At 48.1% G+C, this 136,620-nt stretch overlaps 2 protein-coding genes across 4 annotated transcripts; one reads left to right on the top strand and one right to left on the bottom strand.

The window, feature by feature from the left end:
- Positions 1 to 10,950: 10,950 nt before the first annotated feature.
- Positions 10,951 to 35,874, top strand: LOC147123957 (sialic acid-binding Ig-like lectin 15). Its single transcript, XM_085971292.1, has 6 exons — positions 10,951 to 12,284; positions 26,015 to 26,422; positions 27,910 to 28,293; positions 29,106 to 29,136; positions 31,679 to 31,740; positions 33,357 to 35,874. The coding sequence occupies exons 1-6, from the start codon at positions 12,233 to 12,235 to the stop codon at positions 33,401 to 33,403; spliced, it is 984 nt and encodes a 327-aa protein (XP_085827418.1). The 5' UTR covers positions 10,951 to 12,232; the 3' UTR covers positions 33,404 to 35,874.
- Positions 35,875 to 35,956: 82 nt separating this feature from the next.
- On the bottom strand, positions 35,957 to 87,565 carry LOC147123958 (CD276 antigen-like). 3 transcript variants are annotated; one of them, XM_085970981.1, is made up of 10 exons: positions 87,440 to 87,565; positions 74,995 to 75,387; positions 71,575 to 71,943; positions 70,802 to 71,176; positions 68,681 to 68,752; positions 48,713 to 48,784; positions 41,479 to 41,550; positions 40,902 to 40,973; positions 37,475 to 37,521; positions 35,957 to 36,341 (listed from the first exon to the last, which is right to left on the bottom strand). In XM_085970981.1, exons 1-9 carry the CDS (start codon positions 87,486 to 87,488, stop codon positions 37,478 to 37,480), a joined length of 1,518 nt encoding a protein of 505 aa, XP_085827107.1. In that variant the 5' UTR covers positions 87,489 to 87,565; the 3' UTR covers positions 35,957 to 36,341; positions 37,475 to 37,477. The 3 variants fall into 3 exon arrangements, with proteins under 3 accessions (XP_085827107.1, XP_085827194.1, XP_085827294.1); XM_085971068.1 differs by lacking the exon at positions 68,681 to 68,752; XM_085971168.1 differs by lacking the exons at positions 48,713 to 48,784; positions 68,681 to 68,752.
- Positions 87,566 to 136,620: the final 49,055 nt, after the last annotated feature.

Consider the following 136,620-nt stretch of genomic DNA (forward strand, 5'->3'; position numbering starts at 1 on the left):
GCCAATTTGCGCACAGCAAGATCTCACAAACAGCAATGAGATCATGACCAGATAATCTGTTGTTTTTAGTGATATTGGTGAAAGGGAGCAGCAAACCCGGCTGAATTCCCCCTTTATGGTACTGAGGTCAAGTGTGATGTCTCAGTGCTACGTAGACCAAGATCTGAATAGGAAAGACTTATTTCCCTTAGCAGAGAGGTCAATAACCAGGAGGCAGAGATTTAAAGTAAGTGGTAGAAGGATTGAGGGGAGTTGAGGAGAATTTTTCTCACCCAGAGGGTGGTGGGGGTCTGGAACTCACTGCCTGAAAGGGTGGTCGAGGCAGAAACCCTCATCACATTTAAAAAGTACTTGGATATGCACTTGAAGTGCCGTAACCTACAGGGCTACGGACCAAGAGCTGGAAAATGGGATTAGGCTGGATAGCTGTTTGTTGGCCGACACAGACACGATGGGCCAAATGGCCTCCTTCTGTGCCGTAAACTTCTATGATGTTATCTGCTAATTCAGCACAGAACTGAACCTGGGAACGTCTGGTATTTATATCTTAGTGCCACACCGAGCGGTGCCTTTTACCCATCACCGCAATGAGGGAGCTAACTTCTGTTGTGCACCCTAGGATTTGAAAACCTCCAGCAGACCCTCAGTATTAATTGATACCCATTCGTTAACTCCATTCTCAACCACAATCTGCATTTAGATTGTTCCCTTGAAATGTTTAATAAAAGCTCCAGGGCACTTTACAATTGCGAGGAGAGGTGGAGGGGTTTGAGGGGGCGGGAGTCCCAGAGAGTCGATCAGATGGAGGATCTGCCATTAATAGCGGGGTGACGGGAGGGGGGGGTTAATTCACAGAGCACCAGAACCAGAGATGGAACATAGGAACAGGAGGAGGCCATTCAGCCCCTCGAGCCAGTTCCATCATTCAATGGCGGATCTGTATCCTAACTTCACCCGCACGCCTTGGCTCCATATCCCACAATAACATTGGCTAGCAAAAATCTACTGATCTCAGATTTAAAATTATGAATTGAGCTAGCACCCTTTGAGTGAAGAAGTGTTTCCTAAGTTCTCTTCTGAAAGGCCTGGCTCTGATTTTAAGGTCATGTCTCCTTGTCCCAGACTCCCCCCACCAGCGGAAAAAGTTTTTCTCTATCTACCCTATCAAGTCCTTTCAAAATCCTAAAAAACCCAATTAAATTACCCCTTAAGCTTCTATAATCCAGGGAATCTCTGCTCATAATCTAACCCTTGGAGCCTGATGCACTATCAACAATACCAAAGCTACGAGATGGACTTATATGAAGTAGGCTTTTATTGACTAAGAACTAGAGCATGCCTCTGCTAGTGAATCCATCCTAAGAGCTCCCAGGGGAAGGGTGGTGAGTCACCTTTATACCCGGGCTTAGGGGTGGAGCCAGGGGCTGAGACATGCCTGGACTTGTACATGGTTAACAGTGGTTTACCACACAGGCATGTACAGGTTAACAGTGGTTCACCACATTCACCCCTCGTTTAAAAAAGAGTCCGGCGGGGTGAAGTGTTTCAAAAGTTCGTATACGAAAGTCTCTCCAGGGGTCTTGTCTGCCGTAATGATCGTCGTGGTGCCGGTTGCGGCGGTTCTTTGCCTGCGGCCGCTTCTCGCGTGGGACGGAGCACTGGCGTGTCGTCCTCTCGGGGTAGGGATGGCACCGGCATGTCATCAGTTCGTGGTAGGCACCCCGGTGGTGCGTCGTGGGTAGTGGTGGTGGGTGGAAGTACTGGATGGTGATCGATGGTGTTTCGGGTGGTACCTGAGGGTGCGAGGTCTCGAATTGAGACTGTGTCCTCCCGGCCGTCAGGATACGCCACGTAGGCGTACTGTGGGTTGGCGTGGAGGAGGTGAACCTTTTCGACCAGGGGGTCCGTCTTATGGCTCCTCACGTGTTTCCTGAGCAGGACGGGTCCCGGAGACGTCAGCCATGGCGGTAGTGATGTCCCCGAGGTGGATTTCCTGGGGAAGACGAACATCTTCTCGTGAGGGGTGGCGTTTGTGGCAGTACAGAGCAGTGATCGTATGGAGTGGAGCGCATCGGGGAGGACATCTTGCCAGCGGGAGATTGGGAGGCCCTTGGATTTTAGGGCGAGCATGGCGGTCTTCCACACCGTTGCGTTCTCCCTCTCTACCTGTCCGTTACCCCGGGGGTTGTAGCTGGTAGTCCTGCTCGTGGCTATGCCCTTCTCGAGCAGGTGCTGGCGCAGCTCGTCGCTCATGAACGACGAGCCCCTGTCGCTGTGGATGTAATTGGGGAAGCCAAATATGGCGAACAGGTCGTGGAGGCACCTGATGACTGTGGCGCTGGTCATGTCCGGGCAGGGGATGGCGAAGGGGAAACGGGAGTACTCGTCAATAATATTGAGGAAGTACGTGTTGCGGTCAGAGGAGGGAAGGGGCCCCTTGAAATCGACGCTGAGACGTTCGAAGGGGCGGGTGGCTTTAATCAGGTGTGCCCTGTCTGGCCTATAAAAATGCGGTTTGCATTCGGCGCAGACCTGGCAGTTCCCGGTCATGGTCCTGACCTCCTCGATGGAGTAAGGCAGGTTGCGAGCTTTAATAAAGTGGAAGAACCTGGTGACCCCCGGGTGGCAGAGATCATTGTGGAGGGTCCGTAGCCTATCGACTTGTGCGTTGGCACATGTCCCACGGGATAGGGCGTCTGGGGGCTCATTAAGTTTCCCGGGCTGGTATAAGATATCGTAGTTGTAGGTGGATAACTCGATCCTCCACCGCAATATCTTATCATTTTTGATTTTCCCCCTTTGTCTGTTGTTAAACATAAATGCTACTGACCGTTGGTCAGTGAGCAGGGTGAAACGTTTACCGGCCAGGTAATGCCTCCAGTGCCATACAGCCTCCACTATCGCCTGGGCCTCCTTCTCGACTGAGGAGTGTCGAATTTCGGGGCCCTGGCGGGTCCGTGAAAAGAAGGCCATGGGTCTCCCCGCCTGGTTAAGGGTTGCGGCTAGGGCGAAGTCGGATGCATCACTCTCCACTTGGAAAGGGATGGACTCATCCACTGCGTGCATTGTGGCCTTCGCAATGTCCTCTTTTATGAGGGTGAAGGCTGCACGGGCCTCTGCCGTCAGGGGGAAGGAGGTTGACTTGATGAGGGGCCGGGCTTTGTCCGCATAGTTGGGCACCCACTGGGCGTAGTAAGAGAAGAACCCTAGGCATCTCTTCAGGGCTTTTAGGCAGTGGGGGGGGCGCATTCGGTCGGGGTCGGGGCCGATGACTCCGTGTTCCACCACGCAGCCAAGAATAGCGAGGCGCGCGGTGCGGAACATACATTTTTCTCTGTTGTATGTCAGATTCAGCCGTTGGGCCGTACAGAGGAATTTTTCTAGGTTGGCGTCGTGGTCCTGCCGGTCATGGCCGCAGATGGTGACGTTGTCTAGATAGGGGAAGGTGGCCTGCAGCGCGTTCTGGTCAACCATCCGGTCCATCTCCCTTTGGAAGACCGAGACCCCGTTGGTGACGCCGAAGGGGACTCGGAGGAAGTGGTAGAGGCGACCGTCAGCCTCGAAGGCCGTGTACTGGCGGTCCTCAGGCCTGATGGGGAGCTGGTGGTATGCCGACTTCAGATCAATCGTCGAGAATACCCGGTATTGTGCTATCTGGTTGACCATGTCAGATATGCGGGGAAGTGCGTGTATCGATTGATCGTCTGGCTGTAATCAATAACCAGGCGCTGTTTTTCGCCGGTCTTTACGACCACCACTTGGGCTCGCCATGGGCTGGTGCTGCCCTCGATAATCCCTTCCCTCAGGAGTCTTTGTACTTCTGATTTAATAAAGCTCCTATCCCCGGCACTGTACCGCCTGCTTTTAGTAGCAATTGGCTTGCAGTCTTTGGCGAGGTTAGCGAACAACGGGGGGGGGTTTGACCTTCAGGGTGGACAGGCTGCATACTTTGCGCGGCGCCGTGTTTAAATTCTGCTGGCTGCAGACTGTAAGTGGGGGCAGGGGCCCGCCATATGCCATCGTGACGCTCTCCAGATGGCACTGGAAGTCTAATCCTAGCAGTACGGGAGCGCAGAGCTGTGGCAGGACGAGGAATTTAAACTCTCTGTACTCCACGCCGTTCACTGTCAGAGTCGCTACACAGTAGCCGCCGACGTCCGCCGTATGGGACTTTGAGGCCATAAAGACCTGGTGGCGTGTGCGCATAACCGATAGGGAGTAGCGTCGCACCGTGTCGGGGTGGATGAAGCTCTCCGTGCTTCCGCAGTCGAAAAGGCAATTTGTGGCATGGCCATTTACCTTTACGTTCATCATGGACCTGGCTAGTTGATGGGGCCTAGATTGGTCCAGGGTGATGGAGGCCATCGTCGAGGTCGGTGGGTTGCTGTAGTATTCGCCCGCGCCGAGGGCCTGGTCCCGAGATGGTGTCCAAGATGGCGGCTCCCCCTCGGCTGGTGGTGTCCAAAATGGCGGCCCTCACGGCTCACACGTGGTTGGTGGGGTCCAAAATGGCGGCCTGTACGGTTCACACGCGGCGCTGCTGGAATTGGGGGTCGATTTCGCCTTGCACACTCTCGCGTAGTGGCCTTTCTTGCCGCATTTGGAGCAGGTCGCGTCCTTTGCTGGGCATTGCTGTCTGGGGTGCTTGGCCTGGCCGCAGAAGTAGCATTTCTGGCCTCTGGTCATTGCAGCTGTAGTTGGGCTGCTGGCGGCTTGTGGCCTTACCGGGTCCCAAGATGGCTGCTCCCGTGGCATCCAATGGCCATCCGGTCAGGGGGGTAGGCGTCCATGTTCTGGAGGGCCACGTCTAGCGAGGGCCACCGTCTTCTGCAGGTCGAGCCCCCTCTGTTCCAGCAGCCTCTGCCGAGTATAGTTGGAACTGATGCCGGCTACGTAGGCGTCTCGGATCAGGTCTTCCGTGCATTCCTTGGCCGTCACCGCTTTGCAATTACAGTCCCGGCCGAGGACTCTCAGTGCCAGTAAATATTCAGCGCCCGATTCCCCGGGGCACTGTTTTCGGGTAGCCAGGAGGTGTCTGGCGTAGACCTCGTTAACAGGCCTCACGTATTGTTCCTTTAGCGTCGCGATGGCGGCCGCGTAAGTAGTGGCGTCTCGGATGATCGCGTAGACTCGGTGGCTCACCCGTGAGTTCAAGACAAGCCGTTTCGCGTCATCTGTAGTGACAGTAGTGCTGGAGGCCTCCAGGAAGGCTTCGAAACAGCTGAGCCAGTGTTCAAAGTTATTGGCTGCATCTGCTGCTTGAGGATCCAGGTCTAAACGTTCCAGCTTCAAGATTTGCTCCATGTTGAAAATTAGTCAATAAAATTGATGCGCTATCAACAATACCAAAGCTACGAGATGGACTTATATGAAGTAGGCTTTTATTGACTAAGAACTAGAGCATGCCTCTGCTAGTGAATCCATCCTAAGAGCTCCCGGGGGAAGGGTGGTGAGTCACCTTTATACCCGGGCTTAGGGGTGGAGCCAGGGGCTGAGACATGCCTGGACTTGTACAGGGTTAACAGTGGTTTACCACAGAGCCCTGGTACCATTCTGGTGAATCTGTGCTGCGGTCCTTCCAAGGCCAATATCTCCTTTCTAAGGCGCGGTGCCCTGGGGTGCAGCGAGGTCATGGGGGGATTTGAAGATGAGGTTGGATGATTTTTTAAAGATTTTTAAGATTAAGCAGTGAGGTTATGCTTGAACTGTATAAAACACTAGTTAGGCCGCAGCTGGAGTACTGTGTGCAGTTCTGGTCACCACATTACAGGAAAGGGAAACTAGAGAGGGTACAGAGGAGATTTACAAGGATGTTGCCTGGACTGGGGAATTTGAGTTATGAGGAAAGATTGGATAGGCTGGGGTTGTTTTCCGTGGAACAGAGGCGGCTGAGGGGAGACTTGATTGAGGTGTATAAAATTATGAGGGGCCTAGATAGAGTGGACAGGAAGGACCTATTTCCCTTAGCAGAGAGGTCAATAACCAGGGGGCATAGCTTTAAAGTAATTGGTTGAAGGATTAGAGGGGAGTTGAGGAGAAATGTTTTCACCCAGAGGGTGGTGGGGGTCTGGAACTCACTGCCTGAAAGGGTGGTAGAGGCAGAGACCCTCACCACATTTAAAAAATGCTTGGATATGCACTTGAAGTGCCGTGAACTGCACGGCTACAGACCAAGAGCTGGAAAGTGGGATTAGGCTGCAGAGCTCTTTTTCAGCCGGCACAGACACGATGGGTCGAATGGCCTCCTTCTGTGCCGTAAATGTCTATGATTCTATGATTTAACAATGGGGGTGGTGGTCTGGGAGCCAGTCTTAGGTCAGCGAGGACAGGGGTGGGGTGTCAAGTGGGACTGGATGTGGGACAGGGCATGGCTGGGAGGGTCTTGGAGCAATTGAAGTCTATGCAGGGTGGAAGTTGAGAGAGGAGACGCTGGAGAAATCAAGAGGTGGCACAATGGTGACTAATGGTTTCAGCAGCTGAGGTAGGGGGCGGAGAGAGAAAGGGGGAGGGGGGGTCAATGTCGTGGTGGTGGAAAGAGTAAAGAGGTGTTGGCGACGGAGAGGGTGTGGGGTTTGAAGCAGAGCAGTTTACTTAGTTACAGAGTGATGTTACTAGTGTAACATTGACACATTGTGCAGGTTGTAAATCTATAAACAATCCATTCATTAACATGCCATTCCTTTGAGCGTTCGTTTATTAGTCACCTTTCTCAGAATGCCTGAGGTAAAGTTTCCCGAGATTGTACAGGGAGATTTCACCAATAATAGTGCAAATATTGTAACCCCAGTAACCCATTCACCAGGAGTATATAACGGCCCAGAAATTCCGTTCCCTACAGGTGTGTACGCGCTGTGTACTCACTCGTAGGGCCAACGGAAGTGACGGTTTTAGGCATGAACTGCGCATGCGCTGGAAACCGGAACTTCCGTCCTGTGAAGAAAGGGCTTCACAGCTCAAACGCCTGCGCCGGAGAGGCAGCGCGTGTGGCTGGAACTTCCGTTTTTTTCACAGTTACTTCAGTCCATGTAAGTCGGAAACTGCTGCGCCTAGAAAAGCAGTGCAAGGCCTGCTTTTACCAGGCTAACAGTTGAAGTAAAAAAAAAAAAAAATTTTCCCACTGATTTATCATTTTAAAATACTTTAAAGTTTATTTTTAGCCTGGTTAAAAACTTTAATTATTTTTTTCAAAAATTTAAATTTTTGTTTAAAATAGTTAATTTATGTAATTTAAATCATATGTTTTGGGGCCGATCTCTATTCATAGATTTGACAGGTCTTCCTGTCAAATCTATGAATGGAGATTCCCTGCTTTGATTGGCTCTCCATGGCCCACGTGATCCCAGGGATGCGGCGAACCGCCTGCGCCCCCGGGATACGCGGGCCCTGCACACCGGCAGTTTGAAGAGGCCCAGCAACGGAATTCTGCGCCTCCCGGGAGCTGTCCGGTCCAGGCGGAGATTTCTCCAAATCGCAGCCCTCCGCCCGCGGGGGAGGGCTGCGAACGGAATTTCTGGGCCGGTGACCGCCTTTAATGTAGAAAAACATCTCAAGGTGCTTCACGGAGGGGTAATCAGACAAAGATGGTCGTCGAGCCAACGCAGGAGATATTAGGAGGAGTGAGAGGTAGGTTTTAACGAGCATCTTAAAAAGGAAACGGAGGTAGAAAAAAAAGGACTTGCAGTTATATAGCGCCTTTCACAACCACCAAATGTCCCAAAGCGCTTTACAGCCAATAAAGTATTTTTTGAAGTGTAGTCACTGTTGTAATGTAGGAAATGAGGCAACCAATTTGCGCACAGCAAGCTCCCACAAACAGCAATGTGATAATGACCAGATCATCTGTCTTAGTGATGTTGGTTGAGGGATAAATATTGGCCCCAGGACACCGGGGAGAACTCCCCTGTTCTTCTTTGATAGAGCGCCATGGGATCTTTTACATCCACCCGAGAGAGCAGACGGGGCCTCGGTTTAACGTCTCATCCGAAAGGTGGCACCTCCGACAGTGCAGCACTCCTCCCTCAGTACTGCACTGGAGTGTCAGCCCAGAGTTTTCTGCTCAAGTCTCTGGAGTGGGGCTTTGAACCCACAACCTTCTGACTCGCGAGGCAAGGGTGCCACCCACTGAGCCACAGAGAGGTTTAGGGAGGGAATTCCAGAGATTAGGGCCTAGGCGGCTGAAGGCACGGCCACCAATGGTGGAGAGAAGGGTGGTGGGGGGTTATGCACGAGAGGCCAGAGTCAGAGGAACAGAGAGTTCTGGAGTGGGGGGGGGGGGTTGGAGGACTGGAGGAGGTAATAGAGATAGACAGGCGCGAGGCCATGAGGGGATTTGAACAGGAGGATGATTAGACTTTAAATTGGAGGTATTGGGGAACTAGGAAGGGGTCCAGCAGCAGATAGGCTGACATCGGCCATCGGTGCTGTTAGAGGTGGAATGAGGTGGTCTTGCCGTGATTTGGTTTTATACTTGCTGCGACTGGTGTGATTCATTGCCCAGGAATGACAATCCTGCAAATATCCCGGAGAGAATGGAAGTGCCGATATCGGAGCCATAGCAAAGCCCCTGCCCTACAAATAGTCGTTCAATATCATAGAATCACAGAATGACACATCACAGAAGGAGGCCATTCAGCCCATCGTGCCTGTGCCGGCTCTTTGGTAGAGCTCTCCAAATGGTCCCACTCCCCCTGCTCTTTCCCCATAGCCCTGCAAAATAAGATGTCCTTCAAGTATTTATCTGATTCTCTTTTGAAAGTTACTATTCAATCTGCTTCCACCGCAGTGCATTCCAGGTCACAACTCGCTGTGTAAAAAACGTTTCCTCAAGTTGACTCTGGTTCTTTTGCCAATCACCCTCAATCGCTGTCCTTTGGTTACTGACCTTTTGCCAGTGGAAACACTTTCTCCTTATCTCTCCGCATATTTGGTGCTGTAAATTCTGTACTTGGTTCTGAGTCAAATAAAACAATTGAATAGAATTCACTCATTCAAAATGCAAATTAGATAGCTTTCTTTTGGGACACAGTACATGAGTAATTTTAGACATGACACGTGATGAGTGTAGGGTGCTCGGGGAGGAAGAGGTGACTTTGAACCTCTGGTTCCCAAAGCTCTCCACCACTGGGGGTTTTCCTCGCCTCATGTCTGGGTCTGTTGTAAACTATTTTTTAAAAATGTATTCACGGGATGTGGGCGTCGCTGGCAAGGCCAGTATTTATTGCCCATCCCTAGTTGCCCTTGAGAAGGTGGTGGTGAGCCGCCGCCTTGAACCGCTGCAGTCCGTGTGGTGAAGGTGCTCCCACAGTGCTGTTAGGGAGGGAGTTCCAGGATTTTGACCCAGTGACGATGAAGGATCGGCGATATACTTCCAAGTCAGGATGGTGTGTGACTTGGAGGGGAACTTGGAGGTGGTGGTGTTCCCATGTACCTGCTGCCCTTGTCCTTCTAGGTGGAAGAGGTCGCGGGTTTGGGAGGTGCTGCCGAAGAAGCCTTGGCGAGTTGCTGCAGTGCATCTTGTAGATGGTACACACTGCAGCCACGGTGCGCCGGTGGTGGAGGGAGCGGATGTTTCAGGTGGTGGATGGGGTGTCAATCAAGCGGGCTGCTTTGTCTTGGATGGTGTCGAGCTTCTCAAGTGTTGTTGGAGCTGCACTCATCCAGGCAAGTGGAGAGTATTCCATCACACTCCTGACTTGTGCCTTGTAGATGGTGGAAAGGCTTTGGGGAGTCTGGAGGTGAGTCACTCATTGATAGAGATTGATCGCTGTGATTAGTCAACAACTCCATTATCGTTGCATCAGGCGACCACCGGGATGGTAGAAGGTGAACTGGATGGAGATCGGCCTTTGCCCTGTTCCTAAAACAGGTATGTAAATAATAAGTTCCAACTAAAAGTTTATCAAATACCTGGGTATGTGACGAGGCAGTTAGTTGTAGTGACGTGGGTTTCTAGCATAAAGAGTGAGGTCGATCACCAGACAATTACTGAGGAGGAAGTCCAAATGGCCCATCCCTCCGGAGAGACCCTCACGTTGTAGTATTTATGCCTCGCCCGGACTGATCCTCCTGTAATCAAAATGTGAAGCGAAGAATTCACTGCCAAAAAAAAAGTTACATTCAGGATTAATTTTTTTTTAAAATTTTTTTAAAGTGACCATCAATCCAGACAATTTTACAATTTTACAATTTAAATCGCTTTATTGGCATGATAAGTTACATCTTATGTTGCCAAAGCATCAAAATACATTTATGGTTTAGCACATAAACGCAGTTCTATTCATACAGTGTATAAACAGGTATATCCCTGAGTGTATAAATATACATTCGCACCGTCCATATATATTTTTTTCTTAGTTTACTGGTTGTCCCTCTGTTCATGGCAAGCTGTAACATAGTGCGCCGCCAGTGTTATACAGCTTCTCTCCTCTCCCAGTAGGAATGGGAGTTTTTGGTTGTCATTCAGATTTCTGAAATCAGGGCATATTTGTGAGAATTTTTGGTAGAAATTCTCCCTGATGCCCTGATATTTTCCACAAGCTGTGAGGAAGTGCATCTCTGTCTCCACCACTCCCTGACTGCAGTGAGAGCATATCCTGTCCTCTCTTGGCAGCCTGGTCTGCCTGTGTCTGCCTTTTTCGATCGCTAGGCTATGTTCGCTAAGTCTGTACCTTGTCAAGGTTCTTCTCAGTTTGTTATCCTTTACCATGGTCAGGTAATCAGCTATGTTGTATTGTCTGTTTAGGGCCAAGTAGCAATTGAGTTTGCTTTGGGTTTTTGTTGTTTCTGCCCAATATGTCAGATATTTTTCCTTTTGCTTAGCGACGATTGTGTTGGGTCGAATTCTTTGTGTTACCCTGTCACTGTCCTGGGGCTGGTTATTGTTAGTATTGTTAGTAGTTACTTCACTGAGTCCCAGGACTAGTTGACTGAGGGTATTCTTCTTTATGGTCAGCTCTTGGCATTTCAGGGCGTCGTAGTGATAGCATTGGGGATTGCTCATTTGTAGGTGATTCTGGTATTTAGCAGGAGGGCAATGAAACAGGACGAGGGGGAGCTCGGCAGTGCCCAGCTCCCGGAACCACCGGCTCGGTTTAGTCCCAGCTCAGGGACTTTCCTGGGGATTCCCCCATTGACACGTGCATTGACACCTGACTGAATTTGGGCTTTCCAGCCCTATACCTCCCCCAGAGATATATAAAAAATACACAGGAAATTCCAGCAATGAGAGAGTAAACACTCCCTCCGCTGGTCCCCAATAACAAAAAGTGTGTTTTCATTCAGATCCCAACTCTGCTTGAAGTGACCATTCGCGCCAGGGATTTCCCCCGGCATTGTGGTTACCTTTCCCTGCGAAGGGTCGGAGGATTCCTTTTCACAAAAAAAAAGGAAAATTCCCTCCTCTCAATGCCCTCCATCTCACCTCCTCGCCGAGCCCACTCTTGAAACACACAAAAAAAAATGCTGTCACTTCCTCTTGAAGACTTAAAGCAACACTAGGAAAGTCTGGCTCCGAAAAATCCCAGCAAAATCCCGGAGGAACTCTCTCCGCACAGACAGGATTCAGTTCCTAGAGCAAAAAAAAACTTTAAAAAAAACCCACATAGCTGAAATTAATAAAAATAATAATCAGGACTTGCTGGAGACACTCAGGGCTGTGGACGCTGAGTCATTGAGTACATTCAAGGCTGAGGTCGATGTTTGGACTCTAGGGGAATCCAGGGATATGGAGACCGGGTCAGGGTGAGGTTCAGTCTGTGTGAGGAGGCTCCTGGTGTGTCAGCTCTGCCCAGATGCTGCATGTCCTCCAGCATTTCAGATTTGAGTTCCTGTCGATTGAAAGAAACCGAGCGGTTCCCTTTTTATTTTGAGGAGCTGGTGGGGTTTCTGCCTTGCACATGTGAAGCTGCACCTTGCCCCGGGAGAGACGCCTTTGCCCAGACCCCAGACCCAAGACTGGCAGGAAGAGGGGAGGATGGGAGGCCACTATTACATTACTTGTACCTGACTGAAGGAACTTGACCCGTGGGCGTGACACACTCCAGATAAAAAGGGACTTTCTGTGGCGATGAGGCATTGCATGGCGGCTCTGCTTTCGGTTTACCAATAAGGCTGATGTTTTATTTAAACACGCAGGAGGAAGCGACGTGACTTCCTGGTTATACTGAGAGAGAGAGAGAGAGAGAGAGCGAGAGGCTTTGAGACAGCGTCTGTACCGAGCGAGCACCGTGTGAAGATGTACATTCTTTCCCTACTGGTTCCACTCCTGCTCTCTGTGTCTGGCTCCGGTAGGTACTTACCACTGGGTCTCTGTAACTAGCTGGCGGCTGGTCCAGCACGGAGGGCCAGGGGTAAGCTCAGGGAGGGAAGGAGAGCGCTTCTGTTGGGTTAGCCCAGTAACGTATTTAGATCAAGAAAGTAAAAATACTGAGGAAGGTTGTGGGCTGGAGAGCCCGGAACTCTCAGGATAAGGGGTCGACCATTTAGGACTGAGATGAGGAGGAATTTCTTCACTCAGAGGGTTGTGAATCTCTGGAAGGCTGTGGATGCTGAGTCATTGAGTATATTCAAGGCTGAGATCGATTTTTGGACTCTAGGGGAATCAAGGGATATGGAGATCAGGTGGGCAAGTGGAGCTGAGGTCGAAGATCAGCCATGATCTCATTGAATGGTGGAGCAGGCCCGAGGGGCCGTGCGGCGGAGCGGGCTCGAGGGGCCGCGCGGCGGAGCGGGCTCGAGGGGCCGTGCGGCGGAGCGGGCTCGAGGGGCGGAGCGGGCTCGAGGGGCCGTGCGGCGGAGCGGGCTCGAGGGGCCGTGCGGCGGAGCGGGCTCGAGGGGCGGAGCGGGCTCGAGGGGCAGAGCGGGCTCGAGGGGCCGTGCGGCGGAGCGGGCCCGAGGGGCGGAGCGGGCTCGAGGGGCCGCGCGGCGGAGCGGGCTCGAGGGGCCGCGCGGCGGAGCGGGCTCGAGGGGCCATATGGCCGACTCCTGCTCCTAATCCTTATGTTCCCCCCTCTTTCCCTTTTCTCTAATTCTAGCCCCTTTAAATGCTGTTCATCATATCTTTGGGATGGTGCAGGAGGGAGGGCTTTAGTTTCCTGGATCACTGGGTCTGCTTCTGGGAAAGGTGGGACTTGTACAAGTCGGACGGTTTACACCTGAACCAGAGGGGAACCAATATCCTTGCGGGGAGGTTTGCTAGCACTGCTGGGGGGGGTTTAAACTAACTTGGCAGGGGGATGGGGTACAGAGTGGAGCTATAGTAGGGGGTGATGTACAGCCAAATAAGGAGGAAAAAACAAGTCAGCAGGGAAGGCAGAGCAAAGATGTGAAGGCAAAAGGGAATATGGCAGGGCTGGAAGGCATTTATTTTAATGCAAGGAGTCTTGCAAATAAGGTGGATGAACTGAAGTTGTTGTTGAACACATGGGAGTACGATATTGTTGCTATCACGGAGACATGGTTGAGGGAGGGTCAGGACTGGCAGCTAAATATTCCGGGGTATAGAATCTTCAGGCGAGACAGAGGGGGGTGTAAAAGGGGAGGGGGTGTTGCAATATTAATTAAGGAGTCTATTACTGCTGTAAGGAGGGATGATATATTAGCGGGTTCCTCTAATGAGGCCATATGGGTAGAACTTAAAAACAAAAAGGGGTCAAGCACCTTGCTGGGAGTGTACTATAGGCCCCCAAACAGTCAGGGGGAGATAGAGGAACAGATATGCAGGCAGATATCAGAAAAGTGTGAAAATAATAGGGTAGTAATAGTGGGGGATTTCAACTTCCCCAATATAAATTGGGATAGTCAGAGTGTGAAAGGCTTGGAGGGAGCAGAATTCTTAAAGTGTATCCAGGAAAGCTTTTTGAGCCAACATGTAGAAAGTCCTACAAGAGAGGGGGCGGTACTGGACCTAATTCTAGGGAATGTAGCCGGGCAGGTGGTGGAAGTGTCTGTAGGAGAGCATTTTGGCGATAGTGACCACAATTCGGTGAGATTTAAGGTGGTCATGGAAAAAGACAAAGACGGCCCGGAAATCAGGGTTCTAAATTGGGGGAAGGCCGATTTTAATAAGATAAGACAGGATCTGGCAAAAGTGGACTGGGAGCAGCTACTTATAGGAAAATCCACATCAAAACAGTGGGAGGCTTTCAGAAGGGAAATAGAGAGAGTACAACACCAACATGTTCCTGTAAAGGTCAAGGGTGGGACCAACAAGCAAAGGGAACCTTGGATGACAAAGGATATACAAAAATGCATTCGGAAAAAAAGGGGGGCTTTTGGCAGTTACAAAAGACAAAAGACGGTGGAAGCCCTAGAGGAGTATAGGAGGTGCAGGGGCATACTTAAAAAGGAAATTAGGAGGGCGAGGAGGGGCCATGAAATAACACTGGCGAGCAAAATAAAGGAAAATCCTAAGATGTTTTATAAGTATATTAAGGGCAAGAGGATAACCAGGGAAAGGGTAGGGCCCATTAGGGACCAAAGTGGCAAGCTGTGTGTAGAGCCAGATGAAGTAGGTGGGGTTTTAAATGAATTTTTTGCCTCAGTGTTCACTATGGAGAAAGACGATGTAGATATAGAAGTCGGGCAAGGGGACTGTGACATACTTGAACATATTAGCATCGAGAGGGAGGAGGTACTAGCGGTTTTAGCAGGCCAAAAAGTGGATAAATCCCCAGGCCCGGACGAGATGTATCCCAGGCTGTTGTGTGAGGCAAAGGAGGAGATTGCAGGGGCTCTGACACAAATTTTCAGAACCTCTCTGGCCACAGGGGATGTACCAGAGGACTGGAGAACAGCTAATGTAGTACCATTATTCAAGAAGGGTAGCAGGGATAAACCAGGGAATTACAGGCCAGTGAGCCTAACATCTGTGGTGGGGAAATTATTGGAAAAAATTCTGAGGGACAAAATTAGTCTCCACTTGGAGAGGCAAGGATTAATCGGGGATAGTCAGCATGGCTTTGTCAAGGGTAAATCATGTCTGACCAATCTGATTGAATTTTTCGAGGGGGTGACTAGGTGTGTGGATGAGGGAAATGCTGTGGATGTGGTTTACATGGACTTCAGTAAAGCTTTTGACAAGGTCCCGCATAGGAGACTGGTCAAGAAGGTAAGAGCCCATGGGATCCAGGGGGCCTTGGCGCGTTGGATCCTAAACTGGCTGAGTGGCAGGAGGCAGAGGGTGATGGTCGAAGGTTGCTTTTGTGACTGGAAGCCTGTGTCCAGTGGGGTACCTCAGGGATCGGTGCTGGGTCCCTTGCTGTTTGTGATCTACATTAATGATTTGGATGAGAATGTAAAGGGTATGATCAGTAAGTTCGCGGATGACACGAAAATTGGTGGGGTGGTAAATTGCGAGGAGGAAAGCCTCAGGCTACAGGACAATATTAACGGGTTGGTCAGATGGGCGGAAAAGTGGCAAATGGAATTTAACCCGGAAAAGTGCGAGGTGATGCATTTTGGACGGACAAATAAGGCAAGGGAATACACAATGAGTGGTAGGACCCTAGGAAGTTCAGAGGGACCTTGGTGTACATGTACATAATTCCCTGAAGGCAGCGGAACAGGTAGATAAGGTGGTTAAAAAGGCTTATGGGATACTTGCCTTCATTAGCAGAGGCATAGAATATAAGAGCAGGGAGGTTATGATGGAGCTGTACAAAACGCTGGTGAGGCCACAGCTGGAGTACTGTGTGCAGTTCTGGTCGCCTCACTATAGGAAGGATGTGATTGCTTTGGAGAGGGTGCAGAGAAGATTCACCAGGATGTTACCTGGGATGGAGCGCCTCAGCTATGAAGAGAGACTGGACAGGCTGGGGTTGTTTTCCTTGGAGCAAAGAAGGCTGAGGGGGGACCTGATTGAGGTGTACAAAATGATGAGGGGCATAGATAGGGTAGATAAAGAGGAACTTTTCCCCTTAGTAGGGGGGTCAATAACAAGGGGGCACAGATTCAGGGTAAGGGGCAGGAGATTTAGGGGGGATTTGAGGAGGAACTTTTTCACCCAGAGGGTGGTTGGAAGCTGGAACTCACTGCCTGAAAGGGTGGTAGAGGCAGGAACCCTCACAACATTCAAGAAGCATTTGGATGAGCACTTGAAATGCCATTGCATACAAGGCTATGGACCAAATGCTGGAAAATGGGATTAGACTGGACAGGGAGGGATGGGCGGCGCAGACACGATGGGCCGAAGGGCCTCTTTCTGTGCTGTAAAACTCTATGACTCTATGACTCTTTCAGCTCTGAGGATTTAAAAGGGTTAAATTGTGAGGACCGGTCCATAAACCTGGCTTGTGCTCCCTTGAGTTTAGGACATTGAGGGATGATCTGATCGAGGTGTTTAAAATGATAAAAGGATTTGATGGGGTAGATTCCGAGAAACTATTTTCTCTGGTGGGGGAATATGCTTAAAATTAGAGCCAGGTCGTTCAGGAGGGCAATCAGGAAGCACTTTTTCACACGAGGGGTAGTGGAAATCAGGAACTATCCCCTAAAGGCCGCGGATGCCGCGGGTTTAATTGAAGCTTTCAAGACTGAGATTGATAGATTTTTGTTGGGTAAGAGTATCAAGGGATATGGAGCAAAGCAAATCAGAGTTGAGATACAGATCAGCCGTAATCGGACTGAATGTCAGAGCAGGCTCAAAGGGGCCGAATGGCCTCCTCCTGTGTCCCTAAAGGTTTATACCTGAAAAGTGGCCAGACTTGTATTATCTGGACGGGCGCTGTCTGACCTGCTGAGTGTTTGCTGTTTTTGTTCGAGATTTACATAGAAACATAGAAGATAGGAGCAGGAGTAGGCCATTCGGCCCCTCGAGCCTGCTCCGCCATTCAATGAGATCATGGCTGATCATCCAAATTCAGTACCCTGAACCTGCCTTCTCCCCATATCTCTTGATCCCTTTAGCCTTAAGAAATATATCCAACTCCTTCTTGAATATATTTAATGAATTGGCCTCTACTGCCTTCTGTGGAAGAGAATTCCACAGGTTCACCACTCTCTGGGTGAAGAAATTCCTCCTCATCGCTGTCCTAAATGGCTTACCCCTTATCTTTAGTGTGAGTGTTGAGGATTGTAGGCTAAACTGAGCTGTTTAGGCAGAAGCACCAATTGTGAGGAGCTAAGAGGCAGAGATGGTTCAGAACAGCAATGAGCCGGGATGTGAGGCTACCCAACCGCTTTGGTTCCAATATACGAAGGAAGGGGTCGATTCCGAGCCCTCAGTTCCTTCCTCTAGCAAAATTGGAAGTGGCCTCTCGCAGACTCATCAATGGGATGTGTAGGGTGTGCTGGGGCAAGTCCCTAAAATGCTTGAGTAATTGGGGCCTGTTGAAAACCCCTGATTTTATCCCACTCTAAGCTGCTCACTCAACCTCCCAGCTGAGCCTCAAACCCCACCTTCTGTCCATCTTCAGGACTACTTCTGCCTCTGGACCTCACCCCACCAGCCCCTCCCCAACCACCCACACCTGAGACCTTTAACTGTGCTTTAGTTACCTCCAGGCTTGTTTTTCCCCAATACCCTGGTGTTTGGAAATTGATACATACATAGATACATAGAGATAGGAACAGGAGTAGGCCATTCGGCCCTTCGAGCCTGCTCCGCCATTCAATGAGATCATGGCTGATCTTAGTCTGAGATCATAGCTGATCTTACCAGTTCAGTACCCCGTCCCCGCCTTTTCTCCGTAACCCTTAATCCCCTTAGCCTTCAGAAATATATCCAATTCTCTCTTGAAAATATTTATTGAATTAGCCTTCACAGCCCTCTGTGGCAGGGAATTCCACAGGCTCACCACTCTTTGAGTGAAGAAATTCTTCCTCATCTCTGTTTTAAATGATTTGCCCGCTATTTTTAGACTGTGGCCCCTGGTTCTGTGCTCCCCGGCCATTGGAAACATTCTCTCTGAATTCAGCCTGTCCAGGCCTGCCATAATTTTATATGTTTCGATGAGATCCCCTCTCAATCTTCTAAACTCCAGTGAGTACAAGCCCAAACTATTTAATCTCTCTTCGTAGGTCATTCCCGCCATTCCAGGTATCAGCCTGGTGAATCGCCGTTGCACTCTTTCCATGGCAAGAACATCCTTCCGCAGATGGGGCGACCAAAACTGTACACAATACTCCAGATGCGGTCTCACCAGCACCTTGTACAGCTGTAGTAAGGTATCCCTATTCCTATACTCGAACCCCCTTGATATGAAGGCCAACATACCATTTGCCTTCTTAATCGCCTGTTGCACCTGCATGTTCTCCTTCAGTGACTGGTGCACAAGAACACCCAGGTCCCTCTGCACTTCCCCATCTCCCAATCTATTGCCATTTAGATAATAATCTACCCTCCTGTTTTTACCCCCAAAGTGGATAACCTCGCATTTATCCACATTATAGTGCATCTGCCACGTATCCGCCCATTCCCCCAACCTGTCCAAATCGCACTGTAGCCTCCTGACATCCTCATCAGAGCCCACCCCTCCTCCTAGTTTAGTGTCGTCAGCGAATTTGGAAATATTGCATCCAATTCCCTGATCCAGATCATTTATATATATTGTGAACAGCTGGGGTCCCAGGACAGATCCTTGCGGCACCCCGCTGGTCACTGCCTGCCACTCCGAAAACGAGCCGTTTATTCCAACTCTCTGTTTTCTATCCGCCAGCCAGTTCTCTATCCACGTTAATACTTTGCCCCCAATCCCATGAGCCTTAATTTTGCATGATAATCTTTTGTGTGGAACCTTATCGAAGGCTTTCTGGAAGTCAAGGTACACCACATCCACTGGCTCTCCCCCATCTATTCTACCAGTTACCTCCTCAAAAAATTCCAGCAGATTAGTCAAACACGATTTACCCTTTGTAAATCCATGTTGACTCTGTCCGATCCTTTCCCCATTTGTCAAGTGCTCCGCTATTTTATCCTTAATAATGGACTCTAGCATTTTGCCCACAACCGATGTAAGGCTTACTGGTCTATAATTCCCTGCTTTCTCTCTACCCCCCTTTTTAAATATTGGGGTAACATTAGCTACCCTCCAATCCACGGGTACTGTTCCCGAGTCAATGGAGTTCCGGAAGATGATCCTTAGAGCATCTGCTATCTCCAGGGCCACCTCCTTAAGTACCCTAGGATGTAGTTTATCAGGCCCCGGGGATTTGTCGGCCTTCAGTCCCCTCAACTTACCCAACACCATATCCATAGAGATACTAATTTCTGTCAGCTCCTCCCTCTCATTAGTCCCTATGTTTGCCGATATTCCTGGGAGGTTATTTGTGTCCTCCTTTGTGAATACAGAACCAAAGTATGAGTTTAATTGGTCTGCCATTTCCTTATTCTCCATTATATATTCTCCCGAATCGGACTGCAAGGGACCGACTTGGGATTTTACCAGTCTTTTCCTCCTGATATACCGATAAAAGCTTTTGCAGTCTGTCTTTATGTTTGCTGCAAGTTTACTTTCGTATTCTATTTTCCCCTTCCTGATTAATCCCTTTGTCCTCTTTTGCTGTATCCTGTACTGCCCCCAATCTTCCGGTCTGGTGCTTTTTTTTGCCAGTTGATATGCCCTTTTTTTTGATTTTATGCTGTCCCTAATTTCCCTCGTTATCCACGGTTGAGTCACCTTTTTAGGTTTATTTTTATGCCAAACTGGTATAAACATGTTCTGGAATTCTTCCATTCTATCTTTGAATGCTTGCCATTGTCTATCCACTGTCAATCCCCCCAGAAACACCACCCAATCAATCTTACCCAATTCCCGTCTCATACCCTCGTAATTCCCTTTATTTAAGTTCTGGACCTTAGTCTCTGATTCAATTTCCTCACTCTCCATCTCGACTGAGAGCTCGATCATATTATGATCGCTCTGACCCAAGGGGCCTCGTACAAGAAGATTGCTGATAAGTCCCTTCTCATTGCACAATACCCAGTCTAAAATGGCCTGATCTCGAGTCGGCTCCTCGACATATTGGTCCAGATAACCGTCCCGAAAACATTCCAGGAATTCCTCCTCCTCAGAATTTTTACTAATTTGGGTAGTCCAATCAATATGTAAATTAAAGTCACCCATGATGACAGCTGTGCTCTTATCGCACGCTTCTCTAATTTCCCTTTTTATGCCTTCCCTCACCTCCATATTACTATTTGGAGGCCTATATATCACACCCACTAACGTTTTCCTCCCCTTGCTATTTCTCATTTCTACCCATACAGATTCCGTTTCATCCGAGTTAATATCCTTCCTTTCCATTGCATTAATCCCCTCCTTTACCAGCAATGCTACCCCACCTCCCCTACCTTTTTGCCGATCCTTCCTAAATATTGTATATCCCTGGATGTTAAGTTCCCAGCCTTGCCCACCCTGCAGCCACGTTTCTGTAATCCCAATCAAATCATACTTGTTTACCTCTATTTCCACAACTAATTCATCCACCTTGTTCCTAATGCTTCTAGCATTAAGATACAAAGCCTTCAGGCTTGCTTTTTTCACACTCTCATTATGAATTAGTTTGGCCCTTTGTGTTTCTCTCCTTTGCTTATTGCTTCTCACCTTTCTACCATCTATTTCTGACTTCATATGACTTCCCTCTTTTCCACTACCTAGGTTCCCATCCCCCTGCCAAATTAGTTTAAATCCTCCCGAACCGCCCTAGAAAATATTACCCCGAGGACATCGGCTCCCTCACAGTTCAGGTGTAGACCGTCCCCTTGGTACAGGTCACTCCTCCCCAAGAACTGGTTCCAATGCCTCAGGAATTTAAATCCCTCTCCCTTGCACCACTGCTCAAGCCACGTATTTAGCTTATCTATCTTACTCTCTCTAAACTTATTAGCTCGTGGCACTGGTAGCAATCCAGAGATTACTACCTTTGAGGTCCTACTTTTCAATTTAGCACCTAACTCCCTAAATTCAGCTTGTAGGACCTCCTCCCTCTTTTTTTACCTACATCGTTGGTACCTACATGTACCACGACAACTGGCTGATCCCCCTCCCCCTTCAGAATGCTCTGCACCCGCTCCGAGACATCCTTGACCCTTGCACCAGGGAGGCAACATACCATCTTGGAGTCTCGGTCTCGGCCGCAGAAACTCCTATCTATCCCCCTTACAATTGAATCCCCTATCACTATAGCCCTATCCCTCTTTGGGGAAATTGAGTAGGATCAGGCTTTGCTACATTGGCACCAACCCCACTGAACTACCAACTTGTCCAAAACTCTACCATGGAAAGGATGTTGAAGCCTTGGAGAGGGTACAGAGAAGATTTAGTGGAATGGTACCAGGGATAAGGGAATTCAGTTACGTGGAGAAGCTGGGATTGTTCTCCTTAGAGCAGAGAAGGTTAAGGTGAGACTTAAGAGGTGTTCAAAATGATGAGGGGCTTTGACCGGGTAGATAGGGAGAAACTGTTTCCACTGGCAGGCGGATTGGTAATTAGATTGTCAGCTGTGCCTCAGCTGGTAGCCCTCTCACCTCTGAGTCAGGAGGTCGTGGGTTCAAGTCACCGCCCCAGAGGCTTGAACACAAAAAACTAGGCAGACACTTCAGTGCAGCGCTGAGGGAGCGCTGCATTGTCAGAGGTGCCGTCTTTCGGATGAGATGTTAAACCGAGGTCCTGTCTGCTCTCTCGGGTGGATGTAAATGATCCCCTGGCACTATTTCCTGTTCTATCCTTTTTAGGTCCAAAGTAGATGACCTCACATTTGCCTACATTGCCACAGTTTTGCCCAATTCACTTAAGCTGTCGGTATCCCTTTGTAATTTTATGCTTTCATTTACACTGCCTACAATGCCGCTATTCAAAGAAGAGCAGGGGAGTCCTCCCCGGTGTTCTGGCCAATGTTTATCCCTCAACTAACATCACTAAAACAGATTATCTGGCAATTTATTTCATTGCTGTTTGTGGGAGCTTGCTGTGCGTAAATTGGCTGCCGCGTTTCATGCATTACAACAGTGACTACATTTCAAAAGTACTTCATTGGCTGTAAAGTACTTCATTGGTGGTCGTGAAAGGCGCTATAAAAATGCAAGTCTGTCTTTTTTTCTTTTTAGGGGACAGAGATTTAAGATAATTGGCAAAAAAGCCGGGGGGGGGTGGGGGGGGAGGGTGGGCGGAGATTAAATAGTGTACTTAAAAAGGAAAAATTTGCAGGGCTATGGGGAAGGAATGGAGGAGAGCTGGCACAGGAATGATGGGCTGAATGGCCTCCTTCTGTGCTTTAGGATTCTATGCTCTGCCTCCTATCCCACACTGCATCACATTCAACCATCATCCTTTTCCTGACACTTTAAAAGTACTTAATTGGCTGTAAAGCGCTTTGGGACGTCCTGAGGCCATGAAAGGCGCTATAGAAATGCAAATCTTTCTTTCCCTGTCGACCCTGTTCCTCCAAAACACCAAATTCAAAACCCTCTTCATCGTTTACTGATCCCTCTGTGGCCTTGCCCCCTCCCTGACTCTGCCAACTCTTCCAGCCTTACACCAGTCTGCACCCTTTGATTTCCTGGCTGATTCCTGGGATGGCAGGACTGCCGTATGAGGAGAGATTGGGTGGACTAGGCCTGTATTCACTAGAGTTTAGAAGAATGAGAGGGGGATCTCATTGAAACGTATAAAATTCTGACCGGGCTAGACAGACTGGATGCAGGGAGGATGTTTCCCCTGGCTAGAACGAGGGGTCACAGTCTCAGGATACAGGGTAGGACATTTAGGACTGAGATGAAGAGAAATTTCTTCACTCAGAGGGTGGTGAACCTGTGGATATTCTCTACCACAGAAGGCTGTGGAGGCCAAGTCACTGAATATATTTAAGAAGGAGATAGATAGATTTCTAGACACAAAAGGCATCGAGGGGTATGGGGAGGGAGCGGGAATTTGGTATTGAGATAGAGGATCAGCCATGATCATATTGAATGGCGGAGCAGGCTCGAAGGGCTTACTCCTGCTCCTATGTTTCCCCCACCCCTGCACCGGCCCCCTAAGAACCTCACCCACCCTCCCATTGTTCCACTGTGGGGGTGGGGGTAGCCTTCAGCCGGCTCGGCCCCCTTTAATCCCTTCCAACCCCGCTTCTCTCTCTCTGCCTTCAAGAGACTCCCCCAACCTATCTTTTGGATCCTACATTTAGTCATCTCCCCAAAACCTTCAACTACCGCTCAGCCCCTGCTGTGAAGCACTTTGGGACATTCTACAGCATTGCTGCAAGTTATTGACTTCCTCATTCATCCACGTAATCGTCACGAGGATGTACCTAAACTGCGGAGTTTATTTCTTTGAACGTTTCCACCTTATTCTAAGGGATTGAATCTGTTTTGCGTATGAATATAAACAACGCGAGCAGTAGGGGGAAACCCCACTGTATTCCATAACACTTGAAAAAAGGGGACATTGTTTCACGGTGACTGAATTATTTAAATTCCATGAGATTCCAGAATTCTTTTTGGAGTTTTCATTCTGCAATTTCAACCTCTTGAAAACCACAAACCAGAGGCCAGGTCACATGCCCGGGCTTGTGCGAAGGTTGTGTGTGTGTGTCACATGGCCGCACCACAACTAGCTGGCTCCCGTTTCACCGCTCATTCTCACAGATCTCTACACTTATGAGGAACAAGGGACAGAGCTGTGGCTTAACCACAATAAAGGAAGCCCGCCTCCAGGATTAAGCTCCAGCATTCACGAAAATAAACGTTAAAGCTAAATTTGTTCTTGCTTCATCATGGCTGGGCTTCACATCAGAGTTAGAATCATACAGCTCAAAAGGAGGCTGTAATGTATGTACCTTTAAGGGGGAGAACTACTTTTTACAGCTCCTGTAGTACCGGCAGTGACCACACCTGTATATAAACCCTGAGTAGTGATCTGTACAGTTCTAGAGTAACCCTCATTCAGTAAACACCTGTTGATCGTTCCCTGCAGTCTTTTGTCTGATTATTGAAGGACACGACATTAAGCTACACGGATCTAACAGAGGCCATTCGGCCCATCGTGCCTGTGCCGGCTCTTTGAAAGAGCTCTCCAATTAGTCCACAACTGGAGTATTGCGTCCAGTTCCGGTCACCACACTTTAGGAAGGATGTGAAGGTCTTTCAGAGGGTGCAGAGGAGATTTACCAGAATGGTTCCGGGGATGGGGGGGATCTTAGCTACAAGGACAGGTTGGAGAAGCTGGATTTGTTTTCATTGGAGCAAAGGAGGTTGCGGGGTGGTTTGAAAGAGGTGTACAAGATTATGACGGGTTTGGATAGGCTAGACGGGGAAAGGCTGTTCCCACTATTTGATGGTACAAGGACTAGGGGACACAGATTTAAGGTTTTTGGCAAAAGATACAGGGGGGATGTGAGGAAAAACTTTATTACGCAGCGAGCGGTGATGACCTGGAATTCGCTGGAACTCGCTGCCGACGGAAGTGGTGGAAGCGGAGACACTCAATGTTTTCAAGGGGAGACTGGATAGGCACTTGAGAGAAATAAACTTGCAGGGCTACAGAGATAGAGTGGGGGAATGGGACTGACTGGATTGCTCTACAGAGAGCCGGCACGGACTCAATGGGCCGAATGGCCTCCTTCTGTTATGACTCTTTGACTCTATGACACTCCCCTGCTCTTTCCCCATAGCCCGGCATTTTTCAAGTATTTATCCAATTCCCTTTTGAATGTTACCATTGAATCTGCTTCCACCGCCCTTTGAGACAGCGCGTTCCAGATCATAACAACTCGCTGCGTAAAATGAATTCTCCTCAACTCCCCTCCGGTTCTTTTGCCAATGACCTTAAATCTGTGTCCTCTGGTCACCGACCCTCCTGCCAGTGGAAACAGTTTCTCCTTATTTACTCTATCGAAACTCCACACCATTTTGAACACCTCTGTTAAATCTCCCCTTTAGCCTTCTCTGCTCTAAAGGAGAACAATCCCAGCTTCTCCAGCCTCTCCACGTAACTGAAGTCCCTCATCCCTGTTTCTGAGGCTGGGGGGGGGGGGGGGGGCGGTGTTAAGATCTGATGCTTCACTGCTCACTTGACTTCTCATCTTACATAAGAAATAGAGGCAGGAGTAGGCCAGAGGGCCCCCTCCCTGCAAGGCATTAGTGAACCAGTTGGGTTATCACAATGACTATCGTAGGCATTTCTTTTCTCTGGTGTCAGGTGACATTAACTCAATGTCACAACTTGCTATGGGTGGGATTTAGAACTCACAACCTCCGGGTGGCTGGTCTAGTACCAGAACCACTGCAGTACCGTACCATATCTTCAGTCGCACCCACCGTTCTCCTCCTTACTCTTGCATAGCGTCTGACCCCCCTTCGCGAGTGGCCCTGGAGAAGGAGCACGTGGTGTCCGCCGGTACGCCTCAGGCTTTCCGTGACCGGCGAGCGCCGCAGGGACTGGAGTCTATGGTGGATGGTGTAAATATTATCGTGACTTATTTTGATAAGTTTCCTTTGTTTTATATATGATTTGGGTTTCTATTCGTTGTGCCCCTCTTTTTTTGAAAAAAAAGGGGCAATTTTTTTCGTTTTTTAAAAAAAAAAAAAAAAATTTTTTGGCCTCGATAAGAAAAGGCATTTGATGTCATTTGGCTGAGAGGCTCCATCGAGGGCCATAGAAACATAGAAGATAGGAGCAGGAGTAGGCCATTCGGCCCCTCTAGCCTGCTCCGCCATTTAATGAGATCATGGCTGATCATCCAAATTCAGCACCCTGTCCCTGCTTTCTCCCCATATCCCTTGATCCCTTTAGCCTTAAGAAATATATCTAACTCCTTCTTGAATATATTTAATGAACTGGCCTCCACTGCCTTCTGTGGTAGAGAATTCCACAGGTTCACCACTCTCTGGGTGAAGAAATTCCTCCTCATCTCTGTCCTAAATGGCTTACCCCTTTATCCTTAGACTGTGACCCCTGGTTCTGGACTCCCCGACCATCGGGAACATCCTTCCTGCATCTAGTCTGTCTAGTCCTGTTAGAATTTTATAAGTTTCAATGAGAACCAGCGGTTCATTGACTTCCTGACTCTTGCGTCCCTGTAGGAAGTAATGGAGTGCCGGTGCCAGTGTCCGTGAAAGTACCGAGGCGAGTGAGCGGGATGGTCGGAAGCTCTGTCGTCTTGCCCTGCAAGTTCAACTCCTCCTATTCTCATTACACTACCTTTGAGATTACCGTCATTTGGAAGATCAAGGTGTTTTATAAAGGGCCGGTTCTGTTCAACTCGACCAACAGGGTCAAGGATCACGACAAGTTCGAAAATGTAGTTAACACAAATGTCAATGACCGATACGGACTGGCCGGGGACCCCAGGCAAAACGATGCATCATTAGAGCTGAAACATGCCATGCTAGGTGACAACAGTCAATACTTCTGTCGTGTGGAAGTCAAACGTCGGGGACTACAAACTTTCATGGATGAAACCAACCCTGGAACCATCTTGGAAGTAACAGGTAAATTCAACAGGAACCTAAATTGCTGGGGGATGCTGGATAGAGTTAGACCAGCCCTGAGTGTGACTGATGGGTGAAAGTCTCTTCTGTCTCTCTCGATTAGCTCTGAGATCCTCTGTAACACGCGGCAGTGGCGGGGCCTCTCTGAAAACACCTCGGGATGTTTTACTACGTTAATGGTGCGCTATGAATGCAAGGTGTTGTTGTATTATCCCCCCCTTTTCCTCCTCCTCAACCAGTCTGCAACCTTTGACATGGTCAACCACACCATCCTCCACCAACGCCTCACATTGTCCATCTCATTGCGACTGCGCTCGCCTGGTTCCGCTCTGAACTGTGCAAGTGCAAGAGCCTTCTCTTCCTGCCCCTGCATTGTCACCTTGGGTGTACCCCAAGGATCCATGCTTGGTCCCCTCCTCTTCCTCATCTTGGCCCCCTCCTCGTCCTCATCTTGGTCCCCTCCTCTTCCTCATCCTGGTCCCCTCCTCTTCCTCATCGTGGCCCCCTCCTCGTCCTCATCTTGGTCCCCTCCTCTTCCTCATCCTGGTCCCCTCCTCTTCCTCATCTTGGTCGCCTCCTCTTCCTCAAGCCCTTTGGTGAGATTGTCAGCTTTCACATGTACGTCGACGACACCCAGCTCTACCTCGCCACCAGCTCTCTCGACCCCTCTGTTGCCTCTGTGTGTTTTCAGACTGATTGCCTGACATCCAATCTTGGATGAGACATAATTTCCTCCAGCTAAATATTGGGAAGACCAAAGCCATTGTCTTTGACCACCAACATAACCTCCGTAGCTTTGCTGCCAACTACACCCCCTTCCTGGCCACTGCCTCGAGCTGAACCGGACCGTATTCTATTCAATCCCAAGCTGAGCTTCCAACCCCATATTCTCTCCATCACAAAGACCGCCTACTTCCACTCCCATAATATTGCCTGTCTCCGCCCCTGCCTCAGCCCATCTGCCGCTGAAACTCCCATCCTTGGCTTTCTCACCGCCAGACACGGCAGCCAGTTTGCACACAAGGTCCCATAAATGAGATAATGACCAGATAATCTGTTTAGTGATGTTGGTTGAGAGATAAATATTGGCCCTGGACACCGGGTAGAACTCCCCTGCTCTTCTATCAAATAGTGCCATGGGATCTTTTACGTCCACCTGAGGGGGCAGATGGGGCCTCGGTTTAACGTCTCATCTGAAAGACGGCCCCTCCGACAGTGCCGCACTCCCTCAGTACTGCGCTAGAGTGTCGTCCTAGATTTTGTGCTCAAGTCTCTGGAGTGGGACTGAGGTATCATTTTTATATCTTCCTCTTTGCGGTCTTGATGATGACTTCCTGCCACCTGCTTCCTCTTCTAGCCCAGTGAGTCACCCAGCCTGGGATCCGGTCTGTCTTTAAATACACTGGATCAACGCATTAGTCACGAGGTGGACTGCTCCGTGTGTCAGTGTCGTACTTTAATCGCGCGTCTATCCTGTTTGTTCTCAGGTCCGCCAGCCGTCCTCAACCTGTCTATCACAGCCGTTAACGCCACGCAGTTCACCTTAGTGTGCCTGGTCGAAGGGGAACCCTCCCCAAACATCCTGTGGATTGATCCCCAGAACAACAGACTCCCCGTGAACGGCAGCAACACACCGGTAATGCGAGGGCCGGGGAAGTACCAGATCGTGGGAGAACTACACGGCCCGAAGCTCAAGGGGAACTACAGCTGTGTGGCCACCAACGGCCAAGGCAGTGCCGCCCAGGCCATCTACTTCACCAGCGTCGACGAGGAGCGGTTTCTGCCCAAACTCCTGATCTGTGTTTTGGTTGGAAGTGTCGTTCTGATAATCCTGGTTGTTATTGCCTTAATGATTAGGAGGAGAAAGAGAGGTAGGTTATTATAAGTCAAGGACTGACTATGTGGCTGTACTCATTTTGTATTGGGTTCATTTAATTTAAAATATATATAGCTTGGGTGTCTAAGGATGGGACGGCCTAACCTCAAGTTACACCAGAAACTGCAAATCAAAAGGCGAGGGAACTGAAAGGAGACAGGAAATGAGAGGGAGTGACTTGGGAGGAGACAGGAAACCGGAGGGGGAGATTCAGCCACAGGCAATGAGAGGGAGAGACCAAGTCAGGATGGCGTGTGACTTGGAGGGGAACTTGGAGGTGATGATGTTCCCATGCGCCTGCTGCCCTTGTCCTTCTAGGTGGAAGAGGTCGCGGGTTTGGGAGGTGCTGCCGAAGAAGCCTTGGTGAGTTGCTGCAGTGCATCTTGTAGATGGTACACACTGCAGCCACGGTACGCCGGTGGTGGAGGGAGTGAATGTTTAAGGTGGTGGATGGGGTGCCAATCAAGCGGGCTGCTTTGTCCTGGATGGTGTCGAGCTTCTTGAGTGTTGTTGGAGCTGCACTCATCCAGGCAAGTGGAGAGTATTCCATCACACTCCTGACTTGTGCCTTGTAGATGGTGGAAAGGCTTTGGGGAGTCAGGAGGTGAGACACTCGCCGCAGAATTCCCAGCCTCTAGCCTGCTCTTGTAGCCACAGTATTTATGTGGCTGGTCCAGCTATGCACATTCAAATGGAACAGTGCACCAAATGAACTCTTAACTCACCACAGTGAGAGCGCGGGAACGGAGATGTCTGATCAGCAATGAGGCAGTGCTTAAAATCTTTTGTCTTTCTTTCCCCATTCAGGAAGAGCGAAGTTTACCCCACAGAGAGAAAGGTACGATTCCACCTTACAGCTTTTCTCTATCAATCATGTTGCTATGTTTTCTTAAAGTGATATCATTACGACAATCTATGTCAAACTAGTATTTAATTAGGATGCCATTTCTTAGCCGTAGCCACATTTCGGTTTGTATTTCAGTACCTGTGCTCAGAAAGGCAGTTTACATCAACCTGAACATCTATAAATATGGGTATTGGGATTGAAATGATAAGGGGCTGTCGTGCTAAGAATGTGGTGGAGCAGGGCCAATGGGCCGAACGGCCTAATTGTCTTCCTAGATGTATGAGCAAGGTACAGTTTTATCGGACTGCCAGAGAACTGGGTCCCTCAGGCCCATCACAATTCCAGGAACTAGAACACACAGAATGGGCCTCAAATACCCGTCAGATTCCCAAGGGAATGGGCCTTAAATACCCATCAGATTCCATGGAATGGGCCTTATATACCCATCAGATTCCCAAGGACCCTTGAGCCCATCAGACTGCTGGGAACTGGGACACATCATGGAACGCACGGCCTGAAAGGGCGATGGAAACAGATTCAATAATAATTTTCAAAGGGGAATTGGATAAATACTTGAAAAGGAAGTATTTGCAGGGCTGTGGCGAAAGAGCGAGAGGGAGTGGGACGAATTGGAGAACTCTTTCAAAGAGCCGGCACAGGCACAATGGGCCGAATGGCCTCTTTCTGTGCTGTAAGAGTCTTTGATTCTAAATCAGGGTTTGGAAAGAGGAAACAAACCAGCCAGGGTTCCTGCTTCTGATCAAGACCCAGTGACCCCCCCCCCCCCCCCCCCCATTGGACGTCGAGATGGGATGAGGCAGGGCAGCGATTCTCTACATGGCTGAATAGCCTGCTGAGACTCGCTGTCTTTGGTCACATGTGAATAATGGGCAGTTAGAAACATAGAAAATAGGAGCAGGAGTAGGCCATTCGGCCCCTCGAGCCTGTTCTACCATTTAATGAGATCATGGCTGATCACCCAAATTCAGTACCCTGTCCCTGCTTTCTCCCTATATCCCTTGATCCCTTTAGCCTGAAGAAATATATCTAACTCCTTCTTGAATATATTTAATGAATTGGCCTCAACTGCCTTGTGTGGTAGAGAATTTCCCAGGTTCACCACTCTCTGGGTGAAGAAATTCCTCCTCATCTCTGTCCTAAATGGCTTACCCCTTATCCTTAGACTGTGACCCCTGGTTCTGGACTCCCCGACCATCGGGAATATCCTTCCTGCATCCAGCCTGTCCAGTCCTGTTAGAATTTTATAAATTTCAATGAGATCCCCTCTCATTCTTCTAAACTCCAGCGAGTATAAGCCCAATCGACCCAATCAGTTGGGGTTGTTATTGGAACTGTCAGTGCCTGTGGACCTGTAGCCCAACTAGAGAGCAGTCCTTCAGGAGGAATGGGGAGGACATTTGGGAAACTAATTGTCGCTCCTCACTTCAAAGAGAAGTGATTGTTTTCTGGGCATTTCTAACTTGAGGGAGGTGCAGTGTTAACCTTAACTCCTCGTCAGGAAACTGAGGGGATCAGGCACAGTGCTGGATTCGCAGCCCGCCCGACTTTACTCCCTATTGAAGTCACTGAAGAGTAATATTGGGCGGGGTATAAAACCGGCATTCCTCCCAATCCCGCGGGAGTCCCCCCGCTCCCAGGGGAAACAGGTTAAAATAACCCTCCAGGTTTCACTGACACAGTCACAGAGTCTATGTGTCCTCTCCATCACAAAGACTGTCCACTTCCACCTCTATCATATCACCTACCTCAGTCCGTCTGCTGCTCAAACCCTCCTCCAAGCCTTTGTCACCCCCAGACTCGACTATTCCAACTCTCTCCTGGCCGGCCTCCCACCCTCCAGTCTCTGCCAGCCTCAGCTCATCCAAGGCTCCATTGCCTGGATCCTATCCCACATCAAGTCCTCCTCACCCGGCACTGCTGCCCTCACTGAGCGACATTGGTTCCTGATCCCCCGCCGATGCCTCAAAGTTTAAAATTCTCATCCTCGTGTTTAAATCCTTTTCAGGCCTCCCGCTCCCCATCTCCAAAACCTCCTCCAGCCTCGCAACCTCCTGGGACCCCTCCGTCCCTCTGACTCTGGCCTCTTGCTCACCCTCCCCGCCCCCCACAATGTCCCACCATTGGCGGCTGTGCCTTCAGCCGCCTTGACCCCATGCTCTGGAAATCCCTCCCTAAACCTCTCCGCTTCCCACTCCTCCTTTAAGACGCTTCTTAAAACCTACGTGTTTGACCAAGTTTTCAGCAGCAATCCTAATATCTCTGTTTCTGGCTCAACATCCATTTGTTTTGAGTATGCCTTTGTGAAGCACCGTGCGATGCTTTTCCACATTGACAGCCTTTCTATAAATGCAAGTTTTGAGCCGTCAGCACTGACGCAGTTGGAGGGTTGTGTGTCTAAGGGTCAGTGAGGGCGAGCCCTGAAATGACATGGGTTCAGTGGAACTTGCTGTGAATACTGCGTCTGGCTGTCATAACAATTCTAGTTTAATTCTATTTCTTTCTTATCTCTTAGATACCAGATGGATTCACCCAAATATTGTAAAGCTAAGCTGTATCAGCAGCAGTCAATACCAGGTAACTGTGGATCCACTGACAGTGTCTTCCAACAATTCAATAACTATTCAATTATTTAACTAGCGAGGCTGGGATTGTTCTCCTTAGAGTGGAGAAGCTTAAGAGGAGATTTAATTGAGTTCAAAATTATGAAGGGTTTTGATCGAGTAAATGAGGAGAAACTGTTTCCAGTGGCAGGAGGGTCAGTGACCAGAGGGCACAGACTGAAGGTCATTGTCAAAAAAAGAGGCGACCTGAGGATTTTCTTTTACGCAGCGAGTTGTTATGATCTGGCCTGAAAGGGTGGTGGAAACAGAATATTCTAGAAAGAATCTCCGGGCAGAATGTGCTAGAAATAATCTGAGCAGAATATTCTAGAAAGAATCTCTGGGCAGAATGTGTTAGAAAGAATCTCAGCGCGGAATACTCAGCGCGGAATATTCTAGAAAGAATCTCTGAGCAGAATGTGCTGGAAAGAATCTCCGAGCAGAATATTCTAGAAAGAATCTCCTAGCAGAATAATCTAGAAAGAATCTCTGGGCAGAATGTGCTAGAAAGAATCCCTGAGTGGAATGTTTTGGAAAGAATCTCCTAGCAGAATATTCTAGAAAGAATCTCTGAGCAGAATGTGCTGGAAAGAATCTCCGAGCAGAATATTCTAGAAAGAATCTCCTAGCAGAATAATCTAGAAAGAATCTCTGGGCAGAATGTGCTAGAAAGAATCCCTGAGTGGAATGTTTTGGAAAGAATCTCCTAGCAGAATATTCTAGAAAGAATCTCCTAGCAGAATATTCTAGAAAGAATCTCTGGGCAGAATGTATTAGAAAGAATCTCAGCGCGGAATATTCTAGAAAGAATCTCTGAGCAGAATGTGCTGGAAAGAATCTCCGAGCGGAATATTCTAGAAAGAATCTCCTAGCAGAATATTCTAGAAAGAATCTCTGGGCAGAATGTGCTAGAAAGAATCTCCGAGCTGAATGTGCTAGAAAGAATCTCCAGGCAGAATATTCTAGAAAGAATCCCTGAGTGGAATGTTTTGGAAAGAATCTCCTAGCAGAATATTCTAGAAAGAATCTCTGGGCAGAATGTGCTAGAAAGAATCTTTGAGCAGAATATTCTAGAAAGAATCCCCGGGCGGAATGTGCTGGAAAGAATCTCCAGGCAGAATATTCTAGAAAGAATCCCCGGGCGGAATGTGCTGGAAAGAATCTCTGAGCAGAATATTCTAGAAATAATTTCTGGGCAGAATATTCTAGAAAGAATCCCCGAGGGGAATATTCTAGAAAGAATCTCTGGGCAGAATATTCTAGAAAGAATCTCTGGGCAGAATATTCCAGAAAGAATCTCCGGGCAGAATATGCTGGAAAGAATCCCCGTGCGGAATGTGCTGGAAAGAATTTCTGGGCAGAATATTCTAGAAAGAATCTCTGGGCAGAATATTCTAGAAAGAATCTCTGGGCAGAATATTCTAGAAAGAATCTCCGAGCGGAATATTCTAGAAAGAATCCCCGCGCGGAATGTGCTGGAAAGGTTGACGTGTGTAAAACTCAGTGTTAAGGTGCCAGGTTGGATTCTGTGACTTGGTTACACGCTGAAATTGTCTCCAATACTGAAGTAAATTCCTTCCTTTTTTACAGAGGTGACCGGCACTGCTGAACCATCGGGGGAAGTGAACAATCTATAAGTGAGGAATTTTATTGTGTACGACACTTCGCTGCAGTCTCACCCTGGGACTATAAATCGCAGGAGGGAGGTTAACCCAAAATACGACAACTTGAGACATGTTTCACCTGAAAGGAGTCAGATTCTGCGTCAAATGGTCGTCATCGCCCGACAGCCCAGTCTGTGTGTCGACACAATTGGATGAATTGTGACTTTTACGGGTGTTGTTTTGGATTAGCTGGTTGTCTTGACACACACATGGAGAGCCATCAATCGCCAGAAGCAATCTACTGCCTGATGCGGGATCCACAGTCTCACCCCGCGGGGCAGAACATCCCAGTTCCTATGTGAATCTACGTGCCGGTTGGCAAGAGCCAATACTTCCGCGCGCCGAGTGTGTGCAGAGGTTCTGCTGGAAGGTTCACGAGCTGCAACGTTCATTCTCAGAATGTGGGCGTCACTGGCAAGGCTGGCATTTATTGCCCATCCCTTGAGAAGACGGTGGTGGGCAGGCCTTTGTCTAGAACCGTCGCAGTTCTTTGTAGAAGTTTGATACAACTGAGCGGCTCACTAGGACACTTCAGAGAGCGGCGAAGAGTCAACCACGTTGATGTGGGACTGGAGTCAGTTCGGCAGGTTTCTTTCCCTAAAGGACATTCATGAACCGGGTGAGTTTCTCCGACAATCCAACCTGGTCACTTTCACTGATACCAGCTTTTTATTTCCAGATTGAACTGCATTGGAATACTGGGATTTAAACTCACGCTCTGGGGATTATTAGTCCAGTAACAACGACGACACCACCATACCCAAACCTCAGAGTTTACCAGTGTGGAGTATTGGTCAGCAGCACCACCAGCTTGATCAGCTGGGACCAGCCAACCTGTTGGGGGGGGGCGAGGGTTTGCAAGTTAACCCAGAGCCGAGTGGGATAAATCCCAGCTCCCACTGCCAAGTCCCAACTCAACTGGCTGGTTAAACAACATCGGAGATCTGTGAAACTACTGGATTATGGAATTTGCCGCAGAGTCTAGACTCGGCTCTGGTCTCTCGTCACCAGAAATGTCATCTAGGAGCCAAAGCAGCCCTAAACCGAAGCTGATTACCTCCCTCGAAGGAAAATAGCCAACAATGTAACGTCCACAACTGCACTTGTAGACCGGTGTCTATTTTTGTTGGGAAAGGTTATCGTGGGATGTGGAGCAAAGGTGAGGAAATGGAGTTGGGGGTACAGGTAAGCAGTGATCTGATTGGATGGTGGAGCAGGCTCGAGGGGCTGAATGGCCTCCTCCTGTTCCAACGTTCCACTGCTCCCAAGTTCATAGCCGCTGAGGCTATGTCCGTGAAAGCCTCGCACTGCTCGTGAACGGTTCTGTTCTTCAGCCCCCCCTTGGATAAGGTGGTTTGGAATGCATGCTACACCAGGGATGTGCATTCTAGGAACAGGAGTAGGCCGTTCGGCCCCTGGAGCCTGTTCCGTCATTCAATCAGATCGTGGCTGGTCCATACCTCAACTGTCTGTGTTTCTTCTCCGAGTTGGAAGTGGGGTGCATAGCTCTGCACTGCCCTCCTCCATCACGGTCTCCAGTGTGCTACCAAATAAAGGATGGATTTCTTAATAGCAGCGTGCTCATATAATCAAACTCCCCTCACGGCCACCGTACTGAAGGACAATATAATTCAAAATATGTGACTGTGACAATGTGACCCGTCCTTCGGAGCTGATTGAGCGTGGTCAAAGCTTCGATGCTGGGAATGTTGGCCTGAGCAAGAACACATGCCCCATATGAGACTCCCAAAACAAACGCTCTACTCGGAGCTCCGGCACGGCAAGAGAGCCCCAGGTGGGCAGAGGAAACGCTTCAAGGACACCCTCAAAGCCTCCTTGAAAAAGTGTAACATCCCCACCGACACCTGGGAATCCCTGGCCCAAGACCGCACAAAGTGGAGGAGAAGCATCCGGGAAGGCGCTGAACACCGAGTCTCTTCGCCGGGAGCAAGCGGAAGCCAAGCGCAGGCAGCGCAAGGAGTACACGTCAACCCAAGCACCCCACCCGCCCCTTCAACCACCGTCTGCCCCACCTGTGACAGAGACTGTAGGCCCCGCATTGGACTCATCAGTCACCTGAGAACTAATTTTTAATGTGGAAGCCAGTCATCCTCGGTTCCGAGGGACTGCCTAAGAAGAAGAAGAAGAATTCACAATAACCCTGATTTGGTGTTTCAGCTGAAAGAAGCTTCATCTGAGTGACAAGTATTCACTTCTAGATCTGCTCCGGCTCATTTATTTTTCTTGAAAGTCTTCACTGGGGAAAGTTAATCACAATTTTAGAGCATATTCAATGATTGACGGTCTTATCTCACCAACCAGTGCACGAAGCTGGGCATCTCTTCACAAGCCAACACCTTTGTGTGGAATCAGCGTTACGATATTATTCACACAATATGATTGTATTGTACATATAACTGTTTAATAAAGTGTTATAATGTAAACCTTTGGTCAGCAGTTTCTGACCCTCTTTCTCACATACACCAATGGATCTCTAGCAGAATATTGCAGCCATAGGTGATGCGTTGCTGGGTCGACGCTTGACATAAGTCAACGAATCACGTGTTAACACAAAAAGAGAGAGAACGGCATCAGTTCAGGCCCTTGTAGCAACACTCTCAGCACATTGTTCATTCCCCGTGTACAAGAAAATAACTCACAACAGCAACACAACGCGAGGACGATATTTGGAGGCACTCTCCTTTTGACTACATGGGAAGATTTCCCGGCCGGGCGGAACGAATGACAATCGACTGTTTACACACTTCAATCATTGGTTAACAATTCATAAATGAAGGCGAGAAAAAATAAACAATCCATGGATTTCACTTCTTCACACCATGGCGATTTCTTCAGATAATTCATTGAAATCTCGAGCTGGCCCGTCTGTACAGATTCGTGCTACACCAATCTAGAAGAGGATGGACACTGTTATTCATTGATCATCCTATAAATCTTTTCAGGGGTTTTTATTTTTGAGAACAGAAATTTAAATACATTTTGAACTCCAGTTTAGTATCGGGCTCGGTCTGAACAGTTACCGTACAGGCCACATGCAACGTAAAGTGCCCTCAATGTTGGCCAAAGAATGCATCTTTGAAACCCAACCTTAAGACCTTCCAGCACCTGTCATTCTGCTGGCCTTTGTCAACAAGATTCCAAGTTCAGTAGTACGATAGCAAAATACTGCAGATGCTGGCAATCCGAAATAACAACAGAAAATGCTGGAAAAACTCAGCAGGCCAGGCAACATCCGTGGAGAGAAAATATATATTTTTTCTCTCTCCCACATGGCAGCTGTCTCCCATTCTGCAAGCGCATTTCACACCTAATCTTAGCGCGGTCTTTTGTCTCCACTAGTCCTATCACCATCTCGTCTGGTTTTGAATACCTCTTAGTGTCTCTTCACTTCACTTTTGTTCTCTCCCAGCCTGGCCTCTTAATCTGTTTCATTCCATGTGCCTCTTTAGTCTTGACAAAGGGTTTTGACCCGAAAGGTTGACTCTATTTTCTCTCCACGGATGTTGCCTGGCCTGCTGAGTTTTTCCAGCATTTTCTGTTGTTATTCCCAGTTCAGTGTTGGTTTAATCTGGTAGATGTAAAGGATCCCATGGCACTATTCAAAGAAGAGCAGGGGAGTTCTCCCCGGTGTCCTGGCCAATATTTAGCCCTCAATCAACTTCACTAAAAACAGATTATCTGGTCATTATCACATTGCTGTTTGTGGGAGCTTGCTGTGCGCTAACTGGCTGTCACATATCCTACATTACAACAGTGACTACACTTCAAAATTACTTCATTGCTTCTAAAGCGCTTTGAGAAGACCCAAGATGGTGAAAGGCGCTATATAAATGCAAGTTTCTTTAGAAGAACCTGGCTTTTCCTCTTGTACCGAAGCTCCCATGGCGAGGTTGCCGAGATTGGGAACTCACAAAACATCCATTCCGGGGGCACGTGGCGCTGTGTGTTGGAGTTCCAGTTCAACAGACACGCCTTAACTTTATCAACAACCTTGTCACACGCAGAGAGTTAATATTCACTCACGTCTTAGAGCTGTTTGGTAGAATTGATGACAGTCGCGTAAATTACAGCTGAAAAAGAAACGGTTCTGATTTAGGATTTTTATGCGTTCTGTTTTGAGATTCTGCAGCTTTGTCGCAGAACTATCGAGAGGAAAGCTTTCAGAATCTTATGGACTATTGAGCATGTATAGTCGGATCTGCTTGGCTATGGCTCTTGGTTGTAACTGTAAGTGAGGACAGCTGACACCCAACCATTGTAAACACAATGTTCTTAAATTGATCCATTGCTGAAAGTAAGCTGGCGCTCAAATTAAAACGTGTGTTCGATAATTGTTCGATTCTCGGCCCCCTTAAGTTATTGCTGGACAAGGTCACTGGCGCTATGTGGAAAGCTGGGACTGACAGAGCAAGGAGTTTGAACTCATTCAGGAGGAGCTGTTGAGCTGACCGGTCTCTCCCTTTGTACGGGTTCACCGCCGTGTATAAAACCCAGAAAACACCCTGGGACAATGTGGCAGAGTGTCATTTGCAGGCTTCAGTTGGGTGGGTAGCACACTTGCCCAGTGAGCAACTCCTCGATCTTAAAATTCTCATCCTTGCGTTCAAATCCCTCCATGGCCTCGCCCCTCCCTATTTCTGTAACCTCCATCAGCCCCACAACTCCCCGAGATATCAACGCTCCTCCAATTCTGGCCTCTTGAGCATCCCTGATTTTAAATCGCTCCACCATTGGGCCCTAAGCTCTGGAATTCCCTCCCTCAACCTCTCTGCCTCTCCTCCTTTAAGACACTCGTTAAAATCTACCTCTTTGAACAAGCTTTTGGTCATCTGCCCTAATATCGCCTTATGTGGCTCAGTGTCAAATTTTGTTTGATAACGCTCCTGTGAAGCGTCTTGGGATGTTTTACTACATTAAAGGCGCTATATAAATGCAAGTTGTTATTGTTGAGGGAGAAGATTGTAGGTTCAAGTCCTGCTCCATCACTTGAGCTCACAAGCCTAGGAATTCCAGCCTCACACCGGGCCAGTGGGAGTGCGGTGGATCAGAACTTTCAGCCTTCACTTTAGCCTCCCCATGACCACAAATCCTGGAGCCATGGATAACCCTACATTACAACAGTGACCACACTTCAAAAAGCACGCCATTGGCTGTCAAGCGCTTTGGGACATCCCGAGGATGTGAAAGGCGCTAGAGAAATGCAAGTCTTTCTTTCTATTGTAGGGATAGATTCCGGTCTCTGTAGCCGAGGCTTGCCCACCCTCCAGGATTGTCCGGGAGTCTCCAGGAATGAGAAGCTAATCTCCAGGACATCGCTGCAAGAAACTCAGGAGACCGATCACCGGGACATTCAAAAACACTTCAAAAAAAAAATTCTTTGGAGGCTTTAGTTATAACAGTATCGGAGTATCGGGAACCATCGGTGCCAAGTTGCCTGTTCCTCCCGAGCTCGCTACACTCACCACACGTCACCTCTCAAATTACTCAAATACTGCATCCCAAAATATCAGTTTCTGTCAGAAATCCATCTAATTTATATTTGAATGATTCAACACTAACCGCTTCCACCGTCTCCCGAGGGAACATGTTCCATGGATTGGCCGCTCGCTCACTGAAATATTGGCCTCGATATTAACCCCCCCCCATGACAGGTGGGAGGGGGCGGAGTCTAATACAGGGCACGCCCCCACGAGCACGGCAGCGGATATTGGTGCGTTCAAGTGTCCCGCTGCGGGGAGGCGGGTCACCTTCATTAACATATTTAAATCCGGCTCTCAGCGCAATTGGGAGCCCGATTTAAAACTCTCAGCTGCGGCGTGGGTTTCCCGGGGGTCGAGAAACCCGGCAGAGAAAGGGAGGCGGGATCTACCGGCTCCACAAGGTAAGTGGCTTTTACAGCACTGCTTGTGGGCCAGGAGGAGCAGGAGTGCTCCCTGCTCACCACCCCCCCCCCGACCCCACAAGGAAGCCACCGGCCTCACCCGACAATCAAGGGCACCCTCTCCTCCCTGCCGACTTCTCGCTCTTCCCCCCCCCAGTCCCAATGGTCTCTCTCCCCAGTCCCAATGGCCTCTCTCTCACCCCCCCCCCCCCAGTCGCAATGGACTCTCTCTCTCTCCCGACCCCAGTCCCAATGGCCTCTCTCTCTCTCTCCCCCCAAGACCCCAGTCCCACTGGCCTCTCTCTCCCCCCCAGTCCCAATGGCCTCTCTTTCCCCAAGACCCCAGTCCCACTGGCCTCTCTCTCCCCCCCAGTCCCAATGGCCTCTCTCTCTCTCTCTCTCCCCCCCCCCCAAGACCCCAGTCCCAATGGCCTCTCTCTCACCCCCCCCCAGTCCCAATGACCTCTCTCTCTCCCCCCAAGACCCCAGTCCCACTGGCCTCTCTCTCCCCCCCAGTCCCAATGGCCTCTCTTTCCCCAAGACCCCAGTCCCACTGGCCTCTCTCTCCCCCAGTCCCAATGGCCTCTCTCTCTCTCTCTCCCCAGTCCCAATGGCCTCTCTCTCTCTCTCTCTCCCCCCCCCCAGTCCCAATAGCCTCTCTCTCTCTCTCTCTCTCTCTCTCTCTCTCCCCCCCAGTCCCAATGGCCTCTCTTTCTCTCCCAGTCCCAATGGCCTCTCTCTCTCTCTCTCTCTCTCTCCCCCCCCCCCCAGTCCCAATAGCCTCTCTCTCTCTCTCTCCCCCCCAGTCCCAATGGCCTCTCTTTCTCTCCCAGTCCCAATGGCCTCTCTCTCTCCCTCAGTCCCAATGGCCTCTCTCTCTCTCTCTCCCCCCCAGTCCCAATGGCCTCTCTCTCTCTCCCCCCAGTCCCAATGGCCTCTCTCTCCCCCCCCAGTCCCAATGGCCTCTCTCTCTGCCCCCCCCAGTCCCAATGGCCTCTCTCTCTCTCCTCCCCCCCAGTCCCAATGGCCTCTCTCTCTCTCTCCCCCCAGTCACAATAGCCTCTCTCTTCCCCAGTCCTGATGGCCTCTCTCTCCCCAGCCCTTTTCTTTTTCCCCCGGTCCGGATCTCTCGCTCGGCTTTTGGGTCGGAATAGAATGAAAAACTGATAACGAGGTCCTGCCGTTAAATTCAGCAGGACCTCTGTCCTCGGCCTTGCCGGGTTCTTCAGCCGTGTTCAGCCTCCCCCGTGCCCTCCCTCCCTCCCCGTAACTATCGGGGCCATTGTTTCCACAGATTCGTTTTGAATTTGCCCCCATTCGAGCTCAGGCCGTGTCCTCTGGATCTACTGTTCTGGATACGGTGAAACAGCTCGTCACGCTATCTACTTCCTTCAGAATGCTAAAATGAGGAATCGTATCACCCCTCAACCTTCTCTGTCCCAGTGAGAACTTGCCCCATTTACATAATCACTCATGGTCCAACTCCTCCTTCATTACTAGGCTGTAATTGAACAACACTGAATGATGGCACAATGTAATAACGTTCAAGGGCCATTCTTGTCGTCTTACCTGTCTGTTCTGCTTGAGGTGGTTTGGGTTTGTTGACAGTGCTATAGAGAGCATCTTCTCCCTCCTGCGCATCTATCAAGACACAATCGATTATCTCCATAGCTGAGTCATAGACAATAAAATTAGGAAACCAAATGCTCCCTGTTACTGACAATCTGTTCCATTGAATTGATGATTATGTGACAGGTCTGATCTCAGTCAGGACAATCCCATTGTCTGATCAACCCAAAGGCCATTTAACACAAGAGCAACAAAATGTGCTTAGCAATGCCCTTTTAAGACAAAGATTCAGGATTTTGTGTTTTTAAAACAAACTTGGGAGATGGGGCAGAATTTCTCTGGGATTTGATCCCCGCAATTTCACTGGGATCGCTCCCGTCGGTGACCTCTGCCACTGACCCCCACCGGAGTGTGCAGGGTCAGTGGGAGGTCATGTGTGTTCCACATATCGCCACTATGGGCAGCCCCGTACACGGTCAGTCTATAAAAGGCACGCCCTCGTGCCAATTGTAGATATGTGAAAGGTTTACTCTTTAATTCAAGGTTAGAATCAGTTTTGGTTGCTTGCTCTCCTTACCTGTCACTGCTTGGTGGGGTCTTAGAAATTGAACAGTGCTGTAGACGGGGAGACACGGAAGCTCCTCTGGATCTGTAAAGGACACAGTCAGTCACTTCCTTCTTACATCCTTATCGGCAAAACTTTGATACAATTTAATGGTATAATAATAATGAATTCAACAGCAACTTGTATTTATGTTGTGCCTTAACGTAGTAAAATGTCCCAAGGCGCTTCACAGGAACGATTATCAAACAAAATTTGACACCGAGCCACATAAGGAGAAATTAGGACATGCTTGGTCAGACATGCAGGTTTTAAGGAGCATCTTGAAGGAGGGGAGAGGCGGAGAGGTTTTGGGAGGGAATTCCGGGCCTCGGCAGCTGAAGGCACGGCCACCAATGGTGCAGCGATGAATTTCGGGGATGCGCAAGAGGCCAGAATTGAGGAGCACAGAGATCCGTATTGTTGGAAATTGCTGTATTCTTTTGCTGTTTCATTAGTTAAAGCTAGTAGACAGGAACAAAAAGCCATCACACAAAGTCTAATGGAATCTGGAACACTCGTCCAGTCCTGGGCACCGCACCTCAGGAAGGATATACTGGCCTCGGAGGGGGTGCAGCGCAGATTCACCAGAATGATACCGGGGATTAGAGGGTTAAATTACAAGGACAACTTGTATAAAGGTGGTTTTTATTCCCTTGACTATAGAAGATTGAGGAGTGAGCTCATCAAGGTGCTTCAAATGATGAAGGGATTCGATAGGATAGATACAGAGAAACAATTACCACTGATGGGGGAAGTCAAGAACGCGAGTATATAATCTTAAAATTATAGCTAGGCCATTTAGGAGGGAAATCAGGAAGCACGTTACCACACAATGGGGAGTGGAAATCTTGAATTCTCGCCCCAATAAGGCTGTGGATGCTGGGACAGTTGGAGCTTTCTGTTAAGTCTGTGGGTTGTATTATAAATAATCACAGACTCCACTGTTAACAAAATAAAACACGTCTTTACTATTCAGAGGCTCGGGCGATTCTGCCCTAGTTAACGTATCACAACCCTTATATACTGGTGTGGTCACTATCGGTATTACAGTATACATGAGCCAATAGATAGTGCCACCCTAAAGTAGTGCTCTTAAAGGCGAACGGTTACATTCTATAGTTCCCTTAAAGGTAAACGGTTACATACACAACACTCCTCCCTTCCTAGCTTATTACTTACAGAATCCTGTTAAACATACAATCTTCAACTTTATATAAACAGTTTGCAGATATACTCTCGATGGAGTCAACGTCATATAACAATTTACAGATATACTCTCAATGGAGTCAACGTCATATAACAGTTTACAAACATACTCTCAGTGGAATCAGTTTACAGGTTCAGTCTCTGTGGGAACAGTTCATAAATTCAGTCTCTGGTATTAATTCGTTCCAGACAGCATCCTCCATAGCCTTTTTTTTTTTAAAAACAGCTTGTACTTTCGTCCTGTTGAACCAGCAGTGCGGACTTATGCAACCCACTGGCTGTCTTGATAATGTCCCTGGATTTTTTTTTACAAATTTAGCACCTTTCGTAGTGTTCGGACTGAGGTAGTAGAAGTAATAATATTTTAAACAGTTATTATTTTCTGCTTCTTCTTTTTCTTTTCTGCCTTTTTGAAACTCTCCGAGCTCTTTTCCCGGCTGCCATCTGTAGCGCCACCAACTCTCTATGTTCCTTAGACCTTAAGTGCTTCCTCAGGATTTCAGCACTTTGGGAGTTCCCATCACAATTTGGGCAGACCACATCCTCATAACATTCGGTGTCACTCAACAGGTCAAAACCCTTCTTCAAGCAATCATATTCATCCTGCTCTTCCTCGGATGTCTGCCCTTCCTTCCCTCCTGGCCTCATTTGTGCGTTCAATCCTTTCCCTTCCTTCAGGGATTTCGTTATCAGGCTATTTAATCCTTCTACTGAAGTAGCTGTTTCCCCATTCTCCTGTTCCCCTGGACGTAATTCAGCGTACTCCTCCATTTCATCCATCATTTTCTCCAATGCTTTCATCTTCTCTTCCTCTTGTACTTTGGCTTCCAGTGCTTGGAGAAGTTGCGCCTCGATGCTCTCTAGCTCATGTTCAGGGCCCATTCCCAGTTGAAACTGTTCTTCAAGTCGGTCAGCCTCGGTAATTGCCGCCTCATATTTGTCTTGGGCTTCCTTCCATATTTTTATGAGTTCTGCCATGTCTTTCACCTCTACATCCTCATCTATGTATGGAACTTCTACCGATGAGTCTGTCTTGGCCCTGAGCTCCTCAAGAATTTCCTGCAGCCTTTGGACTTCTTGCTCATGTTCAACCTTTAGTTGCTCATATACTTCCAACGAAACTAGCTTTTCGGAGGTTGCTGAGTTAACCCCCTCCAGAATTGTAGTCTGGGCCTGTTCATACTGTTTTTTCAACTTCTCGCACTCTGCTTGTAAGGAGTCGTAGAGAAGAACTGGAATAAAATCCTGGCTTCCTGAAGATTCCTCTTCATTTGTTTCTTTCGCAATTTCCTGTTGGAGTTCAGCCAAGGCTGCTATGCTATCTGCCTCTCGAAGTCTCACTGCCATCAACTCTTCTTTATTCTTGCAGTCCATCTCAGCCATTTCCCGTTTACTTTCATTTAACTGAGTGAGTAGTCCCTTATTTTGGGCTGAGAGATATTGCACCTTCTCATGTAGACCCTTGCACTCCTTCTCTGCTTGACATAGCTGATTACCGCTGATTTGGTTCTGCGTTTCAAGTTCCAACATCCTTTGCTTAGCTTCTTTCAGTTTCGCCCCTATAAGCTCCTCTTGCAACATGGCCACATTATTCTCATCAGGTAAAGAAGCGTTTCTCTTTTCCATGTCCAAGATTTGTTTCTGCATCTCCTTAAGAGCACCCTGTGATTCAACTTCTCTTAACTTTGCCTGCACTAGCTCCGTCTCTAATTGCAGAACAAAATCCTCAGTGCAGCGTGATTTGCCCTTCTGCTGTATCTCTAGATCATGCAAATATTCTAACCCCTGAACATCATCAGGGAGATGTGATCGGTAATTGGTCACGATGGCTCTATGGTCGCTCTCTGCTTGAGCCAGTAGGTTCTGTTGTCTTTCCAGACTCTCCCATTCGGTGTCATAGAACTTTTTCATCGTTTTCATCTCTTGTACGAGGCGGTAACTTAATTGTTCTAATTGTTGTTGTACTTTGAAATAGCGTTGAGTTCGAGCCCGGTGTTCCTCCGTAATGCATATGTCTGTAGCTTGAACAGACTCAGAATTCTCTGTCTTTATGCACGCCATCGATTTTCCAACCTTAGTCTGTGAGTTAATGTTAACCTTGTTTTTCATACATAAGCTGGACTTATCGTCTTCCGGCTCAGAGTCTGAGCTGCTTGTCTGCACCGAGTCCTCACTCGTCATTGCTTGTCGGTAGTGCCATTCCATGTCTATTTTCTTGATCCACTCCCGTCCTAGAAGTGGTGGTCCTCCCTCAGGTAGTACGTACAAATTCATTCTTGGGTGTACTTTACCCCTATCTCTCACCTTGACTCTTATTTTCCCCATGGGGTATACGCGATGCCCTGTGTATGTCTGTAATACGAACTTGGTATTTCTTAAGGGTATGTGAGAGAATAGTCGGTGGTAGTCCTTTTGGTTGATGACTGATACAGCTGATCCCGTGTCCAGCTCCATTCGTACTTGGACTCCAGCTATTTTTAGTGTGACCCAGATCGTCTGTAGATCAGTTACTTTACCCACATTGTGGATTCTCAGACTATCCAACTCCTGGCTGTTTGGGTCTGAGTCTGAATTTTGTTCGTCTGAACTCTTTTCAGCCACCTGATGCACCTTGTTGTACTTTTCTTGTGGTGGTGGCTTCCTTTGTTTGTTGGTCTTCTTTCTGGACCTGCATACCTTCGCGATGTGACCCAGTTTGCCACATTTCCTGCACTCTTGATTCTTAAACCAGCACTGATTCTGGTCGTGCGTTGTCTTTCCACAACGGTAGCATTTGGAAATGCTTGCAGTCATTTGGTCCACCCCGAGTGCCGCCGCCTTTAGCTGCATTTCCGCCGTTCCTTTCACTGCGGCTTCGTGCGATGAAGCTATGAGGACAGCCCTGTCCAGTGTGAGGTCGTTTTCCTCCAGGAGTCGCTTCTGCGTTCCTTCTTTGGCCAAGCCGCATACGAACTTGTCCCGCAGCGCCTCTGTCAAATTCCCTCCAAACTGGCAGTATTTCGCTAGCTTACGCAGTTCGACTAAGTATTCCGCATTGCTTTCATCTTGCCTCTGGGTTCTGGCGTAAAATTTAAATCGTTCAGCCAGCATCAACGGTGTGGGGTTCAAGTGATCCTTCAGCACTGCTACGATCTCTTCGAAGGTCTGGTCCACTGGTTTAACTGGTGCTATTAGATGTTTCAAAAGCCCGTATGTTTTTGCTCCCATCGAATTTAACAAAGTTATTGCCTTGTCGTCATCCTCAATGTCGTTGGCTACGCAATATATTTCTATGCGTTCCACATACGTGGCCCAGTCTTCTATTTCAGCATTAAAGTCATTAATATTTCCTCGCTTAGGCATCTTCTTCTCTTTTCGAGTACAGTACAAGTATTACTTTACTTATTATTAATTTTCTTCTCTCTTCTTGAGAACACCACAAGTATTGCTGTACTTATACTTATTTTCCCTCTCTTCTTGAGAACACACCAGCCTTTCTGAAAAATCTTATTACTTTCCTGAAATTCTTAATAATTTCCAAGATGGCGGTTTCCCGCATCTTCCTTCTTCTTCAGCGGTTTCCCCGCGAAAAATGGCGGCTTTCCCGCGCTTCTCGCTCTCCCCGCCCACTTCGATGGCGGTTTTCCCGCGCTTCTCGGCGCTCTCCGCCCACTTCAATGGCGGTTATCACCCGTTCCCCGACGCTGACTTTCAGCCCGAGTGCGGCTCTTATCAGCGGATGCGATCGATGGCCCGGCTGCGCCTCGCACTTGAAAGCGGGCCCCGGCCTCTGGCTCACCCGCTCGCGCGGATCTTGCTCGCTCCCTCCCGGGCTCTGGCTTACCCGCTCGCGCGTTTCACCGCGGCTCTTATCAGGGATTGCGATCGCCCTTATCTCCCGATCGGTGGCACTGTCTTTGCAGCCAACGCTGCGGCTTACCCACGAGGTTATGGAGGCTTCAGGGTCCTAATGCCTGTCGCTTCCAGCCTGTCGGTTCCAGACTGGTGAGGATTGAAACCTCTCTTCAACGTCCTGTCTTCGGACGAAGCCGCCGTGGAACAACTGCCGCAGGGTTCGAATCCTGACTCGTCGCCAATGTTAAGTCTGTGGGTTGTATTATAAATAATCACAGACTCCACTGTTAACAAAATAAAACACGTCTTTACTATTCAGAGGCTCGGGCGATTCAGCCCTAGTTAACGTATCACAACCCTTATATACTGGTGTGGTCACTATCGGTATTACAGTATACATGAGCCAATAGATAGTGCCACCCTAAAGTAGTGCTCTTAAAGGCGAACGGTTACATTCTATAGTTCCCTTAAAGGTAAACGGTTACATACACAACACTTTCGAGACTGAGATTGATAGATTTCTGTTTGGTAAGGGTATCAAGAGATCAGGAACTAAGGCGGGTGAATGGAGTTAAGGTACAGAAAACTCTCCTGAAATACCTATTGGATTTATTAGTGACTATCTCTTATTTATATTTTTTTATACATTCACAGGATGTGGGCATCGCTGGCAAGGCCAGCATTTATTGCCCATCCCTAATTGCCCTCGAGAGGGTGGATGTCAAGCCACTTTCTTGAATACATGAATGGCTTTCAGAGAGCAGTTAAAAGTCAACCACATTGCTGTGGGTCTGGAGTCACACATAGGCCAGACATAGAAACATAGAAGATAGGAGCAGGAGTAGGCCATTCGGCCCCTCGAGCCTGCTCCGCTATTTAATGAGATCATGGCTGATCATCCAAATTCAGTACCCTGTCCCTGCTTTCTCCCCATATCCCTTGATCCCTTTAGCCTTAAGAAATATATCTAACTCCTTCTTGAATATATTTAATGAATTGGCCTCAACTGCCTTCTGTGGTAGAGAATTCCACAGGTTCACCACTCTCTGGGTGAAGAAATTCCTCCTCATTTCAGTCCTAAATGGCTTACCCCTTATCCTTAGACTGTGATCCCTGATTCTGGACTCGCCCGCCATCGGGAACATCCTTCCTGCAACTAGTCTGTCTAGTCCTGTTAGAATTTTATAAGTTTCAATGAGATCCCCTCTCATTCTTCTAAACTCCAGCGAGTACAAGCCCAATCGACCCAATCTCTCTTCATACGTCATTCCTGCCATCCCAGGTATCAGTCTGGTGAATCTTCGCTGCACTCCCTCCATGGCAAGAACATCCTTCCTCAATACGTGGTCTCACCAAGGCCCTGTACATCTGCAGCAAGAGATCCTTGCTCCTGTACTCAAACCCTCTCGCTACGAAGGCCAACATAACATTTGCCTTCTTAACCGCCTGCTGCACCTGCATGCTTACCTTCAGCGACTGGTGCACAAGGACACCCAGGTCTCGTTGCACTTCCCCTTCTCCCAATCGATTGCCATTCAGATAATAATCTGTCTTTCTGTTTTTGCCACTGAAGTGGACAACCTCACATTTATCCACATTATACTGCATTTGCCCGGGTAAGGGCGGCAGATTTCCTCCCCCTAAAGGACATTAGTGAACCAGATGGGTTTTTATGACAATCCGGCAGTTACACAATCACTATTACTAATGATACTAGCTTTTTATTCCAGATTTATTTGATTGAATTTAAATTCCCCAGTTGCCATGGTGGGATTCGAACTCACGTCTCTGGATCATTAGGTCTCTTGATTACTAGTCCAGTGACATAACCACTATGCTACCGTACCTGATTTATGGCCACTAGTTCTTGCCTCTCCCACAAATGGAAACATCTTCTTTACCACTATCCTATCAAACCCTTTCACAATGTTAAAGTATCAGGTCACCGCCCAGTCTCCTTTCTTCCAAAGGGCCCCAGCCTGTTCAATCTTTCCTAATGGGTATAACCCCCCAGTTCTGGTATCATTCTAGCAAATCTTTTTTGTGCTTCCGATTCCCAAGTCCAAATCATTTCTGTAGCTTGTGAGCAACAGTGGTCCCAGCACCACTCCTTAACCGCTGCGCTCTGTTTGCTGTGTTGTAGTTGCTGGTGGAGTCGACTCATTACCTGTCTCAGCTTGCTGTGACTTCTTAAAGTTAACAACACTGTAAACAACACCACCTCCAAGTTCTTGTGGATCTGTCAAAGACACAAAAATGTAAGAAAATATGGAATATGGATTTTTTTGACTGGAGTAACATAGGTGAAAGGGCCATCGTACAGGACCCCATCGAGGCTGGAAAGAGAGGAGAAGAAAATGAGCTGAATCACAAAGTAATGATTCGGGGAACGCCAAACGGAGCTTTTAAAAACTCTCGGAAAACTCTTAGCTTTTGGGCTTTGTGTCTTATCCGTGGCTCCGTTGGTAGCACTCTCACCCTCAATGTCTGAAGACCGTGGGCTCAAGTCCCACTCCAGAGATTGGAGCACACAAACCAGACCGACATCCCCAGTGCAGTGCTGAGGGAGAGCTGCACTGTCAGAGGTGCCGTCTTTCAGATGAGATGTTAAACCGAGGCCCCGCCTGCTCTCTCAGCTGGACGTAACAGATCCCATGGCCACTATTTTGAAGAAGAGCAGGGGAGTTCTCCCCGGTGTCCTGGCCGATATACATTTCTCAAACCTAAAACAGATTATCTGGTCATTATCACATTGCTGTTTGTGACACCTTGCTGTGTGAAAAATTGGCTGCCGCGTTTCCCACATTACAACAGTGACTACACTTCAAAAGTAATTCATTGTATAAGAAGTGTTTTGTGACATCCTGAGTTTGTGAAAGGTGCGACAGAAATACAAGTTCATTCTTTAAAAGCCTGTAGATTGTGGGATGGGTGGACTCCGGTAATACGGGCAGGGGGGTGGGGCGGGGGGGACAATAACTTCCATATTTTTGTTGTTTTGGAAACAAACGGGATCGATTTCCATCCCTGTTTTCGGGTGGGAACAGGGCGGTAGACAGATTAAAATTGGAGTGCAGAACACACCGCCCCATTCCAACCATCATTCCTCCTGCCGCCATTTAGATTGGGGCCTTCAGGTAGGCTGTTGAGGCTCGTGTCCGAAACAGGTGGGAGCCTCATCATTCAAAACAAATCGAGGATCCTACGATGTCTCGGAAAACTCGATGCCCCTTTCAAGTAGCAATGGGACAGGACATCGAGCAGCCGGACGGTCTGAAAGGGACCGCTGGAGGCTGCTCCAAAACCAAGGCAGTTAGAGTTTTATATTAGCATTAATGTTCCTCCTGGCCCCACAAAGATCAGCCCACCCAATGCCCGAAGCCCTGTCACCCTCCCCAAGGATCGCCCCCTTCCCCCACTCCCCTACCAGGACCCCACTTGCTCTGCTCCATGGAGGAGCCGCTCCATTTCCCGATTGGCCCATTGCTCCAATCGGGCGGGCAACTCCTCTCAAATATGCGAATCCGACCCGACCATCAAAATGGTTCATTCCTCCGATCGCTTTCATTGGGCGGGAGGGCAGCGGGCTTGCTCCGCCTACCCCCTGCCCAATGAAAGGGCTCGCATCAAAGTCAGCCCCAATGGGTTAGAATGGGAGACCAGTCCTGGTTCGAACACAGTGATGGTGAAGGGAGGGGGAAGAGTTGAGAGAATGATGGCCCAAGACTGGAAGGAACGGGCCTGGTTGGACCGCAGCGAGAGCGGAGCAGTCCTGAGCGGCAGAAGCCCGAGACCGGGAGGAGCAGGCCTGGTTGGACCGCAGCGAGAGCGGAGCAGTCCCGAGCGGCAGGAACCCGAGACCGGGACGAACGGGCCTGGTTGGACCGCAGCGAGAGCGGAGCAGTTAAAAGGAGCGGCAGCAACTCAACAGAGGCAGCTTTTGAAAAGTGACGTCAGAGTAAAAAAAGTGACATCGGCACAAGGGAAGGAGCTGATTGGCGAGTAGCTGGTGAGTGTATTTTTAAAATAATTTTTTTAAGTTTATATGTTTATTTCTGCTAAGTTAGTTGATAGCTGATTAAATAGAGGGAAAAAGCTGATTGGTGAGTAGCTGGGGAGTGTTTTTTTTAAGCTTTAAGTTTATTTCTGCTGGGTTAGTTCATAGGTATGGTAATAATCATGGGTGATTTTAATCTCCATATTGATTGGACAAATCAAATTGGCCATGGCAGCCTTGAGGAGGAGTTCATAGAGTGTATCCGGGATAGTTTCCTAGAACAGTATGTAATGGAATCAACCAGGGAGCAGGCTATCTTGGATCTGGCACTGTGTAATGAGACAGAATTAATAAATGTTCTCATAGTAAAGGATCCTCTAGGAAAGAGTGATCATAACATGGTTGAATTTCAAATTCAGTTGGAGGGTGAGAAAGTTGTATCTCAAACCAATGTCCTGATCTTAAACAAAAGGCGATTACAATGGCATGAGGGCAGAACTGGCTAAAGTGGACTGGAAAAATAAATTAAAGGGAAAGAGAGTTGAAATGCAGTGGCGGACATTTAAGGAGATATTTCATAACTCTCAACAAAAATATATTCCAGTGAGAAAGAAAGATTTTAAGAGAAGGGAGCACCATCCATGGCTAACTAAGGAAGTAAAGGATGGTATCAAATTGAAAATGAAGGCATACAATGTTGCCAAGATTGGTGGGAGACCAGAGGATTGGGAAATTTTTAAAACCAGCAAAGTATGACTAAAAAAATAAAGAGAGAGAAGATGAATTATGAGAGTAAACTGGCAAGAAACATTAAAACAGATAATAAGAGCTTCTACAGATATATAAAAAGGAAGAGAGTAGCTAAAGTAAACATTGGTCCTTTAGAGAATGAGACTGGGGAATTAATAATGGGGAACCAGGAAATGGCAGGGACTGTGAACAAATACTTTACATCTGTCTTCACTGCAGAAGACACTAACAACATCCCAATAATGGATAATCAAGGGTCCACAAGGAGGGGGGACTGAAGACAATCACTATCGTAGAAACATAGAAGATAGGAGCAGGAGTAGGCCATTCGGCTCCTCAAGCCTGCTCCGCCATTCAATGTGATCATGGCTGATCATCCAAATTCAGTACCCGGTCCCTGCTTTCTCCCCATACCCCTTGATCTCTTTAGCCTTAAGAAATATATCCAACTCCTTCTTGAATATATTTAATGTATTGGCCTCTACTGCCTTCTGGGTCGAGAATTCCACAGGTTCACCACTCTCTGGGTGAAGAAATTCCTCCTCATTTCTGTCCTAAATGGCTTACCCCTTATCCTTAGACTGTGACCCCTGGTTCTGGACTCCCCGACCATCGGGAACATCCTTCCTGCATCTAGTCTATCCAGTCCTGTCAGAATTTTATAAGTTTCAATAAGGAAATAGTACTTGGTAAAATAATGGGACTAAAAGATGACAAATCCCCTAGACCAGATGGCCTGCATCCCAGGGTCTTAAAAGAAGTGACTGCAGAGATAGTGGATGCATTGGTTGCAATATAGCAAAATTCCCTGGACTCTGGAGAGGTCCCAGCGGATTGGAAAACCGCAAATATAATACCCCTATTTAAGAAAGGAGGGAGACAGAAAGCAGGAAACTTTAGATCAGTTAGCCTAACATCTGTTGTTGGGAAAATGCTGGAGTCCTTCATTAAGGAAGCAGTAGCAGGGCATTTAGAAAATCATAATGCAGTCAAGCAAAGTCAGCATGGCTTTATGAAAGGGAAATCATGTTTAACAAATTTTCTGGAGTTCTTTGAGGATGTAACGAGCAGGGTGGACAAGGGTGAGCCAGTGGATGTGGTGTATTTGGATTTCCAGAAGGCATTCGATAAGGTGCCATATAAAAGGTTACTGCATAAGATAAGAGCTCACAGAATTGGGGGTAATATATTAGCATGAATAGAGAATTGGCTAACTAACAGAAGGCAGAGAGTCAGGATAAATGGGTCATTTTCTGGTTGGCAAACTGTAACTAGTGGGGTGCCTCAGGGATCGGTGCTGGGGCCTCAACTATTTACAATCTACATTAATGACTTGGATGAAGGGACCGAGTGTAATGTAGCCAAGTTTGCTGATGATACAAAGATGGGTGGGAAAGCAAGTTGTACAGAGGACTCACAGAATCTGCAAAGGGATATAGACAGGCTAAGTGAGTGGGCAAACATTTGGCAGATGGAGTATAATGTGGGAAAGTACGAGGTTATCCACTTTGGCAGGAAAAATAAAAAAGCAAATTATTATTTAAATGGAGAGAGATTACAAAATGCTACAGTTCAGAGGGACCTGGGGATCCTTGTGCATGAAACACAAAAAGTTAGCATGCAGGTACAGCAAGTAATCAAAAAGACAAATGGAATGTTGGCCTTTATTTCAAAGGGGTTGAAATATAAAAGCAGGGAAGTCCTGCCACAACTGTACAGGATATTGGTGAGACCACACCTGGAGTACTGCGTACAGTTTTGGTCTCCTTATTTAAGGAAGGATATACTTGCATTGGAGGCAGTTCAGAGACGGTTCACTAGGTTAATTCCAGAGATGAGGGGGTTGTCTTATGAGGAAAGGTTGAGCAGGTTGGGCCTACACTCACTGGAGTTTAGAAGAATGAGAGGTGATCTTATTGAAACATTTAAGATACTGAGGGTGCTCGACAGGGTAGATGCAGAGAGGATGTTTCCCCTCGTGGGGAAATCTAGAACACGGGGGCATAGTTTCAGAATAAAGGGTCGTCCTTTTAGAACTGAGATAAGGAGGAATTTCTTCTCTCAGAGGGTCGGAAATCTGTGGAATTCTCTGCCCCAGAGAGCCGTGGAGGCTGGGTCATTAAATACATTTAAGGTTGAGATAGACAAGTTTTTGCAAGATAAGGGAGTGAAGGGTTATGGGGAGCGGGCAGGGAAGTGGCTTTGAGCCCAAGATCAGCCATGATCTTATTGAATGGCGGAGCAGGCTCGAGGGGCCAAGTGGCCTATTCCTGCTCCTATTTCTCACGTTCTTAGTCTATTAAATAGAGGTGTAGGGGAAAATATAAGTTTAAGATTACAAGTAGATGTTAGTAAGAAAACGTAGGATAGAAATACATCTGTCAAAAGATCACCTCCCTAGAGCACGTAGGCTGTTAGCAAGATAACGGGGGAAAAATTCAGTTGTTTGTGTTGTGTATGTAATATGTGTGCTACTTTGAACCTATGGACAGGACTGCACTACTTGTAGGGCGTAGTGATACGCAGTACCACTCCTGGCCATAGGGGTATAAATAGTACTGTGGGTACTGATCTCCCCTCAGTTCCCGCCTGTGGGCATGAAGTAACGAGCTACCTCCAACCAGTAAAGACCTGTTTGAGTTATACGTTTAAGTCTTTGTGTTAATTGTTCAATACAATACACATACTTAACACTGGCGACGAGTCAGGTTCTTACCCTGCGGCAGTTGAAGAGAGGTTTCAAACATCACCACCCCACTAGAAGCGACAGGCTTTAGGACTCTGAAGCCTCCATCAGCGACTGAGCACTGGAGTGCAGCAGCCATCCTGACAGCTTCCAGCGACTGACAGAAGTCTTTCTGCAGTTTCCTTGTTCAACCTAGGTGGTGGGGTAAGCCGTGCAGCGTTGGCTGCAAAGACAGGGCTGGGGAAGTTGGAGAAGATAAGGGCGATCGCAATCCCTGATAAGAGCCGCGGTGAAACGCGCGAGCGGGTAAGCCAGAGCCCGGGAGGGAGCGAGCAAGAGCCGCGCGAGCGGGTGAGCCAGAGGCCGGGAGCCGCTTCAAGTGCGAGGCGCAGCGCGGGCCAGCGATCGGGACCAAAGATAAGGGCCGCACTCGGACTGAAAGGCGCGGCGGCTGCAGACACTGAAGGTGCGAGAGCCACGGTGCACAGCGCGGGCTATCGATCGCGGCGAAGATAAGGGCCGCACTCGGGGGCTGAAGGGAGACGGCGTCGGGGGACGGGTGAAGACCGCCAAGCGCGGGAAAACTGCCATTTTGTGGGCGGAGGACGACGGCAAGAGCGGGAAGCCGCCATCTTTGATAACAAGTAAACAAAATAAAATCTGAGAAATTGCAAATCTACAATGCCTAAACACGGGAATATTAGCACCTTTGATAGTGACCTCGAAGATTGGGCCATATATGTTGAAAGAGTAAAAAATTATTGTAAGGCCAATAAAATTCGTGACCAAGATAAAGCTCTAACATTATTAAATTTAATGGGTGCGAAGACATACGGGCAATTGAAACACCTGTTATCACCAGATGAACCGGCGGATAAGACGTTCGATGAGATTGTTACTGTCCTGAAAGATCATCTAAACCCCACGCCGCTGATGCTAGCGGAATGATTTAAATTTTATGACAGAAGGCAGCTACAGCATGAAAGCAATGCTGAATATTTGCTGGAATTGCGTAAATTAGCGAAATATTGCCAGTTTGGAACGGGACTGACAGATGCACTACGAGACAAATTTGTGTGTGGTTTATTTAAACAGGATACACAAAAGCGACTGCTCGAGGAGAATGAGCTGACGCTTGAGAAGGCGGTCACTATGGCAGCAGCACACGAAGCCGCAGCGAGAGGCACGGCAGTAATGCAGCTACGGTCACCGGAGCTCAGTGCACACAAATTGGGTGTGAGTTCTGGCAAATGTTATCGTTGTGGAAAGACAACGCATGATCAGAACCAGTGTTGGTTTAAAAACCAAGAATGTAGAACTTGTGGTAGGCTTGGACATATAGCTAGAGTATGCAGGTCAGGGAAGAAGACCAGCAACAAGAAGTCACCGCAAGGGAAATACGCAAAAGTACACAAGGTGGCCGAACAGGAGTCCGATTCAGACGCTAGCAGTAATGAACTGGCTAGCTTAAGCTGTAATGAACTGGCTAGCTTAAGAGTACTCAACGCTGGTAAGGGTGCAGACCTCCAGACAATTTGGGTCACTCTTCAGATAGAAGGAGTCCAAGTAAAACTGGAATTGGACACTGGATCGGCATTGACGGTCATAAATAAGAAAGATTACGGAAAGTTATTCCAACATATTCCCCTACAGGATACGGGGATTATATTGGAAACATACACGGGGCAAAGAGTGTACCCCATCGGGAAAATAGAGGTTGCAGTGGTCCACAAGGGCGAAGACAGTCAAATAATGGACTTATATGTGATATCTGAAGGAGGTCCTCCACTACTAGGACGGGAGTGGATTAGGAAAATGAATATGGACTGGCATTTCCTACAAACAATAACGAGTGAGAACTCGGTGAAGATAGTCGGCCCAGACTCTGGAACGGATGATGGTAAGCCCAACTCAGGTGCAAAAGACAAAGTTTCAGCACAGAATTCCACTGAGCAACAACAACATAGTTTAACTGTGGATTCTGAGTCTGGCAAGTCTACTGATGTGCCCATTTCTGAGGGACACCGGGCTCGAACTCAACTCCATTTCAAACTACAACAGCAATTAGAACAAATGCTTCGCCGTTTTGAGCAAGAGTTGAATGCAACGAAAGAGTTCTTTGATATAGAGTTGGAGAATCTGGAAAGACAACAGAAGCAGCTGATGGAGAAAATGGAGCAGGAGCACACAAAACGTCTGATGTCAGAGGAGTTAACGGTCAGCCAACTCCTGCATATGCTGAAGGACAGGACTCTGAAATGGGAAAAACTTGAACACGAACTTCAATATTCAAACGAAAGGGGTTCGGAGCTCTCAAAGGTTATTGGAAGAGCTGAGGTGGCAACACAGACTGAGATGACTGCAACAGAGCAGCCCTTGGATGCCAAAAGTACGCTGACTCACGTCAACGTAGAACAACAGACCGCTGAAACAGCTGCTCCGGTAGAGGGATTGAATAGTCCGATCAATCAATCTCCAAAAGAAGTTGAAGTAGTAAAATCTCAAATGAGGTCATTAGTAAACGACTTGCTGAAAGCCCAGAAAAAGCTGGATGAAGAGGTACGCATGAAGAAGTCTCTTCAGGAAAGATGTCTGGACTTGGAACAAAAGCTGGCTAACGCCCAGCTGGGTATGGAGGAAATAGAAGACCCTCTCGCTGGCCTAGATCAGGACGACACCGAATATTACTATGTCCTGTCCTGCCCAACTTGTAACTTCGACTCCCACCATACAGAAATCATGGAGGAGCACCGAAAGTCTACAGAACATCGGGAGAAGGTGGCTCTACTACGGAAAAAGGAGGAAGAGAAGGAGGAACTGCGCATGCAGCTGGCAGCTGACAGTGGAGCCCAGAGAGTCTCCAAGAAGCAGAAAAGGAAAAGTCGAAACAGAAGATGACCCATCTGAACCATTATTACCTCTACCAGATCACACACGTGGTCCCTCCGAATGGAGCCAATTCAGTTCGGAAGTTCAAACTGTTAAATCCATGGAAGGACTATTGAATGAGTCACTCCAGCAACGTGAACCGACTACACCACAGAGATTGAATCTGTGAACTGTTTTCCACAGAGACTGAATCTGTGATCTGTTTTGACATGAAGTTATCTATGTATCTATGTTATTCTGTTATGTAAACCTGAAGTTATATATGTTATTACGTTATGTTAAATGGGGAGATGACTGTAAAGCTAGGAAGGGAGGAATGTTGCGTATGTAATATGTGTGCTACTTTGAACCTATGGACAGGACTGCACTACTTGTAGGGCGTAGTGATACGCAGTACCACTCCTGGCCATAGGGGTATAAATAGTACTGTGGGTACTGATCTCCCCTCAGTTCCCGCCTGTGGGCATGAAGTAAAGACCTACGTATAGTCCCTACCTCCAACCAGTAAAGACCTGTTTGAGTTATACGTTTAAGTCTTTGTGTTAATTGTTCAATACAATACACATACTTAACAGTTTGCACCTGCCATTAGTGCCTTAAGAGGGCGCAAAGCTACTAGCGCCCGTGCGCGGCAATGTTTGCGCCGCTCAGGAAATTAACTAGACATTTTGTGGCGGCGCTAAAAACTACCGCCACGATCTCCTGTGTCGGCAGATCGTGACGTCAGTCGAGTGCGCAACGCCCCGTTAGCGCCCCGGACCGGATATTGAGTGGCGCCCCCTGCCTTACCGGCTGCCGCTAGCAACGACAGGTTGAGGGGAGCGTTTTGCAGTCAGAAAGGGACTGGGGGAGCGCTATTTAAAGGCGACCGCTTCCTGCTTTTTTTTTGTTGGTGACATTTTTGCACCACGCATTCTGAGAGAGAGAGAGAGAGAGAGAGAGAGAGAGAGAGAGAGAGACTTCTGGAGAAATTCAACACTGTGTGAAGGAGTTTTGGATAATGAGCAGCACTTTGCAGGTTCCTTTTGATTTGCCCTTCCTTGTTTTGATTTAGAAGAGACTATGGGGGCTGCACTCTGAGCTCTTTCCCTAGGCCTCTCCATTATTCTTTCCAACAGATTTGATGTACAGGTCTCTCCAGGCCGAGATTCAAGGCTGCAATGAGCAGGATGTGGATGGAGAGCAAGATCGACCCTCCCCTTTAAGAACTGGCTGGTTCCATTGCTGACTGACATCACATGAGCTTCGCCAGTGCTCTGAGGTAGCGCCTCGCTCCTCGGCCTTTGCGCCTTAAGACAGGTGTGAAGCGCCTAATTTAGCGCTCCAATCACCTCCAGGGGCGATAAAAGCCAAGTTTGCAGTTGGAGGCGATAATTAGTGCCAGGCGCTAAACTTTGCGCACGGCCGTTAATCGCGCCCCAAGCGGGGCGATACTGGATTTTTCCCTCAAGGGATAATAAGATTACTCAGCACGAGGGAGCAGGGCTCAGCAGGTGACGATGATTAGGTCACCAATGATTAGGTCATAATACCCAGGTTAACATTAAGTAAGACACCAAGTCAGCTTTGTGAGAGACAATCAACGGAACGGTTATGGGGACGCAAGATGAAATTAGACTGTGAGCCCACGTGATCAGGGACTGCCCCTCTTTACATAGGACAGGGAATTTAAAGGGTATCCAAATTTGTATTAATCAGAGTTGTCTGCCCTGAGCGGTCGGGAAGAGACTCTCTAGGCATATGCTCGAATAAAGCTTTATGAAACGCAATTTCAGTCTCTGTGTCGAGTAATTGGTATTACTCCACAACAGAGGCATGGCAGGGCAGCTCAGTCCCATGGAGAGCACATCCTGGGCCATGTGGGAAGTCCTGGACACTTCGCATAGCCTGGACGATCACATGTGCAGGAAGTGTCACCAGCTATAGCAACTCGAGCTCCGGGTTTCGGAGCTTGAGCGGTGGCTGCAGACACTGCGGTGCATCCGCGAGGCTGAGAGTTACGTGGATAGCACATTTCAGGAGGTGGTCACCCCGCAGGTTAAGAGTGTGCAGGCAGAGAGGGAATGGGTGACTGCCAGAAAGAGGAGGATCAGGCAGGTAGCGCAGGAGTCCCTGGAGTGCATTGCGCTCTCCAACCAGTCTTCCGTTCCGAGTACTGGTGAGGGCAATGGTTCTTCTTGGGAGTGCAGTCAAAGTGAAGTGCACGGCACCACGGGTGGCTCAGCTGTACAGGGGGGGGAAGGAAAAAGAGTGGAAGAGCAATAGTGGTAGGGGATTCGATAGTTGGGGAGCAGACAGGCATTTCTGCAGCTGTAGACGTGGCTCCAGGATGGTATGTTGCCTCCCTGGTGCCAGGGTCAAGGATGTCACTGAACGGCTGCAGGACTCTCTGAGGGGGGGGGTAAGGTGAACAGCCAGAGGTCGTTGTCCATACCGGTACCAACGACATAAGCAGAAAGATGGATGAGGTCCTGCAGGCAGAGTTTAGGGAGCTAGGAGAGAGATTAAAAAGCAGGACCTCAAGGTAGTAATCTCCGGATTACTCCCGGTGCCACGTGCTAGTGAGTACAGGAATAGGAGGATAGAACAGATGAATGCGTGGCTGGAGAGATGGTGCAGGAGGGAGGGCTTTAGATTCCTGAGGTATTGGGACCGTTTCTGGGGAAGGTGGGACCTGTACAAGCCGAACGGGTTATACCTCGAGGTGGTCGGCGCCTTCCCAGACACTTCTCCTCCACTTTGTGCGGTCTTGGGCCAGGGATTCCCAGGTGTCGGTGGGAATGTTACACTTTTTCAAGGAGGCTTTGAGGGTGTCCTTGAAGCGTTTCCTCTGCCCACCTGGGGCTCTCTTGCCGTGCTGGAGCTCCGAGTAGAGCGCTTGTTTTGGGAGTCTCGTATCGGGCATGCGGACGATGCGGCCCGTCCATCGGAGTTGATCGAGCCCAACAGAACCGGGACCAATATTCTCACAGGGAGGTTTGTTAGGGGAGGGCTTCAACTAGCTTGGCAGGGGGATGGGCACCAACATATAGAAGTAGAAGAGAGGAGTAAGGTGCATAAAAGAGTGAGTGTGTTGGATAGTAATAGAGAAGATAGTATTAGAGGCGGAACTGGTACCATATTAGATAGGAGCAGGCTAAGAAAGACAATGAAAAATTCAAAAATGGGTTTACAATGCATGTATGTAAACGCACAAAGTGTGGTGAATAAGGTTGGTGAGCTACAAGCACAATTAGCCATGTGGCAATATGATGTTGTGGCAATAACGGAAACGTGGCTTAAAAACGGTGAGGACTGGGCACTTAATATTGAAGGGTACAAGGCGTTCAGAAAAGATAGGGAAGGATAAAAGGGAGGTGGGGTGGCAGTGCTGAATAAGGAAGACATTGTAGTGTTGGAAAGGAAGGTTGTTCTTGAGGGGACAAGGACAGAATCCATTTGGTTAGAGTTGAGGAGCAAAAAGGATATGATCACGCTATTGGGGGTATTCTACAGGCCTCCAAATAGTGAGAGGGAGGTAGAGGAGCAAATCTGCAGGGAAATTGCAGAGATATGCATAAAAGAGTGAGTGTGTTGGATAGTAATAGAGAAGATAGTATTAGAGGCGGAACTGGTACCATATTAGATAGGAGCAGGCTAAGAAGGTGTAGTATATAGGCCTCCGAACAGTCGCAACTCGGTTGGACGGAGTATCAATCAGGAAATAGTTGAGGCTTGTAATAAGGGAACATCTATAATTATGGGGGATTTTAACTATCATATAAATTGGACGAATCAAATTGGGCAGGGCTGCCTTGAGGATGAGTTCATTGAGTGTATTAGGGATGGGTTTCTTGAGCAGTATGTAACTGAACCGACCAGGGGGCAAGCAACCTTAGATCTGGTCCTGTGTAACGAGACAGGATTAATTAAAAATGTCCTAGTAAAGGATCCCCTTGGAATGAGTGACCATAACATGGTTGAATTCCATATTCAGTTAGAGGGTGAGGAGGCTGTATCTCAAACAAGCGTGCTAAGCTTGAATAAAGGAGACTATGAAGGTATGAGAGCGGAATTGAGTAAAGTGGATTGGGAAAATAGGTTAAAGGATAAGACGATACATGATCAGTGGTGTACATTTAAGGAGTTATTTTACAAATTCCAAAAAAAGTATATTCCACTGAGAAAAAAAGGGTGTAAAAGAAAAGACAGCCATCCGTGGCTAAGTAAAGAAATTAAGGATAGTATTCGACTAAAAACAAGGGCATATAAGGTAGCCAAATCTAGTGGGAGGATAGAGGATTGGGAAAACTTTAAAAGACAGCAAAAAATAACAAAAAGATTGATTAAGAAAGGGAAGATACATTATGAAAGTAAATTAGCAAAAAATATAAAAACAGATAGTAAGAGTTTTTATAGTTATATAAAAAGAAAAAGGGTGGCTAAAGTAAATGTTGGTCCCTTAGAGGATGAGACCGGGAAATTAATGGTGGGAAATATGGAGATGACAAAAACACTGAATGAATATTTTGTATCAGTCTTTACAGTAGAGGACACCAAGAATATCCCAACACTTGACAAGCAGGGGGCTATAGGGGGGGAGGAGCTAAATACGATTAAAATCACTAAGGAAGTAGTACTTGGTAAAATAATGGGACTCAAGGCGGATAAATCACCTGGACCTGATGGCTTACATCCCAGGGTTTTGAGGGAAGTGGCGGTAGGGATTGTGGATGCATTGGTAATAATCTTCCAAAACTCCCTGGACTCAGCAAAGGTCCCGGCAGACTGGAAAACTGCTAATGTAACACCCTTATTTAAAAAGGGCAGTAGACAGAAGGCTGGAAACTATAGACCGGTTAGCCTAACATCTGTGGTAGGTAAAATTTTGGAGTCCATTATTAAGGAGACAGTAACAGGACATTTGGATAATCATAATTTAATAAGACAAAGTCAGCATGGTTTTATGAAGGGGAAGTCATGTTTGACAAATTTGCTGGAGTTCTTTGAGGAAGTAACATATAGGGTGGATAAAGGTGAACCAGTGGACGTAGTGTATTTAGACTTCCAAAAGGCATTTGACAAGGTGCCACACAAAAGATTATTGCTTAAGATAAAAAATCACGGGATTGGGGGTAATATTCTGGCATGGATAGAGGATTGGCTATCTAACAGAAGGCAGAGAGTTGGGATAAATGGTTCATATTCAGACTGGCAATCAGTAACCAGTGGTGTTCCGCAGGGGTCAGTGCTGGGTCCCCAACTCTTTACAATCTATATTAACGATTTGGAGGAGGGGACCGAGTGTAACACGTCAAAGTTTGCAGATGATACTAAGATGGGAGGGAAAGTAGTGAGTGAGGAGGACATAAAAAACCTGCAAGGGGACATAGACAGGCTAAGTAAGTGGGCAGAGATTTGGCAGATGGAATACAATACTGGAAAGTGTGAGGTTATGCACTTTGGCAGGAAAAATCGTAGAGCAAGTTATTATCTTAATGGCAAGAAACTTGAAAGTACTGAAGTACAAAGGGATCTGGGGGTCCTGGTGCACGAAACTCAAAAGGTTAGTATGCAGGTGCAGCAAGTGATTAAGAAGGCCAATGGAATGTTGGCTTTCATTGCTAGGGGGATAGAATATAAAAATAGGGAGGTATTGCTTCAGTTGTACAAGGTATTGGTGAGACCGCACCTGGAATACTGCATACAGTTTTGGTGTCCATACTTAAGAAAGGACATACTTGCTCTCGAGTCAGTACAAAGAAGGTTCACTCGATTAATCCCGGGGATGAGGGGATGGACATATGAGGAGAGGTTGAGTAGATTGGGACTCTACTCATTGGAGTTCAGAAGAATGAGAGGCGATCTTATTGAAACATATAAGATTATGAAGGGGTTGGATCGGGTGGATGCAGGGAGGATGTTCCGGATGATGGGTGAAACTAGAACTAGGGGGCATAGTCTTAGAATAAGGGGCTGCTCTTTCAAAACTGAGATGAGGAGGAACTACTTCACTCAGAGGGTGGTAGGTCCATGGAATATGCTGCCCCAAAAAGCTGTCGAAGCTACATCATTACATAAATTTAAAACAGAAATAGACAGTTTCCTAGTAGAAAAGGGAATTAAGGGTTACGGGGAGCGGGCAGGAATTTGGACATGAGTCTAGGTTCGGATAGGTCATGGCCCTGTGGGTAGCGGAGCGGGCCCAGGGGCCGTGTAGCCTGATCCTGCTCCTGTTTTCGTGTGTCTAATGCTGTTAGATTCAGGAGATAGTCCTGTCATAGTGGATTGGCGGTTAGGATCAGATCAGCCATGATCTTATTGAATGGCGGAGCAGGCTCGAGGGGCCAACTGGCCTACTCCTGCTCCTATTTCGTATGTTCTTATGCAAGAGCTATAGAGTGGTGATATTGGGGGACTTTAATTACCCAAATATCGATTGGGATAATGCTAGGGTAAAGGGAAAGGAGGGGGGAGGAATTTCTGAAATGCGTTCAGGAGAATTTCCTTGACCAGTATGCTCTTGGCCCAACTAGGCAGGAGGCATTGCTGGATCTGGTGCTGGGGAATGAGGTGGGCCAGGTCAACCAAGTGTCTGTGGGAGAACACTTGGGTACAAGTGATCATCGTATCATAAGGTTTAGATTAGCAATGGAGAGGTGCAAGGAACAATCTAGAGTGGAACTTCTAAACTGGAATAGGGCTAGCTTCAATGGGATGCAAAAGGATCTAGCCAGGGTAAAATGGAACCAAAGACTGACAGGAAAAACTGTAACGGAACAATGGGTGATCTTTAAGGAGGAGATGTTCCAAGTACAGAATAGGTACATTCCAACAAGAGGGAAGGGTAAGGGAACCAAAGCAAGGGCTCCTTGGATGACGAGGGAGATTGAGAAGATGATGAAAGAAAAACAAAAAAAAAGAGGGTGTATGATGCATGTCAGGTGAATTCTTCAAGGGAGAACCAGAGCAAATACAATAAGTTGAGAGGGGATGTGAAGATGAAAATAAGATTGGCAAAGAGAGAATATGAGAGTAGGATGGCGGTTAACATAAAAGGGAACCCAAAAATCTTCTACCAGCATGTAAACAGTAAGCGGGTAGTAAGAGGTGGGGTGGGGCCTATTAGAGACAAAGAAGGTGATGTATGCTTAGAGGCGCAGGGCAAGGCTGGAATACTCAATGAGTACTTTGTATTGGTGTTTAATAAGGAGGTGAATGCTGACAAAATATTGGTAAAAGTGGAAAAGGTAGAAGCAATGGAAGGGGTGAAAATTGATAGACAGGATGTACTAGAAAGGCTGGGTATGCTTAGAGTGGACAAGTCGCCTGGTCCAGTTGGCTTGCATCCCAGGTTTCTGAGGGAATTGGGGGAGGAGATAGCGGAAGGGCTTGCCATAATTTTCCAATCTTCCCTAGATGTGGGGGAGGTGCCCGAGGATTGGAAAGTGGCAAATGTGACACCATTGTTCAAGAAAGGGTGTAAGGACAATCCGAGTAACTACAGACCGGTCAATTTAACATCAGTGGTGAGTAAAGTTTTAGAAACAATAATCAAGGATAAATTTAACTGACACTTGGAAAGGTTTAAGCTAATTAAGGAGAGCCAACACGGATTTGTAAAAGGCAGATCGTGTTTGACTAATCTAATTTAATTTTTTGATGAAGTAACAGAGAGGATTGATGAAGGGAATGCAATGGATGTTGTCAACATGGATTTTCAGAAGGCGTTTGACAAAGTACCACACAGAAAACTGGTTCACAAAATTGAGGTTCATGGTGGGTCTTGGGTAAGGAATTGGCTTAAGGACAGAAAACAGCGAGTTGTGGCAAATGGCTGTTTTTCAGACTGGAGGATGGTAGATAATGGTGTTCCCCAAGGGTCAGTGCTGGGGTCACTGCTTTTTTTGAGATATGACCGGGTGAGGTTTTAAATGAATATTTTGCATCTGTGTTCACTATGGAGAAGGACGATGTAGGCATAGAAATCAGGCAGGGGGATTGTGATATACTTGAACAAATTAGTATTGAGTGGGAGGAGGTACTAGTGGTTTTAGCAGCTCAAAAAGGTGGATAAATCCCCAGGCCCAGACAAGATGTGTCCCAGGCTGCTGTGTGAGGCAAGGGAGGTGATTGCAGGGGCTCCGACACAAATTTTCAAGAACCTCTCTGGCCACAGGGGAGGTGCCAGAGGACTGGAGAACAGCTAAGGTAGTATCATTACTCAAGAAGGGTAGTAGGGATAAACCAGGGAATTACAGGCCAGTGAGCCTAACATAAGTGGTAGGGAAATTATCAGAAAAAATTCTGAGGGACAGAATAAGTCTCCACTTGGCGAGGCAAGGATTAATCAAGTATAGTCAGCATGGCTTTGTCAGAGGGAGATCATGTCTAACCAATTTGATTTAATTTTTCGAAAGGGTGACTAGGTGTGTGGATGAGGGTAATGCAGTTGATGTAGTCTACATAGACTTCAGTAAGGCTTTTGACAAAGTCCCGCATGGGAGACTGGTCAAGAAGGTCCCGCATGGGAGACTGGTCAAGAAGGTAAGAGCCCATGGGATCCAGGGCAATTTGGCACATTGGATCCAAAATTGGCTTAGTGCAGGAGGCAGAGGGTGATGGTCGAAGGTTGTTTTTGTGACTGGAAGCCTGTGTCCAGTGGTGTACCGCAGGGATTGGTGCTGGGTCCTTTGCTGTTTGTAGTGTACATTAATGATTTAGATATGAATGTAGGAGGTATGATCAGTAAGTTCGCAGATGACACGAAAATTGGTGGAGTAGTAAATAGCGAGGAGGGAAGCCTCAGGCTACAGGACGATATAAACGGGTTGGTCAGATGGGCAGAACAGTGGCAAATGGAATTTAACCCTGAAAAGTGTGAGGTGATGTGTTTTAGGAGGACTAACAAGGCAAGGGAATACACAATGAATGGTGGGACCCTAGGAAGGACAGAGGATCAGAGGGACCTTGGTGTGCATGTACATAGATCCCTGAAGGAAGCAGGACAGGTAGATAAGGTGGTTAAAAATGCATATGGGATACTTATATTCTATGCCTCGGCTAATGAAGGCAAGAGCAGGGAGGTTATGATGGAGCTGTACAAAACGCTAGTTAGGCCACAGCTGGAATACTGTGTGCAGTTCTGGTCGCCACACAATAGGAAGGATGTGATTGCATTGGAGAGGGTGCAGAGGAGATTCACCAGGATGTTACCTGGGCTGTAGTGCTTCAGCTATGAAGAGAGACTGGACAGGCTGGAGTTGTTTTCTTTAGAGCAGAGAAGGCTGAGGGGGGACCTGATCGAGGTGTACAAATTATGAGGGGCATAGATAGGGTAGATAGAAAGGAACTTTTCCCCTTAGTAGAGGGGTCAATAACCAGGGGCCATAGTTTCAAGGTAAGGGACAGGAGGTTTAGAGGGGATTTGAGGAAAAACTTTTTCACCCAGAGGGTGGTTGGAATCTGGAACTCACTGCCTGAAAGGGTGGTAGAGGCAGGAACCCTCACAACATTCAAGAAGCATTTAGATGAGCACTTGAAACGCCATAGCATACAAGGCTGGAACCAAGCGCTGGAAAATGGGATTAGAATAGATAGGGCTTGATGGCTGGCGCGGACACGATGGGCCGAAGGGCCTCTTTCTGTGCTGTATAACTCTATGACTCTATTGGAATACAGAGCAGAATTTCTAAATTTGCCGATGATACCAAACTTGGGGGTGTGGTAAACAGTGATGATGATACCAATCGACTGCAACAGGACATAGAAAGGCTAGCAGAATGGACAGACAAGTGGCAGATGGAATTTAATACAGAGAAGTGCGAGGTGATGCATTTTGGCAGAAGGAACAGGGAGAGGCAATATACACTTAATAGCACAGTTTTAAAGAGTGTGCAGGGACAGAGGGACCTGGGAGTTAATGTGCATAGGTCCCTGAAGGTGGCGGGACATATTGAGAATGGTTAACAAAGCATATGGGATCTTGGGCTTCATAAATAGAGGTATTGATAACAAAAGTAGAGAAGTTATGCTGAATCTTTATAAAGCGCTAGTTAGGCCACAACTGGAGTATTGCGTCAAGTTCTGGTCACCACACTTTAGGAAGGATGTGAAGGCCCTTGAAAGGGTGCAGAGGAGATTTACCAGAATGGTTCTGTGGATGGGGGATCTTAGCTACAAGGACAGGTTGGAGAAACTGGATTTGTTTTCAATAGAGCAAAGGAGGTTGCGGGGTGATTTGATAGAGGTGTACAAGATTATGACGGGTTTGGATAGGCTGGACGGGGAAAGGCTGTTCCCACTAGTTGATGGTACAAGGACTAGGGGACACAGATTTAAGGTTTTGGGCAAGAGATACAGGGGGGATGTGAGGAAAAACTTTTTTACGCAGCGAGTGGTGAGGACCTGGAATTCGCTGCCGACGGAAGTGGTGGAAGCGGAGACACTCGATGTTTTCAAGGGGAGACTGGATAGGCACTTGAAGGAAATAAACTTGCAAGGCTACGGGGATAGAGCAGGGGAGTGGGACTGACTGGATTGCTCTAGAGAGCCGGCATGGACTCAATGGGCCGAATGGCCTCCTTCGGGGCCGTTATGACTCTGTGAATCTGTGACTATTTGCAGCTTAGGAGGAACAAGAGGACTGCAGGTCTTAGCAAGATTGAAAAAAAAACAGAGACAAAGGAAGTTTGCAATAGAGAGGCGTTAGAGGCTACAAGTGAGAGAGGGCGAGTCTAGAACTAGTCGGCACAGTCTCAGGATAAGGTGTCGGCTATTTAGGACTGAGATGAGGAGAAATTTCTTCACTCAGAGGGTGGTGAATCTTTGGAATTCTCTGCCCTGGAGGGCTGTGCATGCTGAGTCATTGAGTATATTGAAGGCTGAGATTGACAGATTTTTGGACTCGAGGGGAATTAAGGGATATGGAGATCGAGCGGAGTTGAGGTCGATGATCAGCCATGATCTTATTGGATGGCGGAGCAGGCTCGAGGGGCCGTATGGCCGTCTCCTGCTCCTAATTCTTAAGTTCTTGCATATCAATTTGTTTAACTTGTGTCCTATTCTTGGGCATGAGAGGTGTTAGAAGAGTCTCCTCAGTTATGGGAGCAGTATTGAAAAATCTTGGATGGATTAGGCTTCAGAAAGAGAGTTAAGAGTTGTCGAGGGGAAAAGAAGCGTGGAGAAACAATCCAACCCACTGATAGGCAACGTCAGTGATGGAGGGGTTGTAGGCGTTCCATTTAATATTACAGGAGATAATCAGGACAAGAATGGCATTAAAGGAAGAAGGATCAAGGGTGGATCCATCAAAGACTGGAAGCAGTAGCAGACGGTGGAACTCGAGGGGCAAAGGAGGGTATTTTCACCTTCACCACTTGGGCAGTAAACTGGTGAAGCGAATCACCCGCCAGTTATCGAACCCGCTCAGACTGAGATCGAAAGGTTTTTGTTGGGTAAGAGTACCAAGGGACAAGGAGCCAAGGCGGGTAAATGCTGAGGTACAGATCAGCCATGATCTGATCGAATGGTGGAACAGGCTCGAGGGGCTGAATGGCCTCCTCCTGTTCCAATGTAGGGCTAATTTTAACAAGTGCAGTGACTCAGTCCGACTCCCCTCAGTTGTTTGAGGTGTCAGCCCACCCTGTACCCGTGTCTCTTTCTCCGAGTAACTCGCAAGGGATGGTGTAAATCTGTAGAAAACCAACTGTAATGACACAGATGAATGACACTGCAGGAGATCAGCTTTTAAACTCGGGTTTTAAACTTAAGTATGTATTTCAAAGAATGTTCTCAATGCTAAGCGGGAGTTGTGAGTGGACGTGTCTCATTACCTGTCTCGGCTTGCTGTGACACCATATCATTAGCAACACTGTTAACAGGAACACCTCCAGATTCTCGTGGATCTATCAAAGACACAGAAATGTAAGAAGGTATTTCTGTAGAAATCAATCGAAATGATAATCAGGCGGGCGGGCTCTATAACGGGTGGGTGATCTGCTCCACCAGTTTACCGTCCAAGGAAAACCCTCCACGCTCCCCCCACCTGCCCCCCACCCAGAGTAGATCTAGCGATCCAGCTATTGTGCTGTGCGTGGAATTCCGACCGTGTTCCAGCCCGACAAACCTCCGAGATCCCTGCGCTCCTCCAATTCTGACCTCTTGCACATTCCCGATTTCCATCACTCCACCATTGGCGGCCGTGCCTTCAGCTGCCTAGGCCTCAAGCTCTGGAATTCTCTCCCTAAACCTCTCCGCCTCTCACTCCTTCTTTAAGACCCGCCTTAAAACCTACCTCTTTGACCAATCTATCCTAATATCTCCCTATGTGGCTCGGTGTCAAATATTGTTTGACAATCACTCCTGTGAAGGGTCTTGGGATGTTTTACTACGTTAAAGGTGCTATATAAATACAAGTTGTTGTTGTTTTATGCTCTCACAATGTGTGAGCTGAAGGGACCTGTAGAGGAGAATTAACAGAAAAAGAGTCGGACAGGGTTTGGGTGATAATTGGAAGAGAGGACTGAGATGGAGAAAGAACAAAGTGGGAAAGGTTCTTGGGTTGAAGGGACAAGACTCTGAAGATGAGCCCTCATCTACCGCATGGGGCAATGTCTGGGAAACTAGATAGCCATGAACGTAACTGTGGTGGAAGACCTCATGCCCCAACAACCTGTGCCCTGTCCAATGAGGCGCCATGCCAGGACCTTTGGCTCATCTCTTTCCCCTTGGCTCTCAGTGCTCTGTATTGAGACTCTGCTGGCTGTAGTTTCTGCTGCTAGCTCTGCATTCTTCAGTCTTACCCACCTCTGCTGGGTGGGGCACTTGCCCAGTAACGGTGGGGCAGAGAGCAACACTTCCAGGGCTGGGTTCTACTGCTCAGGGCAGAGGTCTGGTGGGATGGGAGTTCCGGCCACTCTCCCCCCTTGCCGACCCATTTCCTCGGGTCAGAGTTCATTTGATACGCTGGACAGGCTTTAAAAAAAATTAATTCTGAGGATATGGGCGACGCTGGCAAGGCCGGCATTTATTGCCCATCCCGACAAGGTGCTGGTACATCTGATGGCCTGTGGCTGATGGAATTCAATGTGGGGAAGTGGGAGCTCATCCACTTTGGACCCAAGAAAGATAGATCAGAGTATTTTATAAATCACACGTGAACCGCGGAGGAGCAGAGAGATTTGGGGCCCTGGCAAAGAAATCACTAAAAGCTGGTGGACAGGGACAAGAATTAATGAAAAAGGCTAATGGGATGTTGGCCTTTATCGAGAGGAGTCCGGATTACAAAGGGGTTCCAGTCGTATAAAGCTCTGGTTAGACAACATCTGGAGTAACTGCGTCCAGTCCTGGGCACCGCACCTCAGGAAGGACACACTGGCCTCGGAGGGGGAGCAGCTCAGATTCACCAGAATGATACCGGGGATTAGAGGGTTAAATTATGAGGACAGGTCACACAGACTCGGCTTGCATTGCCTTGAATTTAGAAGATTAAGGGGTGATGTCATTGAGGTGTTTAAGATGATTAAAGGAGCTGGAAGGGTAGATGGAGAGAGAAACTATTCCCTCTGGTGGGGGGAGTCCAGAACAAGGGGGCATAACCTTAAAATTAGAGCCAGGCCGTTCAGGGGTGATGCCAGGAAGCACATCTTCACACAAAGGGTAGTGGAAATCTGGAACTCTCTCCCCCAAAAAGCTGTTGAGACTGGGGGTCAATTGAAAACTTCAAAATTCAAGATTGATTGATTTTCGTTAGGCAAGGGTATTAAGGGTTAGGGAACCAAGACGGGTAGTTGGAGTTAAGATACAGATCAGCTATGATCGAATTGAATGGCGGAACAGTCTCGAGGGGCTGAAAGGCCTCCTCCTGTTCTTATGTTCTTCCTATGTAATCTGGAAGAAGCCCACAGTTCTAACATGATGTCCCACACCAGTAGAGCTTTTATTGTGATGCTTACCTCGCTTTAACTTCCAGATAGTAAAACCAATTAAAAGAAGGAAGATAATTAAAATGGCGGGCCCAATGTAGAGGCCGATGTTCAACTTGTCCTTGTCATCAGCGGGGAGGTGGATCTGACGGACGTCTCTCCCGTGTTCATTTACAGCCACACAGCTGTAGTTCCCGCTCAGCGTTGGGTTCAGAATCTCTCCCACAGTTTGATGTTTGTCCGGCACTCGTGTGACTGTCGTGCTACTGCTGTCCACGGGCAGTGCGCTGTTTTCAGGGTCGATCCATGTGATGTTTGCGGGTGGTTCCCCTTCAACCTTGCACACGATGGTGTCTCCAGTTATATTATCGGTCACAACCGACAGCTCCAGGATGGTGGCTGGGGCTTGGGGAGGAAAGAGACAATGAGTTAACTCAATCTAATTCATCTTTATTAAACAGTCCGTGGTGACAACGTCCATTACGTGGCAGTGAGAAACACGTGAGCCTGGAGAGGGGACACCCAACAGGAGATTGGATTGAAATATTCAGAGAGGACGTGGACTGGCTCCTGATTGTAAAGGGACATGAGTTTGATGTTAACAGAGGGGGCGGATGGAATTAGCCTGAGTGAGTGGATATGAACAACACAGCGGCCTAGAAATTGGGCTGCCTAAATGCCCTCCTAAACCATTACAGGCGTCTCTCAGGTCTCAGCTCCTCACTGGGAGCGAATTTGCTCTTGTGTTTGATCAACGTGATTTTATCACCTTCACCATATCATTGACGTAGATGTTTCCTTACCGACAACCTGTAGTCTCATCATATCCTGAATCACGTTTTCCCCTCGCCAATTCTTGATGTGTACGTGACAGAAGTAGTCGCTGGTGTCATTCAGCCCCAGGTCCCTCATCCTTATGGAGGCGTTTCCTTGGGTTGGGTTTCCGATCAGCTCATATCGATCTCCTTGATTTACATTAACTGTGTCAGGATAGTGAGAACCAGCGGCGAGGGAACGAGTGTGATTAAAAACAGTGGACTCTTGGCGTGGATTCTCCTTCATCCAGAGGACAGTGATGGAGCTCGGATACTGGCCAGGGGGACTGAAGGTGCAGGGCAGTGTGGCAGAATCTCCCTTCATCCCAGTCACTGGCCGGTTATTGTTCTTATCAGCTGAGTTAGAGAAGGGTTTTAAAGAATGGACATTATTCATTAGCACAGAGCATTAAACACAGTTTATACAACATATATGTCCCCTGTGCACGGTGAGGTTCGCTCTGACAGCAGTGCAGGCAGACAACAGCAGCTACCATTTATACAGCGACTTTAACACAGTAAAACATTTCCTTCCTATTCACTCGATCAAAACCCTTCATAGGCAGCTGGGGAATTTAAATTCAGTTAATTAAATAAATCTGGAATAAAAAAAGCTAGTATCAGTAATGGTGACCATGAAACTATTGGATTATCGTAAAAACCCATCTGGTTCACTAATGTCCTTTAGGGAAGGAAATCTGCCGTCCTTACCCGGTCTGGCCGACATGTGACTCCAGACCCACAGCAATGTCTCTTCTTCTTAGGCAGTCCCTCGGAACCGAGGATGACTTGCTTCCGCATTAAAAATGAGTTCTCCGGTGACTGATGAGTCCAATGCGGGACCCACAGTCTCTGTCACAGGTGGAGCAGACGGTGGTTGAAGGGGCGGGTGGGTGGGTGGGGTGCTTGGGTTGACGTGCGCTCCTTCCGCTGTTTGCGCTTGGCTTCCGCTTGCTCCCGGCGAAGAGACTCGAGGTATTCAATGCCTTCCCGGAGGCTTCTCCTCCACTTTGTGCGGTCTTGGGCCAGGGATTCCCAGGTGTCGGTGGGGATGTTGCACTTTTTCAAGGAGGCTTTGAGGGTGTCCTTGAAGCGTTTCCTCTGCCCAACTCTGTCAGAGCTCAGAGTAGAGCACTTGTTTTGGGAGTCTCGTATCGGACTTGCGGATGATGTGACCCATCCATCGGAGCTGATCAAGCGTGGTCAAAGCTTCGATGCTGGGGATGTTGGCCTGAGCGAGAACACTGACGTTGGTGCGCCTACCCTGCCAATGGATTTGCAGGATCCTGTGGAGGCAGCGTTGGAGGTACTTCTCCAGTGCTTTGAGGTGCCTGCTGTACATGGTCTGTGTTTCTGAGACATACAGCAGGGCAGGTATCACTGCTGCTCTGTAGACCATGAGCTTAGTGCCGGGCTTGAGGTCCTGGTCTTCAAACACTCTCTTCCTCAGGCGACCGAAGGCTGCACTGGCACACTGAAGGCGGTGTTGGACTTTGTCATCGATGTCTGCCCTTGTTGACAGTAGGCTCCCGAGGTATGGAAAGTTGTCCACGTTGTTCAAGGCCTTGTCATGGATCTTGATAATCGCGGGGCAGTACTGTGTGGCGGGGGCAGGTTGGTAGAGGACCTTTGTCTTACGGATGTTTAGTGTAAGGCCTATGCTCTTGTACGCTTCGGTGAAGGTGTTAACAATGGTTTGGAGTTCGATCTCCAAGTGTTCGCAGATGCAAGCGTCATCTGCATACTGTAATTTGATGACACAGCAATGTGCTTGACTCTTAACTGCCCTCTGAAATGGCCGAGCAAGTGACTCAGTTGTAACAAACTCTACGAAATACAATAATAAGAATGGAACTGGACGGACCACCCAGCATCGACCTCAGCACCGGCTACGGACATGGCAATGGCACACCCAATCCAGTCGACCCTGCAATGTCCTCCTCACCAACATCTGGGGACTTGTGCCAAAATTGGGAGAGCTGTCCCACAGACTAGTCAAGCAACAGCCTGACATAGTCATACTCACAGAATCAAACCTTTCAGTCAATGTCCCAAACACCTCCATCACCATCCCTGGGTATGTCCTGTCCCACTGGCAGACTCACCAGGGGTGGTGGCACAGTGGTATGCAGTTGGGAGGGAGTGGCCCTGGGAGTTCTTAACATTGACTCCGGACCCCATGAAGTCTCATGGCTTCAGGTCAAGCAAACCTCCTGCTGATTACCATCTACCGCCCTCCCTCAGCTGATGAATCAGTACTCCTCCATGTTGAACACCACTTGGAAGAAGCACTGAGAGTAGCAAGGGCACAGAATGTACTCTGGGTGGGGGAATTCAATGTCCATCACCAAGAGTGGTTCGGTAGCACCACTACTGACCGAGCTGGCCGAGTCCTGAAGGACATAACTGCCAGTCTGGGCCTGCGACAGGTGGTGAGAGAACCAACACAAGGGAAAAACCTACTTCACCTCATCCTCACCAATCTACCTGTCGCAGATGCATCTGTCCATGACAGTATTGGTAGCAGTGACCACCACACAGTCATTGTGGAGACGAAGTCCCGTCTTCACACTGAGGACACCCTCCATCGAGTTTTGTGGCACTACCACCATGCTAAATGGGATAGATTCAGAACAGATGGTGTCAGTGAAAGTGACCATGAAGTACTACTCAGTTGTATCAGCACCTTCTCGGGGCAACATGGGATGGGCAATAAATGCCGGCCTTGCCAGCGATGGCCACATCCTGAGAATGAATAAAAAAAGAACCATGTGGTTATCATGGAATCGTATCAAACCCTGGGCAATAAAGGATGGGCAACAAATAGGAATTGCTCAAGACCACAGACCCCCGAGTTTGCCTTGTGCCTTCCTGTAGCTTTCTAGGCTACTTCAGAGAGCAGTTAAGCGTCAACCAGTCCCTCATCAAAGTAGTTGACTCTTAACGGACCTCTGAAGCAGCCTGGAAAGCCACACAGCTGTATCAAACTGGTACTCGGTGGTTTAGGAAAACGGCCCACCACCACCACCTTCTCAGGAGAATAGGGGTGGGCTCGGCCCGCCCAGCGACGCCCACAGCCCGCGGGGTCAATTTATAAAATTAATGAACTGTTTCTGTGTGATGAACTGTTCCTGTGAGAGTCATTTCTTTAGATTGCCAAACCTCACTCATTAATCATTGAACGATTCGCTTTATCCTACTCCAGTCCCACGCCATTCTGATTGACTCTTAACTGCTCTCTGAAGTGGCCCAGTTGTAACAGCGCCTCCTCAGGGCAACGAGGGAAGGGCAATAAATGTCAGTCTGGCATCGAAGCCCACATCACGAGAATGAGTCAAACAAACACACACAGTTGTGATTGGATTATTTTACAGCACAATCTTATTTCTAGTTTGAATTATTCCTTACTTCTTATCTCGAGAACTCCATGCGGGAGTTGAAATTTTCCTGTCTTTTCGTCCTTGAGATCCACACGACAAACGTACGTCTTCTTTCTGTCTTCTTCCCTCAGGTGTTCGATGATGATGGAAGCGTCGTTCTCCCGCGGGTTTCCCATCACTCGGTAGCGCTCCTCTACATTCTGGTGGATCTGATTCTTAAACCCATTGTTGTGCAAGTTTAGCGACGGATAATTTGTGTAACTAAAAACCATTCCTTTCCGAGTTGTGCTCCAGGTGACGGTGATGTTGCCTTTATATCCAGGGTAAGGGTGAGTGAACTTGCAGAACAGAACAGTAGCCTTCCCCTCCCTCGCCGTCACCTTTTCCGGGGTCTCCATGGTCCAGTTATTCACACTGTGACCTGTGAGGACACACAGATGTCATGTTAACACTCAACTGAGTGCAACAGTCAGACACTCCACGGAGGAACCACGACACACCCTGTACTTTCTGACATTCTAATGTCTACCTGAAACTGTGCTGAATTATGGGCAGTTGTGTGCTGTGTGTCCACACTCAATAGGAAGTGTGTTGGAGTGCCTCCAGCCCACTGCACAGAGACTAAAGAGATAGAACCGGAGAGGCCTGCAGCACCGGAGCTCGTTCCACACCCCCCTGTCTAAGTCTGCTCTTTCCTGGAGCCATCTTATCCCGTCAGAGTATTCTGCCATTAATACAAAAGAAAAGAAAGACTTGCATTTATATAGCGTCTTTCACAGCCTCAGCACCTCCCAAAGCTCTTTACAACCATTGCAGTACTTTTCAAGTGTAGTCACGGTTGTAATGTCGGAAAATGCAGCAGCCAATTTGAGCACAGTAAGATCCCGCAAACAGCAATGAAATAAATGGCCATGTCACCAGTTTTAGGTGTGGGTGGAGGGGATAAATGTCGTGCCTGTACCGACTCTTTGAAATACCTCTCTAATTATTTCCACTCCCCTGCTCTTTCCCCATAGCCCAGGAGAAAGAAAGGGCTTGCAATTATAAAGCATCTTTCACAACCTCAGGGTGTCCCACAGCGCTCTGCAGCCACTGACGTATTTTTCTGCGCGGTCTCTGCTGTAATGTAGGAAACGCAGCAGACAATTTTCACACAGCAAGGTCCCACAAACAGCAATGAAATAAATAACCAGGTCATCTCTGTTAGTGATGTTGGTTGAGGAATAAATGTTGGCCAGGACACTAGACTACTGTCCCCTGGTCACAGGTAGAGGCTGTTGGCCAGGACACTGGCAGCACGGTGGCATAGTGGTTAGCACTGTTGCCTCACAGCGCCAGGGACCCGGGTTCAAATCCGGCCTCGGGTGACTGTCTGTGTGGAGTTTGCACATTCTCCCCGTGTTTGCGTGGGTTTCCTCCGGGTGCTCCGGTTTCCTCCCACAGTCCAAAGATGTGCGGGTTAGGTTGATTGGCTACGATAAATTGACCCTTAGTGTTAGGGGGATTAAATACGTGGGGTTACGGGGATAGAGTGGGATATGTGTTGGTGTAGGGGTTACGGGGATCGGGTGGGATATGTGTCGGTGCAGGCTCGATGGGCTGAAATGGCCTCTATCTGCACTGTGGGGTTTCTGTGATTTCTGTGACTAGACTACTGTCCCCTGGTCACAGGTAGAGGCTGTTGGATGGGATAGATTTGCTTCTGTGTTCTGTCTGCCTTCTGGTCGGGTAATACCGACTTCACCCCTTACTCATCTATACTCAAGGGAATACAAGTCTAGTTTATGCAACCTGTCCTCATAATTTAACCCTTTTAGCCCTGGTATCATTCTGGTGAATCTGCGCTGCACCCCCTCCAAGGCCAATATATCCTTCCTGAGGGGCGGTGCCCAGAACTGAACACAGTTACTCCAGATGGGGACTAACTACAGCTATATAAACTGGCATAAGAACATAACGAATAGGAGCAGGAGTAGGCCATTCGAGCCTGCTCCGCCATTCAATGAGATCATAGCTTATCTTCTGGTTCAACATCTTCCCGCCCTATCCCCATATCCCTTCAATCCCTTTGTATTCTAAAATCTATCGATCTCTGTCTTGAATACACTTAACGACTGAGCCTCCACAGCCATCTGGGGTAGAGAATTCCAAAGATTCACCACCCTCTGAATGAAGAAATTTCTCCTCACCTCAGTCCTAAATGGCCGACCCCTTATTCTGAGACTGTGACCCCTGGTTCTAGACTCCCCAGCCAGGGGAAACATCCTCCCTGTATCTACCCTGTCAAGCCCTGTAAGAATTTGATATGTTTCAATGAGATCACCTCTCATTCTTCTAAACTCTAGAGAATATAGGTCTAGTCTACTCAATCCCTCCTCATAGGGCTGAAACTAAACTAAACACAGAGAATACAGTGCCTGATGAACGGCATATTTCATCACAAGGGCAATCCCCCCATCCCAGGAACCAGTCTGGTAAACCTTCGTTGCACTCCCTCTATGGCAAGTATATCCTTCCTTAGGTAAGGAGACCAAAACTGTACACAATACTCCAGGTGTGGTCTCACCAGGGACCTATATAATTGCAGTAAGACATCTTTACTCTTATACTCAAATCCTCTTGTAATAAAGGCCAACACACCATTTGCTTTCCTAATTGCTTGCTGTACCTGCATGTTAACTTTCAGTGATTCGTGTACAAGGACACCCAGGTCCCTCTGAACACCAACATTTCCCAATCGCTCACCATTTAAAAAATATTCTGCTTTTCTATTTTTCCTACCAAAGTGGATAACTTCACATTTCTCCACATTTTATTTCATTAGCCATGTTCTTGCCCACTCACTTTGGGGTACGGTAGCATAGTGGTTATGTTACTGAACAAGTAATCCAAAGGTCTGAACTAATTCACAAGACGTGAGTTCAAATCCCACCATGACAGTTGGGGAATTTAAATTCAATTAATTAAATAATTTTGGAATGAAAAGTCAGTATCAGTAATGGTGACCATGAAACTATCAGATTGTTGTAAAAACCCAATTGGTTCACTAATGAGCTTTAGGGAAGGAAATCTGCCACCCTTACCCGGTCTGGCCTATATGTGACTCCAGACCCACAGCAATGTGGTTGACTCTTAGCTGCCCTCTGCCACTCAGTTTTATTCAACTTCTCAACGCCCATATCCTATGAATGAATTAAAAAAACATAACCAGTCTATGGGCAGGATTTTCATTGGGCCGTGGAGGCGGGATTGGAGGCGTGTGGGGGGTTATAATCTCGAAATCGGGGGGCAGGAACCCATCCCGCCCCCAACCCGCCTCCATGCCAGTTTCAAACGAGGCAGGTACCCGACCTGAACTGGAACCCGCCTCCCTGAGGCGGGAAGGGTATTATTGCCAATTAACTGTCTGTTAACAGGTAGTTAACAGGCAGTTTTTAGCTTAATCCCTATTTTTATTCCTGAAGTGTGGGATTCCCGACGGCTCCAAACCACGCCAAGTTATCGAGACGGGCCGTCGGGCTGAAGGACTTGGAGGATTCGAGATGTCCGGTGTTCAGGTGAGTGATGGGTGCATGAGTGCAGAGGTAAGTGTGTTTGGTGTGTGTAAAGTGTTTAAAGAAGTTTGACTTAGCTTTACAGCCTTCCTTCCTTCAGGTCTCGGGAGTCCCTCATCTCACCGGCACAGAAAGCAGAATGGCCGCAAGCTGTCAAAAGTTGCAGCATTCAGCTTTCTGTTCTGGGGAGATCTCTAAATCAGCCTGAGAGGAAGGAATTAACTTGGTCTACAGATTGTCAGTGTTTGACAGCTTCAAACAGCTGTCAAACGCTGATATTTCATCTGTCAAAAGCTCTTGACAGATGAAATGTCAATCTGTGATGTCACCTGTTGCCGGGTGGCCCTTAATTGGCCTGCTGAGCCCGTTGGGTGGGCTCCACAAAGTCAATCAAGTGAAAATCGCGTGGGTTGGCCGCAACTCGATGGAGGCAGGACTGCAACCCCGAAAGTTGTAGTCCCGCCTCCTACACTCCTCCAGAATCAAAATCCAGCCCCATATATCTTTGCATTCTCCTCACAACTTACTTTCCCACATAGCTTTGTAGCGTCAGCAAACTTGGATATATTACACTCGCTCCCCTCATCTAAGTCACTGATTTAGATTGTAAATAGCTGAGGCCCAAGCATTGACCCTTGCGGTAGCTCACCAGTTACAGCCTGCCATCCCGAAAATGACCCGTTTATTCCTACGCTGTTTTCTGCCCTTTAACCAATCCTCAATCCATGCTACTATATTACCCCCAATCCCATGAGCCCTACATTTGTGTACTAATCTCTTGTGTGGCAGCTTATCGAATGCCTTCTGAAAATCCAATACACCACATCCACTAGTTCCCCTTTATCTACCCTGCTAGTTACAAACTCAAAAAACTCTAACAGATTTGTCAAACATGGTTTCCCTTTCATAAATCCGTGTTGACTCTGCCCAATCATATTATGATTTTCTAAGTGCCCTGTTACCCTGTGCCCTGAATAGATTCTAGCATTTCCCTACTACTGATGTCAGGCTAACTGGTCTATAGTTCCCCGTTTTCTCTCTCCCTCCTTTCTTGTATAGCATGGTTACATTTGCTACCTTCCAATCCGCTCGGACTGTTCTTGAATCTAGGGAATTCAGGAAGATCAAAACCAATGCATCCACTATCTCTGTAGCCACCTCTTTTAAAACCCTAGGATGTAGCCTATCAGGTACAGGGGATTTCATGGCTTTTAGTCCCATTAATTTCTTTAAATGTTTGCCATTGCTTATCTACCATCATATCTTTTAATCTAGTTTTGCAACTTACCGCTCGTACCTAAGTAATTTGCTTTGTTCAGATTTAAGACCCTAGTTTTGTACTTAATTAATCACTCTCAAACTCAACATAAAATTCTGTCATATTATGATCACTGCACCCCAGAGGCTCCTTTACTACAAGGCTATTAATTAACACTGTTTCATTGCACAGTACTAGATCCTTTTCCAATTTTCCTTTACTCTCTATCAGCCCCCGACCGCCCCCTTCTGTTGACATGCCTCCTTTCATCTCTCCTCTTTCGGATACTCCAATCCTTCATTACTGTTCGACCTTCCAACTCTCCTGCCACTTTCTCGGGCTTGACTCCCTCTTAAACTAAAATGGCAGGGGGTTGGGAACCTGTGCAGGGAGACAGAGGAAATGGAAGCAAGGATAAACACAAAAGACAGGAAGGAGAAAAGCAAAAGTGGAAGGCAGAGAAATCAAGGGTGTAAATCAAACAGGGCCACAGTAAATAAGAATTCTAAAAGGACTAAAAGTTTTAAAAAATCAAGCCTGAAGGCTTTGGGCTAGAAATTGGGTTTTGGCGCAGCGACGGCTTTAGCGCCGGAAGTTAGTGCCGGAGCTAAGTCGCGCTGGGCGGGCCAAAAATTCACTACTTCTGCGCCCAAACGGCTGCCGGCGCTGCTGAAAGCTGTTAGCGCCTGAAAACTGGCGCTATGCGCTGAATTTCGGCGCTATTGCGGCGCCCGCTGCGGTGCGGCAGGTTCGGGAAGTGCAGGCCTCCTCCTTCCCTTAAGGAGGAGCTGCCTGCACCCGGCCGCGGCCCGCGATAATCTTTTGTCGGGCTTGCTTCTGTTCCGGGGGGCGGGGGGAAGTCCGGGGAGGGAGCTGCGGCCAGGCGGGCGGCGGGAAAGCGGCCGGCCGCCGCGGGGCCTTTAATGCGCCGGCGCAACGTTCTGTAAGGCACCTCTGCCAGAATGTTGCTTGCGGCTGCCACGGGCGAGGCGGCCGCAACTCAATTTCCGAGTTCGGGCGGGTTACCATGGCAACCGGGACGCTGCGCACACCGATGACGTCATCGGTGCCGGCGCAGCGCTACCGGCCTAACGCCGATTTAGGGCCCCTGTCAATTTCAAAACTGGCCATAACTTCGCCGCTAGGCCCTCTAGCGCCTCAAAAGCGGCGCTAAGGCCAGTGAATTTCTAGGCCTTTGTGTCTTAATGCGAGGAGCATTCGTAATAAGGTGGATGAATTATCTGTGCACATAGATGTAAATGGATATGATATAATTGGGATTACGGAGACATGGCTCCAGGGTGACCAAGGCTGGGAATTCAACATCCAGGGATATTCAATATTCAGGAAGGAGAGGAAAAAAGGAAAAGGAGGTGGTGTAGCATTGCTGGTTAAAGAGGAGATTAACACAATAGTAAGGAAGGATATTAGCTCTGATGATGTGGAATCTGTAGGGACAGAGCTGAGAAATACCAAGGGGCAGAAAACGTTAGTGGGAGTTGTATACAGACCCCCAAACAGTAATGCAGAGGTTGGGGATGGCATTAAATGGGAAATTAGAGATGCGTGCAATAAGGGCACAACAGTTATCGTGGGTGACTTTAATCTACATATAGATTGGGCTAACCAAATTAGTAACCATACTGTGGAGGAGGAATTCCTAGAGTGTATACGGTATGGTTTCCTGGACCAATATGTCGAGGAAACAACTAGAGATCAGGCCATTTTAGACTGGGTATTATGTAATGAGAAAGGATTAATTAGCAATCTTGTTGTGCGAGGCCCCTTGGGGAGGAGCGATCATAATATGATCGAATTCTTCATTAAGATGGAGAGTGAGGTAGTTGACTCAGAGACTAGGGTCCTGAATTTAAATAAAGGAAACTACAATGTTATGAGGCACGAGTTGGCTAGGATGGATTGGGGAACGTTACTTAATGGGTTGACGGTGGATAGGCAATGGCAAACATTTAAAGATCGCATGGATGAACTACAGAATTTGTTCATCCCTGTTTGGCATAAAAATAAAACAAAAAAGGGTGACTCAACCGTGGCTAACAAGGGAAATTAGGGATAGCATAAGATCCAAGGAGAGGACATATAATTTGGCCAGAAAAAGCAGTAAACCTGAGGATTAGGAGCAGTTAAGGATTGAGCAAAGGCGGACAAAGGGATTAATTAAGAGGGGGGAAATAGAATATGAGAGTAAGCTTTCAGGGAACATAAAACTGACTGCAAAAGCTTCTATAGATATGTGAAGAGAAAAAGATTGGTGAAGTCAAGCGTAGGTCCCTTGCAGTCAGAATCAGGGGAATTTATAATGGGGAACAAAGAAATGGCAGACCAATTAAATAACTACTTTGTTTCTGTCTTCACAAAGGGGGACACAAATAACCTCCCAGACATGTCGGGGAACATAGGGTCTAATGAGAGGGAGGAACTGAATGAAATCAGTATTTGTAGGGAAATGGTGTTAAGGAAATTGATGGGATTGAAGGCCGATAAAACCCCAGGGCTTGATAATCTACATCCTAGTGTACTTAAGGAAGTGGCCCTAGAAATAGTAGATACATTGCTGGTCATCTTCCAAAATTCTATATATTCTGGAACAGTTCCCATGGATTGGAGGGTAGCTAATGTTTCCCCACTATTCAAAAAATGTGGTAGAGAGAAAATGGGGAATTATAGACCGGTAAGCCTGACATCGGTAGTGGGGAAAATGCTAGAGTCCATCACAAAAGATATAATAGCAGAGCACTTGGAAAACAGTGACAGGATCAGACAAAGTCAATATGGATTTACAAAAGGTAAATCATGCTTGACTAATCTACTGGAATTTTTTGAGGATGTAACTGGTGGAATAAATAAGGGAGAACCAGTGGACATGGTGTATTTGGACTTTCAGAAGGCTTTCGATAAGGTCCCACATAAGAGATTAGCATGTAAATTTAAGGCACATGGGATTGGGGGTAAGGTACTGACTTGGATAGAGAACTGGTTGGCGGACAGAAAGCAAAGCGTTGGAATAAACGGGTCTTTTTCCGAGTGGCAGGCAGTGACTAGTGGGGTACCGCAGGGATCAGTCCTAGGACCCCAGCTATTCACAATATATATTAATGATCTAGACGAGGGAACTAGATGTAATATCTCCAAGTTTGCAGACGACACAAAGCTGGGTGGGCGTGTGTGCTGTGAGGAGGATGCTGAGAAACTCCAGTATGATTTGGACAGGTTGGGTGATTGGGCAGAAGCATGGCAGATGCAGTATAATGTGGATAAATGCGAGGTTATCCACTTTGGTTGCAAAAACAGGAAGGCAGATTATTATCTGAACGGCAATAGATTGGGAGAAGGGGAAGTGCAACGAGACCTGGGTGTCCTTGTGCACCAGTCGCCGAAGGTAAGCATGCAGGTGCAGCAGGCGGTTAAGAAGGCAAATGGTATGTTGGCATTCGTAGCGAGATGGTTCGAGTACAGGAACAAGGATGTCTTGCTGCAGTTGTACAGGGCCTTGGTGAGACCACACCTTGAGGATTGTGTGCAGTTTTGGTCGCCTTATCTGAGGAAGGATGTTCTTGCCATGGAGGGATTGCAGCGAAGATTCACCAGACTGATACCTGGGATGGCAGGAATAACGTATGAGGAGAGATTGGGTTGATTGGGCGTATACTCGCTGGTGTTTAGAAGAATGAGAGGGGATCTCATTGAAACTTATAAAATTCTAACAGGACTAGACAGACTAGATGCAGGAAGGATGTTCCCGATGGCGGGGGAGTCCAGAACCAGGGGTCACAGTCTAAGGATAAGGGGTAAGCCATTTAGGACAGAGATGAGGAGGAATTTCTTCACCCAGAGAGTGGTGGACCTATGGAATTCTGTACCACAGAAGGCAGTTGAGGCCAATTCATTAAATATATTCAAGAAGGAGTTAGATATATTTCTTAAGGCTAAAGGGATCAAGGGATATGGGGAGAAGGCAGGGACAGGGTACTGAATTTGGATGATCAGCCATGATCTTATTGAATGGCGGAACAGGCTCAAGGGGCCGAATGGCCTACTCCTGCTCCTATCTTCTATGTTTCTATGTTAGATAAGTCCACAGCTTATCTCTGTGACTCTCTTGGCATCCTCTGAAAGGCCCACCGTCGCACTTGTCGCTGCCTCCTCACGAGCAGTAACCCCAACTGTCCCACCATACACTCTTGCCGATATTCCCGCACAGCGTGCCCGTTGGCTGTTAATCTAGCAAATGCCTCCCCAATTCACCCCTCCTAGCGCTGACACTGTGGACGCTGGCAGTGGGTCAGCGATCACCAACCCTCTCCGCATCTCCCACCAGAATGTCCGTTCACTTGCGAACAAGGTCCTTGTCATCCATGAGCTTATCGTGGATGATTGCATCGACATCATGGCCCTGACGAAAACTTGACTGAGGGGTGATGACACCTTACCCTTAAATGAAGCCTCCCCGCCTGACTATACCTTCCACCACTTGCCCTGCTCAGACCGCCGTGGTGGCGGTGTGGCTCTCATCACCAAATCACGCCTTGGTCTGTTCCCCTACTCCTTCGGCACTTTCTCCTCCTTGGAGCATCTCACGTTGTTCCACCCCTCTCACCTTTCATTTAAATTTATCATTCTCTACCGCCCACCGAAGCACCATAAAAATGTTATTACCGCGATATCTTCACTGCTCGCCTCCCTCAGCCTATGCACCGATTGACTTCTCATCCTCGGTGATTTCAAACTCCATTACAATTCATCGTGCTCTCTCTCCTCTGAGTTGACTAGCTTCCTATCCTCCCTTAATCTCTCCCTCCATGTAAACTCCCCAACCCATATTAATGGCCACCCCCTCGACCTTGCCATCTCTCGTGGCCTCGCTACTCCCATCGTGTCAATTGCAGATAAGGCCATCTCTGACCATTTCCTCGTATCGCTCTCCACCCACATCCCCTCTCCATCACCCCCCACAACCCTACTTCATTCCGTGTCCGTCCCTGGATAAAACTCTCTCCCAACTCTCTTACAGCTGCATTTACAAAATCCCAACTGTTCAGTCTTTGGCCCTCCACTCACCATGATGTTTCTGCAGCTACCGATCTGCTCAACCACACCCTCATCAGCACTTTTGATGCCCTGGTCCCTATTTAAACAATTACTCTCTCTCACCCTGGCCATTCCCCCTGGTACGGCCCTCATCTTTGCTCTCTTACATCCGAGGGACACAGACTTGAACGGATATGGCAGACAACTGGTTTAGCCATTCACCGCCAGATCTGGCTGGACCACATAAAGCACTATCGGGTCCTGCTCTCAGCTGCCAAAACTGCTCACTATTCGCTACTGCTAGCCGTCTTCTTGCACCCCTCTCCCCTGTCTCCTCCACCCTCACCTCCAACAACAAGTGTGACGAGCTCATGGACTTCTTTGTCTCTAAGATTGAGACCATCCGTTCAGCTTCCTCTGCACTTCCCTTCCTTCCCCAGCCCACTGGGCCAACCTTCCTCTAAGGTTCCCCCTTACCCTATTCCCACCAAACTGCTGACCACCCAACTTCCATTTCTGGCTCCCATGTTTGCTGACATTGTTAATGGTTCGTTCTCCTCTGGTACTGTCCCCCTCTCCCTCAAATCTGCCATCATCACCCTTCTCCTCAAAAAACCAACCCTTGACCCCTCCGTCCTTGCAGTACTGCCCCATCTCCAACCACCCTTTTATCTCAAAAGTCCTTGAACAAGTTTTCGCCTCCCAATTCCGTGCCCATCTTTCCTGCAACTCCATGTTTGAATCCCTCCAATCAGGTTTCTGCCCTTGCCACAGTACCGAAACGGCTCTCATCAAAGTCACAAATGACATCCTTTGTGACTGTGACAAAGGTAAACTATCCCTCCTCGTCCTTCTTGACTTGTCTGCAGCCTTTGACATGGTTGACCACTCCATCCTCCTCCAGTGCCTCTCCACCGTCGTCCAGCTGGGTGGGACTGCACTCGCCTGGTTCCATTCTTATCTATTTAATCGTAACCAGAGAATCACCTGCAATGGCTTCTCTTCCCGCTCCCGCATCGTTACCTCTGGTGTCCCCCAAGAATCTATCATTGGACACCTCATATTTCTCATCTACCTGCTGCCCCTTGGTGACATCATCCGAAAACATAGCGTCAGTTTCCATATGTAGGCTGATGACACACAGCGCTATCTCACCACCACTCCTCTCGACCCCTCCACGGTCTCCAAATTAACAGAATGCTTGTCCGATATCCAGTACTGGATGAGCAGAAATTTTCTCCAAATAAATATTGTGAAGACCGAAGCCATTGTTTTTTGGTCCCTGCCACAAACTCCGCTCCCTAGCCACTGACTCCATCCCTCCCCCTAACATCTGTCTGAGGCTGACCCACAGCCTTGGTGTCATATTTGACCCTCAAATGAGTTTCCGACCACATATCCGCAGCATAAGTAAGACCGCTTATTTCCACCTCCGTAACATCATCCTTTCTTGCCTCAGCTCATCCGCTGCTGAAACCCTCATCCATGCCTGTGTTACCTCTAGACTTGACTATTCCAACACACTCCTGGCTGGCCTCCCATGTTCTACCCTACGTAAACTTGAGGTCATCCAAAACTGGGCTGCCCGTGGCCTAACTCGCACCAAGTCCCGTTCACCCATCACCCCTGTGCTCACTGACCTACATTGGCTCCTGGTCTCGATTTCAAAATTCACATCCTCTTTTCAAATTCCGCCATGGCCTCGCCTCTCCCTATCTCTGTAATCTCCTTCAGCCCCACAACCCCCCGAGATATCTGTGCTCCTCTAATTCTGCCCTCTTGAGCATCCCTGATTATAATCACTCAACCATTGGTGGCCGTGCCTTCTGTTGCCTAGGCCCTAAGCTCTGGAATTCCCTTCTTAAGCCTCTCCACCTCTCTACCTCTCTTTCCACCTTTAAGACGCTCCTTAAAAGCTACCACTTTGACCAAGCTTTTGGCCACCTGCCCTAATTTATCCTTATGTGGCTCGGTGTCAAAATTTTGTTTTATAACACACCTGTGTAACGCCTTGGGATATTTTATTACGTTAAAGGCACTCTATAAATACAAATTATTGTTGGGCCCTAGTTGGTTCCTCGACATACTGATCTCGAAAACTATCTTGAATGCATTCCATGAACTCGTCTCCCGCACGATTACTGCAAATTTGCTTTGCCCAGTCTATATGAAAATTAAAGTCTCCCATGATTATTATTACCTTTGTTACATGCACCTCGAATTTCCTGATTTATACCCTGCCCGACTCTACATCTACTGTTGGGGGGCCTATAAACTCCTCTCAGCAGTGTTTCCTGCTCTTTGTTGTTTCTTAGCTCCACTCAACGTGATTCTACATCTTGTCTCAAGTTGCTCATTTACTGTATCGCAAAATCTAATTTACAAAGATAATTAAACCACACACACAAATGTAACAACACGCGTACGCATAAGTATAAAGGTTTTTATCCGTGGCAGGGCAACGCTTGGTTCGAGACTTCAGTATAGTACTAAAGAACTGATCCTTCTCAGTTTCCAGTGAGGTCCAGTTCTTTCCTACGCAGTTAATTATTTTACTAAAATGGTTTAATGGTAAGAAAATGGGTGACTGCCTCCTCCTGGAGAATACGTACGTTTTGCCGAGATGGCCAGGGCGAGTGCACAATAGACAATCCACAGCATTCTCTTCACTCCTTCAGCGCCAGATCTCTCTGACGGACGACCACCGACTCTGTGGAACTGCGACGGTTCCTTGCTATTTCTTGTTACTTCCTTCTTAAATTTGGGGTTAATGAAGAAAATAAAAATAGCTCTGATATTTGACAAGATAAACCAGCCAGCTTCAGATGAGGAAGTCCATTTCAGCACGCTTGCATTTCACAGGATGCAATCCTGAGCCTGCAAAGACCTTGAGCTCAGTTGGTAACACTCTCGCCTTTGACTCAGTAGGTCATTGGGTTAAATCCGCTCCAGAGACTTGAGCACAAAATCCAGGCTGACACTCCAGTGCAGTACTGAGGGAGTGCCCCACCGTCGGAGGTGCCGTCTTTTGGATGAGAAGTTAAACCGAGGCCAAGTCCGTCCTCTCAGCTGGACGTGAAAGATACCACAGCACTAGAAACATAGGAACATAGGAACAGGAGTAGGCCATTGAGCACCTCGAGCCTGCTCCGCCATTCAATGGCTGATCTGCGACCTAACTCCACATACCCGCCTTTGGCCCATATCCCTTAATACTCATTCAAACATACAAAATTCTTACAGAGCTTGACTGGGTAGATGCAGGGAGGATGTTTCCCCTGGCTGGGGTGTCAAGAACCAGAGGCCGCAGTCTCAGAATAAGGAGTCGGCCATTTAGGACTGCGATGAGGAGAAATTTCTTCATTCAGAGGGTGGTGAATCTTTGGAATTCTCTATCCCAGAAGGCTGTGGAGGCTCATTCGTTGAGTATATTCAAAACAGAGATCGATAGATTTTAGGATATTAAGGGAATCAAGGGATATGGGGATAGTGCAAGAAAGTGGAGTTGAGATAGAAGTTCTGCCATGATCTTATTGAATGGCGGAGCAGGCTCGAGGGGCCTAATGGCCTACTCCTGCTCCTATTGCAGTGCCTATGAGATATAGGTATCAGTTAGAGCTCACGTACCAAGGACTCCTTCAGGAGGCTGCAAGTGTATCGTTTTGACTGATTACGCTGCTCACAGCAAGAATAGAAAGAAAGGAAAACTTACATTTATACAGCGCCTTTCACAACCACCGGACCTCTCAAAACACTTTACAGCCAATGCAGTACTTTTTGAAGTGTAGTCGCTGTTTTAATGTGTGAAACGCGGCAGCCAATTTGCGCACAGCACGTTCCCACAAACAGCAACGAAGCATTCTGTCAATGGTGAGAGAGGCTCTTCCAATGAGGTGACACTGGATGGAGACTTTGCTGGAAAGACTTGCAGCCTGCAGAATCTGTGCTGAAAATGAACTGAGCAACAGCTTCTGCCTGAGGAAAGTGATCACCTGTCAGGTGGGAGCTTTTATTGTACATTTAGTGCTGTCAAGTAATCAGCTGGAGCAATGACCACTGAACTCCCGCCTCAGGTTGACAGACTTGGTTCCTGAGCTGGGTGAATCCCGTGGCCATGCAGGGAAATTTAAAAAGTAGGGGGAAAAGGCTCTTAGGTGCCTGATAATCATCTCAAGTGGGACCCCCGCCACTGCTGGTCAGGTCGACTCCACGATGACTGATGCGCCTGTGGGAAAGGCGCGTGGGAGCGAGTTGACAGTGGGTTCCCGACCGGCTGAAAAAAATACCAAATTTCCCACCCGACCCGCCATCAATCGCACCTGCTACTACCCCGGAAAATCCGACCATAGACTCTGCTTCTCTCTCCACAGTTGCTGCCTGACATGCTGACTATTTCCAGCATTTTCTGTTTTGATCCACAGATTAGTGTTCATTCTGCAACAGCTATACAAGGTCAGGCCTGGAGAATGTGAGAAAATAGCTCACTAATCGTCCATGAGAAGAGCTAAGCAATAGAGTAGGTATATAGTAAATCACTCACGGATACAGAGGGGAGGCAACGGTCTGAATAGAGTTGTGTTGTCATCTGTACTTCACCCGCCATCTATTCCATCAACATGGGTGCCCTTTATACTGTCTCACCTTGGTCCTCAGAATCAGCCCCAACACCACCAGGCACACCAGCAGCACCAACAATAACACCAACCTTCTCCACAATCATCTGATGCTGCACAGGACAGAGGGCATCAGCACTCGACCATATTGCTACCCGGGAGGCCAGGGATGGCCTCACCATGGCCAGATTTAGTTAACTTGACGTTGTACACCCTGGCTGCCACATGATGCGCCAGATTGGCACCACCCCACACCAACACCATAAAGCATCCATACAATGACCAAGCCATTCCTTTCAAACTCACCACCATTGCGGGGGTCACCGTTATGTCTCACCATTCACTGCAGCTCACTAATCACTTCCAAAGGTGCACACAAATCTGTCCAAGAACGCAAAGTGTTGAAACTAAAGGTTTCAATGTTTGACACCACATTAACAGAAACTTCACATGAACATTGGATAAAACACCCAAGTGCCTACCCTTGTGTGTTGTTAGTTTGTATGATTGCACTAGGATGAAGGTGAGTGTGAGGGGTGGCTAGTGAGATGGGGATGTGATAATGTAGATAGTGAGGGATGGGTGGAGGTGCAAGATATGTTGGTGTGAGTAAGGATGTGAAGGAGTAGGGTTGGGTGGGCAGAGTGATGGGGATGTGATGAGAGGCACAGCAGGATGCGGCTTTGTACTGACGTTTCCTGATCTAATGAGATCATTGAAACGTTTATGGCACTGCACCCATGTCCTCCTGACCACATCCCTGCTTGTGACCTACTGTGCAATGTGCAACCAGGCTGCATTGGTTTCCTGGGGGGGTCTCTTCCACCCAGGGGAAGGGAAGAGAGCCTCCCTGCATGCTCCGACTCCCTCCATAGGCATATGGAGTGAGTCATTGGAGAACCTGGGTGCAGCCCTCTGCCTCTGTGCAGTCATTGTCAGTGTTTGCAGCACTCCAATGCTGTAGTGCACTGACCGCACTATGTTAGATTAAACTTCAAATGTAATGAGGCCATGGTCCTTTTAAAGATCCCGGCTGGAAACGCGTCATGAATGACGTCACCAGACCCGCTCCATCTCATTGGGCCAGGTAACACGCTGGGTGGGCTTAATAGGCCCCATTAAGAAATGTTCATTTTCAACAGTGGGGTAGACCAGCAGTGGGGTCGCGACCCGACATGGTCACCGCCCACACCAGACACCCGCCCACCCCCTCAAGATGAAGAAAATTCTGGCCAATGTTTCAGGTCGATCACCTTTTGTACAAACAGGAAAAAGTTAGAGATGTAACAGGTTTTAAACAAGTACGGAGGCAGGGAAAGGGGGTAGGGGAGGAAAGAACTAAAGGGAAGGTCTGTGATAGGGTGGAAGGCAGGAGAGATTAAATGACAAAAGGGTGCGAGGCGAAAGGTGATGGTAATGGGGCAAGTAAAGAAACAAAAGATGGGTCTAGAGGAGGTGGAAATGGGAAGAGCAGTGTCAGCAGCAACAGTTGCTGTCTGGAAAAAATGGGGGCAGAGGTTATGGTCTGAAATTGTTCAACTCAGTGTTGAGTCTGGAAGGTTGTAAAGTGGTTAATAGAAAAATGAGGTGCTGTTCCTCGAGCTTACGCTAAGCTTCATTGGACCAATGCAGGAGGCCGAGGACGGAGAGGTCCGAGTGGGAGTGGGGCGGGGAATTAAAATGACAGGTGAATAAGTGGATGAATATTTTAAATGCTTACCCTGACTATTCTACCTGGTACACCTATACCCACTTACCTGTCCCCACCTCCAGGCTTGAAAAGAACCTTCGTTTTGCGGCTTTGAGGCCTACTTTCCAGTCAGAGCGAACATGTCCATTGTATTCTTTCTCATCTTAACTAGTTCCAGGATTCTTTAACCGAGCATGTTAAGTCCGTGAATGATTGAGAGATGGACCAGCAGGAGTGAAAACAAACAAGTCTTTACTGGTGGAAGTCAATAGTGAAACTAACAAACAGAGGCTCTCTAACGCCTTTATACAGGGGTGGTCACTGCCGGTACTGCAGTCTGAGACCAGTTATTCTCTTAAAGGTACATACACAACAATTCCTCCCCTTTTAGATAAACAGTACATAACATTCATTTAACAACTAAATGATAACAAATTACAATCACAATTACTGTTGCTAGATACATTGGTTAAGTTTAAGCAATTGTAAGTTCAGTCTTTGAGGAGGCTTCCTGATTCTGTCTGGATAACGCCTCTTTGGGGTATCAGGTTCTTCTGGCAATGTTGCATCGGGATCAATGTCTTTGTTTGGTTCATCTGCTTCCAAAATTACCGGTTCTGCGGTAGCTGCAATTGGAACGTCAATTTCATTACCAGGTGTATCAGATCGTGGTGTGGAGTTGACGTTTTCCAGTGACTCTAGAATCTGGTCAGCATGGCGTCTTACAATGCTCTCCCCAACATCCACGGTATACATGAGAGGTCCTTGTCGTGTACAAATCGTTCCTGGCTGCCATTTCTCAGTGCGGTAGTCCCGGGCCAAAACTGGTTGACCTATCTTAAAACTCCTGGTCAGCCTTTCATTCATATTCTGAAACTGCCTGTTCTCCACATCTCTTCGGACGTTTGGCTTAACCAAATCCAAGCGGCATCGTAGTCTTCGATTGAAGAACATCATGGCTGGAGTTTGGTTGGTAACCGCATGTGTCGCATTCCGGTAGGCAAACAAGAAGTTGTCCACCTTGTGTTGTAGGGGTATATCTTCATTACACATTGCCTTGATAGCCTTCTTGAATGTTTGGACAAACCTCTCGGCCAATCCATTAGTGGCTGGATGATATGGGGCAGATGTGTAATGCTTAACGCCATTGTTCTTTAAGAACCTCCGGAACTCTTCAGACACAAACTGTGGTCCATTGTCAGAGCAAATCTGTTCAGGCAGCCCATTCCTGGCGAATATGGTTCGCAAAACTGTGATAGTTTTTTCCGTGGTGGTTGAGGACATTTTTATTACCTCTGGCCACTTTGAATGTGCATCCACCGCAATTAAAAACATCGAGTCCATGAAGGGACCAGCAAAATCAATGTGCACCCGTTGCCATGGAGATGAGGGCCACTCCCATGGATGCAGAGGAGCTTGTGGTGGGGCGGTTTGGACCTTCTGGCATCCTGCACAGCTCTTGGTCATCTCTTCGATTTCTCTATCGATTCCCGGCCACCACACAAACGCTCTCGCTAAGTTCTTCATTTTTACCCCACCCAGATGACCCTCATGAAGCTCAATGAAACATAGAAACATAGAGATAGGAACAGGAGTAGGCCATTCGGCCCTTCGAGCCTGCTCCGCCATTCAATGAGATCATGGCTGATCTTCGTCTGAGATCTTAGCTGATCTTACCAGTTCAGTACCCCGTCCCCGCCTTTTCTCCGTAACCCTTAATCCCCTTAGCCTTCAGAAATATATCCAATTCTCTCTTGAAAATATTTATTGAATTAGCCTTCACAGCCCACAGGCTCACCACTCTTTGAGTGAAGAAATTCTTCCTCATCTCTGTTTTAAATGATTTGCCCGCTATTTTTAGACTGTGGCCCCTGGTTCTGTGCTCCCCTGCCATTGGAAACATTCTCTCTGAATTCAGCCTGTCCAGGCCTGCCATAATTTTATATGTTTCGATGAGATCCCCTCTCAATCTTCTAAACTCCAGTGAGTACAAGCCCAAACTATTCAATCTCTCCTCGTAGGTCATTCCCGCCATTCCAGGTATCAGCCTGGTGAATCGCCGCTGCACTCTTTCCATGGCAAGAACATCCTTCCGCAGATGGGGCGACCAAAACTGTACACAATACTCCAGATGCGGTCTCACCAGCACCTTGTACAGCTGTAGTAAGGTATCCCTATTCCTATACTCGAACCCCCTTGATATGAAGGCCAACATACCATTTGCCTTCTTAATCGCCTGTTGCACCTGCATGCTCTCCTTCAGTGACTGGTGCACAAGAACACCCAGGTCCCTCTGCACTTCCCCATCTCCCAATCTATTGCCATTTAGATAATAATCTACCCTCCTGTTTTTACCCCCAAAGTGGATAACCTCGCATTTATCCACATTATAGTGCATCTGCCACGTATCCGCCCATTCCCCCAACCTGTCCAAATCGCACTGTAGCCTCCTGACATCCTCATCAGAGCCCACCCCTCCTCCTAGTTTAGTGTCGTCAGCGAATTTGGAAATATTGCATCCAATTCCCTGATCCAGATCATTTATATATATTGTGAACAGCTGGGGTCCCAGGACAGATCCTTGCGGCACCCCGCTGGTCACTGCCTGCCACTCCGAAAACGAGCCGTTTATTCCAACTCTCTGTTTTCTATCCGCCAGCCAGTTCTCTATCCACGTTAATACTTTGCCCCCAATCCCATGAGCCTTAATTTTGCATGATAATCTTTTGTGTGGAACCTTATCGAGTACTCTATCCATCAATTTAGGTGGAATTACTACTCTGGATCCACACATCAAGGTTCCTCTGCACACTGACAGCTGTTCTCTTCTAGGCGAGAATGCTGGCAGCAGTGGTTCGCCAAGTGCTGGCCATCCCTTCACCGTTAAATCATAGACCCGTGATAGTGTCGGGTCATTCCGTGTTTCCTTTTCTATGTTTGCATTCGTCACAGGGAGACATTCGACTATGGTCGAGTGGAATAACTCCATTGGATCCACTGCAAAATCTTCTTCTTCCACCGTCGGCAACGGTAGGCGTGACAATCCATCAACATTTCCATGCTGTTTAGTTCCTTTGTACTCGATGTCATATTGGTGTGCCCCTAGGATAAGGGACCATCTCTGCAGCCGTTGTGCCGCCATTATCGGTACGCCCTTCTGAGGGTTGAAAATGGAGACAAGAGGTTGATGATCGGTTAGTAGAGTAAATTTTTGACCGTGCAGATAGTGATTGAACTTCTTCACCCCCCACACTAGGCTGAGGGCCTCTCTGTCAATCTGGGCGTAGTTACGCTCGGCAGAAGTTAACGAGAGTGACGCAAAAGCTATCGGCCTCTCTAAACCATCAAGGAATTTCTGTGACAGTACCGCCCCAATGCCATAGGGAGACGCATCACACGCCAGCCTGATTGGCAGTGCTGGGTTGTAGTGAGCCAATACTTCCCTTGAAGTGATTAAGTCCTTACTCTTCTGAAAAGCACGCTTACAATCATCGTTCCATTTCCATGCTACCCCCGTTTGTAGCAGGGCGTTCAGTGGGTGCAGAATTGTCGACAAATTCGGCAAAAACTTATGATAGTAATTCACCAATCCGAGGAATGACCTCAGTTGCGACACATTTTCAGGCGCTGGGGCCTTAACAACCGCTTCAATTTTGTCAGGGGACTTATGTAACCCCTCTTCATCAATCACGTGGCCACAATACGATATCTGTTTCTTAAAAAGTTCACACTTGGGGCGGTTGGCTCGCAGCCCATGTTCCCGTAGTCTAGTGAGCACCTGTTCTCGGTTGTTAAGGTGTTCACTGTCATCTTCACCTGTTACAAGGATGTCGTCCAAGTAATACTGAGTCCACGGAATCCCTTGCAGGATTTGTTCCATCGCACTTTGCCATATCGCCAGAGCCGATGCTACTCCGAATACCAATCGATGATACTGGTAAAGACCTTTGTGAGTGTTTATCGTGAGATACTTCCTAGAGGACTCTTCAACCTCCATCTGCAAATATGCTTGTGCTCGGTCAATTTTTGTAAAACGCTTCCCTCCAGACAGTGAGGCGAAGATGTCTTCTATCCTTGGAAGAGGATATTGTACTGTGTGAAGGACAGGGTTCACCATCACCTTGAAATCCCCACAGATGCGAATCTTCTTTGGCTCTCCGGACTTATTGCTTAATGTTTTCTTCATGACAGGAACGATGGGTGTCGCCCACTCGCTCCAGTCGACCTTAGACAACACGCCCGCCTTCCCCAGATTCTCCAGCTCTGCCTCGACGGCTGGGCGAATTGCATATGGTACCGGTCTTGCTTTGAAAAACTTGGGAACTGCATTCTCTTCTATTTTTATCGAGGTGGTTACGCCTTTAAGCGTGCCCAGTTCTTGTTGAAATACCTCTTTGGCATTAGCTAAGATTGTTGACAATCGTCCAGGAGTGATGTCTTCATCTTTTTTACCGTCCACCGTCATTGCATGAATGGAATGCCAATCTAAGTTTATTTTCCTGATCCATTCCCGTCCCAATAACGGTGGTCCACCATTTGGCAGTATGTAGAGATACAATTTCCGTATTTTCTTGCCATTGTATTCGACAGGCACCCATATTTTTCCTCTGGGGTATACTTTTTGCCCCGTATACGTCGTCAAGACGATAGATGTCTCTCTCAAGGGTATGTGTGAAAATAGCCGCTCGTAGTCTCGTCGATTCATGACGGTTAGCACTGATCCTGTATCCAATTCCATTTTAACTTGGGACCCTGCTATCGTGAGGGTGACCCAAATGGTTCGGTGATCCTCTTTTGCGATTACATTGTGAAGTTTGAGTGCTGAGTTCTCCTGTTTCCGGATTCACTATCGCTCATCTGGTCTTCGGAACTACTGTCCGTCATCTTTTGTATTTTCTTGTACGGTTCCTTAGTAGCCTTTTTGTTGTCGCTGGTCTTCTTCCCAGACCTGCAAACTCGTGCAATGTGTCCAATCTTCCCGCATTGTCTGCATATTTTGTCTTTGGACCAGCAGTCCTTCTGGTCATGGTTAGTTCTGCCGCAGCGATAACATTTTGCAAATCCCCGTGTCATTTCGTGGGTGCCGTATTCCTGTGGTTTTCGTTGAATTTCTGCAGCTCCCCTGGCTGCTGCTTCATACGATACTGCCACGCTGAAAGCCTTATCTAGTGTCAGCTCTTTTTCTGAGAGTAACTTCTTCTGTGTTCCTTCACTCAGGAGTCCACAGACAAATTTGTCCCGTAGGGTATCTGCCAGTCCTGCTCCGAACTGGCAGTGCTTTGATAGCTTGCGTAGTTCCGTAAGATACTCAGCATTGCTCTCATCTTTGTGCTGAGTTCTCCTGTGAAATTTAAATCTTTCTGCTATCAACAGCGGTGCAGGGTTTAAGTGTTCCTGTAGGACAGCAACAATTTCGTTAAAACTCTTCGCCTTCGGTTTGGCTGGAGTAATCAGGTCCCGCAATAGGCCGTACGTTCTAGTGCCCATTAAGTTTAGCAATATCGATGCCTTTTTCCCCTCCGCTATTTCGTTTGCCTCGAAATATACCTCGACTCTTTCCACATACGTGGTCCAGTCCTCTAATGTATTATCAAAAGCAGTGATACAGCCAGTCTTCGGCATCTTGCAAATCTAAAATGGCACCTCCCGCGCTTTGCCTTCTTCCCCGATTTAACAAAATGGCGCCTCCCGCGCTTTGCCTTCTTCCCCGCTGTTGTTAGCGCTGCTTTCCACGGTTTCTTGTGCGTTAAATATTGATTCTTTTTCTTTTATTATTTTCCCGTCGTGGAGCGGACCCTCTGGGACACTTCCCTCCCTCTTCTTAGGTCTGAACGCTGCCCGGCTTCGAAGCACCGGCCGCGCCCTGTGTGCTCCCCCCTCTCTCTCTCTCTTTGCTTCCCAACTCGCTGCCCGGCCCTGTTGAAAAGCCACCCGATCGAGCTTCAGCCCGCCGCAGCCCAGGAAGGATCAGAGCACTACCTGCCACCAGCCCGATTAGCTGGGAAACCACGGACCGAGGAACCCAGCCTGGCTCTGGACAGTCTCTCCTGCAAGTTTTCAAACCGATGATTGACGGTCGACGCCCGTTTCTCGAGTTTCTTTGGACTCTATTTTTTTTTTCTTTCTTCTGGCTCCGACCTTCAACAACGTCGTCTGAGGTGCTGCCGAGTTGCAGGTAAGTTCGTTTCTTACTCGTCGCCAGTGTTAAGTCCGTGAATGATTGAGACACGGACCAGCAGGGGTGAAAACAAACAAGTCTTTACTGGTGGAAGTCAATAGTGAAACTAACAAACAGAGGCTCTCTAGCGCCTTTTATACAGGGGTGGTCACTGCCGGTACTGCAGTCTGAGACCAGTTATTCTCTTAAAGGTACATACACAACAGAGCAAACGAGGGCAATCAGCAGGAATTGTTGTGTTACCAGCAGGAACACAGGGGCCGATCTTACCCGGCGGTGCTGTCCCTCTGAGCTCCGACCATTCATGGTTACCCCGGGTGGCGATAGGCTGCTCAAGGTTACTGTTTCGTTGCTGCATATGTACCAAATGCTTTTGCGAGGTGTGACCTGAATCTTGTCATTCATGTGGAAATGACTTATGAAGTGATACTGGGCGGCCTGCTGGTGGCGCTGTCCAGGGAGAGTATAAACACTCGGGCATGGGCCCAGCTTGCTCAGGACATTCTTTAACAGGAACTAGTGAAGGACACAACTAGATCTCCATGTTGAAAACCAGTTGATTAAAGCTTTGTTTAATACTCAGGCCAAGTGCCCAGTAGTTTTCTTACGCCAGGGTGTAATATGGATTTAAGGCTTAAGTGAAGGAGAGGAATCGGACGATCCAAATTTATGACTGCTCATCATGCTTCTGTCTGGAGAGAAATGTTTATTTTAATTTACATAGAATTTACAGCACAGAAACAGGCCATTCGGCCCAACCAATCCATGCCGATGTTTATGTTCCACTCCAGCCTCCTCCCATCCTTCCTCATTTAGCTTTATCAGGACAACCCCCTCTTCCCTTCTAGCTCATATGCTTGTGCTGGATGCTTACCTGGCTTCCCCTGAAATGTATCACACGAACCGGTCCCGAAATAATGTCACTCTGCTCGCAATGCTTCCTGGCGTAATACACCGATCCCAATCTTCGCGTCTTTCACCAATACACATTCCCATCCGAGTTCTGGATTTTCTTTTTTTTTTGTCTAATCTTGGGTTGAAACTTTAACAAGGCAGGAATAATCACAATTCATTTTACAAAGTTTCATGTGTACTCGTCACTACAAGTCCGTTTACAGATCGTTCCAGAGGATCGGGCCAACTTTACGCTCGAGTCTCCCAGGTCACAGTTTTATTTGAGTCGACCTTAGTTTGCAGGTTAAGTCCACAGGCTCTATTAGTGAATGGGTTGTCGCTGTCTCTCACCTGTGGTATACCCCACCTGGACAGAACATGTTCAACAGGCCGCTAAAGCAGTACAGCGACCAGTAGGAATAGCTTCGACCCGCGCACTGAAAGAATCAACAATAACTAGAAAATGCCAGAGGTGCCGCCCTTGGGATGAGACGTTAACCCGAGGCCCCGCCTGCTCTCCCAGGTGGAAATAAAAGATCCCCTGGGCATTATTTCGAAGATGAGCAGGGGAGTTCTTCCTGGTGTCCTGGCCAATATTTATCCCTTGAACCAACATAACAAAAACAGATGATCTGATTATTATCACATTGCTGTTTGTGGGAGCTTGTTCTGCAACAAGTTGGCTGCCCCATTTCCTACATTACAACAGTGACTACACTTCAAAAGTATTTCATTGGCTGTAAAGCGCTTTTGGCAGCCTGAGGTTATGAAAGGCGCTATAACAATGCAAGTCTTTCTTTATTTTCCTTCGTCATCTGACGCAGCTCACCTGTGTAGTCAGTTTGCAATAATTCCCACGGTTCCCGTGGGGGTTAACTAAGGCACGAGGCTCTCTTATTCCAGGAGGGAGGATTGTAATGTGCACAGAATGAAAGACTTGCATTTCTATAGCGCCTTTCACAACCACCAGACATCCCAAACTGTGTTACAGCCAATGAAGTACTATTTTTGCGAAGTGTAGTCACTGTTGTAATGTAGGAAATGCAGCAACCAATTTGTGCACAGCAAGCTCCCACAAACAGCAATGTGATAATGAACAGATCATCTGTTTTAGTGATACAATTGCAAAATACTGTGGATGCTGGAAATCTGAAATAACAACAGAAAATGCTGGAAATACTCAGCAGGCCCGGCAACATCCTCCACGGATGCTGCCTGGCCTGCTGAGTATTTCCAGCATTTTCTGTTGTTATCTGTTTTAGTGATAAATATTGGCCCAGGACACCGGGGAGAACTCCCCTGCACTTCTTCAAATAGTGGCCATGGGATCTTTTACAGAGAGCAGATGGGGCCTCGGTTTAACGTCACATCTGAAAGAGGGCACCTCCGGCAGTGCGGCACTCCCTCAGCACTGCACTGGAGTGTCAGCCTGGGTTTTTGTGCTCCAGTCTCATGGAGCGGAACTTGAACCCCCAACCTTCTGACAGAGGCGAGAGAGTGCTGCCCACTGAGCCACTGCTACTCCTCTTTGACCAATCTATTGGGGTTTTTTGAGGATGTAACTAGCAGAATAGACAAGGGGGAACCAGTGGATGTGGTGTTTTTGGATTTTCAGAAGGCATTCGATAAGGTGCCACGCAAGAGGTTATTAAACAAAATTAGAGCTCATGGGTTGGGGGAATATACTAGCATGGATTGAAGATTGGTTAATGGACGGAAAACATTTTCCGGTTGGCAGGCTGTAACTAGTGGGGTACCGCAAGGATCAGTGCTTGGGCCTCAGCTATTCATCAAGCTACATCAATGATTTGGATGAGGCGACCAAATGTAATATATCCAAATTTGCTGATGATACAAAGCTGGGTGGGAATGTAAGTTGTGAGGAGGATGCAAGGAGGCTTCAAGGGGATATAGACAGGCTAGGTGAGTGGGCAAGAACATGGCAAATGGAATATAATGTGGAGAAATGTGAAGTTATACACTTTGGTGGGAAAAATAGAAAAGCAGAGTATTTTTTAAATGGTGAGAGATTGGGAAATAGAAACATCAAAACATAAAAAAATAGGAGCAGGAGTAGGCCATTCGGCCCTTCGAGCCTGCTCCGCCATTCAATATGATCATGGCTGATCCTCTATCTCAATACCATATTCCCACTCTCTCCCCATACCCCTTGATGCCTATTGTGTCTAGAAATCTATCTATCTCCTTCTTAAATATATTCAGTGACTTGGCCTCCACAGCCTCCTGTGGTAGAGAATTCCATAGGTTCACCGCCCTCTGAGTGAAGAAATTTCTCCTCATATAGAAACATAGAAGATAGGAGCAGGAGTAGGCAATCCAGCCCTCGAGCCTGCTCCGCCATTCAATGATATCATGGCCGATCATCCAAACACAGTACGCTGTCCCTGCCTTCTCCCCATATCCCTTGATCTCTTTATCCTGAAGAAATATATCCAACTCCTTCTTGAATATATTTAATGAATTGGTCTCAACTGCCTTCTGTGGTAGAGAATTCCACAGGTTCACCACTCTCTGAGTGAAGAAATTCCTCCTCATCTCTGTCCAAAATGGCTTACCCCTTATCTTTAGACTGTGACCCCTGGTTCTGGACTCCCCCACCATTGGGAACATCCTTTCTGCATTTAGTCTGTCTAGTCATGTTAGAATTTTATAAGTTTCAATGAGAGCCCCTCTCATTCTTCTAAACTCCAGTGAGTACAAGCCCAATCGACCCAATCTCTCCTCATACGTCATTCCTGCCATCCCAGGTATCAGCCTGGTGAATCTTCGCTGCACTCCTTCCATGGCAAGAACGTCCTTCCTCAGGTAAGGCGACCAAAACTGCACACAATACTCAAGGTGTGGTCTCACCAAGGCCCTGTACAACCAAGACATCCTTGTTCTTGTACTCGAACCCTCTTGCTACGAAGGCCAACATACCATTTGCCTTCTTAACCGCCTGCTGCACCTGCATGCTTACCTTCAGCGACTGGTGTACAAGAACACCCAGGACTCTTTGCACTTCCCCTTCTCCCAATCTATTGCCATTCAAATAATAATCTGCCTTCCTGTTTTTGCCACCAAAGTGGATAACCTCACATTTATCCACATTATAGTGCATTTGCCATGTTTCTGCCCAATCACCCAACCTGTCCAAATCGTGCTGGAGTTTCACGACATCCTCCTCACAGCATACCCTCCCACCCAGCTTTGTGTCATCTGCAAATTTGGAGATATTACATCCAATTCCCTCGTCCAGATCATTAATATATATTGTGAACAGCTGGGGTCCTAGGACCGATCCTTGCGGTACCCCACTAATCAATGCCTGCCACTCGGAAAACGACCCGTTTATTCCAACTGTGGTGTATGTGCCTTTAAAAGCAATTGTGGTGTATGTGCCTTTAAGAGCCCCAGGTGTGCGCAATGCCGGTAATTGCCACTTGGGCTATATAAGCCTGTGTATTGTGTATATCCTTTAGAACCCCCCCCAGACTTGCTTAGTAAATACCTATGAACCAACTCCTGTCTTCAGTGTCTTTATCTACACACGGACACTACAGTGGCGACGAAGTGGAAACGGACTTACCTGCAATTCGGCAGCACCTCAAGGACATCGATTCCTCCAGCATCCAGAAGACTCAAGGAAGTAATAGAAACTGTGGTTTCACCAGCTGGCCAAGCTGGTGGCAGGTACTGCGCTAATCCTTCCTGGGCGTCAGGCTGGGGCTCCAGCGGCGGGCTCTACAGCTGAGACAGGCAGCGAAATCGGAGGCAAGCAATAACGGACTGGGAGGGTGCACTCGGGAGACGGCCGGCGCGGCAAGCAGGTCAGCGTTTAGACCTCCGTCGGGAACGAGTCTCCAACAGTGAATAAACGGAAACCACAGTAAAACAGCATTGTTATCGGTAGCAGCGGCGGGAAAGCACAGGAAGCGCCATATCGTTGCTACAGAGAGAAAAAAAAAAAGCGCGGGAAGCGCCATATCTTTTTTTGAAATGCCTAAGTCTGGCAATATTGATGCTTTTGATAACGAAACAGAGCCTAACTTTGGCAATAGTGATGTTTTTGATAACAAGATAGAGGATTGGACCACATATGTAGAAAGAGTGGAGGTGTTTTGCACCGCAAATGGAATAGAAGATGAAAAAAAAGCTTCAGTGCTTCTGGATCTAATGGGCGCAGAAACATACAAGCTGTTACGCAACTTAATCACTCCAGCCGAACCGATGGACAAGAATTTTGAGGAGATTGTTGATACCCTACACTGCCAATTCGAGGCAGGACTGGCAGATTCTCTGCAAGACAAATTCATCTGCGATCCCCTAAGTGTAGAAACACAAAAAAAGGTATCTTCTGGAAAAGATTTAACACTGGACAAGGCTTTCAGTGCAATAGGAGCGGCAAAGATACAGCAAAGGCCACAGGACTTCGGCACCCATGAAATGACACGGGGTTTCAAGAGATGTTATCGCTGCGGCAGATCCAACCATGACCAGAGGGATTGCTGGTTCAAAGAAAAAGCATGCAGGCGATGCGGAAAGATGGGACACATTCCACGTGTATGCCGATCTGAAAATAAAAAATCCACTAATGGGAAAAGAGTCAATAAGGAAAAGCACAGAAAGGTACAAATGATGACGGACAGTAGCTCCAAAGACCAGAAGAGCGATAGCGACTCCGGGAACAAGAGACTAAGCTCTCTCAAATTACATAATGTAATTGCCAATGAAGATTACCAGACCATTTGGGTTACCCTCATAATAGCAGGGTCCCCAGTTAAAATGGAGCTAGATACAGGATCAGCTCTAACCGTAATAAATCGACGAGATTACGAGAGGCTATTTTCGCATATACCTCTAAAAGACACATCCATTATCTTAAAAACATATACGGGGCAGAAAGTATACCCCAAAGGAAAAATAAAGGTGCCTGTGGTATACAACGGCAAAGAAATACAAAAGTTGTATTTATACATTCTACAAGATGGTGGTCCACCGTTGTTGGGACGTGAATGGATAAGGAAGATACGTTTAGACTGGCACTCCATTCAGGCACTGACGGTGACCAGTAAGGAAAAAAACAATGATGACATCATACCTGAACGATTAAAAGACATCTTGGCCAACGCCAAAGAAGTGTTTCAAGAGAAACTAGGAACCTTGAAAGGCATCACCGCCTCAATAAAAGTGGAAGATGCAGCAATACCAAAAATTTTTAAGGCAAGACCGGTGCCATACGCAATACGTCCGGCAGTCGAGGCAGAGCTGGAGAATTTGGAAAAGGCAGGCGTATTATCCAAAATAGATTGGAGCGAATGGGCAACGCCCATCGTTCCAGTCATGAAAAAAGCATTGAAAAATAACTCTGAGGAACAGAGAAAAATTCGCATCTGTGGGGACTTTAAGGTGACTGTAAACCCGGTCCTTCACACGGTACAGTATCCTCTTCCGAGGATAGAAGATATTTTCGCCTCACTATCCGGAGGAAAACGTTTCACAAAAATTGACTTGGCCCAGGCATATCTACAGATGGAGGTTGAGGAGACCTCTAAAAAGTATCTCACAATAAACACACACAAAGGCCTGTACCAGTACAATCGACTGGTTTTTGGAGTAGCATCAGCTCCAGCTATCTGGCAAAGAGCTATGGAGCAAGTCCTGCAAGGGATTCCGGGGACTCAGTGTTACCTAGACGACATCCTTATAACAGGAGAAAACGACAACGAGCACCTTGCCAATTTGGAGCAGGTGCTCACTAGGCTGAAAGAACGGGGCCTACGAGCAAATCGCCCCAAGTGCGAATTTTTCCAAAATCAGATATCATATTGTGGCCACATAATTAATAATGAAGGGTTGCATAAGTCACCTGAAAAAATTGAAGCAGTTATAAAAGCCCCAGCACCTGAAAATGTTTCACAATTGAGGTCATTCCTGGGATTAATAAATTACTATCATAAATTTTTACCGAACTTATCAACTATTCTACACCCTCTTAATGATCTTCTACGCACAGGAGTGATTTGGAAATGGAACGAAGACTGTAAACGTGCCTTCCATAAATGTAAAGACTTAATCACATCTGAGAAAGTTTTGGCTCATTACAACCCATCACTACCAATCAGACTGGTGTGCGATGCATCCCCTTACGGCATAGGAGCGGTATTGTCCCATAGATTCCCTGATGGCTCGGAACGGCCGATAGCTTTTGCGTCACGCTCATTGAACTCAGCTGAGCGTAACTATTCCCAGATAGACAGGGAAGCCCTCAGCCTGGTATGGGGAGTGAAGAAATTCAACCATTACCTACACGGACAAAAATTTACCTTGCTGACTGACCATCAACCCCTCATCTCCATATTCAACCCTAAGAAAGGTGTCCCCATTATGACGGCACAAAGACTACAGAGGTGGTCCCTTTTTCTAGGGGCACACCAATACAACATTGAATACAAAGGGTCAAAACAGCATGGGAATGCTGACGGTTTATCGCGCCTGCCGTTGCCAACGATAGAAGAGGCACCTACAGTAGACCCAGTAGAGAAGGCTTTGTATCTTAATGCTAGAAGCATTAGGAACAAGGTGGATGAATTCGTTGTGGAAATAGAGGTAAACAAGTATGATTTGATTGGGATTACAGAAACGTGGCTGCAGGGTGGGCAAGGCTGGGAACTTAACATCCAGGGATATACAATATTTAGGAAGGATCGGCAAAAAGGTAGGGGAGGTGGGGTAGCATTGCTGGTAAAGGAGGGGATTAATGCAATGGAAAGGAAGGATATTAACTCGGATGAAACGGAATCTGTATGGGTAGAAATGAGAAATAGCAAGGGGAGGAAAACGTTAGTGGGTGTGATATATAGGCCCCCAAATAGTAATATGGAGGTGAGGGAAGGCATAAAAAGGGAAATTAGAGAAGCGTGCGATAAGAGCACAGCTGTCATCATGGGTGACTTTAATTTACATATTGATTGGACTACCCAAATTAGTAAAAATTCTGAGGAGGAGGAATTCCTGGAATGTTTTCGGGACGGTTATCTGGACCAATATGTCGAGGAGCCGACTCGAGATCAGGCCATTTTAGACTGGGTATTGTGCAATGAGAAGGGACTTATCAGCAATCTTCTTGTACGAGGCCCCTTGGGTCAGAGCGATCATAATATGATCGAGCTCTCAGTCGAGATGGAGAGTGAGGAAATTGAATCAGAGACTAAGGTCCAGAACTTAAATAAAGGGAATTACGAGGGTATGAGACGGGAATTGGGTAAGATTGATTGGGTGGTGTTTCTGGGGGGATTGACAGTGGATAGACAATGGCAAGCATTCAAAGATAGAATGGAAGAATTCCAGAACATGTTTATACCGGTTTGGCATAAAAATAAACCTAAAAAGGTGACTCAACCGTGGATAACGAGGGAAATTAGGGACAGCATAAAATCAAAAAAAAGGGCATATCAACTGGCAAAAAAAAGCACCAGACCGGAAGATTGGGGGCAGTACAGGATACAGCAAAAGAGGACAAAGGGATTAATCAGGAAGGGGAAAATAGAATACGAAAGTAAACTTGCAGCAAACATAAAGACAGACTGCAAAAGCTTTTATCGGTATATCAGGAGGAAAAGACTGGTAAAATCCCAAGTCGGTCCCTTGCAGTCCGATTCGGGAGAATATATAATGGAGAATAAGGAAATGGCAGACCAATTAAACTCATACTTTGGTTCTGTATTCACAAAGGAGGACACAAATAACCTCCCAGGAATATCGGCAAACATAGGGACTAATGAGAGGGAGGAGCTGACAGAAATTAGTATCTCTAGGGATATGGTGTTGGGTAAGTTGAGGGGACTGAAGGCCGACAAATCCCCGGGGCCTGATAAACTACATCCTAGGGTACTTAAGGAGGTGGCCCTGGAGATAGCAGATGCTCTAAGGATCATCTTCCGGAACTCCATTGACTCGGGAACAGTACCCGTGGATTGGAGGGTAGCTAATGTTACCCCAATATTTAAAAAGGGGGGTAGAGAGAAAGCAGGGAATTATAGACCAGTAAGCCTTACATCGGTTGTGGGCAAAATGCTAGAGTCCATTATTAAGGATAAAATAGCGGAGCACTTGACAAATGGGGAAAGGATCGGACAGAGTCAACATGGATTTACAAAGGGTAAATCGTGTTTGACTAATCTGCTGGAATTTTTTGAGGAAGTAACTGGTAGAATAGATGGGGGAGAGCCAGTGGATGTGGTGTACCTTGACTTCCAGAAAGCCTTCGATAAGGTTCCACACAAAAGATTATCATGCAAAATTAAGGCTCATGGGATTGGGGGCAAAGTATTAACGTGGATAGAGAACTGGCTGGCGGATAGAAAACAGAGAGTTGGAATAAACGGCTCGTTTTCGGAGTGGCAGGCAGTGACCAGCGGGGTGCCGCAAGGATCTGTCCTGGGACCCCAGCTGTTCACAATATATATAAATGATCTGGATCAGGGAATTGGATGCAATATTTCCAAATTCGCTGACGACACTAAACTAGGAGGAGGGGTGGGCTCTGATGAGGATGTCAGGAGGCTACAGTGCGATTTGGACAGGTTGGGGGAATGGGCGGATACGTGGCAGATGCACTATAATGTGGATAAATGCGAGGTTATCCACTTTGGGGGTAAAAACAGGAGGGTAGATTATTATCTAAATGGCAATAGATTGGGAGATGGGGAAGTGCAGAGGGACCTGGGTGTTCTTGTGCACCAGTCACTGAAGGAGAGCATGCAGGTGCAACAGGCGATTAAGAAGGCAAATGGTATGTTGGCCTTCATATCAAGGGGGTTCGAGTATAGGAATAGGGATACCTTACTACAGCTGTACAAGGTGCTGGTGAGACCGCATCTGGAGTATTGTGTACAGTTTTGGTCGCCCCATCTGCGGAAGGATGTTCTTGCCATGGAAAGAGTGCAACGGCGATTCACCAGGCTGATACCTGGAATGGCGGGAATGACCTACGAAGAGAGATTAAATAGTTTGGGCTTGTACTCACTGGAGTTTAGAAGATTGAGAGGGGATCTCATCGAAACATATAAAATTATGGCAGGCCTGGACAGGCTGAATTCAGAGAGAATGTTTCCAATGGCCGGGGAGCACAGAACCAGGGGCCACAGTCTAAAAATAGCGGGCAAATCATTTAAAACAGAGATGAGGAAGAATTTCTTCACTCAAAGAGTGGTGAGCCTGTGGAATTCCCTGCCACAGAGGGCTGTGAAGGCTAATTCAATAAATATTTTCAAGAGAGAATTGGATATATTTCTGAAGGCTAAGGGGATTAAGGGTTACGGAGAAAAGGCGGGGACGGGGTACTGAACTGGTAAGATCAGCTATGATCTCAGACGAAGATCAGCCATGATCTCATTGAATGGCGGAGCAGGCTCGAAGGGCCGAATGGCCTACTCCTGTTCCTATCTCTATGTATCTCTATGTATCTATGTATTCCACTCTACCATAGTGGAATGTCTACCGGTGACAAATTCTGCCATTGAAAGGGAGACCAGAAATGACCCTACTCTCTCACGGGTCTACGATTTAACAATGAAGGGATGGCCAGCACACGGCGAACCACTGTTGCCAGCATTCTCGCAAAGAAGAGAACAGCTGTCAGTGTGCCGAGGAACCTTGATGTGTGGATCCAGAGTGGTGATTCCACCCAAACTCCAGGATAAAGTGCTAAAGGAGCTTCACGAGGGGCATCTGGGTGGAGTGAAAATGAAGAACCTAGCTAGGGCGTTTGTATGGTGGCCAGGTATCGATGGAGACATCGAAGACATGACCAAGAGCTGCCTAGGATGCCAGAAGGTCCAAAATGCTCCGTCACAGGCCCCTCTACATCCATGGGAGTGGCCCTCATCTCCCTGGCAAAGGGTGCACATCGACTTTGCTGGTCCATTTATGGACTCAATGTTCTTAATCGCAGTTGATGCACACTCCAAGTGGCCGGAGGTAATAAAGATGTCCTCCACCACCACGGAAAAAACCATCACAGTATTAAGGACCATATTTGCCAGGAATGGGCTGCCGGAACAGATATGTTCTGATAATGGACCGCAATTTGTGTCCGAAGAATTCAGAAAGTTCTTAAAGAACAATGGGGTAAAGCACTACACGTCCGCCCCATACCATCCCGCCACCAATGGATTGGCTGAAAGGTTTGTCCAGACCTTTAAGAAGGCCATAAAGGCCATGGGTAATGAAAACATAAAACTTCAGCACAAGGTGGATAACTTCTTATTTGCATATAGGAATGCAACACATATGGTTACAAACCAAACTCCCGCCATGATGTTCTACAATAGAAACCTAAGATGCCGGCTGGATTTGGTCAAGCCCAACATCCGAAGGGACGTGGAGAACCGGCAGTTTCAGGGCATGAATGAAAGGCCAACTAGGGCCTTCCAGATAGGCCAACCGGTTTTGGCCCGGGACTACCGTACCGAGAAATGGCAGCCTGGAACTATCTGCACACGACTAGGACCACTGATGTATACCGTGGACATCGGAGAAAGCATAATAAGGCGCCATGCTGACCAAATCATCAAGTCATCCGAAAAGGGACAACCGACACCACCACGCTATACATCTAACGATGAAGTAGAGATACCCATATCTACCTCCGATCCGGTGATACTGGAACCCGATGAACCCGACACTGGCCTTCAAGCCGAATCAGCCTTACCAGAAGAACCTACTACACCACCAGAAACTACTACACCCCCAAGGCGTTATCCGGACCGAGTCAGGAAGCCTCCTGAGAGACTAACTTATAATTAATTAATACAGCAATGTATATTATTTTGCATATAACATGTAATTAATAATTACTTAAAATATGATGTACTAGTTAGCTAGAAGGGGAGGAATTGTGGTGTATGTGCCTTTAAAAGCAATTGTGGTGTATGTGCATTAAAGAGCCCCAGGTGTGCGCAATGCCGGTAATTGCCACTTGGGCTATATAAGCCTGTGTATTGTGTATATCCTTTAGAACCCCCCCCAGACTTGCTTAGTAAATACCTATGAACCAACTCCTGTCTTCAGTGTCTTTATCTACACACGGACACTACACCAACTCTTTGCTTTCTGTCCGCCAACCAGTTCTCTATCCAAGTCAACACCTTGCCCCCAATCCCATGTGCCTTAATTTTGCACGCTAATCTCTTATGCGGGACCTTATCGAAAGCCTTCTGAAAGTCCAAATACACCACATCCACTGGTTCTCCCTTATCTATTTTACCAGTTACATCCTCAAAAAATTCCAGTAGATTAGTCAAGCATGATTTACCTTTTGTAAATTGATGTTGACTTTGTCCGATCCAGTCACTGCTTTCCAAGTGCTCTGCTATTACATCTTTTATAATGGACTCTAGCATTTTCCCCACTACCGATGTCAAGCTTACCGCTCTATAATTCCCCGCCTTTTCTCTACCACCTTTTTTAAATAGTGGGGTAACATTACCCACCCGCCAATCGATGGGTACTGTTCCAGAGTCTATCGAGTTCTGGAAGATGACCAGCAATGCATCTACTATTTCTAGGGCCACTTCCTTAAGTACCCTGGGATGTAGATTATCAGGCCCTGGGGATTTATCGGCTTTCAGTCCCATAAATTTTCCTAACACCATTTCCCTACAAATACTGATTGCTTTCAGTTCCACCCTTTCATCAGACCCTATGTTCCCCGACATCTCTGGGAGGTTATTTGTGTCCTCCTTTGTGAAGACAGAACCAAAGTATGTATTTAGTTGGTCTGCCATTTCTTTGTTCCCCATTATAATTTCCCCTGATTCTGACTGCAATGGACCTACACTTGACTTCACCAATCTTTTTCTCTTCACATATATATAGAAGCTTTAACAGTCAGTTTTTATGTTCCCTGCAAGCTTACTCCCATACTCTATTTTCCCCCTCTTAATTAATCCCTTTGTCCTCCTTTGCTGAATCCTAAACTGCTCCCAATCCTCAGGTTTACTGCTTTTTCTGGCCAATTTATGTGTCCTCTCCTTGGATCTTATGCTATCCCTAATTTCCCTTGTTAGCCACGGTTGAGTCACCATTTTTGTTTTATTTTTATGCCAAACAGGGATGAACAAATTCTGTAGTTCATCCATTCGGTCTTTGAATTTTTGCCATTGCCTATCCACTGTCAACCCTTTAAGTAACATTCCCCAATCCATCCTAGCCAACTCGTGCCCCATACCATCATAGTTTCCTTTATTTAAATTCAGGACCCTAGTCTCTAAGTTCACTTTCCATCTTAATGAAGAATTCGATCATATTATGATCGCTCCGCCACAATGGGCCTCGCACAATGATGGAGGACACCCCGGGGTCTCCCCAACCATCATGCCGGCCGTGCTGATATATATGTCCTTCTCTTCTTAGGCAGTCCCTTGGAACCGAGGATGACTTGCTTCCACATTAAAAATGAGTACGCAGGTGACTGATAAGTCCAATGCGGGACCTACAGTCTCTGTCACAGGTGATATGAGTATACAATTGCCTTATGTATCAAAGTCTTACTACATAGAAGCATAGAAGATAGGAGCAGGAGTAGGCCATTCGGCCCCTCGCGCCTGCTCCGCCATTCAATGAGATCATGGCTGATCATTAATTCACGGGATGTGGTCATCGCTGGCATTTTATTACCCATCCCTAGTTGCCTTTTTTTTTATTCATTGATGGGATGTGGGCGTCGCTGGCTGGCTAGGCCCATCCCTAATTGCCCTTGAGAAGATGGTGGTGAGCCGCCTTCTTGAACCGCTGCAGTCCATATGGTGTAGGTACACCCACAATGCTGTTAGGAAGGGAGTTCCAGGATTTTGGCCCAGCGACAGTGAAGGAACGGTGATACAGGTCCAAGTCAGGATGGTGTGGGGCTTGGAGGGGAACTTGTAGGTGGTGATGTTCCCATGCGTCTGCTGCCCTTGTCCTTCTAAGTGGTAGAGGTCGCGGGTTTGGAAGGTGCTGTTGAAGGAGCTTTGGCGAGTTGCTGCAGTGCATCTTGTAGATGGTACACACTGCAGCCACAGTGCGCCGGTGGTGGAGGGAGTGAATGTTGAAGGTGGTGGATGGAGTGCCAATCAAGCGGGCTGCTTTATCCTGAATGGTGTCGAGCTTCTTGAGTGTTGTTGGAGCTGCACTCATCCAGGCAAGCGGAGAGTATTCCATCACACTCCTGACTTGTGCCTTGTAAATGGTGGAAAGGCTTTGGGGAGTCAGGAGGTGAGACACTCGCCGCAGAATTCCCAGCCTCTGGCCTGCTCTTGTAGCCACAGTATTTATGTGGCTGGTCCAGTTCAGTTTCTGATCAATGGTAACCCCCAGGATGTTGATAGTGGGGGATTCAGCGATGGTAATGCCATTGAATGTCAAGGGGAGATGGTTAGAGTCTCGCTTGTTGGAGATGGCCATTGCCTGGCACTTGTGTGGTGCGAATGTTACTTGCCACTTGTCAGCCCAAGTCTGAATGTTGTCCAGGTCTTGCTGCATATGGACACGGAATGCGTCAGTATCTGACGAGTCTCGAATGGTGCTGAACAGTGTGCAATCATCAGCGAACATCCCCACTTCTGACCTTATGATGGAGGGAAGGTCATTGATGAAACAGCTGAAGATGGTTGGGCCTAGGACACTGCCCTGAGGAACTCCTGCAGTGATGTCATGTGATTGAGATGAATGACCTCCAACAACCACAGCCAACTTCCTTTGTGCTCGGTATGATTCCAACCAATGGAGAGTTTTCCCCTTGATTCTCATTGACTTCAGTTTTGCTAGTTTGAGTTGGTGGTGCTGAGCCTTCTCCTTGAACCGTTGCATCGCAAGAGCTTTGTGTACAAGACTAACCTACTATCCCTGTCCCACAGGCAGCAGTGAGAGTCAATGGTCAATGTCAGTTCCATGGAAAGTGACCAGTCGGGAAGGAGAGTCCGTCATCTTGTCCTGCAAGTTCACACACCCCATCACTGACTATAACGGGAAAATCAATGTCACCTGGAGGAAAGATAAGTATTATAAAGGACCGCCTATTTTTAACTGTATAACTGCCGACCCACGGCAGAACTGCACAAATCAGAATGTGACTGATCAAACTGGAGAGAATCGCTGTCGACTGACAGGAGACCCAAGGAAAAATGATGCTTCAATAAAGATGCAAAAACTTATGAAAAATGATGCAAATACCTACTTCTGCCGTGAGGAGCTTGACGGGGATGGGCAATGCGGCGACTATCGATGCCACCACTCCTGATCGGTACCCGATCCCCCATATCCAGGATTTCTCTGCCCATTTGGCAGGGAACAATGTGCCCTCTAAAGTTGACCTCGTCCGGGGCTACCACCAGGTCCCAGTTCATCCAGAAGACGTCCAGAAGACAGCAGTCATCACCCCATTCGGCTTCTTCGAGTTTCTACGAATGCCATTTGGGTTAAAGAACGCCGCCCAGGCTTTCCAACGCCTGATGGACTCCGTGCTGCGAGACCTCAAGTTCCTCTTCGTCTACCTAGATGACATTCTAATTGCCAATCCTACTAAGGAAGAACATAGCTGTCACCTACGCACCCTTTTTCGACGCCTCAGCCAACACGGCCTGATTATCAACCCGGCCAAGTGTCAGTTTGGCCTGCACCAAATTGACTTCCTGGGGCATCGCGTCACCTCAGAGGGAACGGTTCCTTTACCATCAAAGGTAGAGGTGGTGACATCCTTTCCGCGCCCGCAGAACATAAAGGCCCTGCAGGAATTCCTAGGCATGGTAAACTTTTACCACCGTTTCGTGCCTAAGACGGCACTACTCATGCAGCCCCTGTACGAGGCCCTCAAGGGCAAGACTGGCAAGAACCTGGTAGACTAGACGGATGACATGGCCCGAGCGTTCGCCGACACCAAAAGTGCCTTAGCCAGCGCCACTATGCTGGCGCACCCGCTGCCAAGAGCCACCATCGCCCTCAACACTGACACGTCGGACTACGCAGTCGGTGCCGTGCAACAGCAGTGGGTGAACGGGACGTGGCAGCCGTTGGCATTCTTCAGCCATCAACGACGACAGAACGAGAGAGCATACAGCACTTTCGACCGGGAGTTGCTCGCCCTTTTTCTGGCCATCCGCCATTTTCGTTTCCTTCTGGAAGGACGTCCTTTCTCCGCCTTTGTGGACCATAAGCCGCTGACCTTTGCAATGTCCAAGACCGCCGAACCGTGGTCAGCCCAACAGCAGCGTCAACTGACCTACATATCCGAATTCACCACGGATATATGGCACGTGGCCGGTAAGGACAACCTGGTGGCAGGCTGCCTCTCCCACGCGATCGTCAATACGGTTCATTTGGGCATCGACTACGCCCTCATGGCAGCGGACCAAGCCTCAGACCCGGAAGTCCAAGCTTACAGAATGGCCATCACTGGCCTCCAGTTGGCCGACGTCAAGTTCCATTCAGCTGGTACCACGCTGTTGTGTGACATCTCCGTACAGGATCCTCGCCCTGTCGTGCCGGTCGTCTGGCGCCGCAAAGTGTTCGATGCCATACATGGGTTGTCACACCCTGGAATGAAGGCCTCTCAGAAACTGATGTCTGCGAAATTTGTATGGCATGGCATGCATAAGGATGTCCGCGACTGGGCCAACACCTGCGTGGTCTGCCAAAAGGCCAAGGTACAGCGCCACATCAAAGCTCCGTTGGCCACCTTCACAGTTCCGGAGCAATGTTTTGACCATGTCAACGTGGACCTGGTAGGACCACTCCCACCCTCCCATGGTTTTTCACACATCCTGACCATGGTTGACCGCACCACCAGATGGCCAGAGGCGGTTCCCCTGTCATCCACTACTTCGGCGGACGTGGCCAGGGCGTTCATTTCCTCCTGGATTGCCCGTTTCGGAGTGCCCGCAGATATTTCGTCGGACAGGGGACCGCAGTTTTCTTCCAAGCTCTGGAATGCAGTAGCCCAAGGACTCGGTGTCAAATTACACCACACTACAGCCTACCACCCACAGGCGAATGGCCTCTGCGAACGTTTCCATCGCTCAATGAAAGCCGCCCTGAGGGCCAGCCTCCAGGACGCTGGATGGGCAGACAAGCTACCGTGGGTCCTGTTGGGCCTTCGCACGGCTCCCAAAGAAGACCTTCACTCTTCATCAGCGGAACTCGTGTATGGTCAGCCGCTGCGAGTCCCAGGGGACTTCCTACCAACATCGACGGAGCCATGGTCCGCGTCTGCCCAGCTTGTTAGTCACCAAGAGGCGGCCAGATGTTTCGCACCGGTGCCCACTTCGCACCACGGGCTGCAGAGGTCGCACGTTCCCACGGAGCTTCACAAAGCTGAGTACATTTTTATTCGCCATGACGCACATAGGGATCCACTCAAGGCCCCTTATACCGGTCCTTTCCGCGTGTTGGAAGCAGGGGACAAAACCTTCACGGTAGATGTCGGTGGTAAACCAGACCACATTTCGGTCGACCACTTAAAGCCAGCACATTTGGACCTCGACCGCCCCGTCGAGACAGCACAACCGCCGAGACGGGGTCGGCCACCCATCGTCGTTACGGCAGACCAAGTGCGACCGCCTGCCAGACCGCCAGCCGCCCTGCAGCCTCCGCCTCGAGAGTACAGGAGTCGTTCTGACAGGCTCATCAGACCCCCCTCACCATTTGACTTTGTCCGTTAAAGCGAATTCTGGGGGGGGCGCATGTGGCAGAACCACTGAATGACTCTGGCTAACTGTATATAATTCCCTTTAACGATGTTCGAACACCAGCCTAAACCTCTACCATTTGTAGTGTCCGTGTGTTGATAAAGACACTGAAGACAGGAGTTGGTTCATAGGTATTTACTAAGCAAAGTCTGGGGGGGGTTCTAACAGATATACACAATATACAGGCTTATGTAGCCCGAGTGGCAATTACCGGCATTACAGCACACCTGGGGCTCTTAAAGGCACACACACTACAATTCCTCCCCTTTTAGCTAACCAGTACATCATATTTTAAGTAATTATTAATTACATGTTATAAGCAAAATAATATACATTGCTGTAGTTAATTAATTATAAGTCAGTCTCTCAGGAGGCTTCCTGACTCGGTCCGGATAATGCCTCGGGGGTGTAGTAGTTTCTGGTGGTGTAGTAGGTTCTTCTGGCAAGGCTGATTCGGCTTGAATGCCAGTGTCGGGTTCATCGGGTTCCAGTATCACCGGATCGGAGGTAGATATGGGTATCTCTACTTCATCGTTAGATGTATAGAGTTGTGGTGTAGGTTGTTCCTTTTCGGATGACTTTATGATTTGGTCAGCATGGCGCCGTATTATGCTTTCTCCGATGTCCACGGTATACATCAGTGGTCCTAGTCGTGGGCAGATAGTTCCAGGCTGCCATTTCTCGGTACGGTAGTCCCAGGCCAAAACTTGTTGACCTATCTGGAAGGTTCTAGTTGGCCTTTCATTCATGCCTTGAAACTGCCAGTTATCCATGTCCCTTCTGATGTGGGGCTTGACCAAATCCAGCCGGCATCTTAGGTTTCTATTGAAGAACATCATGGCGGGAGTTTGGTTGGTAACCATATGTGTTGCATTCCTGTATGCGAATAAGAAGTTATCCACCTTGTGCTGAAGCTTTATGTCTTCATTACCCATGGCCTTTATGGCCTTCTTGAAGGTCTGGACAAACCTTTCAGCCAATCCATTGGTGGCGGGATGGTATGGGGCGGACGTGTAGTGCTTAACCCCATTGTTTTTTAAGAACTTTCTGAATCCTTCAGACACAAATTGCGGTCCATTATCAGAACATATCTGTTCCGGCAGCCTATTCCTGGCAAATATGGTCCTTAATACTGTGATGGTTTTTTCCGTGGTGGTGGAGGACATCTTTATTACCTCCGACCACTTGGAGTGTGCATCAACCGTGATTAAGAACCCTGGCCTAGAAATTCAGTTGGGCGCGCCAGCCGTTAGCGCCTTAGGAGGAGTAGATCTCGAGCGCTAGGCGCTTAGCGCCCGGGCGCAGCGCGATCTGCACCTCGCCCCAACTTCCGAACACATTTAGCGCCGGCGCAAAGTCTTAGCGCGCGCCCTGCTGCGCGCGCAGATCATGACGTCATTTACTAGTGCAACGCCCTTTGTGCGCCCCGAACCGGAACTTCACTCGCGCCGGCCCATTGTGCGCCGGGCGGCCCTAACGACTGTGAAGTGGAACGGTACACAGCCGAGGCGGGCCGCGGGGAGCGCTAATTAAAGGGCACTTACCCTGCACTATAAAGGCCAGCCATTTTGCAGCATTCACTCTTGTGCAACAGTTTTTTGGAGAGAGACCAAGGAGGAGAGCTTACTGGTTTGGACCAACACTAGGACAGGTATTTTTGGCTCAGGCCAGAGCTTAGCAATTATCTTTGCCTTCATTGAGAGCTCAGTGTTTGCCAGCATATAATGGGGGCTGCATTGGGTGCCAACGCTGACTTTCAGCCTTATGCCAGAAGGGCTTACAGACGCCGTGAGAGAGTGGCAGCCCTGGCTAGACGCAGAGGGGGCAACAGGCGTCGCCAACTGAGGCCTTACCCACCCAGGGTATACCGCCAGCAGTCCTCCTATCTGACCATGTCTGCCGCGATGTGTGTTAGGAGGCTGCGATTCAGAAGGGAGGTAGTTGCAGACATCTGCCAGCTGCTTCACAGAGATCTGCAGCCACAGCTGATGCGCAGGACGTCTCTGTCGGTGGCAGTGAAGGTGACGGTGGCTCTCAACTTCTATGCCACCGGCTCCTTCCAATCCGCTGCTGGGGACATCGCTAACATCTCCCAGTTCGCCGTGCATTGCTGCATCTGCCAGGTGACCGAAGCCCTTTTCAGAAGGAGACATCAATTCATCTCCTTCCCCATGAACCTGGACAAGCAGCAGCAGCGTGCAGTGGGATTTGCAAGAATAGCGGGCTTCTCCATGGTGCAGGGCGCCATTGACTGCACGCATGTGGCTTTGCGGGCACCTCTGGAGCATGCCGAGGATTACCGCAACCGGAAGGGCTACCATTCCCTCAATGTACAGCTGGTGTGTGACCACAGGCAGCGCATCCTAGCTGTCAATGCCCGCTTTCCAGGCAGCAGCCACGATGCCTTTATCCTGCGACAGACAACTGTGGCTGACATGTTCCAGGCACAGCCTCACCCAAGAGGATGGCTTATCGGAGACAAAGGCTATGCTTTGTGTACCTGGCTCATGACCCCGCTCCGCGCGCCCACGACCCCTGCTGAAGAGGCATACAACGAGAGCCATCAAGCGACTAGGAACATCATAGAACAAACAATCAGCGTCCTCAAGCAACGGTTCCGCTGTCTCGATCGCTCCGGGGGAGCCCTCCAGTATTCGCAGGAGCGAGTCTCCCAATTCGTCGTCGTTTGCTGCATGCTGCACAACCTGGCTATCCGCAGGACTCAGGCACTGCCACCTCACGTTGGACCACCACCTCAGGAGGAGGAGCAGGAGGAGCATGAGGAGGAGGAGGACGAGGAGTACCAGCCCAGGAGGGAGGCACAAGGTCCAAGGGCCACCCGTCGGCGGCTTATTGAACGTCACTTCTAGGCCCCCTTTCAGGGAATGGCTTGTGCCAATGAAAGAACATGATTGCAGCCGCTCCGCAAGCCCTCAGCCGGTTAAGGCAACAAACACTTCAAAGATCAAACATGGACAATGTTAATAAATAAAAAGCTCTATTGTACAAACTCAGGGCCCTTCCCACATGAAAACCAAAAACAGGTGAAACCCCCAAAAAACACTCAAACACATTACTCGCTCCCACAACCTGGAGAGGATTAACAAAACAGTGCAACTAAAATGGCCGTCATCCTCGGCCTTCGTAAAAAACAAACATCACATCCTCGGCCTTCGTAAAAAACAAACATCACACCCTCGGCCTTCAAAAAACAAACATCCAATTCTCGGCCTTCAAAAAACAAACATCCAATTCTCGGCCTCAAAAAACAAACACAACTGGCCACACATTCGACTTTTTGGCCCGCTAGGGCGATGCCTTGGCCATCTTTGTGTGGCCCCTGCCCGCCCTGCTGCTCCTCCTCAAAGTAAGGCCATTGGCTGCTGCAAGGCTGGGGGCAGGCTCCAGAGGGGCACATGTCGTGACGGCAGATGCCCTTGGGGGTCGGCCTAGTCGAGGTCTGGCCGTCGAGCGGGCGGCTGTTGAATGCTGCAGCTGTGGCTGGCCAGCATCAGTCGCTGCAGCAGCTCCTGGCAGCTCCACTGGGGGAGTGGCAGTGGCGGCTGGAGGAATGGGGGCAAGCTGGCAGATGGCAGGCGCTCGCTGGTCGCCTGAGACACTGGCACTCGCCCGGGCCAGCACTGCAGCATGCGCACCAATCTGCCGAGGGACAGACCGCTGTGCTGCTGCAACGCGCCGGGTGCCCTGGCGATGCCTGGCTGACACAGCGAGTGTGGCAGCAGTGAGTGCCCGTGTTGACCTGTTCAGTGACCTCATCAGAGCACCCAGTGACTGCACGGCACCACTGATCAGCTGCCCACTCGCTGCCTGAGCTGCCCCGAATGCCGCCTGACTCGCTGCCTGCTCTGCCCCGAATTCCGCCAAACTGATGGCCTGTGAGGCCCCGACGTCGGTCACACTCCGAGAGAGGGACTTGATGGCCTCAGGCAAACGTGCCACTACCCCCATGAGCTCCGTGTTCCGGCGCTCTGAGTCCGCGGACAAGTCCTCGAGGCGTTCCATCTCCTCGGCGAAGACCATCTCCGGACTGGAGGCCGGACTCTCCCTCTGGGGAGAAGGCCGCCGAGCTGGCCGACCCTTCCTGTGTTGCTGGACGCAGCTGGGCCCAGCAATTGGACTCCCCTCCGACCCTTCCCCCCTCTGGGGAGAAGGCCGCCGAGCTGGCCGACCCTTCCTGCGTTGCTGGACGCCGCTGAGCCCAGCAATTGGACTCCCCTCCAACCCTTTCCCCCTCTGGGGAGAAGGCCGCCGAGCTGGCCGACCCTTCCTGCATTGCTGGACGCCGCTGGGCCCAGCAATTGGACTCCCCTCCGACCCTTCCCCCCTCTGGGGAGAAGACCGCTGAGCTTCCACCCCCCTCCCGCGTTTCTGCAGGCCGCAGGTCCCATGAGCTTCCCTCCCCTCCGACACTTCCGCCACGCTCCCCTCCACGGAAGACGTGTCCCCTACATTCGCATGGGTTGCCGCGGCTGAGGGTTCCCCTGATGGGCCGCCTTCCTCTTGCTCCTCCTCTTCTGAGGGGCTGTCACTGGCAAGTTCAGGGACCTCCTCCTCACCATCTGAAAGCAGGAAGGCACAAGAGTAGCTTTAGAGTGAGAAGAGGGCGTCAGCGAGGGATGCATGAGTGGTGGCATTCAGCGCATTGGTCGGATAGTGGCAAAGGATGTAGATCTGATGTGCAAGTGGGATGAGAGAGGTCCAAAAGGTGATGTCCTTACCATTGGTGCCCAGAACAGGGTCGGCATCTCCACATGCAACGGGGCCAATCACCCGGCCACCCATGATGCGCTCCACGCGATGTTGCAGCTCGGTGAGCAGCTGGATCTGGGGTCGGCCTCCCCCGGTCGCAGTCCGGCTCTTCTTATTATTGGCCAGCTTGGCCTGCAAGAGAAAGGACGGCCTCTAAGTACAGTGTGTAGCCCTGATCTTGTGTGCACTGCCTCCCATGGTGGAATAGCCTGGCCAGTGTGTAGCCCTGATCTTGTGTGCACTGCCTCCCATGGTGGAATAGCCTGGCCAGTGTGTCGCCCTGATCTTGTGTGCACTGCCTCCCATGGTGGAATAGCCTGGCCAGTGTGTCGCCCTGATCTTGTGTGCACTGCCTCCCATGGTGGAATAGCTTGGCCAGTGTGTTAAGTGCAGAATGTGCAATTGATGTTCATGCCTGTCCCATAGCTGCTGGATGAGGGCTAGCCATTAGGGCTTTCAGGTCCCTTTGCCCATAATGTGAGGTGCACATGCAAGGATGAGGAGGACACTGGAAAGGGTACTCACCCTGACAATCCGAGTGAGGTCATTAAACTTTTTGCGGCATTGGACACCGGTCCTGGGGACTTCGCTGTTGGCTGACACCTTGCTGGCGACATGCCTCCAGGCTCTCCGGTAGACGTGGACCGGCGCCTTCCTGCCATTGTCCGGGTACAAAATATGGCGCCTCTTCTCCACACCACCAACCAGCACACTCAGATCAAGCTCTGAGAAGCGCTGCGCTCGTTCACGGGCCTTCTGCATGGCTTCAGGTGCTATTTGGGTCCAGCAGCAGTGTTCAGGCCTAGCTGGAGGGCTCCACTATCCAGGGTGTGGCAGCAGACCAAGTCGACCCTTCCCCCTTAAGAGCTGGCCGGCGCCAGGGTGTCTGCTGTCAATCACGAGATGGCCGCACCTGCGCTGCGCCCGGCCTCGGCGCTCTCGCTCAGCACCTCCGGCTTAGCGCCTAAAGAGAGGCATGCAGCGCCAGTTTTAGCGCTCGAGCAAACTCTTAGGGCGAAGCTAATGAATATCGGAGAAGTGGCCTCGATTTTGCGCCGGGCGCAAACTTTAGCGGCCGCCCGACTTTACCGCCCCAAAAGTGGCTACAATGAATTTCTAGGCCATTGAGTCCATAAATGGACCAACAAAGTCGATGTGCACCCTTTGCCAGGGAGATGAGGGCCACCCCCATGTATGTAGAGGGGCTTGTGGTGGAGCGTTTTGGACCTTCTGGCATCCTAGGCAGCTCTTGGTCATTTCTTCAATGTCTCCATCGATACCTGGCCACCATACAAACGCCCTAGCTAGGTTCTTCATTTTCACTCCACCCAGATGCCCCTCGTGAAGCTCCTTTAGCACTTTATCCTGGAGTTTGGGTGGAATCAGCACTCTGGATCCACACATCAAGGTTCCTCGGCACACTGACAGCTGTTCTCTTCTTTGCGAGAATGTTGGCAACAGTGGTTCGCCATGTGCTGGCCATCCCTTCACTGTTAAATCGTAGACCCGTGAGAGAGTCGGGTCATTTCTCGTCTCCCTTTCAATGGCAGAATTTGTTACTGGTAGACATTCCACTATGGTAGAGTGGAACATCTCTACTGGGTCTACTTAGGTGCCTCTTCTACCGTTGGCAACGGTAGGCATGATAAACCGTCAGCATTCCCATGCAGTTTTGATCCTTTGTATTCTATGTTGTATTGGTGTGCCCCTAGAAAAAGGGACCACCTCTGTAGCCTTTGCGCTGTCATAATGGGAACACCTTTTTTAGGGTTGAATATGGAGATGAGGGGTTGATGGTCAGTCAACAAGGTAAATTTTTGTCCGTGTAGGTAATGGTTGAATTTCTTCACTCCCCATACCAGGCTGAGTGCTTCCCTGTCGATTTGGGCATAGTTACGCTCAGCTGAGTTTAATGAGCGTGACGCAAAAGCTATCAGTCGTTCTGAGCCATCGGGGAATTTATGGGATAATACTGCTCCTATGCCGTAAGGGGATGCATCGCACGCCAGTCTGATTGGCAGTGATGGGTTGTAATGAGCCAAAACTTCTTCGGATGTGATTAAATCTTTGCATTTATGGAAGGCACTTTTGCAGTCTTCGTTCCATTTCCAAATCACTCCTGTCTGTAGAAGTTCATTAAGAGGGTGTAGAAGAGTTGATAAGTTCGGTAAAAATTTATGATAGTAATTTATTAATCCCAGGAACGACCTTAATTGTGAAACATTTTCAGGTGCTGGGGCTTTTATGACCGCTTCAATTTTTTCAGGTGACTTATGCAACCCTTCATTATTAATTATGTGGCCACAATATGATATCTGATTTTGGAAAAATTCGCACTTGGGGCAATTCGCTCGTAGGCCCCGTTCTTTCAGCCTAGTGAGCACCTGCTCCAAATTGGCAAGGTGCTCGTTGTCGATTTCTCCTGTTACAAGGATGTCGTCTAGGTAGCATTGAGTCCCCGGAATCCCTTGCAGGACTTGCTCCATAGCTCTTTGCCAGATAGCTGGAGTGGATGCTACTCCAAAAGCCAGTCGATTGTACTGGTACAGGCTTTTGTGTGTGTTTATCGTGAGATACTTTTTAGAGGCCTCCTCAACCTCCATCTGTAGATATGCCTGTGCCAAGTCAATTTTGGTGAAACGTTTCCCTCCGGATAGTGAGGCGAAAATATCTTCTATCCTCGGAGGATACTGTACTGTGTGAAGGACCGGGTTTACAGTCACCTTAAAGTCTCCACAGATGCGAATTTTTCTCTGTTCTTCAGATTTATCTTTATTCAATGCTTTTTTCATGACTGGAACGATGGGTGTTGCACACTCGCTCCAATCTATTTTGGATAATACGCCTGCTTTTTCCAAATTCTCCAGCTCTGCCTCGACTGCTGGACGTATTGCGTATGGCACCGGTCTTGCCTTAAAAATTTGGGAATTGCTGCATCTTCCACTTTTATTGAGGCGGTGATGCCTTTCAAGGTTCCTAGTTTCTCTTGAAACACTTCTTTGGCGTTGGCCAAGATGTCTTTTAATCGTTCAGGTATGATGTCATCATTGTTTTTTTTCTTACTGGTCACCGTCAGTGCCTGAATGGAGTGCCAGTCTAAATGTATCTTTCTGATCCATTCACGTCCCAACAACGGTGGACCACCATCTTGTGGAATGTATAAATACAACTTTTGTATTTCTTTGCCGTTGTATACAACAGGCACCCTTATTTTTCCTTTGGGGTATACTTTCTGCCCCGTATATGTTTTTAAGATAATGGATGTGTCTTTTAGAGGTATATGCGAAAATAGCCTCTCGTAATCCCGTCGATTTATTACGGTTAGAGCTGATCCTGTATCTAGCTCCATTTTAACTGGGGACCCTGCTATCGTGAGGGTAACCCAAATGGTTTGGTAATCATCTTTGGCAAGTGTGGTGTATGTACCCTGTTCCACCTTAAGAGAACTTAAGCCTGTTCCACCTTAAGAGATGTACTACTTTCTCTGGCTGCTGTATACGTAGTACCGGTGGTGACCACCGGTATATAAGTACTGTGTAGTGACATTGCTGTTAGTATAGCCCTGACCTCCAACTAGTAAAGACCTGTTGAAACGTTATTCTTGTAGTCTGTGTCAGTAATTAATCTTAAATACAACTAGAACACACAGACTTAACAGTGGCGACGAGTCCGATTCTTACCCTGCGGCAGTTTATATCCACGGCGGCTTCGTCCACAGAACGGGCGTCGAAGAGAGGCATCCACCCTCATCACCCTGCTGGAAGACACGTCGCGCGGCAGGCATCGAGAACCCGGAGTGCAGAAGATATCCTGAACTCGAAGCCTCCATCAGCGGCAGTCAGCTATCTTCCTTCTACCTCGGTGGTGGGTAAGCCGGTCAGCGACGCGACCAGAAAGTCGGCCGCGTTGGCTGTAAAGACGGGGAGGGAAGACGGAGGAATAAGGGCGGTGAGATCGATCGCGACCGGAGATAAGGGCCGGGCCGCATTCGGGCCAAGAGGCACAGCGCGGGGACATCGATCGCGGCTGGTGATAAGGGCCGGGCCGCATTCGGGCCAAAAAGGTGCAGCGTCTGGGGCGACTGAAGGCGCGAGAGCCGCGGTGAAGGCGAACGCAGCCGGTGCTAATAACCGGGCTGCAAGAAGGGCTGCGAGGCGCGACATCGGGGAAGCGCGAATTCCCGAGGGAGCCGCGGTGAAGCGGAGACAGCGTCGGGGGAGTTACTAACCGCTGGGAAAGGGGAGCAGCAGCGGCACGCCAAATGCCATTGCAGCCAGCGGGTGAAGAAGGCGAGCGCGGGAAAGACCACCAAGTGTGGGAAACCGCCATTTTGTAGACGGAGGACGAAGACAAGAGCGGGAAGCCGCCATCTTGGAAAAAGGGAAATCACTAAAAAAAAAAATTGCAACAATGCCTAAACATGGGAACATTAATACCTTTGATAGCGACATCGAAGATTCGGCCACGTATGTAGAACGCATACAAAATTATTGTAAAGCAAATAAAATCCCATATGATGAGAAAGCACTAACTTTATTAAACTTAATGGGTGCGAAGACATACGGGCAATTGAAACACCTTTTATCACCAGATGAATCGGCGGAGAAGACGTTCGAGGAGATTGTTACTGTCCTGAGAAATCATCTAAACCCCACGCCGCTGATACTAGCGGAACGATTAAAATTTTACAGCAGAAAGCAGCTGAAAGATGAAAGCAATGCTGAATATTTAATGGAATTGCGTAAGCTAGCAAAGTACTGTCAGTTTGGAACGGGACTAACAGATGCACTAAGAGATAAATTTGTGTGTGGATTATTAAAAGAAGATACACAAAAGCGACTGCTCGAGGAGAATGAGCTGACGCTTGAGAAAGCGGTCACTATGGCAGCATCACACGAAGCCGCAGCGAGAGGCACGGCAGTAATGCAGCTACGGTCACCGGAACTCAGTACAAATCAATTGGTTTTGAGTACTGTAAAATGTTATCGTTGTGGAAAGACAACGCACGATCAGAACCAGTGTTGGTTTAAAAACCAAGAATGCAGAACGTGTGGCAAGCTTGGCCACATAGCTAAAGTATGCCGGTCAGGAAAGAAGACCAGCAACAAAAAGTCACCGCAAGGAAAATACATAAAGGTACACAAGGTGACAAAGAACAGTTCGAACGAACAGAAGTCAGATTCAGACGCCAGCAGTAATGAACTGGGTAGCTTAAGAGTACACAACGTTGGTAAGGATGCAGATCTCCAGACAATTTGAGTCACTCTTCAGATAGCAGGAGTCCAAGTAAAGATGGAATTGGACACTGGATCGGCATTGACGGTCATGCATAAGAAAGATGACAAAAGGTTATTCCAACATATTCCCCTACGGGATACGGAGATTATATTGAAAACATACACGGGGCAAAGAGTGTACCCCATTGGAAAGATAGAGGTAAAAGTGGTCCACAAGGGCAAAGAAAGCCAAGTAATGGACTTATATGTGCTACCTGAAGGAGGTCCACCACTACTGGGACGGGAGTGGATTAGGAAAATGAATATGGACTGGCACTCCTTAAAGGCACTAACGGTAGATTCCGGGGAAACAGATGTCAAACCTAAACGATTGTCCAGAATATTGGATGATGCTAAAGAGGTGTTCCAGCAGGGACTGGGAACACTGAGAGGAATTACGGCAAACATCAAGATTGATGAACATGCGCACCCAAAATTTTTCAAAGCCAGACCGGTACCTTATGCAATACGACCTGCTGTAGAAGCGGAACTGGAAGTGCTAGAACGTTCAGGTGTACTGTCTAAGGTAGATTGGAGTGAGTGGGCTACGCCCATTGTTCCCGTTATGAAACGTCCTTCGAGCAACAAGCCAGGAGAACCAGGGAAGGTTCGCATCTGTGGAGACTTCAAGATCACCGTTAATCCGGTGCTTCACACGGTGCAGTATCCGCTTCCGCGGATTGAGGATATTTTTGCTTCGTTGTCTGGCGGGAAACACTTCACCAAGATAGACCTGGCGCAGGCGTACTTGCAGATGGAGGTTGAAGAAGAGTCACGCCAGTACCTCACGATCAACACGCATAGAGGTTTGTACCGGTATAATAGGCTGGTTTTTGGAGTGGCATCGGCTCCAGCAATTTGGCAGAGGGCCATGGAGCAGGTATTACAGGGAATTCCAGGCACACAATGTTACCTGGACGATATTCTGATTACAGGAGATGGTGATGAAGAACACCTCGCAAACTTGGAACTGGTGCTCAACAGACTGAAAGAGTATGGACTTCGAGTTAATCAGCAGAAATGTGAGTTCTTTCAGAAGCGGATCTCGTACTGTGGTCATGTCATTGACCGGGAGGGGCTTCATAAGTCTCCTGACAAGATAGAGGCAGTTGTAAAGGCTCCCGCTCCGGATAATGTCTCTCAGTTGAGGTTGTTTCTAGGATTGATTAACTATTACCATAAGTTTCTACCGAATCTATCCACGGTACTGCACCCGCTGAACGCTCTTTTACAGAAGGGGGTACCATGGGAATGGAGCGAAAACTGTAAGAAGGCATTTCGCAAAAGCAAAGAATTGATCACCTCAGAGGAAGTGTTGGCTCACTTCAACCCGACACTGCCTATTCGGTTGGCTTGTGATGCTTCTCCATATGGTATTGGGGCAGTACTCTCACACAAGCTGCCAAATGGCACGGAAAGGCCAGTCGCGTTTGCATCCAGATCATTGACCTCCGCTGAGCGCAACTATGCGCAGATCGATAGGGAGGCTCTCAGCCTTGTATGGGGAGTGAAGAAGTTTAATCATTACCTGCAGGGCCAAAAATTCACACTTCTGATAGACCATCAGCCGTTGGTATCCATTTTTAACCCTAAGAAGGGTGTTTCGGTGATGACAGCACAGAGACTCCAGAGATGGTCCCTTTTCCTAGGGGCACATCAATATCAAATAGAATTCAAAGGTACAAAGCAGCATGGCAATGCTGATGGGCTGTCGCGCCTGCCACTACCTGAAGAAGAAGAGACGACGAAAGTTGACCCTGTTGAGTTATTTCATTCGACCATCATCGAGTGTTTACCAGTCACCAATGCAAGTATTGAAAGAGAAACCAGGAATGACCCGACACTGTCCCGAGTCTACGAGGTGACAGTGAAGGGATGGCCAACACATGGTGATCCTCTGTTACCGGCATTCTCGGCAAGGCGAGACCAGCTGTCCGTCTGCCATGGTACTTTGATGTACGGGACAAGAGTGATTATTCCTCCCAAGTTAAGGGAAAGAGTTCTAAAGGAACTGCATGAAGGTCATCTGGGGGGAGTTAAGATGAAAAGTCTTGCTAGGGCTTATGTATGGTGGCCGGGTATTGACCAACAGATAGAGGAGTTGACGAAAAGCTGCGCTGGGTGCCAAAAAGTGCAAAATGCACCTCCGATCGCACCGCTACACCCATGGGAATGGCCTTCAGCCTCATGGCAACGCGTACATATTGACTTTGCTGGTCCATTCATGGACTCCATGTTCCTAATTGCGGTGGACGCACATTCCAAATGGCCAGAAGTGATCACGATGAATACCACTACTTCAGAAAAGACAATTGCGGTGTTAAGAACAATATTCGCAAGGAACGGATTGCCAGAACAGATATGTTCGGACAACGGACCACAGTTCGTGTCGGAAGAATTCCAAAAATTCTTAAAGAAGAATGGGGTGAAACATTATACCTCTGCCCCATATCATCCGGCGACAAACGGGTTGGCCGAGAGATTTGTCCAAACATTCAAAAAGGCAATAAAGGCCATGAACGATGATCAGATTCCGCTACAACACAAGGTGGACAATTTCCTAATGGCATATCGAAACGCCGCTCATGCAGTAACTAACCAAAGTCCTGCCATGATGTTTTATAACAGGAGGTTGCGGTCCAGGTTGGACTTGTTAAAACCAAATGTGCAGAGGGAAGTGGAAAACAAACAGTTCCGGCATATTAATAACAAGACCACTCGAAGTTTCGACGTAGGACAACCGGTGTTGGCGAGGGACTATGGAAACGAAAAATGGCAGTCCGGAACAATTCGGGCCAGACAAGGACCTCTGATGTACACAGTAGATATTGGTAACAATGTGATAAGGCGTCATGCGGATCAACAGGTAGAATCGAGAGCAAGGGTCGAACCCATGGTTGCGACAGAGACAACTGTAGAAGACGTTAATGAACCTGAAGCATCTACCTCGGCAGGGAATGTACCTGATGATGACGTCCAATACATAGGAAACCAACTAGAGGAGTCACCTCAGCAACAAGAATCAGAGACCACTGAAAGGCGTTATCCAACCCGAATCAGAAGGCCTCCTGAGAGACTGAACCTTTGGACTGTTTATACCTGAAGTTATATATGTATATATGTTATTATGTTATGTTAAATGGGGATATGACTGTTAAGCTAAAAAGGGAGGATTGTGGTGTATGTACCCTGTTCCACCTTAAGAGAACTTAAGCCTGTTCCACCTTAAGAGATGTACTACTTTCTCTGGCCGCTGTATACGTAATACCGGTGGTGACCACCGGTATATAAGTACTGTGTAGTGATATTGCTGTTAGTATAGCCCTGACCTCCAACTAGTAAAGACCTGTTGAAACGTTATTCTTGTAGTCTGTGTCAGTAATTAATCTTAAATACAACTAGAACACACAGACTTAACAGCAAGTACATTATGTAATTTGAGACAGCTTAGTCTCTTGTTTTCGAAGTCGCTATCGCTCTTCTGGTCTTCGGAGCTACTGTCCGTCATCATTTGTACCTTCCTGTACTTTTCTTTATTGATTTTTTTTTTTCTGTCTGTGGATTTATTTTGTCCAGATCGGCATACCCGTGCAATGTGTCCAATCCTTCCGCATTGCCTGCATGCTTTTTCCTTGAACCAGCAGTCCCTCTGGTTATGGGTGGATCTGCCACAGCGATAACATCTTTCGAAACCCTGTGTCATTTCATGGTTGCCGAAGTCCTGTGTCTTTTGTTGTATCTCTGCAGCTCATCTTGCTGCTGCTTCGTATGATACAGCCATACTGAAAGCTTTGTCCAATGTTAAATCTTTTTCAGAAAGCAGCCTTTTTTGTGTTCCTTCGCTTAAGAGACCGCAAACGAATTTGTCTCGAAGATAATCTGATAGTCCTGCCCCGAATTGGCAGTACCTTGATAACTTTCTTAATTTGGTTAGGTAATCAGCGTTACTTTCATTCTTGTGTTGATTTCTCTTGAAGAACTTGAATCGTTCCGCTATCAGCAGCGGTGTTGGGTTTAAGTGCTCCTGCAGGGTATCAACAATTTCTTTACAATTCTTGTCCCTTGGTTTGGCTGGAGTGATTAAATTTCGTAACAGCCCGTATGCCTTTGCGCCCATTAAGCTCAGAAGTACTGAAGCTTTTTTTTCATCTTCTATTCCATTTGCAGTGCAATATACCTCTACTCTTTCCACGTATGTGGTCCAATCCACTATTTCGCTATCAAAAGCATCAATCTTGCCAGACTTAGGCATTTCAGAAAAGATATGGCACTTCCCGCGCCATATCTTTTCTGCAGCAAAGATATGGCGCTTCCCGTGCTTTCCCGCCGCTGCTGCCGATGACAACGCTGTTTACTGCAGTTTCCGTCCCTTTTTTTAAAAAATTTACTGTTGGAGACTCGTTCCCGCCGGAGTTTCTCTCCAGGTCTGAACGCTGACCTGCTTGCCGCGCCGGCCGTCTCCCGAGTGCTCCCTCCCAGTCCGTTATTGCTTGCCTCCGATTTCGCTGCCTGTCTCAGCTGTAGAGCCAGCCGCTGGAGCCCCAGCCTGACGCCCAGGAAGGATTAGCGCAGTACCTGCCACCAGCTTGGCCAGCTGGTGAAACCACAGCTTCTCTCACTTCCTTGAGTCTTCTGGATGCCCGAGGAATCGATGTCCTTGAGGTGCTGCCGAATTGCAGGTAAGTCCGTTTCCACCTCGTCGCCACTGTAGTGTCCATGTGTTGATAAAGACACTGAAGACAGGAGTTGGTTCATAGGTATTTACTAAGCAAAGTCTGGGGGGGGGTTCTAACGGATATACACAATATACAGGCTTATATAGCCCGAGTGGCAATTACCGGCATTACAGCACACCTGGGGCTCTTAAAGGCACATACACTACACCATTGTGTTAGGCATTACTGTGTTTTGTATATAGAGTTGGCATGTACGGGGCGTGGCCCCTTTAAGAGCGCGGGAAAACGCGATGATGTCACGTCGCAAACCACGTGACTGCCCAGGCAGTCCTCATGGCATCTCCGTTCAGTAAAGACCTGTTTAATTGTTCTCCTGTGTCGATCTCATTTATTCGTAGGAATTCGTCAATTCCTATAGGGCTACATTAGCTGCCTCCAATCCATCGTAGTTTCCTTTATTGAAATTCAGGACCCTAGTCTCTAAGTCAACTACTTCACTCTCCATCTTAATGAAGAATTCGATCATATTATGATCGCTCCGCCACAAGGGGCCTCGCACAACAAGATTGCTAATTAATCCTTTCTCATTACATAATACCCAGTTTAAGATGGCCTGATCTCTGGTTTGTTCCTCTACATATTGGTCCAGGAAACCATCCCGTATACACTCTGGGAATTCCTCCTCCACACTATTGTTACTAATTTGGTTAGCCCAATCTATATGCAGATAAAGTCACCCATGATAACTGCTGTGCCCTTATTGCGCGCATTTCTAATTTCCCATTTAATGCCATCCCCAACCTCAGCATTACTGTTTTGGGGGTCTGTATACAACTCCCACTAACGTTTTCTGCCCCTTGGAATTTCTCAGCTCTGCCCATACAGATTCCACATCATCAGAGCTAATATCTTTCCTTACTATTGTGTTAATCTCCTCTTTAACCAGCAATGCTACCCCACCTCCTTTTCCTTTTTGCCTGTCCTTCTTGAATATTGAATACCCCTGGATGTTGAGTTCCCAGCCTTGGTCACCCTGGAGCCATGTCTTCGTAATCCCAATTATATCATATCTGTTTACATCTATTTGCGCAGCTAATTCATCCACCTTATTAAGAATGCTCCTTGCATTAAGACACAAAGCCTTCAGGCTTGTTTTTTTAACACTAAGTCCTTTTAGAATTATTGTTTACTGCGGCCATGTTTGATTTACACCCTTGATTTCTCTGACTTCCACTTTTGCTTTTCTCCTTCCTGTTTTTTCTTCTATCCTTACTTCCCTTTCCTCTGTCTCCCTGCACAGGTATCCAAACCCCTGTCATTTTAGTTTAAACCCTCCCCAACAGCACTAGCAAACACTCCCCCTAGGACATCGGTCCCGGTCCTGCCCAGGTGCAAACCGTCCAGTTTGTACTGGTCCCACCTCCCCCAGAACAGGTTCCAATGTCCCAGGAATTTGAATCCCTCCCCCTTGCACCATTCGTCTAGCCACAGTCATCTGAAATATCCTTCTATTTCTACTCTAACTAGAACGCTGCACTGGTAGCAATCCTGAGATTACTACCTTTGAGGTCCTATTTTTTAATTTACCTGCTAACTCCCTATATTCAGCTTTTAGGACCTCATCCCATTTTTTACCTATATCGTTGGTACCTATATGTACCACAAAAACTGGCTGTTCACCCTCCCCCCACCAGAATGCCCTGCTGCCGCTCCAAGACATTCTTGACTCTTGCACCAGGGAGGCAACATACCATCCTGGAGTCTCGTTTGCGGCCGCAGAAACGCCTATCTATTCCCCTTACAATAGAATCCCCTATCACTTTAGTTCTCCCGCTCTTTTTCCTCCTGTCCTGCGCAGCAGAACCACCCATGGTGCCAGGATGTTGGCTACTGCTGCCTTCCCCCGACAATATCCAAAGTGGTATATCTGTTTTGGAGGGGGATGTTCACAGGGGACCCCTGCACTACCTGCCTGCGCCTACTACTCTGCCTGGCGGTCACCCATTCCCTTTCTGCCTGTGCAGCCTTTACCTGTGGTGTGACCAACTCATTAAACAATCTATCCATGACATCCTCAGCATCGAGAATGCTCCAGTATCTATCCATTCGCAGCTCCAGTGCCACAATGCAGTCTGCCAGTAGCTGCAGCTGGATACACTTCCTGCACACATGGTCTTCAGGGACAAAGGAAGTGTCCCTGATTTCCCACATAGTGCAGGAGGAGCATGCCATGGGGCTGAGCTGTGCTGCCATGACTTATCCTTTAATTAATTGAAATTAAATTAAATCAAATCAATACCACTAATTACACTACAATTAAATTATATACTCAAAGGCCCTTGTTTTCTAGTACTCCCCACTACACAACAGAGACCTTAGAAACTATAACCACAAAATTAATGCCTTCTAAACTGTATAAACTATTAACCTTAACTGTCAAACTATCGAGTAGTATAAATACTCACCTGGCCGTACTCACCCAATCAGCTGCTTCCTCTTGCCCGCATCACATTTTGAATCGTGACATGGCTCTGGAATGCCGCCGCCGGTCTGCGTGATTGGTAAGCCTCTTGAAAAAAAGCCCGCGAAAGTGAATTAAATATTCACTGTACCGCCGCTCTCCTGCTGCTCCTGACACCGGCCTCTGAAAAAAAGGCCGCGAAAGTGAGTTTAAATAGAGGTGAAATTAAAAAGGAAATTAGGAAAGCAAAGAGAAGGCTGTGTTGTTTTCTTTGGAACAGAGGAGGCTGAGGGGAGATTTAATTGAGGTACATAAAATTATGAGGCACCTCGTTAGAGTGGATATGAAGGACCTATTTCCCTTAGCAGAGAGGTCAATAACCAGGGGACAGAGATTTAAAATAATTGGTAGAAGGATTAGAGGGGAGTTGAGGAGAAATGTTTTCACTCAGAGGGTGGTGAGAGTCTGGAACTCACTGCCTGAAAGGGTGGTAGAGGCAGAAACTCTCATCACATTTAAAAAGTACTTGGATGTGCACTTGAAGTGCCGGAACCTACAGGGCTACGGACCAAGAGCTGGAAAGTGGGATTAGGCTGGATAGCTTTTTGTCGGCCGACACAGACACGATGGGCCGAATGGCCTCCTTCTGTGCCGTAAATGTCTATGATTCTATGAGAGTTTGTATCATTTACAATTTCTGATTGCTGATATTTTAGTGCAGGAGTGCGTCTCCACAATGGATTGTTGATTTAGAGTCTATCTTGGGGAAGAGTGTACATGATCTGTGGAAGCAGCAGGGACGATGAGCTGAGGGAGTTGTCCTCATGGTGTGAGCTGGAGCTCAGTGGGTATCTCTCTCGCCTCTCAGTCACAAGGTTGTGGGTTCAGGTCCTGCTCCAGAGACTTGGAAGTGCAAGATCTAGGCTCAGTGCAGTACTGAGGGAGCGCTGCACTACCGGAGGGGCTGTTGTTTGGATGAGATGTTAATCTGAGGCCTCGTCTGCCCTCTCAGGTGGATGTAGAAGATCCCGTTGCACTATCTTGAAGAAGAACAAGTTCTGGGTCAATAATTAACCCTTAACCAACATCACAAAAAAATGATCCGGTCATTATCACATTGCTGTTTGTGGGAGCTTGCTGTACACGAATTGGCTGCCGTGTTTCCTACATTGCAACAGTGACTATACTTCAAAAAAGTACTTCGTTGGCTGTGAAGCGCTTTGGGACGTCCTGCGGTTGTCAAAGGCGCGATATGTTCTTATAGATCGGACGGGAAAGTGGAGTTGAGGTCGATGATCGGCCATGATCTGATTGAATGGCGGAGCAGGCTCGAGGGGCCGTACGGCCGACTCCTGCTCTCACTTCTTCTTATGATATACTGCATGTTCTTTCTTACTTTATGCTTTCTGTTCCAATACAGTCCAGGGAGGATCTGAGCTTTTATCCATTTTCTCTTTCAGGAGCTGATCCAAGCAGCGGGCCAGTGAGTGAGACGGAAGGAGGTTCGGTCACATTGCCCTGCTCCTTCACCCTGGAGCACAAAGATCCCGAGAACATCGTTGTGACCTGGACCAGAGGGAACCCGTACGAGCAGAAGGGCCAGGTCGTCTTTAACCATTCTACAAAACTGAACGTCACAAAGGCGAATGATCGATTTGAACTGAGTGGACATCTGATGAATGGAAGCGCTTCAATCAGGATCAGGAACCTGAGGGTGAACGACACCAACATGTACTTCTGTCACGTTGAGTGCAGTCATAGTAATCCACAAAGTGAGATCTTTGTGACACAAGATGAGATAAGTCTACAAGTATTTGGCAAGTAAGCATCTGTTTTATCAGCAAAAATTGTCCGCAAACCCTTCGAACAGTAATTAATGACTAGCTGAGCCATACAACAACAACAGCTTGCATTTATAATGCGTCTTATCAACGTAGTAAAACGTCCGATGGCATTTCACAGGAGAGTAATCAGACAAAAATTTGGCACATAAGGAGAAATTAGGGCAGGTGACCAAAAGCTTGGTCAAAGAGGTAGGTTTTAAGGAGCGTCTTAAAGGAGGAGAGAGAGATAAAGAGGCGGAGAGGTTTAGGGAGGGAATTGCAGAGCTTAGGGTCCAGACAGCTGAAGGCATGGCCGCCAATGGTGGGGCAAAGGAAATCAAAAGATGCACAAGAGCCAGAATTGAAGATATGCAGAGTTCTCGGAGGGTTGTAGGGCCGCAGGAGGTTACAGAGATAGGGAGGGGCGAGGCCGTGGAGGGATTTGAACACAAACTAAGAACGTCACTTCTCTGAGTTAGCTGATCACAGCCTGGGCAATATCATTAACCTCAGTCCCCCTTGAGTTAACGTAAGGGGGGAAAGTCTACCAGGGTTTCCTCTCTAGTTCCTTATATAACAGCCCCTGCTGGAAATGTGTGTGTGTGTGAGAGTGTGTGTGAGTGAGTGAGTGTGTGTGTGTGAGTGTGTGTGTGTGAGTGTGTGTGTGAGAGTGTGTGTGTGAGTGTGTGTGTGAGTGTGTGTGAGTGTGTGAGTGTGAGAGTGTGTGTGTGAGTGTGTGTGTGTGAGAGTGTGTGTGTGAGAGTGTGTGTGTGAGTGTGTGTGTGTGAGTGTGTGTGAGTGTGAGTGTGTGTGAGTGTGAGTGTGTGTGAGAGTGTGAGTGTGTGTGTGTTTGTGTGAGAGTGTGTGTGTGTGTGAGAGTGTGTGTGTGTGAGTGTGTGTGTGTGTGTGAGTGTGTGTGAGAGTGTGTGAGTGTGTGTGAGTGTGTGTGAGTGTGTGAGTGTGTGTGAGTGAGTGTGAATGCGAGTATGCGTGTGAGAGTGTGTGAGTGTGCGTGAGTGTGAGTATGTGTGAGTGTGAGTATGTGTGAGTGTGTGTGTGAGTATGTATGTGTGTGTGTCTGTATGTGTGTGTGGGTGTGTGTGTGATTTTGTGAGAGTGTGTGAGTGTGAGTGTGAGTGTGTGTGTGTGTGAGTGTGTGAGTGTGTGTGAGTGTGTGTGAGTGTGAGTGTGTGTGAGTGAGCGAGTGAGTTGTGTATGTGTGTGTGTGTGTGTGTGTGTGTGTGAGAGAGTGTGTGAATGTGTGAGTGTGAGTGTGTGTGTGTGAGAGTGAGTGTGAGTGTGTGTGAGAGAGAGTGTGTGTGTGTGAGAGAGAGTGTGTGTGTGTGTGAGAGAGTGTGTGTGTGTGTGAGGGAGTGAGTGTGTGTGAGTGAGTGTGTGTGAGTGTGTGTGAGAGTGTGTGTGAGAGTGTGTGAGTGTGTGTCAGAGTGTGTGTGAGTGTGTGTGTGAGAGTATGTGTGAGAGTGTGTGAGTGTGTGTGAGAGTGTGTGTGAGAGTGTGTGTGAGTGTGTGTGTGAGAGTATGTGTGTGAGAGTGTGTGAGTGTGAGTGTGTGTGTGTGTGTGAGTGTGAGAGTGTGTGTGAGTGTGTGTGAGTGTGTGTGTGAGTGTGTGTGTGTGAGAGTGTGTGTGTGAGTGTGTGTGTGTGAGTGTGTGTGTGAGAGTGTGTGTGTGAGTGTGTGTGAGTGTGTGAGTGTGAGAGTGTGTGTGTGAGTGTGTGAGAGTGTGTGTGTGTGAGAGTGTGTGTGTGAGAGTGTGTGTGTGAGAGTGTGTGTGTGAGAGTGTGTGTGAGTGTGTGTGAGTGTGTGTGAGTGTGTGTGAGTGTGTGTGAGAGTGTGAGTGTGTGTGTGTGTGTGTGAGAGTGTGTGAGAGTGTGTGTGAGTGTGTGTGAGTGTGTGTGTGTGTGAGTGTGTGTGAGAGTGAGTGTGTGTGTGTGAGTGTGTGTGTGTGAGTGTGTGTGTGTGAGTGTGAGTGTGTGAGAGTGTGTGTGAGAGTGTGTGTGAGAGTGTGTGTGAGTGTGTGTGTGAGAGTATGTGTGAGTGTGTGAGTGTGTGTGAGTGAGTGTGAATGCGAGTATGCATGTGAGAGTGTGTGAGTATGCGTGAGTGTGAGTATGTGTGAGTGTGTGTGTGAGTATGTATGTGTGTGTGTCTGTATGTGTGTGTGGGTGTGTGTGTGATTTTGTGAGAGTGTGTGAGTGTGAGTGTGTGTGTGTGAGTGTGTGTGTGAGTGTGTGTGAGTGTGAGTGTGTGTGAGTGAGCGAGTGAGTTGTGTATGTGTGTGTGTGTGTGTGTGAGAGTGTGTGAATGTGTGAGTGTGAGTGTGTGTGTGTGAGAGTGAGTGTGAGTGTGTGTGAGAGAGAGTGTGTGTGTGTGTGTGAGAGAGTGTGTGTGTGTGTGAGTGTGTGTGAGAGAGTGTGTGTGTGTGTGTGAGGGAGTGTGTGTGTGTGTGTGTGTGTGAGTGTGTGTGAGAGTGTGTGTGAGAGTATGAGAGTGTGTGTGAGAGTGTGTGTGAGAGTGTGTGTGAGTGTGTGTGTGAGAGTATGTGTGAGAGTGTGTGAGTGTGTGTGAGAGTGTGTGTGAGAGTGTGTGTGAGAGTGTGTGTGAGTGTGTGTGTGAGAGTATGTGTGTGAGAGTGTGTGAGTGTGTGTGAGTGTGTGTGAGTGTGAGTAT

This window comes from Somniosus microcephalus, chromosome 1, assembly GCF_052327205.1.
Source record: "Somniosus microcephalus isolate GS21.2 chromosome 1, FLI_Smic_1.0, whole genome shotgun sequence".
In the NCBI taxonomy this organism is placed as follows: Eukaryota; Metazoa; Chordata; class Chondrichthyes; order Squaliformes; family Somniosidae; genus Somniosus; species Somniosus microcephalus.

Coding starts and splice junctions, on each gene's coding strand:
- LOC147123957 (XM_085971292.1), top strand. CDS start 12,233: ATGTACATTCTTTCCCTACTGGTTCCACTCCTGCTCTCTGTGTCTGGC. Junction 12,285..26,014: donor GCTCTCTGTGTCTGGCTCCG/GTAGGTACTTAC, acceptor GCGTCCCTGTAG/GAAGTAATGGAGTGCCGGTG. Junction 28,294..29,105: donor GATTAGGAGGAGAAAGAGAG/GTAGGTTATTAT, acceptor TTCCCCATTCAG/GAAGAGCGAAGTTTACCCCA.
- LOC147123958 (XM_085970981.1), bottom strand. CDS start 87,488: ATGCTGTGGATTGTCTATTGTGCACTCGCCCTGGCCATCTCGGCAAAA. Junction 41,551..48,712: donor GTCACAGCAAGCTGAGACAG/GTAATGAGTCGA, acceptor TGTCCTTTACAG/ATCCAGAGGAGCTTCCGTGT. Junction 40,974..41,478: donor ACCCCACCAAGCAGTGACAG/GTAAGGAGAGCA, acceptor GTGTCTTGATAG/ATGCGCAGGAGGGAGAAGAT.